The sequence below is a fragment of the Telopea speciosissima genome, chromosome 5, assembly GCF_018873765.1.
Source record: "Telopea speciosissima isolate NSW1024214 ecotype Mountain lineage chromosome 5, Tspe_v1, whole genome shotgun sequence".
NCBI lineage: Eukaryota > Viridiplantae > Streptophyta > Magnoliopsida > Proteales > Proteaceae > Telopea > Telopea speciosissima.
Genome location: NC_057920.1, coordinates 58534133 through 58678311, shown reverse-complemented (window position 1 = coordinate 58678311; position 144179 = coordinate 58534133). Strand labels below are relative to the sequence as shown.

General features: G+C 39.5%; 5 protein-coding genes, 1 long non-coding RNA gene and 1 pseudogene across 12 annotated transcripts; 6 read left to right on the top strand and 1 right to left on the bottom strand.

The window, feature by feature from the left end:
• The first annotated feature begins 8420 nt into the window (after positions 1–8420).
• Positions 8421–9509, top strand: LOC122661210 (protein IRX15-LIKE-like). Its single transcript, XM_043856551.1, has 2 exons — positions 8421–8474; positions 8602–9509. The coding sequence occupies exon 2, from the start codon at positions 8604–8606 to the stop codon at positions 9507–9509; it is 906 nt and encodes a 301-aa protein (XP_043712486.1). The 5' UTR covers positions 8421–8474; positions 8602–8603.
• Positions 9510–11086: 1577 nt separating this feature from the next.
• On the top strand, positions 11087–25906 carry LOC122661208 (2-alkenal reductase (NADP(+)-dependent)-like). Of its 3 annotated transcripts, none has more exons than XM_043856548.1 (6): positions 11087–11091; positions 22389–22647; positions 23457–23634; positions 24819–24985; positions 25128–25210; positions 25493–25906. In XM_043856548.1, the coding sequence occupies exons 2-6, from the start codon at positions 22414–22416 to the stop codon at positions 25869–25871; spliced, it is 1041 nt and encodes a 346-aa protein (XP_043712483.1). In that variant the 5' UTR covers positions 11087–11091; positions 22389–22413; the 3' UTR covers positions 25872–25906. The 3 variants fall into 3 exon arrangements, with proteins under 3 accessions (XP_043712483.1, XP_043712482.1, XP_043712484.1); XM_043856547.1 differs by lacking the exon at positions 11087–11091 and adding an exon at positions 17889–17903 and having other exon boundaries at positions 22393–22647; XM_043856549.1 differs by lacking the exon at positions 11087–11091 and adding an exon at positions 21345–21355 and having other exon boundaries at positions 22407–22647.
• Positions 25907–28871: 2965 nt separating this feature from the next.
• On the top strand, positions 28872–32424 carry LOC122661211 (annotated as a pseudogene).
• Positions 32425–41975: 9551 nt separating this feature from the next.
• Positions 41976–62815, top strand: LOC122661209 (2-oxoglutarate-dependent dioxygenase 33-like). Its single transcript, XM_043856550.1, has 12 exons — positions 41976–42062; positions 43744–43859; positions 56203–56321; positions 56406–56469; positions 57813–57880; positions 58706–58764; positions 59847–60012; positions 60135–60154; positions 60473–60519; positions 62291–62371; positions 62456–62545; positions 62625–62815. The coding sequence occupies exons 1-12, from the start codon at positions 42029–42031 to the stop codon at positions 62751–62753; spliced, it is 993 nt and encodes a 330-aa protein (XP_043712485.1). The 5' UTR covers positions 41976–42028; the 3' UTR covers positions 62754–62815.
• Positions 62816–67050: 4235 nt separating this feature from the next.
• LOC122661561 (thioredoxin-like protein 4B) lies at positions 67051–82105 on the bottom strand. Its single transcript, XM_043856997.1, has 5 exons — positions 82091–82105; positions 78007–78154; positions 76705–76862; positions 75978–76044; positions 67051–67335 (listed from the first exon to the last, which is right to left on the bottom strand). Exons 2-5 carry the CDS (start codon positions 78136–78138, stop codon positions 67237–67239), a joined length of 456 nt encoding a protein of 151 aa, XP_043712932.1. The 5' UTR covers positions 78139–78154; positions 82091–82105; the 3' UTR covers positions 67051–67236.
• LOC122661560 lies at positions 82065–116433 on the top strand. 5 transcript variants are annotated; one of them, XM_043856996.1, is made up of 8 exons: positions 82074–82176; positions 84245–84492; positions 87705–87800; positions 87887–88561; positions 113908–114163; positions 114255–114568; positions 114715–115990; positions 116021–116433. In XM_043856996.1, exons 2-8 carry the CDS (start codon positions 84304–84306, stop codon positions 116275–116277), a joined length of 3063 nt encoding a protein of 1020 aa, XP_043712931.1. In that variant the 5' UTR covers positions 82074–82176; positions 84245–84303; the 3' UTR covers positions 116278–116433. The 5 variants fall into 5 exon arrangements, with proteins under 5 accessions (XP_043712928.1, XP_043712931.1, XP_043712930.1 ...); XM_043856993.1 differs by having other exon boundaries at positions 82065–82176; positions 84253–84492; positions 114715–116433; XM_043856995.1 differs by having other exon boundaries at positions 82075–82176; positions 114270–114568; positions 114715–116433.
• Positions 116434–117059: 626 nt separating this feature from the next.
• Positions 117060–139796, top strand: LOC122662405. Its single transcript, XR_006333017.1, has 3 exons — positions 117060–117211; positions 129377–129378; positions 139785–139796. It is a non-coding gene; the product is annotated as an uncharacterized LOC122662405 (long non-coding RNA).
• Positions 139797–144179: the final 4383 nt, after the last annotated feature.

Below are 144179 nucleotides of genomic sequence, written 5' to 3'. Positions count from 1 at the left end.
CTTTTTCGTCCTGTTTCGAGTTTTGTCTTGGTTGAAGCTTACCATGCGAGGAGAGAGTGAGAGAGTGAGAGAGTGAGAGACACTCCATTCTCAAAATTTGGGTGCGAACTATGCCAACACATAAATAGAAGTGGAAAACTGAAAGGAAAAATTCTGCCTAGGAAAAATGTTTGCGCCCGCTCCTATTGACCAGCATGCGCATGTAGGCTCTAGAGGCCAGGCAGCGATATCTTTCCCAACAAAGAAATAGAGGACTCCATTTAGAATCAAGCTTGATCATGGGCCATCCTGTGATTTATTTTGGGCCTGGATGCAGATTTTATTGGTCACGGCTTCCTTATGGGCCTAGTCAAAATTTTAATGAATGGAAGGACCATTTTTGGCCTATGTCCATCTCTATTTAGTCCTACTGAATGGGCAGGCATTGCAGGTTCGTCTAGAAAATGAGCCTAAACAACTATGGAACTACTCATGCCAAGCTTTAAACGTTGCATAGACTAAGGCTGTGTTTGGTATGGAAAGCATTCTATGTCGATAGTGCATTTCGAGAAATCATACCATACCAAAAGCAGCCTTAGGCTTCCACCCATTATCTTAAACATATGGACCCGCTATTTATTTAACATATATTTGTCATCTCATCTTCTCAACTTCGACATTTCATCGATTTCGGGCACCTCATCCACTCTGAAGATCTCAACTCTGAATTGTGATTGAAAGCGTTTGGAATCGTATAGTGGACTTTCACATGGCTGCATTTGGTAAATGATTTATAGGAATGCACTACAACCTATAATTGATTCCAAAAAATGCAAACCAAACACATCATAAGACAACCAGACTTACCAATAGAAATGTAATTAAACGGATTGGATACGAATCGAATGTGATCAGATCCAGATATTCTATGACCCAATACAGATATCCCGAAACGGATACGGATGCAAATCAAATTCACATTTTTGACTATCCATTTATATTCCTGACTTGTGTAACCCAAACATTCCTCCCTTAACAGATAAGATTCACTCTCAATTCATGTCTCTCAATTGTCGTAGTCTCATGATTCTCATTTTTCAGTCATTTTTATTTTTAGTTTAATTTCTATTCGGATCGGATAAATTTTTTTCAGATTATTCAAATAGTTTTCTGGATATCCCTAAACTGATACGAATACGGATGATCGAATTCAGACTTTCAAATATCCATTTATACATCCCTACTTGCTTGAATTCAAGCAAAGACCAATAGGAAATGCTGGAGCCAGAAAGAGCAAAGGATGTGATATGATCATTAGTCATAGAAGGGGCCCCAATAGCTGGCACAACTTAGTCTGGCCCATAATTTATCATTTAACCTAATTACTACAATTTTGTTCTTGTATTTATAAATAGGGAATAGGAAGCATGTGCTGCCCATGCGAAGATTCCTTTGTACCCTTTTCACATAATAAACAGTGAGTCCACATTGACATTTTCTCTCTTATTTTAACCATATGGGACCTATGTGGCCAGATCCCATACGCATGATACCAACTTCTATAACCTTGTTAGTGTAGCGTACAGATTCTTTCTTATACTACTATTGTAGGAAACCTCCTCCCACCCCAAAAAAATATTAATTTTGGTGTAAATTGAAGTACCACATGGACGAATACCAACAGAGATTCATGAATAACTGTAGCATGTAATGGGATTAACTTTGTCAAACCCTAATTCTGCTTTAATTGAGCACGTTAGTTGTACCAAAGCAAGTACTAATCCTTGGATCACGGTATGATTATTGGATAATGTGATATTGGGGAACATAAATAAAGGTCCATAATCCACTTCCTTCTGTCCCTAATAAAGTAATGGCTTATGTGTACCTTTCCACTAGAATTATGAGACATTGAGAGCTACAATTTATCTACTTTGAATGATGCAAAGTAAAGCCAACATAGGTTATTGGTTACATAATGCATGTCTACATATATTTATATATGAAAGAGAAATTAATTGAGAAATATGTAATAGAAAATTAAGTTAAAGGTAGTAGTTGGTATCAAAATGTTTATTCAATTTTAGAAGAAAAACATTAGATTTGATTAGTTAAGAGGATATATACTAATTTCAAACTTGTAGTGGTGAGTGTGATATATTTTATTTCATATCCCCACCTCAGTCAATATATTTAAGGAGAGAGGTTGAGGGTTGGTGTTGCAATTTAGCTTGAGTGAGAATCTTGAGGAAAAAATAATATGAAATTGAACTTTCATGGCTTCATGGTTTTGAGTGCTTTAGCTAATATATGATTTTATGATGTATGAACCTAACAACCTAACTTCCACAACATATTAAAAGAGAGATGAGAAGAAGGAAAAAAAAAATAAAATTAAGGTATTGATTCTTCAATCATGCAAATCATTTTAGCTATATATGGTTATTGACTTATTGATTTTGTTTTCCCATGCATGCTGCGGATGTAGAAGGAATCTCTCACGCCATACAAATGGTAGTGTATGGATGATATCGTCAGTAGGGCCGGAATCCACAATAGTAAAAAAAGAGAGAAAATAAATAAATAAAGGGATAAAGAATGCTAACTGATCGTGCAGCGATGTGTACCTGTGCCCAGATACAGTCGTGCATGAAATGATCGATATACCTCCTGAAAAGGAGGAAAGGACCAGGGGTGTACTGGTCATTTCGCTTGCGGTTGTGTCTGGGCGCAGATACACGCCGTGCTGCGCAGCCAGTTAGCGTTCTTTTTTTCCATAAATAAATTATATGAGAGGATGTATGTTAAGTGGAGAGTGGGGGGGGGGTTCTTTTTTCACTTAAATAATTAATAAATTTTATTGATTATGTGGGGGGTGGAAGAAGTAGTCCTATAGAATTAGAAATTATTGTAGCTGTTTCATTTGTATATTTGGTTGTTATATTAAGTGATTTTGATTTGTGATTGGTGGATATGATTTTTGGTTTTTTGTTGCTCTCTTTCGTCATCTTTGCCAGGGAAGAGAAGAGAGGGACGAGGAAAACCAACAGTTCAGGTTGTGAACACATTCAGATCTAGAAAGAAATGGGTCTTTTTCGCTTCGGATCTTGTGAGTAAAAATGATCTCTCCTATCAGGTTGCAACAGTAGGAGGGTTGAATCACATCACATTATGCAACAAATATGCTATGTAGGCACCCCAGACGGGGTGTAAGCCATGTTGGTTTGGGAGGATGAATAGGCAGAAACAATGGCGGAGTGTGTAGAATCAACATCAACATTTGTATTCTTCAAGGTGACATGTAGAATCCAAGCTAAGATGGATACTGTTAGGGGTTTTTTTTTTATGTCTTGTTATCTGGCAATGAACCACAAAGTTATTATTGGGCGTGCATATGTTTGTGTTGAAAAAAAAGGGCGTATCTAATGCACAAGGATCTCGCCATTGCGGGGTCTAGGCAGGGTTAGAATGTCCACAACCTTACCTCTCCTTTCACAGAGAGACTGTTTCCAAACTTGAACCCGTAACCAATTGGTCACAATGAATTAAGCTTACCGTTGCACAAAGGCCCGTCCTCGGGTCTATTATATGTATAGAAGTAAAATTATAATTGTTCGGAGGTTAGCATTTTTAGAGTTTCCTATACATTGTCGTTGTCTTGAAAACCTTACACACAAGCAAGGGAGAGATCACATGATGAGGTGGAGAGTAGTGTCAAGTGTTTTTCTGACACAGTAAAAAATCTTATAATTCTCTCAAATGGATATAATAAGTATTCATGTCAAGCCACGTTAATTCTTCCTATTTGTGTGTGATTATTTGTTTGATTTATTCTTTGTATTTACGCATTCGTTCGCAATACCATAAAGAAAATGGAAACCAAACATTATGTTTTCCTATAAGTTGAGATTTGGTAAAGTTTGTATAAATTAATCCAACTTATTTGACCAACTTGTAGAAATCCAATTTATGATAGTTATCACTACAATAAAATTATATTATCAATATCATCATCTTCATCTTCATCTTCATCTTCATCATCATCATCATCTTGTCTTCGCATATTTTGACCTATATACTTGATTGATATACATTAGTCTACTTTTATATAATATTTAAAAGAGACATGGGTCTACGTTCACCTTCCTAAACGCATTGTATGAGCTTTTGTAACATTTTTCTCTACATTTGAGATAACGTGGATGGTTTGGAGGGAGAGAAAAATAAAATAAAATAAAAGAAAGGGATAGACACACTGCACGCATGCTGGTACCAATAGAGGCATGGAACAGAACATCATACAAGAGGACAGGGGAATCACTCCAAAAGGGGGGGGGGGGGGAAGAGAGATAGACACAGTGGGAACTACCTTGCGATATATTGGCAGGGTATCCATCATTTTCCAAAAGAAATAAAAAAAATTGAAGATAACAAAGAGGTTGGTAGACACGTTGAAGGAAATTTTTGTGTATAAATAATATTTGATGTATTTTTATTTGTATGTCGACTGATGATATCATTTTTTGGGTCCATTTAAATTATTATATAAGAGCATACCCAGTGCACGAGGTTCTCATCACTGCGGGGTCGGAAGATGGGTCATAATATACGCAGCCTTACCCCTATTTTCACAAATGCCAAGATCCATTTAAATCATTGGTCTATCATATATTGAAATTCAATTGGCTTCTAAGTTTTTTTGGGTAACAAATGAAATGAATATATATTAACAAAGCTCAAAACTTATAATTCATAGCAATTGTAAAGTAATAGAAGGAACAAACTAAGGTGGCCAAACACCACACCAATCAAGAGACAAATTCCCATTTATGCATTAGTCTGAATAACTAGTAATCAGTACATATGTATCACAATAGTTTATCGTCTAAGCATACCTCTTGGATAGATATCGAGTTCGTACCGTTAGATTTATCTTAGCCCCGAACTGCATTACACTGCACTTTTAGGGAATTGGAGAAGATTTTTTTTTGGTAAAATAGGGTTTATTGTGAGTTGTGATTTGGTCGGGTCACTAGGTAGGAGGGTCAAATCTGAGAAATGTAGTAGCTAGGTTAAGAGCTTGAACCCAGTGATTAATAAAATAGACACCGGATTCCGTGTTCATTTTGAAAAAAATTCTGTTCCTTGCTGTTCAAATGAAGAAGGTAGTAATTGAACCAATACACAAAATGCAATTCACATCAGAATTAGTGATTTGGGTTTGGAGGAGCAGGATTTTGATTCATGTTCCTATCTATTTAAGGGAATTTATATTTATAAAATTAGTTTCAAACACGATATTATCTGATTCGTTTAGATCCAATTATTAAAATATGATTAAATAATAATTTCATAAATAATATCTAATAATACTAAAATATCCTTATTAATTCACCATTATTCTAAGTAATTAAACAAAAAAAACTGAATCAGAAAAAAAATAATCATGAGGGCATCTATGAAATTTCAGATATGACACTTCAACATCAACTCTAGTGTATAGTGGATTCAGCTCATCACCTTCTCATCTTCTCTATTTCTTTGTTGTTCGATGCAAATAATGAGATTGTGGTACTGTTCTCTCCAAACTCACAACGCCACTCTCCAATCTCTACTAGAGATGTAAATAGATAATCAAAAATCCATATTCTATTTATATTTGTATCCATTTAGGAAAATCTATATTCAAAGAATCGATTTTCGAAAACCATCCAAAACCGTTCAAAAACTAATTGAATAGAGAAAATGTAGTATTCGATTTGAACTCAATCTTTTTCCCAAAATTTTAAAATAGTATTCTAAAAATTAATTTACTTCTTTGAGAGGGTTGGACACCCTGACAGCGTGTACATCATTTCTCATAGAAAAATGATGGGAAAAAGTTCTCTGTCCGGGAATATGGCCTACGCTAGCACTCCCATGAGTCTATATCTCTCCTCCCCATGTGAAAAGACACCTCTACCCCCTTGTTTTAAGGAGGAGAGAGATAGACACATAAGAGTGTTGGCGTAGGCCACATTCCCGTTCAGAAAACTGCTTCCCAGAAATGATATTCAAAAAATTAATTGAAGAAGTAAACTCTTTTTTTAACAACATTTGTGTGTGAAGAAACAAGAGAAGAACTATAAATATGCTGAACCATATGCATACGCTTGAAATGATTTCTTTTACCATAAAACAAAATGACTCCAATAACTTTGAGGGAAAAGGAACTTTAATGATCGGTGTACCCCTGGTCCTTTCCATCTTTTCAGGGGATATATCGATCAGTTCAAGTGTGACTATGTCTAGGCACAGGTACATATCACGGCGTGCGATCGATTAGCTTTCTTTCTCCCTAACTTTAATATGTGATTTGTGAAAAATGGGCATGGGTTTTCTACACCGCGTGACTGGTTAGCTTCTTTATCCCTACAATAAAAATGATTTAATTCATAAGAAAAAGTGTCAATGCAGATCCACGACTCATTATTTGGGTAAGAATGGGAAGGAATTCCAACATTACCTGTGTAAGAATCTTTTTATTAGAACTTAAGAAATTCTATGTCCATCCAATTAAATTACCAAATCATTCTTCTCTCAAGGATTGGGAAAAGAGGGACTTGAATCCTTTCCCGCGCATATCCAACGGATGGGTTGGTACAATTCATATTGGGATGTGTGCTAGCGTGTGGGTCGTACCAGCACCACTCTGTTAGTCAGTGGTAGTCTTCTTTTATAGCTTTCAATCCATGATCAAACAAACAATCATTAATGCTTCTCTTATAAGAAGAAAGAGTGAAAATACCCATAGTCTCATGGTGAAGAAATAGCTCATTTGCCATGGGGAAGGGGAAACTATGGCTTCAATGCATGGTATCAGATTGAGTATCGGTCATCTTTAAAATCAATATGTTATTAATTTGGATTGGCATAAATCAACTTGTATTGGACAGTTTGGCCCTTGATTTTTTTAAAAATTGAAAATTTCTTTTTCGACAGTTTTATCGCTTGTCTGTACTATTCCACCGATTATAGAATGATCATCCTACCAGTTTCATTTCCTCAAGTTCTTTTAATAGAGGGGGTGGATCCCATCTAAGCAGTGTGTTTGGATAGTGGTAGGATGGTCATTTCCAGTCTCTTTATTAGAAGAGGTTTATTTTCATCAAGTGGGCAATGGTCGGAATATCAAGCCGTGGCTTGACCATTGGATTCACAATTTCCCTCCTTCGACAGCCCCTTTCCCTCTTCTTTCCTCCGCTTTTTTTGTAAAATTTTCAAAAAAATTCAAGATTATTTAAATCTGATTTATATTGAAGGTGTTATGTTCCGATCAAACCTTATTCAATGGGCTATCACCATGAAACCACCATACAAGATCATTGATCAAGTAATTGATACACCTATTGAAAATAGATTCCTAGATAAAAATTGGAGAAAGTTAGTGATCAGATGGAAAGTATTTGATTTTTCCCCATTACTTGGGGAAATGGACCTGTCCAAGAAATGAAACAGATAAAAAGGTCCGATATCAAATAGGTATGTTCTCATACTGATACAAATTTACCCGATGCGGCCGATCCCATACTAGTGTGAAACTCCCTCCCACGTGTGTTGGAGTCGTCGTCGGTTGGTCATTCCATTAAGAGGGGCCCACCGAAGAAGCCAAAGACCCCACCTAAGACCTTGGACATTGGACCCCACATAGTCCAAGATGCTCGAGAAATCCAATGTCGCTTTGATTTGCTCCAAGTAAGATCGTGTGTGGCAGTCAATTCCACAGCCACGCTTACCAAATTTCATGCCGGAGCCGAACCTGACCTTCCCAAACACCTCCGTTGAATGCGGACTACTTCTTTTCCTTTTTCACTTTACAATTAATTTGGAGAAACTAGAGAGTAATTGAAGCAGGAAAATTGAAATCTCGCGTATGTTTGCAGAGAGATATCAAATTCTGTGAGTGAAAGTAACAGCGACATCTCGCTAGTTTTCAGTTACCACATCGCTCTCTCCTCCAATCCCAACCCTCCACAGTCTGGCAAAGAATCGTATTCCTTCTCCAGCCAACCAACCTTCTTCAAACCAAACCCCCAAATTGAACCGGGCCCATTTCGGTCCACACTTCTCTCTCTCTGTTTCTGTATTATAATTGAAAAATAGCGATGAGAGGGATAATCCATCTTCCGCAACTAACATCTCTCTTCTCAGTCAGCCTTGAAAAGAGAACCCAGAACCCCTCTTATGTCCAATTGTCCATTCATGCCCGCTTCATCATTTCCCCAATCTAACCTCTCTGGATTTGAGATCTTCTCGTCCCCTCCTCCATCCCCTTTCTCTCTCTGTCTCTCTGAGAATCTACTACTAAACTAAACTATTACAAAGAGAGCTTGAGAGAGAGAGAGAGAGAGAGAGAGAGAGAGGGAGAGGGAGAGGAAAAGAGAAGCCAGGAGAGGGATCTATCTGTTCTGTGGCCTCTCTGTTCCACCTCTGGGTTCGACGCCATTACTGTTTAGGTTTGATTCTATACCTTGATCTCCTCTTTTAATTCATTATTCTTAAAAGTGGATTTAAATTTGTACCCTTTCAAAAAAAAAAAACCCCAAACTCAGCAATTCTGGTTTTGAAATTTGAATTAGTCAGGGATGAAGAACACTACCAACAACACAAAGCTGCTCATCCTCCACCCTTCGCTCCACAAGCAAGCAGGCTCTCACCGTGTATGGATTCTCGCTTTCGTTACTTTCTTCACATTCGCATTCCTTCTAACCCTGATCAACACTAGGGATTCCATCTCCTCCTCCTCCTCCTCCCCTGTAGCTGGCACTAATGTCCAAAGCAGGCTACCCACAACAATCGCAGACGCCCTCCTCCACTATGCTACGAACTCGAACACCACCGGAAAAATGACCGCTTCGGAACTCAAATCCATCGCCGAAGCACTCCACAACTGCCCTTCCACTCCCTGCAATTTCTTAGTATTCGGTCTAACCCATGAGTTCCAGCTCTGGAAAGCCCTAAATCACAATGGCCGCACAGTGTTCCTCGATGAGAATGAATACTACATCGCTTATTTCGAAGAAAAGCACCCTGACATGGAAGCGTACGATGTATCGTATACAACCCAGGTGAGCCAGATGACGGAACTCATCAACTCTGCAAGAGAACAGCTTCGGAACGAGTGCAGACCTGTTCAGAATCTACTCTTCTCCGACTGCAAACTTGGGATTAACGATCTCCCCAACCACTTATACGATGTGGCTTGGGATGTCATCTTAGTGGATGGGCCAAGAGGGTATTATCCGTCGGCGCCGGGGAGAATGTCGGCGATCTTCACCGCCGGTGTTCTGGCGAGAAGCAAGAAAGGTGGAGATGCCAAAACAGATGTTTTCGTTCATGATTTCCAAAGAGAAGTAGAGAGGGTTTGCAGTGAAGAGTTTCTCTGTAAGGAGAACCTGGTGGAGTCAAAAGACCTGCTCGCCCATTTCGTGGTCGAACGAATGGACGGTGGCGCCGCTTCGGAATTCTGTCGTAACCGTACATCATCATGAGCCGATTATGGTTGAAGCACCAGATAGAATTTTCCTTTCTACTGTAAATTTAAATTTCCTCTTTTCCGTTTTTGACCCTTTTTTGGGTTGTTTTTTCAATTTTTTTTCCCCATTATACATATTTGCATAGTGAAAGGTGTTGCTTTAATTGTGTCATAAGTTTTCTATGATAAGAGGGGTTTGAAAGTGAAATTTGAACAAGAGTTTGTTCCTTGGAGACAAATTGCGTGTCGGTAACGGAAGGGTGAAGGAAGTAAATAAGAAGGGTGGAAGGGGGTGATATATGATAAGTGAGGGACTGAGACTGACCATCTCTTTAATGAGATCACGTGACGTAGAGGCTTTATTTTGGCACTTTCGATTTAAAAGTTGGGGATTGTGACTCGGAACTACAGGGAAAGAGGGAGGTGTGTGTCTTTATGTCGGTGGGAAAAGCAGAAGGATAAGAAGAAGTAGAGGACTATCTAATAGTCTATGACCTACAGCTTGTACGAAATGAGAAAGAGAGATCTGAGAGAAGATCGTTTGCAGCAGATTTAGGGTGGCCAAATTTATATAAAATTTCCTTGCATCAGTGCATCACTCCTATTTCCTTGATAGTACTTGAATAATCTATGTTAAAGATGCCAATTGGGCGGTTGGGTTTTATTTTTTTTGGTTTCGGTGTGAGTTTTAGAGAAATTGAAATCGAATCAATAAGGATTTTTTAGTTTTGGTTTGGTCTGTCTTATCGGTTTCAATTTGGTTTGGTTTGTTTGAAAATCGGGTTAGATTGGTTTTGTGTAGGGATTAGGTATGGTTTGTAGGGTTTGAGGGTCGGTTTCAGTGTTTGGTTCGGATTCAGCCCGGCTGATTGAGTCTGATCCAAATCGAATCGAGTGGTGCTAACCTGCAAGCGAAGTCAATCCGATAAGGCCTCGGTTTGGTTTGGATTAGACTCAATCAGTCGGACCAATTTGATTGGTTCAATTTCACTTTGATACCCTTGGATTTGATTCTCCTAGCCACATTTGTGCCATTAAACCTTTCCCCCTCCCCCTTGGTAGTTGTAGTCTTTGTTGGTTTGTCTAAGGCTTCCCTTTGTAGTTCTAGTTGGCCTATGGGTCCTTCATTAGGATAAACCAAAAAAAAAAAATAAAGTCTATGTGATAGAGGACTCATGGTTAAATTTTACTCAAAAGTAAAGAAAACTGTTAAAAATCTGATTCAAAATTTTATTATAATTTCTAAATTAAGTGTCATCAAATAAAGATGAATATAAAATACAAAATGACATCTTTTGTAACTTTCTCTACTCATTTTAATCTGAAATTACCAATGAGATATGTCTTGTCCTCTATCACATGAACTAACCAATGTATTGTCATATGGCAAATAGTGAAGTGTTATAATCCACTATGCATAGTGCCAGAGAAGAAAACCATTTCTTTTTTTTTTTTGAGTTTTTCATTTAAAATTCTTATAGATCTTGCTTTAAGAACTAAATTTCACTGATTTTTCACCATTTTATTTACCAAAAATAAGAGAGATGAAAGAGTTAAAATGAAGATCTAATTACATTCATGACCAATTCAAAAGAGGGGTTTAAAAATTAGGTACAATCAGAATCGAGGTAACAATTTGCCGATTCCTTCTATTTCGATTTGATCGGATTGACTGATAAAATGGCATGATCTTTATGAAGGGAATCAAGGAATGTGATGAGAGGCTATGTTTGTTTTTGTCAAGAAATGTATAGAAAAAAAAAGAAAAAAATGGAAAAAAAAAACTCTAATTGTTTGATTAAGATAGACATGAAAAGTAAAAAATTCTAAGAAAAAATGAGTCATTCTTAAAACCATTCTTATTATGAGACAGAAATCCACATAGGTACACCATATAGAAACATAAAAATGAGAGAAATTTATCCTCTCAAGTATGGTGCAGTGCCCAGTGCACCAAACCTAAGAATCTAACCGTCCACCCAACATTTGAAAGCATAAAAAATGTCACAGCATATTTTTACGATTGAATTCTTAAGTGTGGTGCATTGCCCTTAAGAAAATGAAAATCTTACAAATAAGGGTACTTATGAAATCAAAATCTCAATCTTGAACTTGCACTAGTATAGGAGCTGGCATATTTACTAGGTTAATAGAAAGAATTCTACACATCCAGAAAAAATAAATAAATAAATTGAAAAACAAGAAAAACACACAAAATTATTCCAATTTTTTAATTTACTTTCTTTTCATGTCAAATAAACACAGTCTATCTATTTTCACGTGTTTGGGATGGAGGATTAAACGTGAGACAATGAAATTCTATTTATTTTATCCTATTTGGGATGGATAGTCAAACAAGGAAAAGATGGAAGGAAGGAATAAGGAAAAATCAAGCTGTCAATTTTGTTTTGGTAAACAGTCAAAGTTGTCAATTTCGACCTTCTAAAGTTTCACCCTTGGACACGTTTTATGTGTCTTTATAGACCACATATATATTCACATAGAGACAAGTCATCTCCTTCCACCTCAAACCCTTTCCTTCTGACTTGTAGGTTTCACCCATTACAAAATTCAAATTCAAAACTTCATGATTCAGCCTAACCTTGTCTTACTTTTTTTTTTTTTTTTTTTTTTTTTTAATATAAAATCAAGTCTTATTTATTTATGAGGAAGAGAACGTTACATGGGAGCGTATGGTACTCTGCCAATGCACCCAGACACAGGGACAGACCAAATGATCATTGTGTTCTTAGAAAATTTTGCCTTTTCATGGGGCATGGCGGTTATTTCTCCCACTCTTGTATCTAGGTGCATGAGCAGCACACCATACGCACCCAGGTAACGTTATTTCTTCCTTTATTTATTTGTTTATTTAGATTCTAACGAGGGCCCATAGGTTACTAGGGGTGACAGCCCAACAGTGTGACCAGGGTGGTGTCTCTCCAATAGGAGAGGGTGGCCAAGGGGTGTGGCCTTGTGGGAGGAGGTGGAATAAGGATATCTAACATCCGATTGATGGGGAAGGGGATACCGAACCAATGACCTCTCCTTGGATCAAGCAAGGTTCAAAATCCAGTTATCGGACTCTGGATCGGTCATGGCCAATACCAATCCGGATCGATCAAACCGGCTTGGATCGGTAAAAAGCATTAATAAAATATTAAAAATTGATACAGATTGGTCAAAAATTTAAAAAAAAGAAAAAGGGGGGGATCAAAATAACCAAAATATCGGGCAAAAAACCCCCCAAAAAAATAGCAAGTATTGGATCAAATCAGCCGATCCAAGGAACGATCCAGGAATACCTTGACGGATCGGTCATGGCAGATACCGATCCGATCCAAACCAAGATTACGAACCATGACATCAAGAGGTGCTTCCCGCCGGTCTTAATTAGTATATAAAGAATCGGGTTTAATTATTATTGGCCCATCGATTCTCTACTCCTTGTTTTTGAACCATAACATGAGAGCTCTGTTAACAATTAAACACTATCCTTTGTAGTTGTTGGTCCATTGCCAACAAGGTCCAAGAGAACAGATTGCAAGCTGGTTGGATGGACTTTACCTCATGCTGATGGGCTCAGATCAACTATTTAGTCCAAATCAGACATCTATCCAAGCCCCATTAGTTAACATGGACATCCGTTTGGCCCAGTCCAGCTATTTCTTTGTGGGTATGAGTAAGTCCCAGTCCAGGTCACTTATATTCATATGTTGATGACTGTGTTTGGGATGCATTCCTAGAAAGCATTCCAAGAAATCATACCAAACACAACCTTAATTAATATAAAAAAATTCACTATATAATTTCAAACTTTTTCAAAGTATAGATGTATGTAGTTCATTCTCTTTAACCACGATTTAGAGTTGAAATCTTCAAAAGGTGTGGAAGGGTGCCTAAGACCCATAACATATTGAAGTAGAAAAGATGAGATCACAAAAATACCTTAAATAAATAATGGGTCTAGATGTTTAAGCATCATGGGTTGGAGGCTAAGGCTGTGTTTGGTATGATTTCTTGGAATATATTATCAACCTATAAAACATACCAAACTTAGAAGAAATTTTAGCCTAATGCAATAATTATAAGTACATTGTTTTAATGATACATGATAGTAGTTTTTTGAGCTAAAAAATCCTCTCTCCGATCTCACCTTATATCTGTCTATTATTGTGAGTGTCCTCCCTTGGTCTCTGAATATGAAAGTGTTAGGTCAAAGTTTTTGGTTCGGTTCAGTTCGGTTTTGAGATCGTAATCCCCTGAATCGAAATCATGTATTAGGTTAAAGTTATTCCTTCCTTAGCGAGCATGTAAATTGGCTTAAATTGCACCAAACATTGTTGACTATCTACATCAGTAATCTAACATATAAATAGTCATTCTATCACATCGTTAGAGATATAGATTATCTCAACATTTCTTTTAATTCCACATCTCATTACAAGTTCATTTGCTCTTCAATTGTTATGATTGTGACTATGGGAATTGCTTATGTAGAGTTGAAGCCTCTTTGGTATGATTACTATTTCAATTTTGAGGAGCTATTTCAATTTTGTAGACTGTTTGGTATGATTTTTACACATAATTTCAGAGAAATTGAAGATAATTTGAATAGAAATCTTGGAATGACTGAAGAGGTATTTAACAATTTCAATTTCAACATATTTCATGCCAAAGTGATAATGAGCATGCTCAAAGCATAGCCAAAATGTTATTTTTTGTCATTAAAAGAACTCAAAAAACCATTAGACCACCATTTGTCAATGTGAATAGTGTTAGGTGGAATACAACGATGGCTGATAATGCCCAATTGGGGTGGGGGAGATGGGAAGCACTATATTGGTCTCTTTCTTGCCATCATCATTACTACTTCCAAAAATGTGGGTTTGGTGCAGGAGTGCTACAATGGCTGAATTATATGAAATCGGGTTATGGGTTGGATTCATGGATTACAATATCTTAACTTAGATGGGGTTTCAAGGTGAAGCTGTTGAAATTCGATGTGCTCTTATAGAAGCTGTGGCTGCTGGTTTCATTAAACTTCAGATGGTATTGGATTGCAAGGAGGTGATCGGCTTATCTATGACCAGAACCAAATTCCACCCTATGATTTTTCTATAATTTTTTTTTTCAGATATTAAGCGACTATCCTCTTCTTTTGATTCTATATCATTTCATTGTATTTCACGGGCTATGAATGGTATTTTAGATGTCCTGTCTATTATGTGTATGACAAATTGGTCAAATTTCACTCTATAGCTTCATAATATTTGTGTAATAGTTTTTAAATAAAATCATTTAAATTGGTTGGTTGCATTATGTTGTCTATTGGATAAAAGGAAGATTCATTGAAGGATAGTATGTGTAAAGCCTAACGCTTCATATTCACAAATATTATGAAGCTTTAGGCTTTACACATACTATCCTTCAATGAATCTTCCTTTTATCCAATAGACAACAAAATGCAACCAACCAATTTGAATGATTTTATTTAAACACTATTATTGATATATTTCAAGAAATTAATGAAAAAACAGATATACCATATTGGATAAATGTTTCCTTGACTGCACATGATAGGTTCAGCCATCATCATAGGGTCCTAAAACACCTTCTATTTACAAATGGCTGAACATACCCGTACTGTTGTGCGATATCCTCTCTTGTCATCCGAGAGTCGTGGTTTTCACATTAGAATTACCACCGACTTGTGTCCTACACGGCTATACCAGGTGATCTTTACTGAAATAATGATATCTTTTTTTTTTTAGATTTTATTTACAAAAATACAGACATCACATACTTGTGAGCCTCACAGTCCAAACATATCTTAGAACACATTTTTTTTTATAGCCCCCCAATTCCAAAGTTTCCTATGCCCATGAACCAGAATTTTTTTCTGCTGCTAAAACGGAATAATTCATTTCCCCTTTGGATTCACAAATACCCTCCAGGGTTTTTGTATTTTCTAAAATATCCTTTTAGATTCAGTTTCTTTGACTATGAACCTGGTAGCAAGAACATTCCTGCAACCTAGGTAGCAGCAAAATTTCGTCCCATGAACCAAAATCCCTAGTAATGATATATTTGGATAGGAAATCTAATTTCTATTAGAATATACATAATTTTTTTTTTGTTCTGACGAAGAAACCCTTGAACTTGTCCGAGTTTACGGTTCAGGCCCAAGGGAAACAAGAAGAAAACTTCAACATAAGCTCTACCATATTACAAAGATGGAAGATGTCGTATTGGCAAAGCATAAGGGTGTCAAAATGTAATCGGAATCGATACCAAATCCAAAATCGAGCTGAATTAACTGAATCGAACCGGACCGAATTAATTTGGTTCGGATTCGGATCGATCAAGCAAGATTTTAGTTCGGTTCTATTCAGATACGGTTTTGACGTAGGAACCATCGGTTCTAACCGAATGGCCGAACCTAAATGCCTAGTTTATTTAGTTTTACAACTTTGCGTTTGACAGTTGACCTTTAGGCTTTAGGCTTTAATGCTTTATTCCTTCATTCCTTTGTCGCAGGAGACTCTTTACCTTCTAAAGTTCCAAGTTTCAAGTTCCAAGTTCCAACCTTTTATAATTTTTAAAAGGTTTTACTATCTATATTCTCTACGATTCTTCATCTTTCCCCAGTCCCAAGTTCCAAGTTCCAACCTTTTATAATTTTTGAATTAAATGGATTTACAAACTGTGCATTTAAAAATGTAAGACTCAAAAATACAAGATGGGCATTTGTAAGACTTTTAGTAGCAGATGTTGCTAGGAATTTAAAGCCAAATAGTATAACCGTTTTAGCAAACCGAATAGGAACCGAGGTGTATAACTGAATTAAAACCATATCAATACCCGAATTGAAACCGTAACCGAACCGAACCGAGTAAGTTCAGATTTGGATTTAATTATAGAACCGAGACGATTCTCAGTTTGGATTTGGATCACACTATCACTTCATGGAACCGAACTAAAACCGAACCGAATGATCAAAACCGAATCAACTGACACACCTAGCAAAGCATGGGTAAGTAGACATCTTTATTGCCAGAAGTGCTAGGAGAAATGCAATTTCATCAAGCACATCACGTTCCACATTCCCTCATGTGTGATGTTTTCTCATGTAGTTGGCTTATTAGTCCAATCACTGTGTATGGATAAATTAGTGGAAGGGTGTTGACTGATAAGCTTGGTCAGATGAAATCCAATACAAAATGTGGCCTTTTTAATGGGTAATGGACTTATTCAGTTAACCGTCCTATAGTGTAAAGTAATATTTATGCGTGATTTTATTTACAATTATGTCTTATTATAGAAGAGACAATAATTGTTTTTAATTACAGGGCTGGTTCTTGTTCTCAATTTATAAATCGGTAATAATGCTCATTAATTGCTAACCTTAGCCATCATAGAGAAGAGAGCAAATAAGAGTGCACGAAGATCATCTCCTTCAAACGATATAGATCCAATATGAGTTTCTTCTTGATCTATTGATTGTGGTTTCGTATTCAATGATTCATCATGTTGATTGCAAAAATAAATAAGAGGAAATTTTTGATAGACTTGGTACACATTAATAGAAGAGAGGGTAAGAGAAAATAGAAAGAAAAAAGGAAAAGGAGAAATTAATTTAACATTTCATGGAATATCAGAAGTTTTTTTTATTTTATGGTAAGAGAATATCAGAAGTTAAGATCTTACCACTTCAACTGCAACAGATGCAATTCAATGGAGTAGAAGGATAAAGAGATCCGGACCATTGAAGCAATGAAGGCCTAGAGACGGCCATGATAGGGGATTGCAAAGGCAGAAAGAATGGAGAAAGAACGCTCTAAGTTGTCACTTAAGCTGACACTTGAAGGCTCTTCTCCCTTCAAAGAGTCTTCAACACTTCCACGGTTGGGTCCAAGGTTCATAATCTCGGTATCGGGAAAATTGACCGAATCAGATTGGTATCATCCGAGATCGATTCCGATACTGATCTGATTGGATCCACCTGTAGGGACATTGGGACAAAGGTAAAATGTAATCAGAAAGCCCAACTTGGCCAAAGCCCAACTTGGCCAAGAAACCTTTCAAGATAGCCAGATTGTTCAAGTGCATAGTTTAACCATTCGATCCATTAGGCCCATTAATAAGCCAATGATTTTCAGTGTAATGGGCCAATGAATTAAACATTGGTTGACGTCTAAGGCCCGTTTAGCCCGATTATAGGTAACCTGATTAAAGTTCGAAAAATCGACCAACCGATTATACAGAGTACCATGTCTGCCCAATGTAAGTTTGATTAGTTAAACAGACGGTCACAGTGCAGGGGGAATTGGTAAGGCCCGACTGAGCCTGACCGGTTAACACCCCCTTTAGCCTGTATGGAGAGAGAGAGAGAGAGAGAGAGAGAGTTGTGCAGTGGAGTGTGCGTAACAGATTTTGGCTTTGATAGATTATCCACACAAATACACAATCCGTGAGCACAAGTGTGGCAAATGGTAACATTCCTATGGGAGAAAGAGTGACCTTTTTTTTGGGTAAAAAGATAATTTATTGAATAAAACCTCTTGGAAGAGAGAATCTCTACAATGTTATCATACAAAAATTCAATTACATGTCTAGTTAAAAATTTAGTGAGGTAAAAAATAGAAGCATTCTTTGTGGTGGTAATTAATGAGAATGCCTGAACTTGATTTTGTTACTTTCATCAAAAAGGGAATCAGACTCCAAGGCCACACCGTTGTAGTTGGAGATGGAATCATACCAAGAATGTCCTTGTTGCAGCATCAAATCTTATTGATCTTATAACCCAGTTGTGAAGAATGATGGAACCCCTGAGCACGATTAAAAAGTTGTCTTCAAAAAATTGTTAGTTCCCAAAAATATGTAGCTATCAAAATAAGATGTCCTTTCAACAAAATAGTGTACATTCATCCTTGACTCTTCAAGGATGTTGGCATTATATCTGTCTTTTAAGAACTACATATTCACGTATGATGTTCGCATTCTTTTCTTTTTCTTTTTTTTTTTTCATTTAGAGGGGGCAGTAATTTCCATATGGATGGTACTTAGGTCTGTTTTGGAGTATCCTTGTACAAGGACCTAAATTGGACTCCGATTCACATAGGTATTATATCAATTTTTGAGATGACTGATACCCGATCTGATACCATACAATAAATCCATCAATCCAACCGGACTGACCAATTGTTTGACACCCATCGCTCATCTTATCTTTGTCTTGTCAAATCTTGTGGTCTAATTTAACCATATAGTCAGCCATTTGTTGGACCTTTCTATTGCCATTTTCAAATATGCAATCCATCTTGCCCTCCATTTCTTCCCTTTCAATTATTTTTGAAACTTTGTTTCTAAGGACGGTGGGGCCCTTTAACAAATTTGAGTGTCAGAGAAGCTACCACGTGGTAGGTGTAAACATAAAGTGATCGTTGTGCTTTGCACAATGGCTCTTGTGGTACCCACCACCTTACAAGACAAGAAATAATTTATAGTTTTACTTGAATTACAATTCACGAAATATTTTGTACGGTGAAAAAGAAAGATTTCTCATATTTAACTAATATTTCTTTGCTTAAACAATATGTAATTTGCATGTTTGTTTCAATCTTACTAATTACTAAAAATATTGCATGTTCCAATACTTATTAGGGAGAATGTTCTTTGTGTTGCAACGTAGGCTGCATCCAGGCACATGGACCTGCCACTCAGGGAGGCAGGGTGGTCATTGCACCCACCCCCATGTGCCTGGGCGCAGCCTGTGCTATGACACAGAGAACAGCGCCCCTATTTATTAATATCAACATTTCTTTTGTAGAAAAGTTTTCTATGGAGAGTGTATTGTCAACACCCAGACCCCAGAGGAGGGAGATGATTGCCCTCTCCCCATAATGTCAACATGCATTCTCTCATTGGCCTCCACATGCATGTAGGGGCCACGTTCTCTCAAAGAGAATGCTGACTCGCAAAATGGCAATGGGATCTCCTACCATATCTATTTGGATCCATGGCTGCCCACTTTACCCGATGGGTGCGTGTCCAACCCTCTTATTGACCCATACTTGGATTTGGTCTAGCCTCATTTATCTACCAACTAAAGAATGAGATCTTAGCATTTTTCATAAACTATTTTCATTTCCTAAATTATGTCCATTATTTAGACTCCTTTTACCCTTTGTAGATATTCAAGATAATTGGATTTGGACCTTTGCAAGGAATGGCTCGTTCTCTGTAAAATCAACCTACCCCTGACATTTACGGATCCAAATTCTTTATTATCGAGTTGCCCGGTAGGACCATGCTGCCCAGACACGGTGCTACGCGCAATGACCGCCTTACCTCCATTAGGGCAAGGTGGACATTGTGCGCAACACCGTGTCTGGGCAGCACGATCCTGCCAGGCAGCTCAGCAGTAGAGGATCCAAATTGGATTTTTACCCGCCAAAACCAGTATGCATTCCCCTCTTATGACCCCTATTGGTCAGCCTTATGTAGAGAGAGAGAGAGAGCCTAAAACACATATAGAAGGAAATCAATGGTTTGAATCTTTTGCCTCCACTGCTACCTAAGGCTAAGTTTGAAATGCAATAGATGAAATATTTTATAAAGATTTTGAAAACGAGAAAAGAGAGAAATATGTATAAATTAATCATTATTGTCATCATTATTTTTATCTTATTATATTTTCTTCTTTTTTTTTCTTCTTGTTTTTCAAACAAAATCTAGGGGAAGTTTTCATACACGGTTGTGTAAGCCGTGCATGTGAAAGGGTGGAAGTTTTGAGGCATTAAATATGGGTGGGAGGTTTATGACTTTTTCTATTTTTTGTGAGAGGGGATATGACGGTGCATGCTTGCACGACCGTGTATGAAATATTTTGCCCACAATCTATTTAAGAGAGAAAAAATGTGACTTCGGTAGGGACATAGTTGCTTCATATGATTTGAATGGAAAATCTACATCCCCACTAGCTAGGAAGCAACATATTGCTAAATAAATTGGGATGTCCAGACTACATTGTTGCATGAGAATTCATAAAAATATAAAACCTAAAGCAAGTTAATTTCTATGAGAGAGAAAGAGAGAGAAGTTTTCTATTTTGGAGGATCAGAAAGGAAGTTTTGGGTAGAGGAGTTTGAGCAATAGAGGGCAAGTATAAGGGAGTGATAGAAATTAACCGTTCATCCATCGTCTATTGAGGAAATGAATGGATGCTAATGTGCTAATGTATCTGTTCCATTGGAGTATGTCTAAGCCAGCAGTATTTTTATCTACCTCCTCCTCTCCTTGTCCTATTCATTTTCTCCTATCTCTGTTGGAAACATGGAAACAGCCCCGGAACAGAATTCCAAGCCGTAAATTATGTTCTGACAAACCACAGAACATACCTACCTCTTCATTCTCTGTTCTTCATCTTCACACAAGTCCCCTTGCACCTCAACTGTAGAGGACTCTAATCCTTAACATTTTTAATTTTTCTTTCAAATGTATTCTTGAAATAGAGAAATAGTTTCATTTTTATTTGTTTGTTTCTCAAATTTTGAGTTCTAGATGTCCGATTTGTTCTTCAAGAATAGAAAAACAAACCAATGGTATCAAACATGTTTTCGTTCTCTTATTGTTCCTGAAGAACAAAAGAACATTAGAAACATTCCAAAGAAACGTACCAAATGCAGCCTAGCCCTAAGCCTAGTATAATATTTAGTCTCTTCGCAAAGTATTCATACTTTTTGGAGTATAATATATAATATTAGCTTAGACTTTTTTTTTCCCCCCGTAAATATTAGCTTAGACTAGAGAGGGCGGGCCTTGGTGCAGCAATAAAGGTTGCTCCATTGTGATTAAGTGGTCATGGATTCGAGTCTGGAAACAATCTCTCTGCGAAAGCAGGGTTAAGGCTGCGAACATTATGACCCTCCCCAAACCTTGCAGTGCTAGGAGCCTTGTGCATTAGGTATGCCCTTTTTATTTAGTGTAGCATGCATGCATAATTGTTTCTTAATATGCTATTCATACCTCCAACTTCACCACCAACTTTACTGCCGCCACCACCTCCACCTCCATCTTCATTGCCACCACCATCTCCACAACAGAATAAAAGAATTTCTTCTCTTAATATGCTATTCATACATGTTTCTTAATTCTTCTCTTAATATGCTATTCATACATGTTTTTTTATTAATGGTAAAAATATTTTATTTTGGGTAAATTACACGTCACCCCCTGATTTTCAAATGAAACTCAAATCACCCCCATATTAGACCCTAATATGATAAATTAGTCCCTACCGTTAGTTTTATGCTGTTAAGTGATGATGTCAGTCAGTTAAATAAATTTAAATCTCTGAACTACACTTAACTCCAAACATAGATTTTGAAGGGTAGTATTGTAAATTTAATTCTACTGTTTTAGTACAAGAGTAAAATAGTCATTTCACACCAATAACTAACAACAGATTAACACCATTATTATAGAGGGAACTGAATGAGTATTTTCAAAACTCAGGGCGATTTGAGTTTCGTTTGAAAACCAGAAGGTGACGTGTAATTTAGCCTTTTATTTTTCAGTTTGACCATACAGCAGTTGTTGATACCTTGACATAGTAATAACTCCAAAATCACAGAAACGGTACAACCACCAACTTCCTAATTCTGACATGAGGGCTTTAATTTTTTCCCCTGAAACTTTGAGCTACACCTTACTTAGAGAGTGAGAGTTGGTAGACTATAGGAATCCATGGACAGTGGAGGGTCACACACACGTATGTCCCCACAAAGCTCAAGATTTCCGTTTTCCATGGTCATAATCAGATAAGCAAACAGGGCAGAAGCTTAAAAGGGGCTCACCAGGGTTTCATTTCTTTGCATTTGCAGAGAGAGAGAGAGAGAGAGAGAGAGAGATCAGAAATGGAGAAGGGAGAGGAGGTTAGTAACAAACAGATAATCTTCAAGGACTACATTACAGGCTTTCCCAAAGAGACAGACATGGTTTTGAGTACTGGAACCATCAAGTTGAAAGTTCCAGAGGGATCTAATGCGATTCTTGTGAAGAATCTCTACTTATCTTGTGATCCATACATGAGATCCTGTATGGCGAAGCTGGATAAGCCAAATTATGTCCCTTCCTTCACTCCTGGTTCTGTAAGATACATTAGATTCCACCTTCTTTGATGTTCCTCTCAACTTTTTATGGAATTAATTGTTTAATTTTTTGACTTTCCATTTCTCAAATACAATATGATGATGAACAGTGTTAATTCCTTTTGTTTATGTGTTTATTTATTCAGTTGCAAGGGGGTTTTGTGTTCTTACTGTTTCACCCTCCTTCCTTCTCCTCCTCTGTTCCAATGCCCTCATAAATAAATAAAATAATAAACCTAATTCCTTTGAATAGACCAACTTCCAGTGGTTGGTTAATGACAACAAGGATCAGTTTGTAAAAACAATTACAGATCTCTGGAGATCTTTGTTTCCTTTTTCATGTCTTTAATTTCTAGGGTTTTGATAAATTCTGATTCGAATCATATGAGAGTCAATGATTATACTGAAGAACTGTAAAGTACAGAGTAGAAGCAAATCAAGCTAGGGTTCAAGACCTGTACTGCTTTAAATGGCAAAATCATTCTTTCTCAGCTTGCAGAAAACTCACCAAGTCCTTGTAAGACTGAGGCGCGCTGAAGGAAAACTTTGTTCGGGAATTTTGTGGATAGGTAGACCTTAATGTCCTAGCCTAATTGTCGAGTTTCAACCCAATTGACATGTGGCTAATCCAACCTTAGACCAATCAATCCAACGGTTAGAATTACTACATCATGATGCCACGTCGATAAGTTTATTAGGTGGACTTGTCTAAAACCACTTTTGCCTAACCAAATTAGCAGCAGTTGAATCTAGACCATTCTCATTGTTGTCCTGGTAACTTTATGTTTAAGCTTGCTTTTCTGATGCAGCCTTTAACTGGAGTTGGTGTGGCTAAAGTTTTGGATTCTAATCATCCAAACTTCAAGGAAGGTGACTTGGTGTGGGCGATGACCGGATGGGAGGAGTACAGCCTGCTTACAATGCCAGACAACCTGAATAAAATTACAGACACAGATGTACCACTTTCCTACTATGTAGGATCACTTGGTAAGTTGTTTTTATCTCAATTCATGAAGCATACATACTAGTGGGTGTTAACTAAAATAGAGCTTCTTAAGATCATTGCTGATGTGTTTTCCCCAATTATGGGACAATAAGGAATGCTCCTCTATATGCAAAGGAATGACCAACTTAGAACTTTATGAGCGATCTGGACTGCGCATCCATTTCTATTACTCTAGTCAAAGGGTACCTATATTATAATTACACAAAAAAAAAAGGGGATGCTTGTATAATCATAATCATTGAAGTTGTTGTTGGGAGTCAGTAGAGCTCATCCTTTAAAATTAATCATTAAGGAGATTGTTGCGTCAAGAAATCTCCACCAATGATTCTCTTGGGCTTGGACCTGCACAAGAGAACATGATGGACACCAGAGAGCCGGTTTTCACCAACGAGGGACTCTCTGATGCCTAAGTCAGATCTCTTTGAGCAACAATTGAGATTAGTGAAGATGGTTTGTAATGGGTTATACGTGGGTATATATAGTGTTTAGCCAAGGAGTAGGCGGCTCTTGTGAGAGTCCTAGTATGGTAGTTTCCATTCTTTGTGAGAATATTTTTTAGAGAGGTCTCTTTTGGAGCGAGATCCTTTATTTCATTTCTTTCAACTTCTACTTTAGTAGTTTCCATATGAGGATGGATGATTGCGTGGCTCTTGAAACCGTACTTGGTTTTCTATTTATGGATCCGGATCTTGGGTATGACTCATCGGATCTCTGGTTGTCATCCCCTGACGATGTCGCACGATCCTATTGGGTGGTTATATATATTTTGGGTATAACAGAGATGATGCCTAAGTCTTTATAAGTCTTCATGTCAAGCTACTCACATTCAAAGTGAAATCGTTGCTTTCGCATGGGACCCCAACAATCTTCTCATTCACGCAAGAGGGAACCCCAAGGGAATTTCTCCATCCTCGGAGACACATCAAAGTTGCCATGTCCCAACTCTAATGCCTATTGAGACGTAGTAGAACTCACACTTCAAAGATAGCCATTAAGGAGAGACTGACATGTCAAGTCCTTATAAGTCTTCACATCAGACTACTCACATTAGATGTGGAAACATTACTTCCACATGAAACCCCAACAGTTGCATAGGTGTCCAACTCTGATTTCACTTATTAAGGTATCTAATACTTCATCTTACTGTACCTTCGTTGCTTTATAGGGATGCCTGGTTTAACTGCTTATGCTGGTTTTTATGAACTCTGTTCTCCAAAGAAAGGGGAAAAAGTGTTCATATCAGCAGCGTCTGGTGGAATTGGCCAACTTGTTGGACAGTTTGCAAAGATAACAGGTTGTTATGTGGTTGGAAGTGCTGGTTCTAAAGAAAAGGTGAGTCTTCATCAAAATCACATTTTTCTGTGAGCTTTTTTGATCCAGGACCTACCCAAAATAGTAATAATACGAAGAAGAAGAAGAAGAAATGAAAAGAGAATGATAACTTGCTAACGGTTTCTTTTGGGCTGAAAATAAGGTTGATTTATTGAAGAACAACTTTGGATTTGATGAGGCTTTCAATTATAAAGAAGAGCATGACTTGGATGCTGCTTTACAAAGGTCAGTCTCAGTATCTTTACAAGAGAAATCTCAATATCATATCAAAGCTGAAGTCATTTAATGAATTATAATGTTAGTTTTTGTTATGTGCTTAGTGGGACCCACTCTAATGTATGGGCGTTAGATTAGGCCAACCTAGTATGTTCCATCAGCTCTGGAGCTTTTGGCGTATCAGTCAAGTACCTAACAGATTTCTCTTCAAGTTTACAGAGACACATCAATTTCTCGATTTCTTTGCTTTCATTAAAGGATTATAGTTAAGAATTTCAATCTTCTTGTCAGGTACTTTCCTGAAGGTATAGACATTTACTTTGAAAATGTGGGTGGGAAGATGCTTGATGCAGTCCTCCTCAACATGAAATTTGGTGGTCGCATTGCTGCGTGTGGGATGATATCACAGTACAACCTTGAAAAGCCAGAGGGTGTTCACAATTTGTTCTGCCTTATCAGTAAGCAGATTCGCATGGAAGGGTTCTTAGTTTATTACTACCGTCACCTTTACCCCAAGTTCCTTGATTTTATTCTACCACTCATCAAAGAAGGTAAGATAGCTTATGTAGAAGATATTGTTGAAGGCCTTGAGAATGCACCTGGAGCTCTGATTGGACTCTTCACAGGCCGTAATGTTGGAAAACAGGTGGTTGTAGTTGCCCGTGAGTGAATGACTACTCTACATTCAGTAAATCTATACAAAATAATCTTCAATTCTATACCTATATATGCCTTCTCCTTACTTGTGACCCAATCAAATTTGGATACTGAAATGAAATATCCTTTTGAAATAGAAATGAATTTGAAGAGTGGACATATTGTAATCAGATATAAGTTTGGATATTGGTATATCTTTCCTAAATACTAAGGCCTGATTTGGTAATACTCCTCGAGAATACTTCTGCTGTTCTTCTGTTCGGTGGGAATGCATATAGAACATAAATGCGTTTGGCATACCTGATTCATTGTTTTATTCTCACGGACAGGATGAAAAAACATGAGTTTGAGAAACACAAATTTGGTGTTTTTTCTGTTCTTCAACTCAAGTGAAAGAACAAAAGGCTTGAAAAACAGAAGACCACCATTAGTACTGTCATCATCAATCTGTGAATGAGAGTTATGGAGAGAATAGGAAGATATACATCAGTTATTAAAAGAACATTGAGAAATAATTGTTGCGGCAGAGGAAAACAATCTCCCACACGGTTAATAGAAGATTGGGGTTTCTATCTAGTCCACGATTACAGCATCCGGCTCCTCTCCAGTGCACATTGTGCAGATAGGGCTCTAATCCACACGCCAGCACACATTCCGACGTGTTGGCATGTGGATCGAGACCTCCCTAGCCACACGATGTGCATTACATACCGTGCCATGTGGGAGAGGAGCCCAATCCACGATTACAATCCCCTTTTCTCACCCATGTCACGATTAAACGTGAATGTCTTGCAATGGTAGTCTTTCATCATGTGACTTAGAGAGAGTAAAGTATATGACAAAAATTTTAGCTACCTATGGGCTAATTCCTCACCGTCTCCTTTAGATCTAAAACAAAAAATTTAGACCGATTATAGTCTCGTTGCCACTCTCTGTTTCTCTACGACTCCGCAACCTCTATCTCCTTCTCTCCATGTTCCTCTCCTATACGACAATGTTGTCTCAACTCGATCACCAAACTCAGTATGCTTTGTAATTCCTTTCTTCCAGGAAGAATGAATAAGGGCGGGAATATTTCATTTTCAGATGTAAAATACATACAATATTTTAGAGTAATGATGGTATTGTTTATATTTTAGGTAGGTCCAGTGTATATGTATGTATCACAATACAAGCACATGTGATTGATTTCAATGGTCAACATTTAATGATTCTAATCTGATCCCTACCAAAAAAGTGATTGAACTGATGCTCGGTTGAGAACGAACCAGCCTAACCGATATCCATTTGACACCTAAAGCAATGACAACCCATTTGTTCCAGGGGACTTTTTTTTTTCTTCTTTCAGGGGGGTGTAGAACAAAGCTTTATTCATGATTACCGTGAAAAGCTCATGGAAGGAGCATAACACATCTCTTGTAATCGTGGATCAAAATTGGGCCAAGCTATCTTACAAGTCACCAATGGTTCTCTCCTAGCTAAGGAGTTTGCTAAGTCGTTAATCTCCCTTGGAATAAATAAGAAATTACATGAAACAAAGTAAGAAGATAGATTCAATAATGGATCTTAACAGTAATGATGAGATTTTGATTGCACTATCAAGATACCTAGATCACATCTCTTTCATCAGATTCAATAGAAATCCATTCACAACCTTCAAAGATACCCTAGAGAGTTGAGTTTTATTATTATTTTTTTGTTGGGGGGGGGGGGGGGAGCAATGAGTTGTCTTCCAATGGTTCAAGGAATCAGTATCGGTATCGATAAAGATTGATATCGATTCCTGACTGATACGATATCGATCTAGAGGACTAACCAATGGTAAAAATGTAAATAGGATCTGGATTGATATCGTATCGGCCGAGACCGATACCAATCCCAATACCAATTACTAAAACCCTGCTTCCAATGAGAAGCCAGCTAAGCACCAGTCAAAACTTCCTACACGAAAGAAATCGGATGTTAGAGACCCAGAATGGTTGAGTCGTTCATTCTAGGGTCTAAGTTTGGCCCTGTAGCCCAAACCCACCCTAGCCCGCCTTGAGTCCAAACAGGGTTTGAGCTAAGATATTTTGCCCTGAAGGCGGGTCAAGGTTGGAAATTTCTGGCCCTGAGTCAAGGTCGGGTCGGATCAGGGTTGAGGCCTCAAGCTAAGTCTGGCCCGGCCTGACCTGACCTTGTTTTAAGTTATACCATAAAATATATATTGATATAATATATACATTATAAACTTTAAACAACACCCACATTTTGTTATATAATATATTATATATGAAGATAGTATGTGATATAATACATTTTACTGTAGTGTTATTTTACGTAAAATTGATAATTTTCTCCCTGGCCCATTCCAGTCCATGCATTTCCTTCCCCCTCCCCATGATCGGGGCCAATTAGGGGATAAGGTATTGTATTTTGAAAAGTCTTTTGAAACACTATCCTTTCAATGTTGGTAGGTCGGCACTCAACTAAAGGATTTGGGGCTGACGAAGTCCGAGAAATTAGAGTAGAAATTAATATGATAAATAGAAAGTCAAAAATGAACAAAAAAAAAGTAGTAAAATTTCAATACAAAAAAAGATCAAGACCTTCCGTTTTTAACCAAAGGCCTACCGCCATCCTGAAAACTGCTTGATTTATACGAGCCAGTTGAGAGTACCGAAAACAGGTTATAGGTCTGTTATTCTCTCTGAACTACTAGCTGACGGTAAGGAATGGAAGAAAAATGGAAAAGAAGGTTTTATCTAAGTTAAGAAACTAGCGCCCGACCTGACCTTGAGGGCGGGTCAGGGTTGGATTTTCCAGGCCCTGAGTCAAGGTTGGGTCGGGTCTGGGCCTAGTTAAGGGAACGGGTTAGGGTTTTATAAAGCCCGACCCAACCCGACCCGACCCTCTTACAGCCCTAGTTCATCCACCTGCCAAAATTTTTAAGGACACTCTCAACATGCACACAATTAATACACACGTGTCCTACGAATCTATAAGGATTCCCATTTTCCATGGTCGTAGCAGCAAACAACGTACAGTTTTAAAGAGACTCGGCAGGCTAAGGTTTCTATGGTCCGCGGAGAGAGCGAGAGAGAGAGAGAGAGATCAGAAATGGCGAAGGGAGAGGAGGTTAGTAACAAACAAGTAATCTTCAGGGACTACATCACAGGCTTTCTCAAAGTGACAGACATGGTTGTGAGCACCAGAACCATCAATTTGAAGGTTCCTGAAGGATCTAATGCGATTCTTGTGAAGAATCTATACTTATCTTGCGATCCATACATGAGAATCTGTATGACGAAACTGGATAGGCCGATTTATGTCTCTTCCTTCACTCCTGGCTCTGTAAGACACATTAGATTCCACCTTCTTTGTTGTTCCTTTCATCATTTTGTGGATTTAATTGTTTAAATATTTTACTTAAAATTCATTTCTCCAATATAATATGATGATGAACAGTGTTGGTTCGTTTTGTTTATGTGTTTATTTATTGGGTTGCAGGGGTGGTTTTGTGTCCTCCACTGTTTCACCCTCCTTCGCTTCTCTCTCTCCTCCTCTGTTCCAGCACTCTCATATAAAAAGAAATAAATAATAAACCTAATTCTTTGAAGGGAATAGACAAACTTCCATTCTTAGGTTTTAAAAATGGCATAAAAAAGTTACAGATCTCTTGAAGAACTTTGTTTCTTTTTTTCCTATCTTTAATTTCTAGGGTTTTGATCAATTCCGATACGATTTAAATCCTTATTGTTCCAAGGGATGACAATGTTTCTTTTATGTTTCGAAAGGGGCACTTGGGTAAATTTCTCCGTTGGATTGGTGAAATTTTATTATACTGGAAAACTGTAAAGTTCACCGATTAGAGTCAACTCGGAAAATTATCGTCTCCATTTATCTGCCCTTCCATTTCATCTATAGGGGGGAGGGGGGAGTGGATCCCCCCGGGCAGTGAACTCATCTTGGGTTCAAGACATGGACTGCTTTAAGCGACAAAATCATTCTTTAGTACTAGAGGAAACTAGGTGCTTGTAGAATTATAGAAATTTGTGGATAAAAGAAAGAGTTCACATCCTCTACATCTGCCCTGCCTGGTACTGCTGTGCGCCCCACACACAACCAAGGTGGAAATTACCACCTTACCCCTGCCCGAGCGCCTTGCCTGAGTGGCGGTATGGCGGTAACTACCGCCTTGCTTGTGTATGGGGTGCACACAGCAGTAGGGGCAGGCGGAAGTAGAGGATGTGAATTATGAAAGAAAAGTACACCCATCTATGATCATTAATGTCTGTCCCCTTAGAGTACGAAGTCAATAATACCCCTTACTGTTCTTGACACGTTACCCTCTCAAGAGTTTTTGAATGCCTAGATCAAGGGATTCTAAGATGTCCAGGCAAGCTTGTGAGGATGACTCAACTTTCTACTACTTGGTTGAATTTTGTAGATAGGTAGGCCTTAATGTCCCTAGCTTAATTGTCGATTTTCAACCCAAATAAAATTTGTCAAGTGACAAAATAAAGTTCTAAAAATCTAGGGACTACAAGAGAGTGCATGGGTATGCATAGATGACTGGAAAAATAGTAAAGATGCTTTTCTAACTTGTTGGAGACATGCAGCCTATAAACCGGACTCGGTGTGTCTAAAGTTTTGGATTCTGATCATCCAAACTTCAAGGAAGGTGACTTGGTGTGGGGGTGGACCGTATGGGAGGAGTACAGCCTGATCACAATGCCAGACGGCCTGAATAAAATTACACACACAGATGTACCACTTTCCTACTATACAGGATCACTTGGTAAGTTGTTTTATCTCAATTCATGAAGCATATATACTAGTAGTATGTCTAGATTCTATGTACCTGCATGCTAGATAAGGCCTATGAGTCAGCCCTAGCTAGTATGCCTTATTTGTAATTTCCTTTCAACATTATAAATAAAGTGGTGGCCTATGTTACTCTGACAAGCCAACAGAGACCTCCATAGACCTTCTTACCGTGGGGTTTTATCTTGGGTTAGTAATTTAGGCTACGTTCTCCTAGTTTCCTATTCTTTTTAGGCTTAGTTAAGTAAGGAGGTTTGGAGGTCTTTTCCTATTGCAACTCTGTATTGCTTATTATATAAACAACCAAGGGCTGGATGATATAGGTACATAGTCTATCGCCAAGCCTTCTTTTCTTCTCCCTCAATCTCCATCTCTCTGTTATTTTCGTCACATGATATCTCTTTCTCAAAATTATTCTAAAATTCATTCTTAAAAATTAGTCATTTAAGAAGATGATGTCTAAGACTTTATAAGTCTCCATATTAGGCTACTCATATCTGATGTGGAATCATTACTTTTGCATGGAACCCCAATAGTTGCATAGGTGTCCTTCGTCTTTCTATGCAAGTAATTCTTTTCCTTTCACAATGGTATGAGCCTCTACCTTTCCTTGTGCATCACAGATTACACTCACTTTGATTTCACTTACTAAGATATCCAATGCTTCAACTTACGGTACCTTCGTTACTTTATAGGGGTGCCAGGTTTAACTGCTTATGCTGGTTTTTATGAACTCTGCTCTCCAAAGAAAGGGGAGAATGTGTTCATATCAGCAGCATCTGGTGCAGTTGGCCAACTTGTTGGACAATTTGCAAAGATAACGGGTTGTTATGTGGTTGGAAGTGCTGGTTCCAAGGAAAAGGTAAGTCTTCATCATGATCACATTTTTCTGTGAGCTTGTTGATCCAGACCTACTCAAAAAAAAAAAAAAAAAAAAAAAAAAAGAAAAAAAGAAAAAGAAAAGAAGAGCATGACTTGGATGCTGCTTTACAAAGGTCAGTCTCAGTATCTTTACAAGAGAAATCTCAATGGACCTGGCTCTTGTCCAGCAGTGGTGGGAGCTGGACGGTCCAGCGCTCGGAAACCACCCCCAAAACAGGGGTGGGATGCTCATTTCACATGTGGGGCCCAGGTGGGACTCACTTGTGAAATGACCACGTGCACCCCTGTTTTTGCTGTTGTTTAGTAGGGCTGGATGCTCCAGCTCCCGCCACGGCTGGACAGAATCCTTTTATAATCTCAATATCAGATCAAATCTGAAGTCATTAATGAAAAATAATGTTAGTTTTCTATAAGTTCGCAGATACACATTAATCTCTCAATTTCTTTGCTTTTCATTAAATGATTATAGTTCAGAATTTCTATCTTCTTCCCAGGTACTTTCCCGAAGGGATAGACATTTACTTTGAAAATGTAGGTGGGGAGATGCTTGATGCAGTCCTCCCCAACATGAGATTTGGTGGTCGCATTGCTGCGTGTGGGATGATATCCCAGTACAACCTTGAAAAAACAGTGGGTGTTTGCAATTTGTTTTGCCTTATCACTAAGCAGATTCGCATGCAAGGGTTCTTGGCTTATTCCTACTTTCACATTTACCCCAAGTTCTTTGATTTTATTCTAAAATTCATCAAAGAAGGGAAGATAGCTTATGTAGAAGATATCGTCGAAGGCCTTGAGAATGCACCTGGAGCTCTAATTGGACTCTTCACGGGCCGTAATGTGGAAAAACAGGTAGTTGTAGTTGCTCATGAATGAATGACTACTACTTTTCAATATTCTGTAAAATTTTCTATACCAAATAAATCTTCAATTCCGTACCTCTTGTAGCTCCGTCAAATTGAATTTGATCACTCTTCCTTACTGGTGTAGTCATGGGTCTCCTCTTTTAATCACATATATTATTGTTTTTTAATTAAATGAATAAGTGTAGTTAATATAAGGATGTTGATGTGGAAAATAGAAAAGATAAAATAAGAAATGTATACGTTAAAAGTGATTTAAAGGTGAGCTCAATAGGTGAAAAGATGAAGGGAGGTTTGGATGCACCGTTAAGAACAAATGAATGTTTGCAAATTAGAGGAACTAAAACAACAAGTGATGATAATAAATATGATTTTAACATAAGAATTGAATGGTGAAGCAAGATTAATGTAGCAAAGGCTTTAGTTAAGAAAAGGTTTAGTTGAGATGTTTTCAATTAATTGATGCCATCGCAGTGTGGTTAATTCTGATCCTTCTTGACAATACAGGCCTTTGTAAAACATTTAATAAGAGTCACTATATTTATCAGGACAATAACGACTTTTTGGTATGCATTCCTGGTTTATTTCGCATTCTCGGACGATAAAAATAGTCTATCTTTTTTTTGTTTGGGTGAAAATAAAAATAGTCTATTTTACCAACAACTACCTAGCTCAGTTGGTGAGTTGTGGTGCGCTTCATGCCTATGCTCATCAGGAGGTCTCGAATTCGAGTCACCTGGCTAGTACCTTACTCCCTCCCTGGTTCGATCCCACCCCACTATACAAAATATATATATAAAGCTCCCAATTACCAAAAAAAAAAAAATAGTCTATCTTAAACGGATGGTCACCTATTGGTATGGTTCACGTGGCAACACCTGTCCTTTTTGTTTTCATAATTACCCCTCTGCCTTTTAAATGGCAATAAGTGGGACAAGTATTAATACTTAAAGTGTACATGTAGGTGGTGTATATACGTGCAAGGGATCTCAACGGATCCGACTCCTCTACTTCTGCCTGCCCGGTACTGTAGTGGGCCCCCATACACAAGCGCGGCGGAAAGTACCGCCTTACCCCCACTCGGGCAAGGTGTTCGGGCAGGGGTAAGGCGGTACATTCCGCCTTGCTTGTGTGTGGGACGCACACGGCAGTAGGGGCGGGCGGAAGTAGAGGAGTCGGATTGGATCTCAACTCCCTCCCCTCCGCTCCCCTTCTACAGCCCCTCTAGTAGCCCCCAACACCATTTGCATCTCCCCCTCTTCTGCAGCATACTGGCTTTCACATCCACCTTTGCATTCGCCTTGCCCCGCCCTCTGCAACACCCCTTCTCCACTTTTGCTCTCTGAAATAGCCTACTTTTTTTTTTTTCCTTCCTGAAAATAGGCACAGTGATGGAAACCAGAGTCCAAAGCTACCAAGGACTCTAATCTATGTCGAGTTAACAATGAATCACAATTGCTAAAAAGTCAGGAAATGGGGAAGAAGAGCAAAGGATGTGTTCAGACTTATTTTCAGTTTTAACCTTTTGGTGCTCAAATCCAATAGAGAGAGGTAGGTGGTTCCCCTTCATCACCCCTGAACAACTAAGCTCTGCAACTCCATATTCATGAGGAACATGTGACCTTCACATCATGACGCAAGTTTATAGACACAGAACAAACACATCTTATGATAAACATGTCTTCCTCTTGCAAGCTCAACCCCATCAGCATCCACCCTCTTGGGTGGTGGTCGCGGGGGAGGGCGGAGGTTGGATGGGAGTGGAAGGGTGGGATTTGGGGTTGGGGTGAGGCAGAGAGAGGGTCTGGGGAGATGCAAAGGGTGTGAAAGGGGTGGCTGGCGGAGGGGAGGGGAAAAGACCAAGGGTAATTTATGGATTTTGAATATTAGGGGAGAAAGAGGGGTCGAAGCATGTTTTTTTTGGAAAATTATCTCCTCCAGTTCCCTATCCGGCCCAGTTCCCCCAGTGCCTGTAATAAGGGGGGATGGATCCCACTCGGGCAGAGTGTTCGGGCAGGGTAGGGTGGTGATTGCCCTCCTGCCCCTTATTACAGGCACTGGGGGAATTGGATCGGGCAGAGAACTGGAGGGGACAAAGATCCATGTTTTTTTTTTTTTTTTTGAGGGAATTAGAAAATAAGTATAGGGTAAAAGAGTTAGAGTAAATATAGGGTACATATATATAAATAAGTAATAGTAATTTCCCTATAAAAAATGTTTGGAGAAGTTCCTAAAAGGCATTAGCCATTGCGCCAACATGAGGGCCAATGGGATCGTGCACAGAAGCATTAATATGGGTGGGATTTTCTTCTTTCATAGGGGCAGGGTGGTTATTTTGCGCCCTCTATGTCTGGGTACAGGGACCACGTTATTTTTTAGTTTTTAGGGTTCTTTTTCCCCAAAAAGTATGGGTGAATAGAAAATTACAAGAATGCAATCGAAAATTCTTGTAATTTTGTGACACTTTAAACACACTGTCATTGGGGGGGGGGGGTTGGGTGCTTCATCTTATATCCTATGGATCAACATGTTTGTGAGTTTGGATCAGTTTATACATGGAGTGTACAACTGCTCACTTAAGGTTTCATTGTAACACATGTCTGTTTTTTTTTCTTCTAGAAATGCCTCTCTAAACACTCTTAATGGCAGCATAAAGGGGAATTTGTGGAAACAAAAGGATATGTGTCGTCACGAAACTGTATATGAAGCCTTCACATATGGGTAGTTAATCTGGACTCCATGTTTGTTATGTGGTTAAAAATAAGAAAACCAAGTCATTTGAAAAGATCACCACCACGAATTGCATGACGTATCACCCATGGTTTGAAATATGGAATTGGGATCATCTCGGACAATTCCGATCAAGATCGGAATGGAATCGACTTGAATCGACCAAGGGATCGGTCCCAAAATCGGTCATCGGATTGGCGTTTAAGAAAACCATAAACAAAAGGAGAAATTTCTTAGATCTACGAGATTAAAAAAAGAATTACAAGATAAGTATATTATAAATTTGTTTTACAACCATAAATTTACATTTTGAAAAAATTTACCTAATCTCCAAATTAGTTAGTGCCCGTCCCGCCTAACAAAAAAATATAACTAAACTTCCTAATATACCCTTTGACTCACTTTTTTCCCTAAAAAGAAGCTAAAGATAATGCTTAATAGTGTAACCGTATGCACAACTTATTGAATTCCCTTTTGTATCTATTTGGCAAGAAACTTGCAAGACTAGTAGAAGTCGGCTAGGTGCTTCCCTCTATCTCGTTATCCCTCTTCCACTCGTTAATCAACTTCACTAGTCCCGGTGAGTATTGGCTCTCTCTCACTTTCTTTGTCGCTGTTGCAACTTCTTCTTTTTTTTTTTTTTCCTTCTAGAATATCGATTTTTTTTCTGCCTGAATATTAAACTAGATTTGAATGGAATAGCATTGAATGTCTTTCATTAAGGTTGGAAGGTAACTATATACAAAATAAGAGAGCAATTACCTCTACAATTAGCTCCTAAGATTGAGCAATTATATCTACCAATTATCTCTACCTTACCTAAAAGAGAAGATACAGATATGGATACAGGGTGTCCAAGGACTAATTGAGAAACAAGATAAAAACATATCCGGATTGACTCAGCGCCATCTCATAGACAGCTAATACTCCCCTTCAAGGTGGAGCATGTAGGTCACGAATGCCCAACTTGGACTTTAAATGTTGAAATTGATCACGACCAAGGGACTTCGTAAACAAATCCGCGAGTTGATCAGCAGAAGGGATTTTGGCAGTGCAAATCAGGCCTTGACGTAGTTTTTCTCGCACCACATGACAATCTATCTCGATGTGCTTGGTGCACTCATGAAAAACCGGGTTGGCAGCGATATGTAGGGCTGCCTGATTATCACAATGAAGAGGAATAGGCATCTTTGGTGGTAAACGTAGATCGCGTAATAGGTATGAGAGCCAGGTAATCTCACAAGTGGCGACAGCCATGGCTCGATACTCAGCTTCTGCAGAAGAACGGGAAACTGTAGCCTGCTTCTTTGTTTTCCAAGAAATCGGACTTGAGCCAAGAAAAATGCAATATCCTGTTGTAGAGCGTCGAGTCATAGGACAGCTCGCCCAATCAGAATCACAAAAAGCCTGTAGACAAAGATCGGATTTGGCAGGAAGGAAGATCCCTTGGCCAGGAGATCCTTTTAAGTATCGTAGTAAACGATTTGCAGCCTCCATATGTGGTTGACGAGGTTGATGCATAAATTGACTTAAAATATTGACAGTGTAGACAATGTCTGGTCTTGTTACTGTGAGATAAATCAAGCGACCAACCAAGTGCCGATAAGGTGAAGGATCAGATAGAACGGTCCCTGTGGAATCAGAAAGCTTGAGGTTCTGTTCCATTGGGAAATATGTCGGTCGAGCGCCAGTCATGCCACAATCATTAAGAATATCAAGAGTATACTTGCGTTGGCAAAGGTAAAGACCTTGTTGAGAACGGGCAACCTCTATGCCAAGAAAGTACTTCAGATTTCCAATATCTTTGGTGTGAAATTGACCGCAAATGTGGGTTTTAATATCTTGAAGTAAAGTAGCATCCGAACTGGTTATGAGGATGTCGTCAACGTAGACAAGAACGAAGACTGAGGCTGATTGCTGATGAAGAATGAACAATGAGTGGTCAGACTGAGACTGAGTGAAACCAAAACTTAGTAGAGCGGTGGATAACTTTGAAAACCAATTTCGTGATGCTTGTTTGAGGCCATATAAAGACTTTTGTAATTTGCAAACAATGTTCTCCCCTTTTTGACGATAACCAGGTGGAGGAGTCATGTATACTTCTTCATGAAGATCCCCATGCAAAAAGGCATTATTGACATCTAATTGATGAAGAGGCCATCCATGAGCTACTGCAATAGTAAGAAGAACCCGGACAGTAACAAGTTTAGCGACAGGGGCAAATGTATCATGGTAATCAAGGCCTTCAATCTGTGTGTATCCTTTAGCAACTAAACGAGCTTTGTATCGTTCCACAGAACCATCGGCCTTTCGTTTTATTTTGAAGACCCACTTGGATCCAATAGCTTTCTTACCGGCGGGTAACGGAACAAGAGACCATGTATTATTGTTGGTTAGAGCAATAATCTCAGTGTTCATAGCGTCTCGCCACTCCTGATGTTTCATTGCTTGTGCAAAACTGGTAGGCTCAGTGGTGACAGTTAGTGCAGTGAGAAAAGATAAATGTGATGGAGAGAACTGATGATAACTTAAGGAAGAAGTGAGAGGGTGACACGTACCTTGACCAACAGTGGAAGACGAATTCGCTTGGGCAGTAGACAAGTAGTAGTCATTGAGATAACTGGGCATTTGACGAGTGCGTAAGGGGCGCATAGAAGGGATTGGGGCAGGGGGTGGAGAAGGAGAAGTGGGTGGGGTATTCCCAGTTGGGTTGGTGGCATTAATTGGAGCAGCGGGAGTGAAGGTAGGTGGTGGTGTATCATTATCGATTTCAAAGGGAGGTAAAGGAAACACAAAAGAGGGGTAGGTGGTAGGAGATGAATATAACTGGTAAGGAAAAATGGTTTCATGAAATACTACATCACGAGAGACATAAAAGATTTTGGTGGAAAGGTCATAAATTTTGAATCCTTTTTGTCCATGGGGGTACCCAACAAATATGCCAGGAGAAGCACGCTTATCAAATTTATGTTTGATATTGGTGTTTCGGCCAAAACAAAGGCATCCAAAAACTTTAAGGTGAGAGAAGATGGGTTTTTTGTTGAAAAGGATATCATGGGGTGTTTTGTCATGTAACACGGGAGTTGGTAAACGGTTGATTAGGTAAGCAGCAGCAAGAACACATTCTCCCCAAAATTGTAAGGGTAGATTGGCTTGGAAACGAAGAGCGCAGGCAATGTTAAGGAGGTGGCGGTGTTTGCGCTCCACAACAGCATTTTGTTGTGGGGTGTCAACACAGCTAGACTGTTGCACTATGCCCAAGGAATGTAAAAGGGTGCTGGTTTCATTGTTAAAAAACTCCCGTGCATTATCAGAACGGAGTTGGCAAATGGAGGTTTTGAATTGGGTCTTGACCATGTTGAAAAAATTACGAATGAGAAAATTCGTCTCTGATTTATGGGTCATTAAGTAAACCCATGTGCTACGTGAGTAATCGTCCACCACGGTTAAGAAATAACGAGCACCAGAAAAGGAGCGGGTACTATAAGGACCCCAAATGTCTAGATGTATTAATTCAAAACTAGATGTAGTAGAAATGATACTAGAAGAAAATGGTAAACGAGTTTGTTTTGCAAGTGGGCACACGGTACATGTGCCTTTATGAGAAAAAAAAATATTATTGTCCATAGTTTGCAATTTATGGAAAATGGAGAATGCGGGATGGCCGAGGCGCCAGTGCCAAAGATCAAAATGTGAACCAGGGGGTGTTGCGGAAGCCATGGGAAGGGAGGACTCCAATAAGTAGAGACCACCATGTCTTTTACCCGTCGCAAAAGTCGTCTTCGTCAGTCGGTCCTGGAACAAGCATGAATCACGAAGAAAAATAACACAACAATTAGACTCAGCAGTGAGTTTACTAATTGATAACAAATTGTATTGAAAAGTAGGAACGTGTAAGACATTTGAGAGAGTAATATTGGAAATCTGAAGTACTTTCTTGGTGTAATACCCATGTTGTTTGAAACATCGACTGTCAGAGTGGCCATCCATATTGCAGAAATTACAGTGATAGTGAGGCCGGTTGTTGCCTTTGGAACCAGTGCGTGGAGGACGATTGCTGCTGTTGTTGGTAAGAGAAGAAGAGTGTTGTGCAGGCATGGCGGCTTGATTGAGTGGAACAACACGAGATTCATGTAATGAACGCTGTCGTTCCTCTTGTAGAAGTAAGGAATATGCTTTGGCCATTGTTGGCAGGGGATCCATGAGAAGTATTTGACTTCGAACAGTAGAGTAAGAGTCATTGAGGCCTTGAAGGAAATCGATGAGAGCATCGGTTTCAACGTACCCATTGATGGTGGTCATGGTACCGCAAGTGCATGTAGGCAGTGATCGGTATGAAGAAAGCTCATCCCGGAAGGCTTTGAGGGTGGTGTAGTATGCTGAAATTGAATCAGTCCCTTGGGAATGATTTGAAATGGAACGCCTGATCTCAAATATGCGGGGTGCATTTTGTTGAGAAAAGCGATCGCTGAGATCGTTCCAAACATCCCGTGCATTGGTGGTCCATAGAATGCTATTGGCAATGGACGGGATCGTGGAATGAATAAGCCAAGAGGTAACCATGGAGTTGCAGCGCCTCCAGGCAGGAAGATCAACAGAATCATCGGTAGGTTGTTCGATGGTGCCATCAATGAACCCGAGTTTGTTTTTCGCTTGAAGGGCCATGGTGATAGCACGACTCCATGTTGGAAAGTTGTCACCTGTGAGTAGTTGGGTGACCAGGGGGGTGCCAGGTTGATCGGAATTATGAAGATAGTAGGGGGAAGTGGGATCAGAGGTTGGAGGTGGGGCTGTCATTGGAAAAGAGAGCTTGGATCGTTTTAGGCTGATACCATATTAAACTAGATTTGAATGGAATAGAATTGAATGTCTTTCATTAAGGTTGGAAGGTAACTATATACAAAATAAGAGAGCAATTACCTCTACAATTAGCTCCTAAGATTGAGCAATTATATCTACCAATTATCTCTACCTTACCTAAAAGAGAAGATACAGATATGGATACAAGGTGTCCAAAGACTAATTGAGAAACAAGATAAAAACATATCCGGATTGACTTAGCGCCATCTCATAGACAGCTAATACTGAATGGTCCAAGAATTAACATGGAAACCGAAGAATACATTCTTCTAGCTAAAGGAACCATTTGAAGAGATCCAACCACGCAACACCCATCTTTGAAGAGATCCAGTTCTGGTTATTTCCATTCTGTCAAAACTGATAACATAAATAATTAGAGCCTTAATCCCAACCATATACACCTCCCTTTTACGTGTGGTAACCACTAGAGGTTTAAAACAGAGAGTGAAAGAGGGATAACAAGAAGAGAGAAGCACCTAGCGAGCACCACTTTTGCTAGTTTCTGCAAGTTTCCCACCAAATAGAAATAAGAGAGAACTCAATGAGTTGTGCAAAGTGCAACTGGTTAAGCTATTAAACATTATCTTTAGCTTTTTTTTAGGGAAAAAAAATGAGTCAAAGGGTATATTAGGAAGTTTAATTATATTTTTTGTTGGGCGGGATGAGCACTAACTAATTTATGGATTAGGTAAATCTTTTCAAAATGTAAATTTATGGATTTAAAACAAATTTAAAATATACTTACCTTATAATTCTTTTTTTAAGCTCGTAGATCTAAGAAATTTCCCCTAAACAAAAATGGATGAAAGACTTTCCATAGTCTTCCCTCCCCTCCCTCGACGCTCCATTTGACCCTCTCTCCCTCTCCTCTTCCCATTGGAACACTCCCCCACCCCATTGCTACCAACGCAGGGAGTCTCGACGTTGTCACTAACAAGGTCACCAGAGAGGAGCAACAAGATACCCCACACCACATCCTGGAGTGATAGACCCTGATGTAGACTTCGCTGCTAAGGACTTCCATCACCACTTGTCGCTCGCGGTGGAGTTGGATTGCGGGTCGGAGTCATCTCTCTCTCTCTCTCTCCCCTCCTTGCCCCTTACCCCTACGACCCCGTCTCCTTCCCCTACCCTACCTATGTTCTCCTCTCCCTTCCCCACGGCCCCGCCCCCTATTCCTCTCCCTCAGCCACAACCCAACCCCTTGCCCCTTGGCCTCCTGCTACAACACCCCTCCCCACCCTTATTCCTCTCTAACCCCCACCCGTTGCCCCTCCCCCTCGCAGCTCCCCCTCCCTCTTCTTCTTCTTCTCCTTCTCCCGGTTGGTTCTAGTTCCGTTCTCTCTTTCCTTTTTTTCCCACATTACATTGGCACGTGTCCATCATAGTTGCTGCGTGTTGGTCACATGGCAATCATGTTGACACATGATTTTTAATGGAATTGGTTGGATTGGGTGGATCGGGCGATCGATCATACACAGAGGGCCATGCGAAATGATTGCTGAACCGATCGATCATACATACAGGGCAGAAATCCTTGATTTTATAAAAAAAAAAAAGCAGAAATCCTCGGGGTGCAACAATCATTTTGCACAACCTTATGTCTCGGTGTAGGACCGCACACCGCACATAATCAGATAGCGTTTTCTTTCCTTAATTTATTATTTTTTTGGGGTGCTGTTCTTTGTGCCGTAACGTAGGCAGACTACACCCATACACATGGGGTGGGTGCAATGATCACCCAGCCTCCCGAGTGGCAGATCCATGTGCCTGAGCTCAGCCTACGCTGTGGGACAAAAAACATTCTCTCTTTTTTTTTTATATTTTTTAATAACAATTCGCACTGGCATTCTGGCACAGAACGACGGAGGGGAGGAAAGGACGAATGGAGCAGTTACTATTGGGTCATGAGTGACTCATGGCTGGTGGTATAATATGAACATTCGGGATCTTGCTTGGGGTTGCGTAGTGTACCTGCCTGGTTGTACTTGCTGTGTTGGTCTTGAACTCTTCCGTCTATTGCTCGTCTTCCATGGGTTCCGACTTCAAATCCATTCCAATAATAGGTAAACAATAAGAAACGATTACTGTCTTTCCTCAAACGAATATCCTGCCTATGTACTGTGGATTCATGGTTTGCTATTCATAGGTTCTTAGGCGATTGTGACTCTAAAGTTACCCTTTTAACATCATAGAGTAAGTACTTCTCAAAAGAAAAAAATCATAGAGGTCCCAAAAGAATTTTCACTATTTTCATGGCCATGAATTAGTTTCACTTGTTGAAGCGAAAAAGACTACTTCTTTGTCACTGAGCAGTAATCAGTTCTGGGCATTTGCGATCATGCAATAAGTAGAAATGTCTTTTGGACCATTTGTGATTTTGTTAATCTTGCCTGCCTGGAAGCGAAGTTCTGAGACAGGGCTGTGTCCCCCCTACTCTATTGTGTTGTGATTACGGGTATAATTGTTGTTCACAGGTGTTAGGTTTTTGTTTGTGATTACGGGTATGATTGATTTAGTTCCTGGTTTTTGATTTATACGACTAGTTGGTTTACAAAGACAATTGAAGGAGTGTTAAGTTTCTTCTGTTTGCTAAATATTGTTTGAAAACAACAAGTGAGGGACTCCTTGTTTCTATCTCTGAGCTGCAAGTCATGTGCCAAAATCTATACTGTTTAAGCTTATGGTGCCAACATCAAGTTGACTGAACAATTCCCAATCGGTTCAACAAATTGTGTTTACATAAGGAAGAGAGCTGTGAATTGTCTTTACTGCTTTTCATATCTGTAATTCTGTATTCTGGTATGAACTCTTATGCTTAACTACCCAAAAGTTATAATTGAAAAGCTACTGAGATTGTTCAGTGGTTTTATACTGTAATTTCCTTTTCAATTTCTAATATAGACAGGCCACCAACACAAGATTTGTATAGCATTTGGGTTGAGAATTTACTGTTTCATTCATTTATTTCTTATGGGTTGATTAGTATTGGATTCTTGTCATGGAGGTGCTGATTTTGTCTGGGTATGATACATGCCCTAAAGAACGTCCTAGTGCACGAGGCTCCTGCTATTGCAGGGTCTGGGAGGGGCAAATGCACGCAGCCTTACCCCCGCTTTGCGGAGAGGCTGTTTCCATGTTTCGAACCCGCAACCAATAGTGCAACATAACTGCTGCACCAAGGCTCGCCCACTGGGTATGATACATGCCCTATTAATTAAAAATTCTGAAGTTAGGAAATTGATAGACAGGCAAAGATACGATGCTATGCATCTGGTAATGCTTAAATGAATACAGATGCTAGATGGAGCAATGGTGAAACACTTTCTGATGGGGCCCTTTCATTGACTTCATGGTGTCTAATTGTAAGTCAGCCAAACTTATTTCCTCAGGTTTTCTGTGCCCATGGACTTAAGTTGCAGTAAGTTTATTTTCCTTCTATACTTATATACTGTTACATTAGTTTTCTGTTTGTTTGAATACTGTTACATTAGTTTTCTGTTTGTGTGAGGTGGTACTTTTGTGATCATTTGATGATTTGGGTTTTAACATTTATAAGTGAAAACAATACTTGCTTGCTTAAAGCCAAAGAGAGAGGGTTGTTCTTAATCATTCATGTTCTACTTTTCTTTTAATGTCTTTTTTCTTCTTCTGTCTTTATAGTGATCACTAGAAATTGATAAAATGATGTTCTCCCTAGAGCTTGAATATTTTTACCATATCATCTCATTTCCAATTTTGTTTCAGATGTCAGTCCACTGCTGGCTAAATGCAGTGATCCTTTGCTTGCTGAAGATCAAGGTGTATCTGAAGTTGTTGAACAATTAGATCGAGCATGTAAGGAGGCTGGGTTTTTCTATGTGGTGGGTTACGACTATTAATTTTATATGAAAGATAGCATTGCTAAAACAAGAAATAATACATGTTTTCCTCCAGATCCCAAGGAATAAATTTATGACTAAGAAAAGGGTTGCCTAGTCAATAAATATGCTAGATATGATATTAGATCTAATATGTGACTATTAGTGAACGGTTGAGGATCAGCTTGTATCTTGTCTTTTTAGGTGCACTGTATTTTCTAGAGCTTGCAGAAAACTCTATTGTGTCCTTTATTATTTATTCCATTGTTTTAGATATATTATAACTTCAGACTTGAAATTCCTAGGTTGTAATTCAATATCTTCTCCTCTCATTTAGATCTAATAGTATTTTGATAAGTAGTTACTAGTATATATTTCAATGGCCCAAATTTAGGATATGTAATTGCTAATGTATTGTTACCATTTCGATATCCTGTGAAGCTTAGATTTGTTGCATGATTTTTTGTCCTGTAGATAAGGTACAGATGTTCTCTGAAAGTAAAATTACTGCCACAAAAACTATTTATGCTAAAACAAGCAACACAATAGTAATTAATCCAATCAGCAGACTAGAAATACATAATCATGTAAGACGGGTGACTACTCAAATGGGAATTTTTGGGGTTGAGGATGAAGATAGTACTTCTAGATGCAAACCAAGAAAACCACTGAGTAAGTAGTTTTAAGGGGAATTTAGGGTTCGAGGTTGAATATTCATGTTAAGATATAGTCTCGGTTGTGTAGTTATGAGGTTAAGTTGTGAGGGTTATTTAGGGTAATAGTAGATGTGTTTACTTTGTGTCGGTGGACTAGCATTGTAATCCTTGTTTTACTTATTATAAGTACATCCCATCACCCACAGTTTGAGTAGGCTGTTCACAACTCAAACCGTGGGCAGTATTATTATCCTCTTCTTCTCTGTTTCTGCTGGTTGTTATTGCTTTGGTATTGTCACATGGTATCAGAGCAATAAGATCCAGTAGTTATCACATTCTGGCCATCTTGAGAGTCCTCTTTAGATTTCTACATTGTGGTCCACAGCAACCAATGCTGTATTTGTTTTTCTGAAACCGTGGTTGATGAGATATTGAAGAACTAGGTTCCTGCTGCCATGAAGATTTTACTGCACCAACAACTGATGTTAGTCCACAATTGAAGCTTGCAGTACCCTGTTTTTCGAAGTTTTTTGGCAGATTTTGATTCTGCAATTACTTTTGATCTGCTCATCAGATCAACTCAATATTTTAGGGCATTGAAGCCCTCTCTGAATAGGTCCTTCGACCATGGTATGAAGTTAATACAAACTTCTGATGCGAAGTAATTCACAATCACCTATTGGCCTGCAATGCCCTATGTCTGGAAATTTTCTGGCAGATTTTTCTTCTTGCAATTAATCCAGATCTATCCATTAGATCTGAATAAGATTTTAGGGAATTGAAGCCTTCTGAATAGAGTTCTTCGACCTGAGTTTGAGGTTGATCCCAGCCTCTGATCTCTGCAATTTAAAAATCTCCCATCAAGTCTGAGATACTCTGTATTCAAGTGAGGTATTAGGGAGTTGTTGGCCCTCTTTGGAATGTCCATCGAACTTATTTTTGTGACAGTCTTTATCTTTGGATCTCCTGCAATTATTAATCACTCTGGGTTTTCAACTCCAGATTTGATACTTTTTATTATGGTTGTTGGTGCTTCACCTGCTCTGTGGTTTTTGACAGCATCTGGCTCTTCCCTGTGCAATTCTGTTGATTTCAGGTTGACAAATTGGTTGTTGGGTTTTCTTTTTTATTGCTAGTTATTCTATTTTTACCACTATGGCAGATTCTAAGCCTCGTGTGGACAATGAAAATGTCCAGAGAATCGGTGCTTCCAATCATCTTCTCTGGGCATAGACTGTTAAAGTCTATATTACAGCCAAATGGAAGATGGATTATTTGACTAAGCCTCCACCTGCTACAACTGCTGCTGAATATAAGGACTGGTAGACGGAGAATGCTACATTACTTTGTTGGCTGTGGAATAGCATGGAGCCCTTTGTGGCTGCCAACATAATGGTTTATACTACAGCCAAGGGTGTCTGGGATGACCTCCAAGAAAATTATTCTTAAGTCAAAAATATGTCTGGAATATGTCTTGTATGAAAATTTCTTCTCCTTCAAGCAGAATGGAAAGTCTATCGACGATTACTACAGTGCTCTTAAAGGCATGTGGGAGGAACTCAATGTCTACCAGCTTCTCTCTGCAGATATTAAAGTTCTTAAATCTCAACGTGCTGAATTTCTAGTTGCAAAGTTTCTGTCTGGATTGGACTCTGACCTTCAACCTGTCAAGAGTCAAATATTAGCTGGTGAGAAGATTCCATCTATGAATGAGGCCTATTGCAAGATTTAGTGGATTGTGTCCCCCTCCTTGTCCAAATCTGATCCTACCACCTCTTCGAAGGATAATTCCACTTTTGTTGCTAGCAATGGTGGCCGTGGTCGTGGTATTGGTTTTCCTAGTCGAAGTCATGGCTCAGGGGGAGGTTGTTGACACAGTATGGGTGGTTGTGGCAGTCAAAATTCTGATAAGCTTGCTCGATACCGTACTCATTGTCATCGCACTAATCACACTGTTGACAAATGTTGGATCAAGCATGGCAGGCCCCAGTGGGCACCACACTAGTTTGCTAATAGCCTAATACTATTGTACCTGATAGGGATACTGACGTGGTGTACTCTTATGACACTGATCAAAGTTCATTTGGAGGTGGTGTCTCATCTCATACTGATATGATCAATCAACTTCTCAGACGGGTCCAGCAGCTTTAGGCATCCTCGTCCACATCTATTGCTACATTGGCTCATTCAGATATACCCACATGTCTAACTTCCTCACCCTCCACTCCCTGGGTTATTGACTCAGGCGTGTCCTCACACATGACTGGTAAACTAAATCTGTTCTCTTCATTTCAGTAGTCTAATTTTCCATCCCAAGTTACTTTTTCTGATGGATCCTTTACTACTGTTATTGGTCATGGTGTGTTCCTTTGTCTTCATCTCTTTCATTATATACTGTATTTCATGTTCCTGAATTCCTTGTTAACCTCTTATCTGTTAGTCAGTTGACAAAACATTTTAATTGCTTTATTACATTTTATCCTTCTCATTGTGTTTTTTAGGATCTCAAAACAAAGATGACGATTGGTGGAGGGCATGGGAGGAATATTCTGTACTACTTCGACATTGCTTCCTCATCTACAATGGCTTCTGTTATCTCTACTGGCGTTTCCCCTTTGTATTGGCATTACAGGCTGGGCCAACTTTATCCTCTCTTCTCCCCTTCGACTTCTTTTCCTTCTCTCTCTCTCTTATTCTTCTCTGTTGCTTTCGGTTGTTATTCCTTCGGTATTTTCACAATTCAAACAACAAAGAAGATTGTATCTAGGGCTGAAACCTAAGGGTTTGTTGGTTTTAGTATGAGATCCATTGAAATTGTGATGGGTTTCAACAAAGTTTCCTGGTTGTGTGCTGCTAAAACCCTGCTGGAGTACCTGATTGGTTAGAGAAGAGTGGGAAATGGCTGGAGAGGTGCTGAAGGGGGTTTGAAAGAAGTGAAGAATGATGAAAACATGGGATTACCATCTGGGAACTGAATAACAGCACCAAACTGGAAAGATAATAAAAAAAAGAGCGTCCTAGTGCACGAGGCTCCCGCTACTTGGGAGGGGAAAATGTACGCAGCCTTACCCCGCTTTGTGGAGAGGCTGTTTCCATGTTTTGAAGCCGCAACCTGATGGTTGTAATAGCACAACTTAACCGTTGTGCCAAGGCTCGCCCACTAAATTGGAAAGATAATAATACTTCTTATTTTGAATTGCAGTTTCTGCTCGCTATAATTGATCTAGTTCCTTGATGACATCCAGATTTTGAAGAGATCATCATCTCGCTTAATTTCTTTGGCTTGTCATTGTGAATGATTGAATGCCTACCTAACGGCAACATAGACACACAGCACTAACACAAAGTTTTAGAGGTTATCCACCATTCATGTTGAGGGGTTTACACAAGGAAATGTTAAATGATGTGTTGCTGTAACACAGTGTTGAGATAGGCTAGTTACACGATTAGAGTAATTAGTCCTAGTGGTGCTATGATTGTAGTCCTAGTGGTGCTGCGATTGTCTTTACTTTATTTTTCCTTTTTTATTATTTTTTACCTTCAGCTGAATCCTATTTTGGAATTCCTAGTTGTATTAGGAATTCCTAGTAGGATTAGGACTGGGGTTTTATTTCTATTTCTACTGAGATTCATTGTAATTCAGTTTAGTATAAATAAAAGGCCTGGGTGATCTATTTTGATCACTCAAGCATTCAGATTTCATAGCTGTTTACATGGTATCAGAGCCTATTCTGATCGAATAAACAGCCTTCTCAGTTTTTTTTTTTGTTTTTTCTTCTCCCCTCCCCTCCACGGTTCCAGCTCTCTCTTCTTTCTCACTCTCGGCTCTTCTCTCTCATTCAGGGCAGCATCTATGAGGTGAATCTGTTAAGGATTTAGATGCTGCTCTCCAAATCACCTCTTTGAAGACTTCAGATCCTTGGTGTGCCCTAATTCTGCCGGCAGAGCTTCTCCAACCTTGAAGAATCGATTTCTGAATACAGTTGCAGATCGATTCTTCCTTTTATTTTGGGCTTTTTTTCTGCTGATACTTGGTGCACACCTCCTTTTGTTTGAAGACTGCAGGAGTGGATCACAATCACATCAGATCCGGCACTGCAATTTCTACAAACCCAGGTTTTCCTAACCTTTTTTCAAAAGTTAGGGTTTTTCCTTGGCTAATCCAACAGTATCTTTTTTGGAGCATATATTCTCAACTTCCAGAAGCTGTACTTGACCTGTTGGAAGCTGATTTTCTATTTGCTGACTGATTTAAGATAACCTTCTTCATCTCCATTGCATACAATGCCTGATTCTGATGTATCTACTGGTTCGGATGATCAAGTCACTTCTGGACTTGATGCACAGACTTGACAAGAGTATCTTCCCTTTGCTGCCTCCATCAAACTTGATGGAGTTAACTATCTCATGTGGTCCAGATCAACTTATCTCCATTATTGCTGGCCGTGGTCTCACCGCCACCTTATCGGTACTTCAGAAACCTTCTACCGTAGGTCCTCTACGACTCGATGGATCTCTAATGACTCTCAGGTCATGGCCTTTCTTCTGAATTCTATGAACCAAGATCTTGCTAATGGCTATTTACTTCTAGAGACTGCTGCCCGATATGGATGGCTGCCAAAGAAACTTATGGACAGATTGGTAACGATGCTCGGGTTTATGAATTACGAAAAAAATTCATGAAACCACTCAGACGGACCTCTCTATTTCCAAGTATTATGCTCTCCTACGAAGTCTATGGCAACAACTGGATCATTACACGGATTGCCACCCACTAATCCTCTCGATATTGCTGCCTATCGCAAGCATGTTGATAAAATCGAGTATATGACTTCCTCGCTGGATTAAATGTGGAATATGATCCGATTAGGGTCCAGGTACTTAGCAGGATCCCTTTTCCTACTTTGGAACAGTCCTATGCCTTGGTACATTCTGAAGAAAGCAGGCGGACTGCTATGTTACACACTCCCACCAGTGATAGATCAGCTCTAAAAACTGCTGCCACTGCTGTTCCTACACCGGATGGGCTGTCCACTACTAGTGACTCTTCTAAAGCAACCGTGAAGTGTGAACATTGTAATAGGCCTTATCACACCAAGGCTACTTGTTGGAAACTCCATGGTAAACCGGCTGACTTTGAAGCTAAACGTGCTGCCCGGAAGTCGAAAAACAAAGCCAATCATATTGAGGCTGTCACTACTACTCCCACTTCTGACACTGGTCTATCCAAGGAAGAACTTCAAGCGTTCCGTCGTATGTTACAGGCTTCCGCTGCTTCTACTACATCGACTACTGCTAGTTCTTCCACCAATCCAGGTTCACATTTTGTCCATTCAGGTATTTCCTTTGCTGGTCATTGTGCATCGGTAGTCTCTTCTCCCTGGATCATAGACTCCTGTGCCACTGATCATATGATTGGATCCTCCAACCTCTTTACTCGTTACTCTCCTACCTCTGGTAAAGATAAAGTACGGGTGGCTGATGGTTCTCTCTCTTCTATCTTTAGGAAGGGCTCTATCAGTTGCACTCCTTCCTTAACTTTATCCTCTGTTTTACATATTCCTAAATTTAGCACTAATCTTCTTTCCATTAGTAGTCTTACCCGTGATTTGAATTGCAAAGTAACCTTTTTTCCTTCTCATTGTGTGTTTCAGGATCTGGCAACGGGGGCGACGATTGGATGTGGTAAGATGCATGGTGGATTGTACCTGCTTGATGATGGGAGTCCTACTTCACAACCATCTTTGGCTTCTCCTATACATCAAAGCTCGTTAGTTTCTTCTGAACTTCAACAATGGCATAAAAGACTAGGTCACCCCCCTTTAGGAACATTATCCCTTTTATTTCCTGCATTAGCTAAAGAATGTCATAGAAACGACTTTTTTTGTGAAGCCTGTGTTTTGGCTAAGCAACATCGTTCTACTTATTCCATTTCTAATAAAAGAAGTTCTTCTCCTTTTAATCTTATTCATTCTGATGTGTGGGGTCCTAGCCGAAAACCATCTCTTAAAGGCCATCGTTGGTTTGTTTCTTTTATTGATTGTTATTCTAGGAGTACATGGGTGTATTAATGCATAATAAAAGCGATGTTTTTTCTTGTTTTCAAAATTTTCATAAGATGATTCAGACCCAATACAATGCCACTCTCAAAATATTGAGGAGTGACAATGGTAAAGAATACATGGATGGTCAATTCCAATACTACCTTGCCATGGTATACTCCATCAAACCAGTTGTGTCGATACCCCTGCTCAAAATGGGGTGGCTGAAAGGAAAAATCGCCGCCTCCTTGAGGTGACCCGGGCTATCATGTTTGCCCATTCTGTCCCCTCCCAATATTGGGGTGATCTTTGTCTGACATGCCGCTTCTATCTCATCAATCGGCTCCCTACCCGAGTCCTTGACTCTGCTACCCCTGCATCTTTATTGATGGGTTCGTCCTCCTTTATTGTCCCACCAAAGGTTTTTGGTTGTGTCTGTTATGTTCGGGATACCCGCTCCCCTGGCAAACTCGAACCCCGTGGGGTCCGATGTATTTTCTTGGGATATTCTCCATCCCAAAAGGGATATAAGTGTTACCATCCTCCTACCCGTCGTACCTTCACCAGTATGGACGTTGTCTTTTATGAAACTCTCTCGTATTATCACTCCACACCTCTTCAGAGGGAGACTTTCAGTGAAGATGTGATGGTTGAACTTCCGGTACAGACCCGGACTAGGGTCCAACCACCTGTTTCTCCCACCCCTCAACCAGTTGTTGTTTCCTCCCCTCTTCCCTCCGATGGTTCCCCATTGGATTTTCCCCAGGGGGAGAATTTGGAAAATGTTGAAAATCCTATGGGTGACAATTCCCTTCAGGGGGAGATGACTCCAGTCCAACAAACCATTAGGGAATTTCAGAAGAAAATAAACGACTCTAACCTCAAAACCTATCACAGGGGACATTCTAAATACAAGTAGCTTCCAACCACTGTAGCACCAGCACCACCACAGTTGTCGGCTCTGGAACCAGATCAATCTCCAGGTAACATATCTTCTCCTTCGTCTCTTGATTTACGTATTGCTCATCGTAAAGGTATTCGGGCTTGTACCTAGCACCCCATTTCTCATGTAGTCTTTTATGACTCCCTTTCTCCATCATTTCGTACATTTGTCTCCTCTCTTTCTTCTGTTCGTATTCCCCAAAATTGGCAGGAAGCTTTTACAGAGGGAAAGTGAAAAGCAGCAATGATGGAAGAAATGCAAGCCTTCAAAAGGAATGATACATGGGAACTTGTGGTTCTTCCTCCAGGAAAGAAGCCAGTTGGATGTAAGTGGGTGTTTGTGGTGAAACAGAAGGTAGATGCCACTGTGGATCGATACAAAGCACGTTTGGTTGCCAAAGGATTTACTCAGACTTATGGGATCGATTATCAGGAGACTTTTGCACCAGTTGCGAAATTAAACACCGTCAGAGTGCTACTTTCTTGTGCAGTGAATCTTGGCAGGGAGTTGCAACAATTAGATGTGAAGAATGCCTTTCTCCATGGAGAGCTTGACGAGGAAGTGTACATGGACATTCCACCAGGTTTCTCTTGTGATAAGATCAGTGGGAAAGTTTGTAAATTGAAGCGTGCTTTATATGGGCTGAAACAGTCTCCTCGTGCTTGGTTTGGACGATTTCATAAGGCAATGGTCTCTGCAGGTTATAAGTAGAGCAACACTGATCATACCTTGTTTATCAAGAAAAATGGTGAAAAGGTAACTCTTCTAATAGTTTATGTGGATGATAGTGTGGTGACTGAGAATGACAATCATGAAATCACCCAGTTGAAGGCTTATCTTGGGCGAGAATTTGAAATAAAAGATCTGGGAAAACTAAAGTACTTTCTAGGGATAGAAGTTGCTCGGTCTTCTAAAGGCATCTTTCTTTCTCAAAGGAAGTACATCCTAGATTTATTGACCGAGACTGGAATGCTAGGGTGTCATCCCTCTGATACACCTATGGATGCAACTACTAGACTTAAAGAAAAGGAGGGAACTCCTGTCGACAAAGGTCGATATCAAAGATTGGTTGGTAAGCTCATTTATCTGTCTTATACAAGACCTGACATAGCAGTATCTGTGAGTATGGTTAGTCAGTTCATGCACGATCCACATTCTTCTCACATGGATGCTGTTATCCGGATCCTTCGGTATTTAAAATCAGCACCGGGTAAAGGTATTCTTTTGTCTCCGAATGGTCATCTTCGTGTCGAAGCATATACTGATGCAGATTGGGCTGGTTCCTCTGACAGAAAGTCCATTTCTGGCTATTGCTCATTTGTTGGTGGCAATCTTGTTACTTGGCGTAGTAAAAAGCAGAACGTCGTGGCAAGATCTAGTGCTGAAGTAGAGTTTCGTGCTATGGCACAAGGTATTTGTGAGATGTTATGGCTCAAAGGTTTATTGCAAAATATTGGTACTCCTATTCCTCTTCCCATGAGGTTGTACTGTGACAACAAGGCTGCTATTAGCATTGCTCACAACCTTGTTCAGCATGGTCGCACCAAGCATGTGGAGGTTGACAGGCATTTTATTAAAGAAAAGTTGGAAGGAGGGCTGGTCTGTGTTCCTTTTGTGCAATCTACTGACCAGCTTGCTGATGTGTTCACGAAGGGCTTAGGTGGGAAGGTCTTTCATCCTATTCTGGTCAAGTTGGGCATGGTTGACATTTATGCTCCAATTTGAGGGGGAGTGTTGAGATGATTGTAGTCCTAGTGGTGCTGTGATTGTCTTTACTTTATTTTTCCTTTTTTATTATTTTTTACCTTTAGCTGAATCCTATTTTGGAATTCCTAGTTGTATTAGGAATTCCTAGTAGGATTAGGGCTGGGGTTTTATTTCTATTTCTACTGAGATTCATTGTAATTCAGTTTAGTATAAATAAAAGGCCTGGGAATTCTATTTTGATCACTCAAGCATTCAGATTTCATAGCTGTTTACACACAGCTTATTGTTGCTCACTTTGTCTTGGATGGAAGCAACAAACTCAAAGTTTGGAAGAGCTGTGATTGGGTGAGAAACTTGGAGCATAAGCTGGTTATTTTTTTCTTCCTCTTCCTGGCTCTGTTGTAATCTGTATATGTGAATTGAAGCAGGACAGATGGATCTTACTCCCGGTGATGTAGATCATAACATGAAGAAGAAGAGGCCAAGACACTGTTCATGTGAACAGTGTCACAGCCTCATATTTGCTTTGGTGAGTATATGACTAGAAAATCTTGTGGGGCCCAAGACCAGATTGCGTGAAAACTTATTAGAAGACTCAATTTTGACTCTGTGTGGGGGATATAGGAGTTTAATTAGTTTCTATTTTTGACTTAGGCTTAGTTTCTATTTTTATTAAGTTGCTTGTTTCTATTTTTGAGCTTCTATTTTAGAAACCTTATTAGAAGACTCAATTTTGACTATGCGTGGGGGATATAGGAGTTTAATTAGTTTCTATTTTTGACATAGGCTTAGTTTCTATTTTTATTAAGTTGCTTGTTTCTATTTTTGTGCTTCTAGTTTAGAAACCTTGCAAACTTAGAGTTTCTATTGTAGTTTCTTGCTTGTAATCCAAGTCTCAGCCTTATAAGGGACTTGCTATTTTATTGTTTCTATTTTTGGGCTCAATACTTGAGTTCATATATTGTAATCTGCCCATAGAGGCACTCCACGATTTAGTAAGATGATTGATTATTGCTTCAAGCAAAGATTTTCCTTGTCAAATTGTGTAACAATGAAGGGCTGTTAGGAGCCTGGCTGAGAGAGTCAAATCCCATTATCCCTTGCCCTCTATTTTCCTATCCTCTTACTCACTCTGTCTTCTACATCCAACCGAACCATATTCCTGCTGTGTTCTGTGACTGCAGCTGCGTGCAATCAACTGTTGCTGAAGACCAAAAGTGATTCCCAATCAAGCTTTTGACTGATTGTTGCTGATCATCACCAGAGAAGGATCGAGGTGTACCCAGCAGATCAGTTTTCTGTCCTGTTCCTCCAGCAACATTGAGCCACCTTTTCTTTGAAGCCTGGAGCCTGTTTCAGCAAGGCTTTGAGGATTGAACGACACCAACAAGAAGCCTACTCGATCTCAGTTTGAGCCTCTGTGGCTGGCTGGATTGTCCTGCAGCCTTAACCTTCTAATTTCATCACCAATTCAGATCTCCTCTGCTGACCATCAGAACTGAACCAAACTTGCAGCGAAGCTTCATCCCATTAAGGCTGAAACTCGATCCTCTTTGGAGTCCAATCCCAGTGCTGGTTTGCAAGTTATTCCATAACCTTCTAATTTGGAGTTATCTTCATATCTCAGCTTTTAGCCTTTCAGAATTGGCTGAAATTTGGAGAGTAGAATCTCTCCACCTCCATCTTCACTCGACCTGAGTTTGGCACTGTTCTACCGGCTGGTTTGGTTTGAATTCTAAAACTTCTAAATTCTGGTTTTGTTGTTACTTAACTTACTTTGATTTGTGGGTTTATTTGGGGTTAGGTTAACCCTAATCTAGTCTTACATTACCCGTGATATGAGTTACCACCCCTTGATCACTTATACTACCCCAAACATCTGACTGCATTTTCCAACTAAAATGGAATATTACTACCGAAATTTTGGAGCTTGGATGCCTCCCAAACTAAATAATTCCAACTTCCCTGAATGCGGCATTCTCAAGCAATCTGCTGGTCATTTGGAATCAAGTCTTTTTCTTTTTTCTGGTCATTTGGAGAGCTAGATTTTCTCGTTGCTCCCATGCCGCATCAATAGGACTCTCTCTCAAACTATCGTATCTGGTAGCAGAAATCAGAAGAAATCCAAACTCAACTCACAAAGCCTTGTCCAGACTACCTGGAGTCTGCTACATGAATCCAGTTCTGCCTTTCTTTTCTATTTAAGGCCCCTATGCTGTTAACTCACAAGTTGTAAAAGGTAAGACGGTTATTTCTGATAATGGTTTTATTTAAGTGATCTGTCTTGTGATTTAATCCAAGTACCTTTTGACCTGTTAACCTCAGCAGAATGGAGATGTCGTTATATACTTCAACAGCAACAACAACAACATAGCCTTATCCCAACTAAATGGGGTCGGCCACATGGATCCTTGCTCTCCAATCCACTCTATTCAATGGCATACATGATATGAGGCCTAAGCTATGCATGTCTTTCCTCACCACTTCTCCTACGGTCATTTTAGGCTTGCCCGTGGCTCTTTTAGTTCCTTCAATTTGAATCAAATCACTCCTCTGTACTGGAGCATTCCAAGGCCTCCGTTGGACATGGCCATGCCACCTCCAACAACTCTCTCGTAGCTCATCATGGATTGGAGCTACTCCCAACCCAGTTCTAATGTGGTCGTTCCTCACTTTTATCCTTCCCTAGTTTTGCCGCACATCATCTCAACATCCTCATCTCCGCTACACTTAGTTTATCTATATGACACTTCTTAACTGCCCAACATTCTGCACCATACGTCATAGCCAGTCGTATGACAGTCCTATAAAATTTTCCTTTGAGCTTTAACAAATGTGGTTATATGCCTCATTCAATTTAATACGATCAATGTTCTCTTCTTTACTTTATGTTTGTTTACTTTATGTCTATTTACTTTCAATTAAAATAGACTTCTGAATAAAATCTATTTTGGTTGGCAATGCTAATCTTGAAAACTTTTGACACTGTCTTTGACCAGAAATGCCATGGTATACCTGATTCCCTTGTCAAAGAGGTGAGAGAATTGACCCACCAATTTTTTGATCTTCCTTATGAAGAAAAACTTAAAATCAAGATGACTCCTGCAAGAGGATACAGGTTTGCTTCCTGGAATTACTTACCATGTTTATGTTTTGAAAATGGGTATTTATCAATGATACATTATCTGGGTATTTGTTGTAGAGGATATCAGAGAATTGGAGAAAATGTCACTAAAGGAAAACCGGATATGCATGAGGCCATTGATGTAAGTGCTGTTTATATACTTTCCATGTTGTAATTGTCTGTGTGCATCTGCAACCATATTGTAGCCATTGGACATGTGGAAAAGGATGTGATACTTAGACCTGCCATTAGTCTCTTACCCGAGCATTTCTGTTAAGGTGGTGTTTACTGACTGTCATTTGCTTCTTTGACTTTGTTGGTTTGTAGATGCATATGTATATCTGCTATTTTTTGGTATTGGGGAGGGGGTGTGTATATCTGGTTGTACACATCATATATATAAGGGACTTTCCTTCTTGTGGCCTTGGTGGTAAGTTCTTATAAGTTCATTTAAATACAAATTCAAGTGCATCTGAGTGCATGGTCATGGTGAATGCATAGTTGTTTGCTCATGTGAGCAATCATGTGTTTATACAACAACAACAACAAATTCAACCTTATCCCAACTTAATAGGATCGGCTACATGGATCCAATCAAACAAAGTAGGTGAAACTGAGGTCTAGACAAAATAAGGGAATGAAGAGATGTACAAGAGTGATGGGAAATGAGATGAGAAGTGAAAAAAAAAAAGATGACAAATGAACGGTGGACTATAAAAGAAAAATGTGTTTATGCTTGTGAAAATTTTTATGCCCGAGGTTGCAGTTTGCCCTTTAGTGCCCAAGGTCATCGATCCAAACTTCCCACGTGCAAGACTACTCGAGTGTGTTATAGCTCAGAAAGCATTCCAAATTTGATGAAGAACTTCTGTTTAAGACAATTCCTTGATGTTTACTTGAGCTTACTCAAGTAGTTGGGACATGGTTCTACATTTGTCCAAATGATCAATAATCTCATTCAAAAATCAGTCTGTTCAAACTATGAATAACCCTACACATGATTTTGATGTTGTGTTTTCCTTGCTTGGTCATTATTTGTGACCTCCTGTTCAAGAGACTGCTTTAACTAAAGAAAATAAACTGTGCAATGGTCCCGAACTGGTCTTATAAAAAATTTAAAAATAGAAATAAATAAAATCAATAATTAAAGGATTAAATGGTCCCCAGCTGGTCCACAATCAATTAAAGTCAATGCTTAAATGTTCATTCATGGAAAAAATTCAAATGCTCAAAATGTATTGTAATAATTTTCTTATTAGTTTTTAAATTAGGTTGTAGCTAAGCAATGGGGAAGCCATTCGATGAACAAATCTCAATGACCAAAATGTATCTTGCAGCACACATCTTTTTTGCACTTCATAGCATGAGAATACCATTTGTAGGATGTCAATGTGATTTTTGAATAAGTGTGTATATTACAGACTGATTCTTCTCTTATGATTATTGTCATCATCATAATCATTATGAACATTCTCGTGGTTACAGTGCTATAAAGAACTGAATCCTGGGTCCTATGGAGCTCTTGGGAAGCCTTTAGAAGGAGCTAATAAATGGTATGTGTCTGTTTATGTTTTCAGTCTAAATTTTTGTCATGGTTATAGTGAATTATTCGGAGGGAAGAGCAACTTTCTTTTTTAGTTATGCATAAAGTTTATAAAGAAGTTTTACTATTTCACTTACTTTTTCTGATCAAAGCCTGTCTATGGCCATGAAAGTTCAGTGTTGTCTCTAGTGTGTTCCTGCTGCTTAAGCTCAGGTTATCAAGACTACTGTGGTAGTTCTGGTTGTAGAACTGAAAGCAATAAGCTTGTTACTATATTTAAATTGTTGGCTGGAGTATATGATAGTGTGATAAAACTACAAAATGCATACTGCAGTTTTGTGAAAGAATTTGGTTTTTGGTTGCTGCAATTAGTATAACACATTCTCAACCAAAAAAGGAGTTTGCCACCTGTTCTGAGAAAGCCACCTTGAGCAATTTGGTTATTTCCCTTGGCATTTTTTTCTTTCAATTTGGTGTGTGTGGCTGCATGCTTGTTTCTGATAAGATGGATGTATCACTAAGAATGAAAGGGGAAAATCATCCACCATTCCTCTCTATTGTACACAATCACTTATTCTGTTTACAGCCAATTTTATAGTCACGCTTAGTTGGAATTATCCATTTTCGACTTTGGCCTGGAAAAAGAACTTTAAGAAATTTAAAGAATTTTATGCTAAAAGTAAATTATGCAGCAACTTCAATTTTCTACCTTTGCCAGTGTGAGGACTAAGCAACCTCATTCATTCATGTAATAGTGCTGAACTTGACGATTTTGTCACATTAGATGATTTGATGATTTGTATTTAATATTTTTCCTTCTCTTAAAATATCTCAGGCCAGATAAACCTGCAAACTTCGACTCTGTGATGGAGGAGTATATCAGCCTTCTTACAGGCATGTTTACCATATTTTTTTTTTAGATTTCCTTTGTTTCGTTCCATCTAAGTTGCTATGTACGGATTGCTGCGGATGTATAGTCTTTTACCACCAGAATGGACAGTGAACCACATCAGCTAGCAGTAAATGGAAAGGTCTGGTCCATATGACTGTCTGAATAATGAAATATCTATTAGTCAATGTAATTGCAGCAACCAGTCGGTGTTAAGGTCTAGGATTCAAATTTGTGTGAAGACATATGTTATGCTTTCTATGATTCAATATGGTAATTTCAAAGAAACTGATTGTAGGACCTTCAAATTTTTTGGTCCGAATGAGTTGGATGTCTAGTTCAAATGATCTGTCAAGCAGTCAATGGTTTTGAGGCAAATGATGTTCCATTTTGTTATTAAAACTGTAGAACATACTGGTCAGTGGCTTCCCCATGCTGTCCCCACACCCCCCTCCCCAAAAAAAAAGAAAAAAAAAGAAGCCCACTATTGATTCATGGTCCGAATCATAGTTGTCAAGGCGTCGCCTAGATGCTGCCTAGGCATCCAAACTCTTTCTTGGGTCCAAAGCGACAACACGCCTTGTTGACAGTTGACGAGTTTATGTTGATTTATGTTTATTGTTTTGTTTTTTGATGAATATTTTTGTGTATATCCTATGTTTTTTTTTTTATTATATGTTGTTTTCTCATATCAAATCATTCTTAGCATAATTATATCATATTGCATTGATATGACTTCTATATTGTATGTAAGCATAATTGTATAAAGTTATTGCTATATTATATATAGTCATATACTGCATCCCTAGGGCACCTAGGCGACGCCTGTCATCTAGGAACCCCTCCAAAGCCTTGGGTCACCTAATCACCATTACAACTATGGTCCAAATAGATAAACCATTTGCTCCAGTTGGTTTTAAAACATTGGGCTATATTCTTTGCAAACATGGTGTCATGTGTACGCATGTACCTAGTGCATTTACTTAGGTAGATGCACATGCCATGCGTATGAATGTCTGCATACATGGGTTTGTGAGATATATCCTTCTTGTAAAATAGATTTACTTCATCTCTTGATTACTGGCAGATCTTGCAAGAAACATTATGCGTGGAATTGCTCTAGCATTGGGTGAATCACCATATGAATTTGAAGGTGAAAAAAGTGGAGATCCATTTTGGGTAATGCGTCTAATTGGTTATCCAGGTGCTTCTGATGCCAATGGTTCAGGAATGCCAGAAAACGACATTGGATGGTAATCAAACAATGTTTGTGTTTGTACTTGTAAGCGTGTGCTGGGACTTTGCCTTTTTGGATTTTGCAGGGTCTTATGTGAGTAACAGTTTTCTTTCATGTTTTATGTCTAAACAAATGCAGTGGAGCTCACACGGACTATGGTAAATTCTTCGGCTTTTAGTTGACCAAAAAATTTTTTTTTTTGGGTGGGGGGTGGGGGGGGGAGGGATTGGGGATAAGGATAGGTGCTAATTTATGTGCTTTCATTTGTACAAAGTATTCTAACTTATGTCTGTTATTCTTTATATAATGTATACCTATACACATGCGATGACAAATATTACCTGCTTAAAACTTGTAACATGCATCTTTTCACGTTAGTATCTTCAGATTCATATGAAAGAAATACCTTCCTGCTTGCCCAACTGAAAATGTGTTAATCCTAGTTATCTTATGATGTTGCATCATTTGCATGACAGGTCTCTTGACACTAGTTAATCAGGACGACAATATTCCTGCACTGCAGGTACATTTTTAACCTTTTTTCTTCTTAAATAGAAGCCTTAGTTAAGTTACAAAGACATAATCTTATACTTTTTCATCATTATCAGACAAGATATCATTTAAAGAATTGCTCACATAATAAACATAAATAATTTGAAAATTTTCATCATAATAATAGCGTCTATTTTTAAATGTTAATTTGGCATATCTGGACCTTTGTCTTTCTATATTATGAAACTTCTTCATGAAGCAACATTTGTTGAAGGTTTTAATAAAAGCTGCAATACTGGTGGTACTTTTCAAATACAGTTTTTCATTATTAGCTAGTATATGACATAGCAAGTGCGGATGTAACTTGGCTTGAAAAACCTAAGCACACCCCATACCCGCCTGAAAATTTCTGGGCTTGGGCTGGAAGTAGTCTGAGAAATCCGAGGTTAACGGGCCTCAACCGATAGCAGAGATGGAAGGTTACTTGCTGGCATTAGATTTATCTGAGGTAGACAAATATGACTAGAAGAGGAGCAAGTCCAGATCTGATCAGAATGGAGAAACCAGAGCATTCTTGGGCACAGCAGGAGTTCCGCCCTTTCTGGCTTGTGATAGCTCTATCTCTTTCAATTCTCTCTCTTCTACTCTTATATCCTACAGTTTGTGTGGCCCTGGAGTATTTTTAGAAGTTTCCAAAGTTTCAGTTTAAAAGGTTTAGCTGTTAGGGTCATCTGGTCTTTCATGCAACTCTGGTTTAGTAGTTCTCTTTATTGTATTTTATTGTTTTGAGTCCTTATTTCATTATTCACAAGTTCTGTTATGCCCCTCCTTAGTACACCGTGTAGAGGGGTAATTTATGTCATTAAACAGTAGGGTTTGTGGAGTTACAAGGGTTTTCTATCATTAGTTTCAGATTTGCTTATTTTTCTTCAACTATTTGATATATTGCTACCAGCCAGCTTGTTCCTTAATTTTCAATCTATTCTCTAGTAATCTACACAGTTAGATTCCTTCAACATATCTCCCCTATTTAACGGCCCAAGTCCGATTTAGATGCAAGTATGTTTTGTTAGTACGTTTTTGAATAAACTGGTGTGGATGCTTTGATGGTGAGGATTGCTATCCTGCAGCCAGGATAAAAATCTCCTCAACATCTCCTTTTCCCAAATCTATTTAAACATTTTAAGAGGGGTGCTTTGGGCTGGGTTAGCTGATCAAAGCCCAGATTGGTGGCTTTGGGTTGGGATTTCGCAGCCGAAAGTCTGGCTGGGCTTGGCTGGGGAAAAGTGACCTTGGCTTTATCCTCAACAGGAAATCTCGGGAAATACCCGACCACCAACCTACTTTTAAACCCTTCTCTGCAGACACATTTACCTATTCCATAAATTTCACTGTGTTATTGCTCTAAATTTCTTAAGATTTGAGATCCTCGTGAGGACATAAGGGTTTGTCATCCTTAGACCTCAAAATATTACATTTTAACTCTTTGGTCTTTGAGATTAATGGGGGGCTGTGACCAAAGGTTCTAATCCAAATAGTTTTGACTGAAGGACACCCTCAGATGCCCTTAGATCATTATACTATTCAAAGACCAACTTTCTATAATTGAGGTCCCAAAAACAATATCTTCTAGTACTTCTGGGGCTGTGCACTTCTTGATTAAGAGGCTAAAGCTTTCTATGTCTCCTGTTCCCCCACTCCCCCCAAAAAAAAATCTGAAATCTGTGAGGATATTTTTCATTCCCAGTGTTTTCTTGATTCATTGAGTGCATTTTGATTTTGACATTTTATATCCTCTGAAGGTGAGAAACATGTCTGGGGAGTGGATATGGGCATTTCCAATTCCTGGCACATTTGTCTGCAACATAGGTGACATGCTGAAGGTATTACTTTCAAAACAAGTTCCTCCATCTTCGTTTTTCAGAAGTTATTGGAAAGAATTTGACTAAAGCGTACGCAAATTGCAGATTTGGTCCAATGGTTTGTATCAACCAACTTTGCATCGAGTAATCAACAGCTCTTCAATGTATCGAGCTTCTGTTGCCTTCTTCTATGAGGTAAACTTCTTCCTCTCTTTCATTTTTTTGCATCTCTCTACTGGATGGACCTTCATTCATGATTTTATTTCATGAACAGCCAAACTTTGATGCTGTAATAGAGCCATTGGAGGGTTGTAAGCAAAAGACCGGTGGCATTGCGAAGTATGAAAAAGCTGTATATGGGGAGCATTTAGTCCGCAAAGTCACTACCAACTTTGTGATGTAGGTTTCCCTTTTCCCAAACACTCCCTCTTCTCTAAATTGAAAAAGAAAAAGAACAAAATAAAAGAAGTCTGTCATGTGGCAACATTTTATTTTCTCTCTCTCATTATTCAGTGTTTGTATTAACTATTAACTTATAAGCTTTCTATCACAAAAGAGCTTCTCATGTCATTGTTTAATTCTATATTTGAGAGGCCATTTCAGTAAATACATCATTGAGACATTGACAGTGAGAATGGGATTGAGATCTGTATAAAAACCCAATTTGGAGGACTATTCTGTGCCTCAATAATCATCAGACTGGTGAATTCCATTAAAAAAATAAAATGAAATCATCAGATTGGTGAAGCTTTGTGTCTGTCCTCAATGATAGAGTACCTTTATTGCAATACTATTCTTTCTTTGTCTCTGTTTTCTTGGTCATTAAAGGTGTAGATTTGCCTTTTGTGTGTGTAATGACTCTACTGTCTAATAAAACAAATCATCTTTATTTCTGTTTTGAGGCTTCTGTTTTCCATTTTGAGTGATGGACCCTCCCTGAACCCTTTAAGAGGAACAAATTTTTTTGTGTTTACTAAGATCTGGTAAACTATGAAGTTTTGGTGAAGGGTGAAGGGTTTGTCTTTTGGCTCCATCTGTTGCAAGAAAGAAAGGAAGTGAAATAGATTTGATGGAGAGGGTTTTTGATGCCTTCAGTGTAAAGGGAATCACCCATACGGTGATACCATGTCAATCGATTTTTCAATAGGGCGTCCACACAGTCAAGGAGGAAAGAGGTTTAAAAGGGTGTACTTAGTGCACATGGCTCCCGCCATTGTAAGGTCTAGGGAGGGTTGTAATCTTACCCTTGCTTCGCGGAGAGGCTGTTTTCTAACTTAAACTTATGACTATTAGGTCACAATGAAACAAGAGATTATCAAAAAGATAAGATAGCGGCGGGATGTGACGGCATGGCTGTGTGGGGATTTTTTTTTTCCGAATTTGAAAAAGAGAAAAAAAACTTTTGTAATCATGATTGTCTAATCTACTTGCGGCGGAAAAAGTAGGTCGATCGGCATTTTATTCCAGTTCAAAACAAATGACTTTTTGATAATCAACCCAAATTATTCGATTGTTCAACTGGATCAATAATCAGGTGGTCTGTGTTTGAGTAGTTTATCTAAATAAACCAGTCCATTTCTTGATGGGACTTCCAAGTTTCATTTCTTAAAGTGTATGCAGGGTTGATTCAGTAATAGAACATCATCTTGTTTATTAAACTTGCTAGAATTCTCTGTTTCAGCATTTTTCCGGGTGGAGGGGATGGGGCGGTATTTTGCGCATGTTAGAAAAGTAACGCAGCAGAATGGTGATTTTGTAGAAGAAAACAAAGAGAGAGAAATCAAGCACGTAAGACAATGATTTTATATGGTTCACCCCCAAGAAGGAAGGCTACATCCACGGCTGAGTGATAGTCCGAATCCACTATTTTTGTGAAGAAAATACAAACCCTCCCACACATCTTTCAAATAGTTAATTACAATATATAGGAAAACTCTAACCCATGAAAATACAAAACTGCCTCCGACAACCCAGTTTGCTCCGAACCAACATAGGGCGAAATACATATCAAATCGAAGTTTGACGAGCTTTTCAGGGGTGAGTGTCTATCGTGCGTTTTGAAGAAGAAACAGTCCGATGAAGAAACACCACAGTACTTTCTGGATTATAACTGAGATCAGGCTTCACCAATAATAGCACACCCCTATGTCAGGATATAGGGGTGGCATATGCTGCATGACCAAGTGGTGTTCTCTTTCCCAATCGTTTCATAATATAATGGTTAATATTAACAACATAAATTATCAAAAAATTTTGAAAAGGGGCAAGGTCTTCTATTCTGGTTCATGGTTTCTCTTGGCTACATAGTTCACCTTTTCTTAAGTAACTCTAGTGGGATACATGGAGTACTCCACTCAGTTTGGTTGGCCTTTTTTAAGTATGAAATACGAAGGGAAACTATATGAATGCAGCCAAACATGCCTAATCCATCATCTTGCAGAGTCACAGAAAAACTGATTCCATGAATTATTTATCTTTAAATGAGGAGATCTGATGTGGGTTTCAAGTTTCAGTGAGGAATTCATTCGATATTTAAAGTTTTATTGAGTGCGAAACAGTTTCTAGTCTTACTAAATCATATATGCTCCAATGGAGATGCCTTCACCCACCTCACTAGTGTGGGGCTTTCTTTCCTACTAGAGAGAACTATTACTTGTATATTAGAAGAGAACCACCAGGATTGGAGGAGATTGTGATTTGTGAGTTGTGATTATTTATAGGGGCGCTGTTCTCTGTGCCGCAGCACAGCCTGCGGCCAGGCACATGGGGGTGGGTGCAATGACCACCCTGCCCCCTTGCATAGGCTGCTCATGTGCCTGGGCGCAGGCTGCGATGCGACACAGAGAACATTCTCCCATTACATAAAGGGAACAGTGTTGGCAAGTTGAGCATTTATTTGTTGCATTAGTTGGGACTTACTCTTGGTTCTACATTTGGCAGGAAAGTATACAATTTAAATGGCGACATAAAACAGGGTTTTCTTGAAGGTCTAACAAAAAATATTTCATGTAATTCCTGCATTGTAAACATCCTATGGTTGTCAATGCCAGTGCTCTTTTTTGTAATTTTCTAAAAAAGGCGTACCCAGTGCATGAGGCATTGAGGTTCCAACCACTATGGGTCTGGGAAGGGTCATAATGTTTGCAGCCTTACCCCTGCTTATAAATTAGTTGTTTCTCGATCCTCTCTGTAATTCTCTCTCCTATTAAAATTCAGATAGTTGGAGCATTACAATTGCAATTAAATTGAAGAATGAAAAATAAAAAGGGAGAGGGTTTCCCACGACGCCGGTGGAGTACTAATTTGGGCGTATGGAAAACCCTCCCCCATTACCAATAGTATATAGGGGGGTTTTGGGAGAGAGAGGCTGTGTGGCCTCACTTTCTATGAGAGAGAGTGTGAAAGAATCCACAGACGAACGACATGAGGATGTTTTGCCCAAATAACAATTATTTTTAAGACAATTGATTGTGTGATGCTTCTCCTCCGTCAAGATTGTTGTGACATAGGGTTTTCATAGGACATATTGGTGGGAGATTATGCCTATGGGAAGTATTTACTCCATGATCTGTATGGCTGTTTCTTACATTTAATATAGGGGAAAGACTGGGCACACTGCTCGCATACTATAAGCTAGTTTTCACTGTGTCTATCTCTCTCTTTCTCCTTTGAAATGACTCCCCCCTACCCCTTTGATATGATGCCTTGTGCCGTGCCCCCATTGATTTTACCCGCTAGCTTACCTCATGGAGGAAATGTGCCTATCCCGCTCCCTTTAACATATCGGGTAGTTTTACTTTTCAAAATTTGGGCTAAAAAAAAAAATATATTTTTTAATATATTTTTAATTACGAAAAGAGAACGCTACCTGGGTGTATGTGGTACATTGCCCTGTGCCCAGACACTGGGGCAGGCGAAATGACCCCCCCTTGAGGTGCTAGAAAGTGGTATCATTGATATGATGCCTACATGGAATCCATATGGTCAGAATAGGAGAGAGTGTGTTTGAGTGGGATCTACTCTTTATTATGTGAGAATAATATAAATGAATCTAGACAAAGGTGGCACATGCTTCTTTTTCCTTTGCTCACATGTCAAGTTTCAATCTAATCAGAATTTGCAAATAAGAGAATAAAATTTTGTAAATTCATAACTTCAAAGATATTGCAATGAAAAAAGCTTATTTAGACTAGATTGTGTAAGAGACATTCTCCCTTTGTATTGATTCATAACATTTAAAGTTAGTCGGTTCACCTTTAGAGATTGGCGTGTAATTTGTGTTATTATCAAAAGAAACTGCACTGTGTGCGTGGGTTTAGTCCCACATTGGGTGTGTGGGGTAGGCCACACTCCTGGACAGAGATCTTTTTCCCTAAAGTAATTTTGCTTTTATTTTTTAAATAATATACAAATGACACATTTATCCTTGTCATTACTTTTTTTTGGTAAAACAATATTTATTCAAAAGAAAATGCGGTGCCACTAATACTAGAGGAGATGGCTTTCAAATTACAGGCTTCCAGATTCCATGGAGTGACTAATGGCTAATCAGTCCTAAACGTTAAGGACTAGCCTTTCTTGACAAGGAAGTCACCCAAACCTGTGAGAGATCAAATATGAGCGGAGCCACTAATACTAGAGGAAATGTGTGGTCTCCATAAAGGTTCAAGATCATATAATTGACATGGTAAAATGGCAGGTTTTCAAAATGAACCTCAACTTTAAGTTATCACCAGCAAAACATTCTAAAAAGACCATCAGACACTTTGCATCCTTCATAAATTCAGCAGCGGAAACATCAATTAGTTCACTATTAAGCAATTAGAGGCCAAAGAGGCATATTTGAAGAAATTCATTACTACTTACATAATGTAAGATTTCAGTGGTTATACATCCTTGAAAAACAGCTGGAATTTAGGTATCCTCTCGGGTGGTAGGGGGCAAGTTACAATCAGCTTGCCTTTCATGGCCCCTCTAAATATTGCCTACAAGAAATATAAACCAGTTTAATGCACGGATAATACACAGAGTTATCTACGAACAAGTACTGTCAAATCAAATAAGAATTATTTTCTTAACTTATCCATGAAAAAGAAAAAAGAGAAAACTATTTCCTTTCCCTTGTGTTCCATCTTAAGATTGAGAGAGAGAGCATGTCTTCTGATCTCAGTGAATTTCTTATAAAATAGTGTAATAGAAGTTTTAAACCACATTGTTATACAGAGACAAAATGAAGAAAAAATTACCCAATCCTGATGCTAGAATATTGATTTGAACCTGCCAACATAGGTGACAGGACAATGTCCAGTCCCATGCATATCAAAATGTACCATTGCATCAAGTTAACAGCAACTAGTTTCATGAAATTTATGGACAACTTTGTCCCTTTATCAAGTTAGCCAAAAAAAAAAAATGGTTCAGCTCATCCCACTCATACCAAGCGACATATCTTCCAGTAAAACCATAAGCATTCAAACCTATTTCTAATTACCTCAACCAAAGTAACTTCCAGCCCTTCCATAGGCATCAAATCTGTAATACTTCCCTCAACTAAACATTACTGTATCTAGATGTGCAATATTCCACAGTAAAAGGTGCAAATCATTCTAAGGTCACGTCATTCTAGGATATTTGATGAATGAGTACAGAAAGTGTAATTCTGTTTCCAAATATAAAAGAATTTACAAATATTTAGAGTAAATAGACAAGATCATGGGTCTGTGCATAGGTAACAATTCAATGACATGACAGGAATCCAAACAAACCCTTTAGTCTAGTAGGTATTATTTACTTATCTTCATTTCCTGTCTCCTTCAATATAAGTCAACAGGCACATGAAGTATAAAAAGTTTCACCAGATCAGAGACATAACTTCCAAAATAGAAATTCAGCAGGAAATTTTTCCTTTATCTGTGTTTTTTTTTTCTGAATGTTAACTGAATAGGATTAGAGAATGAATGCTTGGATGATTTAGTCATCCCAAGCACATCTTTATTTATAATCATAATGAAGAATGAAACAATTGTACATTAGCAATGTGGGACTAAACCACATATACGAAATAAATAAAATAACAAAAGAAAGAAGACCAGAATACCCCCACGGTATTCTGGCCATATAGCTAACACTCCCTCTCAAGTTGGTGCATATATATCATGCATGCCCAACTTGACTAAGATAGGATGAAACAACTTGCTACTCAGTCCCTTAGTGAACACATCAGCCAGTTGATCAGTGGACTTCACAAAGGGAACACAAATGAAGCCGGCTTCAAGCTTCTCCTTGATGAAATGACGGTCAACCTCCACGTGTTTAGTACGATCATGCTGGACAGGGTTATGAGCAATGCTAATGGCGGCTTTATTGTCACAATAAAGCATCATAGGAAGATGGACAACACCACCAATATCCTGCAATAATCCTCTAAGCCACAGAAGTTCACAAATTCCTTGTGCCATTGCGCGGAACTCGGCTTCAGCGCTAGACCTTGCCACAACATTCTGCTTTTTGCTACGCCATGTGACAAGGTTCCCCACCCATAAAGGAACAGTAGCCAGAGATAGATTTTCTGTCAGGAGAACCAGCCCAATCGGCATCAGTATAGGCTTCAATCTTCAAGTGACCATTGGGAGACAGAAGGACTCCCTTTCCCGGAGCAGACTTCAAATATCTCAAAATACGACGGACTGCATCCATATGAGAGGAATAGGGATCATGCATGAACTGACTCACCAAACTTACAGCAACTGCAATGTCAGGGCGTGTGTGAGAAAGGTAGATTAGTTTGCCCATTAACCGCTGATAAGCACCCTTGTCAACAAGCTCACCCTCTTTCTCCCTAAGTTTTGTAGTAGCTTCCATAGGAGTATCTGAAGGATGACAACCAAGTAGCCCTGTCTCAGTCAATAGATCAAGGACATATTTTCTTTGAGAAAGAAAGATGCCCTTTGAAGATCAAGCAACTTCCATCCCTAGAAAATATTTTAGGGGACCAAGATCTTTGACCTTAAACTCACGGCCAAGAAGAATTTTCAAATCCCTAATTGCAGCATCATCATTACCCGTGACCACAATATCATCCACATAGACTATGAGAAGAGTAACTTTGACACTTTGTTATCAAGCCGTCTGATAAACAAAGTGTGATCAGCATTGCTCTGCTTGTAACCTGCTGAAATAATAGCCTTATGAAATCTGCCAAACCAGGCCCTAGGGGACTGCTTCAAACCATAAAGGGCACGCTTCAATTTATAAACTCTGCCTTTAGTCCTGTCATCAGAAAAACCTGGTGGAATGTCCATATATACCTCTTCCTCAAGCTCTCCATGGAGGAAGGCATTTTTGACATCTAACTGCTGAAGATCCCACCCAAGATTCGCAGCACAAGATAATAACACCCTGACGGTGTTGAGCTTTGCCACTGGTGCAAAGGTCTCCTGATAGTCAACTCCATAAGTCTGAGTGAACCCCTTTGCAACCAGACGTGCCTTATACCTATCCACCGAGCCATCAGCTTTTTGTTTAACCACGAAGACCCATCTACATCCCACTGGTTTTTTCCCTGGAGGAAGAGCCACAAGATCCCACGTATTATTTTTGTGTAGTGCTCTCATTTCTTCCAACATTGCTGCCTTCCACTTTCCATCTGTAGATGCTTCCTGCCAATTTCTAGGAATCGAGATAAATGAAAGAGAAGATACAAATGCACGAAAAGAGGGAGAAAGAGAGTTATAAGAAACAAAATGAGATATGGGATGTAAAGTGCAAGTCCTAGTACCTTTGCGAAGTGCAATAGGTAGGTCAGAAGGAGATGGATTGCCAGGAGATGTAGGATTTGTGTCTGGAGTCGGCAATTGGATGGGTACTGGTGCTACAGTGGGATGCAACTGCCCTCTGGTGGATCTGCCCCTTGTATAGGTGATCATGTTGAAGTTGTCAATTCTCTTCTGAAATTCACCAATAGTTCTCTGGATTGGAGTCAGCTCCCCCTGAATAAGAATATTAACAACACTATTTTCTATGGTCTCCCCTTGTAAAAGATTCCCATTAGGTGAGGGAGGAACAGCCAGCGGTTGTTGAGCAGTCTCCAAAGTAGGATGGGCAGCATCCAAAAAGGGCTGGGCAGCAGCCGTGGGTGGTGAAGGGGGCTGGACAGCAGCCGAGGGTGGTAAAGATAGCTGGGCAGCAGCCAGAGGCACCTCAGGTAAAGGAATTTCGAAAGCCACATCTTCACCAGCACTCTCCCCCTGAAGAGGTGGCGAAGAATAATAAGAAAGGGACTCATGGAAAATAACATCCATACTAATCACGGTACGACGGGAAGGGGGATGGTAGCATTTATAGCCTTTCTGGGTCGGAGAATAGCCCAAGAAAATACAACGGAGCCCCCGAGGTTCAAGTTTGCCTGGAGATTTGGTATCTCTAGCATAACACACACAACCAAATACCTTGGGAGGCACAATAAAGGAGGAATTACCAATCAAAATATCAGAGGGGCTACGGGAGTTAAGTACCCTAGAGGGAAGCCTATTGATGAGATAGGCCGCCGTAAGAACCGCATCCCCCCAATATTGAAATGGGACATTTTTGGCAAACATCAAAGCTCTGGCCATTTCTAACAAGTGGCGGTTTTTCCTTTCTACCACACCATTCTGGGCAGGGGTATCAACACAACTAGTTTGATGAATGATTCCATGGTCAGCCAAATATTTTTTAAATTGTGATTCTTTATACTCTGTCCCATTATCACTTCTCAATATTTTGAGAGTAGCCTGGAACTGAGTTTGGACCATTTTATGAAAGTGCTGAAAACATAAAAAAAACTTGATTTTTGGTGTGCAAAAGATACACCCATGTGTGCTAGAATGACAATCAATGAAAGAGACAAACCACCGATGACCAGAAAAAGAGGGTTTACGATTAGGGCCCCAAACATTAAAGTGCACTAATTGAAAGCAAGAAGAACTCCTTTTATTTAAAATAGGATAATTTGAACTTGTCTGTTTGGCCAGAACACACGCCTCACAAAAAAAGTCATCCTTAGTACGAAGGGTGACGAAACTAGGAAATAAATGTGCTAAAATTCCTAAAAGGGGGTGACCTAACCTAGAGTGCCACTGGTAGAGTTCAGAAGAGACCATGGAGCTCTCATGTAGTGGAGAAGGCAATGGCGGTGGAGAGAAGCAACCATCATCAAGCAGGTACAGCCCACCGTGCACTTTACCCAATCCAATCGTCTTCCCAGAGTCCAGATCCTGAAACACACAATGAGAAGGGAAGAAAGTGACTTTGCAGTTAAGATCACGAGTAATACTACCAATGGAAAGAATATTAGTAGTAAAATTAGGAACATGCAAAACAGAAGTTAATGGAAGAGAGGAAGTGCAGTTGATGATTCCTTTTCCAGATATAGAAGAAAGGGAACCATCAGCTACCTTGACCTTGTCTTTCCCAGAAGTGGGAGAATATCTATGAAACAAACCAGAGGAACCGGTCATATGATCTGTAGCCCCAGAATCTATGATCCAAGGGTGTGAAGCTACAGAAGCACAATGACCCCCAAATGGAATACCTAACCGGGCAAAGTGGGAACCTGAAGTAGCAGAAGAATTGGCAGTAGCTGATGTAGTAGAGGCAGCAGCAGCGGAAGACCTCAGCATACGAAGGAGTGCATGTAGATCATCCTGGGATAGACCAGGGTCAGTAGCAGGGGCCACAGTAACAGTCTCAATCTAATGGGCCTTGGTCTTAGTCTTGGTCATGGTCTTGGCAGCCCTTTTAGCTTCAAAGTCAGCCGGTTTCCCATGAAGTTTCCAGCACTTCTCCTTGGTGTGGTAAGGTTTGTGACAGTACTCACAAACAACAGACCCAGTAGTAGAATCACCAAGAGAAGCAGTGCTACTAGCTGCAGGAGTGGCAGGGGCAGCAACCTGGAGTGCCGATCTGTCAGTAATAGGAGGGTGCAACATGGCAGCCCTATGGTTTTCTTCAGAGGAGACCAGGGCATAGGACTGTTCAAGTGTGGGAAATGGCTTATGACCTAACACCTAAACCCGAATCTGATCATACTCGACATTCAAACCTGCCAAAAAATCATAGACTCTGATCTTGTCCATATGTTGTTTGTAAGAAGTAATATCAGCAGCTGTACTTGGGTGAAAGTCAGAAAAGTGGTCCAGTTGCTGCCAAAGGCTGCGCAAAGTAGCATAGTACTTGGAGACTATCAACTCCCCCTGAGTAGTGTGAAGGACCTTCTTCCTGAGTTCATAAACTTGAGCATCATTGCCAAGCTGTCCGTAAGTTTCCTTGCAAGCAGCCCAAATTTCCGAGGCTGTGTCAAGGAGAAGAAAATTGTGCTGCAGATCTGTAGTCATAGAACCAATTAGGTAGGACATAAGAACTCCATTGTTGGCAAGCCACTTGTCTTGAGCAGCTCCAACCTCAGTGGGCATAACAGTAGTGCCCCTAATATGACCCATAAGGCCACGACCAGCAATGGCAAAGGATGCAGACCTAGACCAATGCAAATAATTACTGCCATCCAACTTGATTGGATTTGGAGAAAAAGTGTGATAATCTGGCTTGCTGGTTCCATCACCAACAGAAGTAGCAGTCGAATTTACAGAGTCACCCATGAAGACAGTAGAGAAGCCCAAATCGCAGAAGGGGGCTGTTGTGAAGAAAAACCCAAGAAATCCTCCAAGTTAAGGGCTGAAAATTGGAGGAGAGCCTGCTGGTAGTGGTAGAACAATGATCTCCAAAAATCAGCAACAGCAGCCAAGTAAATCCCTTAGATCGATTTTTACAGGATTTTGGAAAAAACCCTGAAATTGATGAGATCGATGTAGGGAAGAAGAAGAGCAAAATCTCAGCAGATGGAGCTGAAACTAGGATCGAGTGGTGCTCTAGTAATGCTGAATCACTCTGCCAAATATCAACCGCAACAAGAACCTGCAAACCCTAGATCGATAATGCTCAGGGTTTTGAAAAAACCCTGATTTGGTGGAAGAATAATCGATCTAGGATGTCTTCAAACTTGGTGGAGATAGGAACTAATCCAGAATAGTAAATACTGCTGCAGTTCTTCAGTCTTCAATGATGTAGATTGCTTCCTTGGAAGGGAGTGAGAGCAGTCCACAAAAAACAGAATCTTCAAATATCGCAGGCAGCAACTGGAGCTGAAATTGTCCCTATCGATCAAATAACTTGATCATAGAATGAGGTAATGGAGGGCAGCCATTGGATCTATTAATCACCTCATCAGTGCTGTCCTAATAGGGGTGAATGAGGAACAAGGGGAAAGGAGAAGAAAAAAACTTGCGAATGAGAGGGGAGAAGGCTGAAATCGAGAAAGGAAGAGAAGGGGGGGTCCCTAATTCGAATTCTGCTCTAATACCATGTTAACAGAATAGGATTAGAGAATGAATGCTTGGATGATTTAGTCATCCCAAGCACATCTTTATTTATAATCATAATGAAGAATGAAACAATTGTACATTAGCAATGTGGGACTAAACCACATGTACGAAATAAATAAAATAACAAAAGAAAGAGGACCAGAATACCCCCACGGTATTCTGGCCATATAGCTAACACTAAACACCTTAAAAAAATGCACAAATGACCAGAAAAATTTGAGCAATTAAAAAATTTGCTATTAAACTTGGGCAGATTAAACTTCCAACACATCATCATATAAAGTTAACTGGTGGCACTATGCAACCCGCTACTGCAGGGTCTGGGAGGGGCAAATGTACGCAGCCTTACCCTCTGCTTCGAAGGAGAGGCTGGTTCCAAGTTTTGAACTTGCAACCAACAGGTTGCAATTTCGCAACTTAACTGTTGCACCAAGGCTCACCCACTATCTTCCCTTAAATAAACTCAAATAAAATGAAGATGACAAAAATAACCCTGAGTCAATTAATCAACCTACCAACACCCTTTGGACCAAAAACCTGGTTTAGGTCCAGTTCAATTTGATTTGGGACACCAAATCTCATTGTATCACTCCAGCCATGATAGCGCTACTGCATCATTAGGCTTCTTGTTTTTGAGTTTATTGGTGTAATGGGCTTATGGACCTCTTTTATAAGCCCATATTTTGGGGGGGGGGGGATTAAGAATAAGAATAAGATTATGTGGGGTCTGTTAGTTATCAGTTGGTAGCTTGTTTTATTTTAAAATTGTTAATGTAAGACTAGAACCAGAATAGGTCTAATCCCAGGCAGGATCAAATAGAAAAAACTCTAGAGTCTTGGGAGAAAGAGGCATGAACCATATATCTCCAAGAGGTCGTATTTCTTTGGGCTATAGTTTTATTATCTAAAATGAAAAACATTTCCCATCAAAAGATCAATCCAATAATACCAGAACAATGGGATCTCAAATTGGTAACCACAAGAGAAGTGATAAATATAATCCACAAATTTGTAACTTGTTGAAGCAACAATAATCTTGATGTGTTAAACTTCAAAAATTCAATGTGGCAATCAGTTGAAAGAAATCCCAGCAGCTTGTAGCACTCTTGAGATCGATTTGAACAAAATTAGGGTTTGGATTCAAGAACCGATGGAAGGGGATAGGGGAGTTGGGGTTGGCTATCCCGCCATCCTATCTCAGGATTTTCACCAAGTACAAGCCAATATTCATTAATCAAATTCGTCTACAATGCTGGCCTCCCTTACAAACTTATATAGAAGACTCAAAAATAGACTTAAACACTTAAAGGGCAAGGCCTAACCCTATCCTTAACTAATAAGGTAACCTAAATTGACTAGGTAAGTGAAATAATAAAGAAAATGGACTCAAAACAGGACTCTAACTAAACTGATGAGGCAAATCCCGTTTTCCTACCTTCTACCCATATTTTAGGCTCATTTAATTGGCCAATTACAAGGTCAACTCATGGGATCAAAGTCCTAATACATATATGACCCAAGCCAAAGCTTATTTTAAATAAAATAGACCTTTTAGGTGACTTATCTACATCAATTGTCTTAAATAGCTATGACGAGAAGTGGGGCTCAATCTAGCAGTAAGTTAGGATTAGGGATTTTTTTGTTTTCTAAAGAGTCCTATTTTATTATTTTTGGAATTTTTTTTTGTAAATATTATTTTCGGATTATTAATTTAGGAAGTTTTGATTGATTATAATTCTGGTTGTTTATTCTTATTTAAAGATTGTAAAGCCATTCCTCCATCGAATTAATTGAATGGATTAAAATTCTGCCCTGAAAAGTAGTCGTGACTACTCTCTTCCTCACCCACCTCATCTCTTCTCTCTCTTCTTTCCCACAAAAAAATCGACCTCATCTATCCTTCCTCCCCTCCTATCGATCTGAATTCGATCACAAGATCCAACCATTGGGCTTGCCTGCATCTGAGATCCAAAATCTGGATTTTTAGAATGGCATTAGAAACTAACATAGAAAAAAAATAATAATAAATGAGAAGGACTCTTAGAAAAGCCGCCAGCTTGGCTATCTAGCCTTTATCTGCCCCTATTCTTCCCAGGTGGCTCTGCTGCATCAAAAGTTCTACAAAAAGAAATAAACTAGAAATGACATCCTAACCGAGGATAATTTAATATACATAAATTTTATTCTCCAGGGATAAAATATTAATGTACCTCCACAACATCAACGAAATCCTGTTTCCTGTGAAAAGCACCAACCCATTTAGTATGATCTGCAGTCCTGAAAAAAGAAAGTACAATTACAATGGCAGCTTGCAATCCCTTGAAACCTTATTATATAGTAACATCTTTGAAAAAGCAAGACGTTTAGCCTAGCTGAACTTTTGATGGTGCTTCCAATAGGTACATTAACAACTTTTAGCACTGGATAGCCAGGAAAGAATTCACTGTGATAGGACAGGAGTAAAACACATAATGGAATGACTCCAAAGGCAGAGGACACAAAGTATTCAAAATTTTCCAATTGAAAGATTACTGTCAAGTATGCCATATGCATTTCTAGGTCAACACATAGCTTTCCCTCCAATCCCAACACACACCAAAAAAAAAAGTCAGGATACTGACACAAGGTTCAGAGGGTTGAAATCAATCTACTCATAAGTTATGAACATATGTTTGTAAGGATGTTTAAGAAGGGCCTTCCATATACTGTTTCCAATATGAGCTGATATACCATGCAGGACATATTTTACAGCATAAATAACAATTTAGTGCCAATGGAAGAATTAAAAGATTGCACAAGTGTTATTTAATATTATTTATTCTCCCCCCGCCCCCCCCCCCCCCAAAAAAAATGGCATTAACATAACTGTGATAATTCAGGATGTAAAATGCACCACACCGATGTCTATAAAAGAAAAGTTCTGGAGAAGAGTGGTACCCTGAATCCATCTTCATATGTTGGGCATTGAAGAAAAATATCGTTGATGGTATCAAAGTAATGTCAAAATATTTGACATAAACCTGAATCTCTTTTGAGTCGATATCTACCAATGCTACAGTTGCAAACTTCGAAACCTCCCGTGATGATTTTGCAAGCTGTCAATCAAAGGAAAAGTTGAGCAACAAATAAAGGGTGTTTAACTTGCTAGTGGAAGAAATAGTAGAAGTACCGAGCTGGAAAGTCATAAGGTGTTCGCTACTTGAATTAGAAGAAAAAAAAATGAGGAACTGATTGAAATAGAAGAAAGAAAATGGAACTCCAATACAAACTTCAAGAGTGAACTACATTTAAAGCTCCATGACAAAAATATCAATTCCCATCATGCCCTCACTGGAGAGTAAAACTTCTAAGAAGGTGTCAAAAGGTGGCAGTGAGTCAGGTCAACCTGGCCAAAGATAACACAAATCGACTGAACTAGCCTTATTGGTTTCAGGGTCATATGTTCGAATTGAGAGGGCGAAGGATTATGAAATTAATTATTAAAATAAAGAAGCAACCAAGAAAGGTACATCAAATTCATATTGCGTCAGATACAACATAAATTCTTAGAATTTGGACCAGCTTTCCTTTGAAGTCATGTCGGGTCTAATTCAAACTTTAAATGCAACACTGCCGAATATGACCAATTGGCAATCCTAAATTCAATACAGCCAGAACGCAATTGAGAAACCTCAAGTTGATCCTCCATTCTCTCTTTTCAAAATATCGACTCCACATATCAGGTTTCTTGGTAAGTTGAATCTAAATTGCCTATTCCAATCAGCTACCAGTCAAGTTACAGGCAGAGAAATCAGAGCTTATAACAGGGAGATAATGTTCTTTTGCTCTTCAAATTTGGTTTTTGTAGACAGAACATTTCGCTGAAACTTGACCATCAACCAACTATTTGGGGTAAATATAATGCAATTATACAAAGCCGTCACCATTTCAATAGTAACAAGATACTTAAAATTATTTTTCTTTTTATTGTAATTATTCATTATCGTTACTAATAAAAACTGAAACTCAAGTTATGCGTTAAGGTAATATATAATATTATATAAAACAAATTCCTAATTCAATACGGCAATCTTATTTTCCATCAATTATCCAAAGAACTACCTAACCAATCCAATTGTTACCGATTAAAAGCACTGGAGGTTGCAGAATTAAGAAATGTTGATAATGAGAAGTAGCGAGATGCAGAAAAACAAGGGAGGAAAAAGGAATTCCCCAAAACCTAATACTAGCGCAACATACAATATCGTCAAGCTGGAGACAGACGGCGTCGGAAGATCTGCCGAAGCGAAGCACAAGAACTTTGTCAATGGTGTCTCTGATGATAGAGTCCACCTCCTGCTTCTTCGTTAATGTCATAAAAAGGAAGCTCATCTCTCTCTCTCTCTCTGCGCTTCTTCCTCAGATTTGTATGACTATTGAAGGATGCTGCTAACATCGACGATCTATCCAGGTTACACTAAAGCACGAATGCCCATTGCATTATGCAGCACTTGTTGAACTGTTCACATGTCAGAACCATAATTAGTAAGTATACGTATGGGCAATTAAACGGAAAATACAGCACAATAAAACACTGTACGGCAATGATACAGTATGTGTTTAATACGACTGCTCTATAAACAAAAATGCGGGCATATATTCACTATGTAACAGATATGTGCACCACCTAATGCCAAGTGTACTTGATAGGTAGGACTACACTAACCATGAAAACACTCTATGATGTAGGCCAGACATCGTTTGTGATGAGCCTACCAGAATAGGAATTTATCAAATACATAGCAAGCAGAACTATACTAACTGCCAAAATCAATTAGAAATAAGTGTAAATTGATAGGTGAAAACAAAAAGAACTGTGCAGCTAGGGTTGAGGAACAGATTAAGAAATAGGAATCAGATGCAAAGAAAAGCAGAAAGCCCAAACAGTTGAGGAAAACAGATTCAGATGTACAAGATTTCGATCATAATAGTAGAGAAGTAATGATGCATGAGCTTGAGGAAAGAACCTCACTCGATAATTTCTTAAATATTCGCTTGAATCAGTTTAGTTTAGAGCAGAATAGAATTTTGATCGAAATGACTCCATTATCAAAATCTAAAATTCGCTAAAGCCCAGGAAAGGTTTGAGAGCAGAATAGAATTTTGAGGTTTTGTTTGAGAAAGTGACCTGTCCTCGCTGCGTCTCCTCATGTGCCATTCCTAAGTCTATATATCTTTTTAGGCCAAATGTTCTTGGTGCCGAGAGGCGCGCATGCTGCGCCCAGACACATGGGGGTGGGCAAAATAACCATTCTGCTCCCTGAAATACCGAATATCGAGCCCATGTGTCTGGACACGCTGCGGCACAGAGAACATCGGCCCATCTTTTTATTATTACCATGAATAGACTATCTAGACTAATAATTGAAGTACATAGAGAGATGAACTTATTTAAGGGTATTAAAATTGGTCGGTACCGTCTACAAATTTCTTGTCTTTTATTTTTTTTTTTATTTTTTTTTTTGGTGAATGTCTTTTATTTGTTGATGATACATTCAATTTTTGTAGAGTTATCCAAGATGGCATATCTACCCTTGCATTCAATTTTAAATTTGTTTTAAGATTTATTGACCTGTAAATTGACTTTAAGAAGAATGGGGTCATGTTTAATAAACATGTTGGGTGCTTCAAGCATAGCTATTAAAGAAATTGCACATAACAGAACATAACTCATTTTTTGTTCGTCCTTCATTGTTCTTTTCCCTCTTATTTGGTTGAGTTCTCTTGCTCTTTGTATTACTCTTTGTTAGCGTTACTATTGGGACCAAACTGATACACTTGCATATTCACTAATACCATTGAACCTAAGATTTTGAGCGTAGGTTGCCTTTTTTAGGCGACTCAAACCCTATGGTGTCAACTCCTAAGTCTCCTTCAGTTGTGAGGTCAAAGCCGACAACTAAGATTGTTTCTATTGGTTCCACCAATAAATATTTTGCTTGTCTCTCAAATTAGGCGTAAAGAAAATCAAATTAAAGGGTAGAAAGGTTAAATCGAATGTGAATTGACACCACAAACTGCATGTAACCTATAATTAAACACATTACAAATTAGAATTGCAAATCCCTTTTTCCAAAACTGTCACTACAAACCGCATGTAAACTAGATTATGAATATCGAGTATAAAGTAGTAAAATTATACCAAATGCAAAACAATTATGTTTTTGGCTGATTCTCATCCGTGTCTGCTTGCCAAACTGTAAAGAACTAGAATCAGACCAATTGACACCCTTAGCACTAAGTTTGAATCTGGTCAAGTGAATTACACATTCAAGCACTTCCTTTTGCCCCCATGAATGAGCTGAATTATAAAATTGGTAGTGATTCAATGACCAACCAATCGATTCCAGAGTTCTTCCTCTTCGTAGACCTAGATTCTGCAGTCATCAATCTAGGTCGTTGTTGCTTGCGTAACCTCTGACTCCATTGTTTTTATTTCAATGCTTCGTGTTCAGAATAATACGAAATGTAATATAAAAAATGATAAACTCCGTGGAAGGAAACCTCAAATGCCACATGCTGTTCAAATCCTGTTATGAATGGCCGGTGTTCACTACATCTCTCTGTCTCCCTTGGAAGGAACCCATCATATATGCCATATTTTTTAAGTATCGGTTGAAGATATTTTGTTTAGTAACCAAACCATAGTTGGAAAACCAGGTTTTTCGACTAGACTCACCTTTTTCAAAACCTAGTGACTTGAGCGCGTCATATTTTTTCTTATTATTCGAATATCTTTTTTTATTGTCCTTCTCCTAGTAAGGAGGGATTGAGGCTATGGTTGTTTCACAAGTGAGCAGAAAAAAAAGGAGTTAATATTGAAGACAATGGATAAACAATCTAGAGGTTTGTTTAGTTGTAGACCAAACTTATGGTATATGGCTAGTATATGACTCAATAAATAAATAAACAAATATTCCATGAGTTTCATATGATTCAAGATAAAACACTGAATTGATGAAAACTCGAACCTGGTCTCATCATTTCTTAAACTTGGGAGAACCTTCATGACTCTTAAAAAATGTCATGTTTTATTAATTTGACTCAGGTGACTCACCTCAGTCAAAACCTAGCTAGTTTTTCCAACCATGAACCAAACAACAAGCTATTGTGAAAGGTCTAAACGTATTTGGGCTACAGGTCCTCTGGGACTGAGAATGGAATGCATTTCACATTCTTCAATGGCAAAATTTTGAGTTTCTTTCCTCTCCAACAGAATTCTTAACAAATAATCTCTTTCATGTTTTTTTTTTTTCTTGTGTTTATTATAACTTGTTATTTTATTTGCCATATTTGGAACAAAGTCCTTAAAGGGTTTGCTAAGCCTGACCCATATTTGGTCCTTAATTTTGTTTCTCGATGGATTTGTGATATTAATATCCACCCCTTATGATGTGTTTTCTTATAATCTATTTTATGACTTGTTTTGTACTCCTATTGGGCCCAACCCCATTTTTCCTCATCATATATTAATTTGCGCATAAATTGCTAACCCAGTCTAAATACCTCTACCTGGGCTAATTGTATTTTGGTAGAAGCAAATTTGTTTTGATAGCTGTAGGATTTCTGAAAACATGAGACTGCTTGGAGGCTAAACTGGTAGGTATTCTGGAAGGAATTGTTTGTCAAAAAATACAATGGTACGAGAAGTCTGGATTCCTTCTAACAAATCCTGCAACTCTATGATGTATTTATAAACTTATCTTTCTATGTACACCTCAGTAACAATCTTGTGCACATTATTCGCCATTGGCATACACTACTATGATTGGGAAGTTATCTTTTTTGTATCATGATTCGAATGTAAACATTACCAATGTATATATAATTAATTTTATTCTTTCTCATGAAAAAAAAAACCTTTTTGTTTTTTCTCTTCATTTCTTTTATTTTCTATCAAATTTTATCCAACCAAACACAGCTTAAAACGGCAAAAATATTCCTGTATTAATTTCTTCTTAATTACAGTGCGTCTATTAAGCCATGTATAAGCGTCAAAGTTTAATGAATTCGACGGTACGATCAGCATCGTGTACCAAAAAGTACAATCCTACCCTTGAATTGGTTTCTATTTCCTCAACCGCAGCTCAAATCCAAAAGTCAGAAACGGGGTACAGTGGGACCATTGGACTCCATTCTAAGTTTCTAACGGGTTTTGGTAACATCTATGAAGCTTTTTGTACGCATGCGTCTCTTCCATCACATCCCAATGAAACAATCGTTTGCAGTTGTTCACTAACTCACTGACATACTTACTTAAAACAACCCATCGACCAATGGATTTCTCTCTCTGTCTCTCTTCTCTGCACTACACATTTCTGCTGCTTCGTCGTCGATGCTCTCCGCCTCTTTCTCTCCTTCAGCTCACAGGTCTGCAACAAATATTTTATTAGTCTCCTTTTTTTTTATTTTTCTGGCTTTTGTTTTAAATTTGTTCTACTTGGCTTGACTTTGAATTTCTCCAGATGAGAAGAGAGCAGTATTATCATCAGTTGAGTTTTATTTTATGTTGTGTTTAGAAGACGAAATCAAAATAATTTGTTGTGGTTGCTTCAAGATGTTATATTTCCATTGCAACATTTGTATTTTCAATTTAATCTGTTAGTTCTGGTTTGCTTCTTCGCATTGCGGAAGGGGTGCGTGGGAAGGGAAAAGAAAGTGGGTGGGTGTTCTCTCTTGCTTTTTATTTATTGTGTATATTTCCTATTTTTCCTATTTTCTTTTTTTGTTAATCATTTTGGAACACGATCATATTCATTCTGGTGATACAGGAAAACCTATTATTTTTTGTCCCTTTTGGGTCTCACCGAGAAGAAAGGTTATTGGTTCTGTAAATTTGTTTTTCCGTTGGTTTGACGGATTTTGTGGACAATGAATGTAGAGATAAATGGTCTTGCAAATGGATTTTTTCCCTCTTATTTCCATTTATTAAGAATGAATTGCTAACTCTCAGTTTGGTCCTACTTCTGATTAATTTTGTCACTAAAAATAGAGGGATACTCAGTACCAAAATGCTTGGCCCCCGAGCTTGTGGTCTTCCATTGAGTGTGGGTTCAATTGGATGAATCTGTTAAGTCTAGATCAACATACGTAGCAGCAAGGATGGTGCATCTCCTATTTATCGTTGTCAGTCAGACAAGAGTCATTACAAATTTATCATTCTTCTGGGTGGTAATGATTTTCAGGTTTTGTAGCAAAATATTTCTAATGGCTAGTCCTGCAAGTGAGCCTAACAGTGTTTTTGTGGTTCAACTACCATTATCAGTGAATTCCCTGTAGTGCATAAGTGGCAGATGACAGATACAACTTACATGCATTCCTTAAAATGTCAGTGCCACATGCGTCATACACCATGAATTTTGCAAGTTGGTGCTCTGTTGGTTAAAAGAGTTGAAATCACTCCATTTTTTATGGATTTTTAAATGAGATATATACTGAAGACATCTGTGAGTCAAAAAGAATATAAGAATTATGATATTGTGAAATAGGAAGTTTAAATCTTGGCTGAAAAGTGAGATTAATTAGATAAGAATGAAGAAAGATAGCTCGAATGTATCCATCTGCCACACACCACCATCCCCCCCCCCCCCAAAAAAAAAAAAAAAAGAAAAAAAAGAAGAAAAAAAGATAAAAGATAATTTGTCTGATTGCTATGCAAAGTATGGCCTTACAAGTCATTAAAATGTGGGTAGAATACCATAATTTTTTGAGAAGTAGCTGAGTTCAGCAATCCTTCCGAGCATTCGTCTCCCATGTAAATCCATCATTGTATGATCTGGTTTCTAGTTTATGAAAATTTGGAAGTCTTTAATTGGAGCGGCTTCCATAGTGAAAAGGTAAACTCATGCCATACAAAGACATACAGTGAATTACTTTGTTTTGTTTTGGAGATCTTAACTGATGCGAGCATCAATTTGTTTACAGTTGATATAGGCGGCTAGTGGTAATTATGCATGATTAATTTTTTTTTAATAAAAAATTGAAATAGAACTGTAAAACTAATAAATATGAATTTCCAACAATATGATGCCATTATCTACGCTGGAGGCAGTGGTACTTTCATGGTTGGATAGAATGACATGATTCTTTTCCACCAAAACAATATTATTTCTGTAATTTTGACTACCTCAAGTGCATGTACTATGGTTCTCTGTAATTGTTTCTAATATCTGTCCACTATTAGGCCTGTCCATATATTGCTTTGCAGACAGAACCAAGTTTTCTAAAGTAGATTGCGGTCCATAGTGTTTTAGGTGACCTTGAGAACTAGCTTCAACAGTGTCCACACCACAATTTAGCATTTTAGAAGCATGAGTTTGCCATATCAGTAGACATCATTTTGCCCCACACTGTCAATCTGACTTTTAAATATGCATGTACACACAGAAGTTACATTTTATCCTGTGCCTTTAGAGTCTGACTGCATTTGTTTTTGTAGTTCTATAGGTTTCTAGTTGATAAATTGGGAAGAAGAAGCAGGAATGCTTGAAGGCTGAGATGATAAGCAGTAAGGTGGTTATAACATATAGGCGAAAGCGAACGCCATCAAGATTAGAACCTGCATGTGGAACTCCGTGCACTAATTCAACTTCTGAATCTCCAAGTGGAAATCTTGCGACAAGACCAGGCCAGCATGATGAATCATGTAAAAGTTATTTACCGGAAAATCAGAAAGGAGATGCTAGGGTGAGACTATAAACTTAAAACCATGTGACATACATTTACCACAGAAGCACACTGTTCTCTTTGTTAATAATGGCTGACGGGATGAATATCAATTATTTATCAACATCTTTCATATACAGGAGATATGTCTTTTAACTTGCTGTTTATGTGCAACAATTTGTACTGCAATTTGTTTCACTAGAGTATCTCTAAGCAAATAAAGAATCTACTAACTGTTTTAATTCTGCAGTGACCAATACAAAATTGGATAATCTAATATAAAGAATCTACTAACTGTTTTAATTCTGCAGTAATCAATATAAAATCTAATGCCTGAACTTCTGGGTGTGGTTTAAGTTAGATCAATATGATTTTGACTTTCATGATATATATATTTTCAATGTTTTACCTCTTAAACTGATTTCTGCTATCGCAGGAACATAATGTTGCATAGATATGTAACCTTAGAACTGAATTTCTCAATGTGGCATATAGGTTCTCTGATCACACTCAGGTTTACACTGTTTTTTAGCTCTTCTAGAGCAAACACTGAGATGCTTTTGAGGATGGATCATGTGTTTTTTTTTGTTTTTTTTGTGTGGGACAAGGTTGGGGATAATGTCTTTACTGTTCTTATTAATAGGGTTTCAGACGATAAGATTATCTGCTGTAGTTTCTATGTTTAGTTTAGTGTATTGCTTTGGTGATCAACAACAACAACTCAGCCTTATTCCAACTAACTGGGTCAGCTACATGGATCCTTGCCCTCCAATCAGCTGTATTCGACGTCATACTTGATACAAGGCCTAAGCATGCATGTCTTTCCTCACCATTTCTCCTAGGATCATTTTAGGTCTGCCTCCGGCTCTTTTGGTGTATTCCCGTGGTGATCAAATTTTATTATTTTTGCCAGATTCTAGTGGTTGTTACTGCGAGCTGATTATTGTTAATTATCAAGATTGAACTTTCTGTTAATGTTGCCAAGGTGATACCTAGGTGATGAGATGGTCCTGTTTGGTGCATCACTAGCCTAGGTGATGGCTAACTGAGTTAGTGCATGGGCACCCAGCTGTACGACTAGGCAACCAATTCCGAACTACAGCTGTTATTTCTGCTGGCAATTACCCAGCCATGTCTGCCTATGTTTTTTCATCGTTTATTAAAAAAGAAAATGCAAGCAGAGTTAAGTTACATGCTTGTTTGTAGTTTTTCAGTTAAGTTTTTTTATTGGGTAATAAAAATAGAATTATTACTATAGACAGGGTTTTAAGTATCGGTAGGTATCGAACGACATTTTCCGATACAAAAATTTTGTATCGACCACTACAGTCCGATACGGTCTGATACAGGACCGATACAGTTCGATACGATCCGATACAGGTAAGATACACTTGATACTCCTCCTTTAAACCTGCAAAGCAGAAACTGTGAGTGAGATACGAAAATGAGAGCAACTGAAAGCCTTAGAAACTTGTTTTTTTATTGGAAACAGATTTGGGCGAAAAAGTGGTTTAAGTTGCAGAATGTTTTTTTGGGTGCTCAAAGCTCTTTTTTATGTTTAAAAAAAAAAAATTATATATATATAAATATAAATTTGTAATGCATCATTAAATGAGGTAAAAATGACTCAAATCCTTGCATCAAGCTGATATATATATTGCATAATAAGGTGTTTTATGCTTCAAAAGTCAAAACTGTATTTTATATGTAGCATGAGCACATCCATGCTTTTTTGACCATTTCCATGTGTATTTTTAGCGTATCTTGCATCTCTCTGATACGTTTCTTAAAATCACCCCTCCGATATGATACCCGATACCAATACTTAAATCCTTGACTATAGATATTGTCAAATATGTTAAGATGCCAAAATGAATCAGTAGAACATGTGATGCAGGAGAATCTTGGACCGGGCCAACCCAATTGGTGCACTACCTTGGACCGACCCAAACTCAATTGAACCGGGTCCAATTTGAAATTTTGGATGTATTAGGATTTAGGAATTTATCTTATTTGGGGATATAATGTGTTTTAGTTGATTTTATTCTCTCTTTATTTTAGAAGTTGGTTACGTAGGATATTTGGTTTTGAATTGTTTTAGTTTCCCTCTTTGGATAAGTTTTAGTTAGAGGGTGAGTTTTAATTTTTTAGGAGTCTTTTATTTTTCTTTATATGATGTAATCCCCCATCATTGAGATGATGGAAGAATGAATTGAAAAGTGATGTTGTGCGTGTGCACTCCACCCCCCCTCCTCCTCCTTCTTCTTCTCACGGTTTCTTCTCTTTCCCCCCTGAAATTCTGATTTCTGATATTTGGACCGTTGAGGAGAAAGGAGACGCTTAGGAAGAAATCAGAATTGCAGAGGGGAAAGAGAAGAAACCGTGAGAAGAAGGAGGGGGGGGGGGTGGAGTGCACAAGCACAAAATCACTTTTCAATTAATTCTCCCATTATCTCAATGATGGGGAATTACATCATATGTAAAGAAAAATAAAAGACCTAAAAAATTAAAACTCATCCTCTAACTAAAACTTATCCAAAGAGGGAAACTAAAACAATTCAAAACCAAATATCCTACGTAACCAACTTCTAAAATAAAGAGAGAATAAAATAAACTAAAACACATTATTTCCCCAAAAAAAATAAATCCCTAAAATCCTAATACATCAAAAAATTCAAATTGGACCCGGTTCAATTGAGTTTGGGTCGGTCCAAGGTAGTGCACCAATTGGGTCGGCCCGGTCTAAGATTCTCCTGCATCAATATGGTTAGGATTCCTGTGCTAACACACCCAAGTAGTCAATATAAATATGTACATCTCGTAATTTTCTCATATTAAAATATAAAATAGGTTGTCGAGGGACAGGGAGCCCTACCGGGTACCTGTTTGCTGGGAAGACTGATAGGCTACAGAACCCTCCCCTCTAAAGAAAAGGCCAGGGTCACACAACCAGCATTTTCCTATTCTTTGCATTTATTAAACAGCTCTGCTGGGAGCCCTTTTCTTTTTCTTATTAGCTTAAAATTTGTTTTGGTTTACTGCTTGAATTATTTGTCGACTGGTTAAATTGCTGTAGACGTGTTATGTGGGTTTACTGCCTCCCTGCCCCCCCCCCCCCACACACGCAAAGAGAGGTGTTTTTGTGGTGCTCTTTTGTAAATTAACTTGGCAAATGTTACATTGGCATTTGTTGCTAAATACTGAGATCTATCGTCCTATCTTTTTTTCCCCAGCTCTGCATTAAATGTTTTGATCTGGGAGGAAACCTGCTGCAATGTGGTGGCTGCTCCCAGATTTACCATCCTCATTGCATTGATCCTCCTGTTAAGGTATGTGAAAATTTGCAAATGTTAGAACTGAATATTTTGCTTGCGTACATGTGAAATTGATAATATACCTTCTTTTTTCACTGAAGCTTGTTACTCACGAGCAATGGCTATGCACTACTTGTATTCAACAAAAATGTTCGAGTAAGTCCCTGGAGCAGCAAGTCCCAGAGTCTGGGAGGAAAATGGCAAGGAGTGGATTAACTGATAAAGTACTTCTGGCAACGAATCATGGAGAGTATAGCTCTGATAAGGAAACTGAAGGCTCACTACTAGCAGATGCATGCTCGAACTCTGGATCCACTTGCAAGAGTGCATTCCCTGAAACAAAATCAATTTCTCAATTTGAAGATGTGGAGATTGAGCTTAAAGCAAAATCCTCGTCCACAGATTCATCTCTTGAAAGAAATTGCAGCTCTGTATGTCCCTGTGCCTGCATGTCAAAGACATTTGATATAGAAAACCCAGATTCCCTTTCCAATGATAAGTCATGTTTAACATGCAGCGATGCGCTTATGAAAAAGAAACGTAGTAGCCCACTAATCACTTTTTGTCGAAGAGCCAAAAAAAAGAAAGATGTGAATAGGACAGATACGGAATATAATTCAGTGGTCGAGGAGAAAAGATATACAGCTATCAACTACAGCTCTGCATCCGAAATAGGATCTAAACGTGAAGCACCATCAGAATGTATCTCTGTAGGTCAGTTGACAGATGTAATATCATCAAGGCAAGATCCTGACAGGAGCCATTTGCAAGATGAGGTATGCTGTTTTTCTCCCTTCAGCAGTCTCTTTGGCATGGTAATGCAGTAATCTTCCTGAAGCACAAACCATACTACAGTCCAGGATCAATAGAAATAGATACTAGCAGAACAACAGAAGGAGAAAGTGTATATCTCATAACAGAATATTCAGAGCGGTCTAGAAACTTGGTCGAGTGGTCTATTCCAGTTACAAAACAGGCCTACAAAAATTGGTGGAATTTTGATAACAGATCAGGGAGTTATGGAGAAGTCTAGTGCTGCTACGAAAACTTATAGCAGAACTAGAACAGCAATATCGATCGGAATTCTTTAGGAAACAGATTCAGTATTTCAGCGAGAATGAAATCAGAAACTAGCATGTGAAATTTGAAATAAAACAGATCAGTAACAAGAGATATATTGAAGAATAGTGTAATCTGAAAATTGATTTAGAACGGGGGTACTACAAATAAGTAATAATAAGTAGGAGAAGAAGAATAGAACAAGATAAGAGATAACACTTGATTTGCAGTAGAATTCCAAACTACAAGAAGAAGAGAAGAAAGCAGTAGGCCAGAAGAAAAGCTTTCACCCACGTTTGCAGACCCAACAGCTCAAAACCCTTGAAAAACTTCGATTCTATTATTCAAATCTTGCTTAATTGATGGGGGGGGGGGGGGATATATACATATCACATATGTATGACCTTTTAAATTTCCTGATCAGCCTCTCAGCGAAGCGGGTGAAGGCTCCGTACATTATGACCCTCCCCAGACCCCGCAGTGGCGGGAGCCTCGTGCACTGGATACGCCCTTTTTATTTTACTCATGAAAGGCCAAATTTCTCTCATACTGACTTGACTTAATGGACTTAAAACAGAACTCGATACTTAATAGTAAGTCTCCTAATCGAACTCAAACACAACTTAAGATACTAATCTCATGTACTGACCTCAAACCTTACTTTATAGTCTTATAATTAAGGCCCAATATGACAAATGATCCATAAACAAGTGTCCCAAGGTCCTTAAAACCTATCCATGGCCCAAATTAAGGTCTTTCTATGCCCAATCGAGCAGTCTTTCCTGCATCACATGGTTTTGTAAGGTATCATATGGATCTTCCTAGGTAAAATATAAAAAACAAATAATAATTGTTTTTAATTCCTACTTTTTGTTGTATCATATTACTATTGTTATATGTATTGCAATTTTGTAATACATATTGGTATTTCTTTTTTAAAATTTTTTTCTCTTGTTCTGTTGATTATAAAGGTACTTTAATATGTTTACCCATCATGGAATCTATTTTACCAGTAATTGAAATAAGAATTTCTCCTTCTCTTGAAGGTTTTAGGTCTGCTAAATCATTGGCTGATCAGCTAGCCACAGGTCCACAGTGCCACAGGCAGGTTAATAGGGATTTCTTGTATTTGGGTCGTCATCCTTTTCAGAAGGTGCCGATCTTTAGGTTGTGGTGGCCTCTTGGCCTTCTTGTTATTGCACTCTACAATGCTGTAGTTTGGTCTTTCTCTTAATAAAACTAGTTTATTCATCAAAAAGAAAAAAAAGGGGGAGGGTAGACACTCAACTTTTTTTTTTTTGGTAAATGAATATATTACCGAACCCCAAGAGGGGGAAGGGAAAGGGAACCAATTTACAAGAGAAAAGGAAAACGGGGAGGAGAGGAAAGGGGGGGGGGGGGGCGGCCAGCCAGCCTACGCAGAGGAGGGAGGCCGCAAGAGGGCCATATCAAGCCCCCAAAAAGTCAAAATATGCCTGTTTCTAAAGTTGTCCTTACAGTGTCTCTGACGGATACATCTAAGCTTGGAAGATACATCAGAGGAGATGGCTTTCCAAATCATGTCGAAGGATCTAGATTTGGAAGTCCATCTCCTAATATTCCTTTCCAACCAGATATGGTGAATTGCAGCGCTAAAAACAAGCTTCCCAATTGTGTCACATATTGAGTTCCCTGGAAAAGTCTTGAGCAACCAAAGCCATTCCTGGTCAAAACTGCGGACTCTTCTAGTCCGAGGCCAAATAGATGACAAGGCCTTGTTCCAAATGGTGGAAGTGAAGGGGCAGTCAAAGAAGAGATGGGTGATGTCTTCTCGGCCAATCCAACAAAGGTTACAAGAGGGGAGGACTGGGATGGTGCGGTGGATGAGGAAGGCTTGAGTAGGCAGGCAAAGTCTGAGGGCTCTCCAAACAGTAAGGCTGTGATGGGGAATGTGGCCAGTAAACCAGACTAGGTTGTGCCAGGGAACAGTAGGGCTAGGATCTCTAGAGAGGTTCCAGGCAGAGGAGGAGGTGAAACGGCCTTTGGGGGAGGGGAGCCAGATTGCCTGATCTACTTGGTGGGGTGAGTTCGACTGGAGGGGGGGAAGAGTTGCCCAGATCTGAGAGATGATGGTTGGATTAAGGGAAGGAGGTGGAGACTAGGATCTAGGGGAAATGAGGGCGGAGACATTGGCATTCTTTGGGAGGCTAGAGGAATAGATTGCTCTGGGGCCAAGCAGGTTGTAGAGGATCCCCAGAGGGTGCCAGGGGTCAAGCCAGAGGGAGGTGGAGGTGCCATCAGCTATGGAGAAGGAGATACCCTGGAGAGCAAGGGGACGGAGAGAGAGAATCTTACGCCAGATCCAAGAGGAGTCAGCACGGATCTTGACTGTCCAAATGGAGTCTGACTTAAGGAGATAAGATTGGACCCAGGTAACCCAGATGGAATCCTGGTGGGAAGAGATTTTCCAGAGGAGTTTGAGAATGCCCGTCGTGTTAGAATCACGAATGCGACGGAGGCCTAGACCGCCCTCCGATTTAGGAAGACATATGGACTTCCAACTGGCCGGGTGGAGAAATCTGGGGGTGTCCTTCCCTTTCCAAAGGAAAGCACATAAGGTGTGTTCAATGACCGATATGGTAGAGTTAGGGATGCTGAAGATACCGGTCTAGTAGAGGTAAGAGGCTTGGAGGACCGAACGAATACATTCGAGTCTTCTAGCATAGGAGAGGAGCTTGCCTTTCTAGAGCTGGAGGCTCTTACGAATGTTATCAAGCATAGGACTGCAATGATGGCTAGAGAGCCTGGCAGTGATCAAGGGAAGGCCTAAGTAGGTGACAGGGAGGGTGCCAATGGAGAAGCCAGTGAGCTGACGAAGGGTCTCTTTGGTAGGTTCTGGGATACCAGAGAGAGATTTTGGATTTAAGGAGGTTAACATGAAGGCCAGAGAGAGATTCAAAGAGGTGAAGAGAGTCCATAATGGCCGAGATGGAGGCCTTGGAGAAGATCATTAGATCGTCTGCAAAGGCCAAATGAGAGGGCTTGATGTGCTTGCATTTGGGAAGGGAAGATATGAGATGGAGGTTAGTCTTAGCTTGGAGGCTCCTAAAGAGAACTTCCAAGGCAAGGGAGAAGAGGAAAGGAGAGAGAGGGCAGCCTTGGCGGATGCCAACCTTGGAGTGGAAGAAACCTGCGGGGGTGCCATTGACAAGCACAGAGAAAGAGGGGGAAGAGATGCAGGCAGAAATCCAACAGACAAAGACTGGGGGGAAGCCTATGAGAGAGAGAACATCACAAATGAGATCCCAACGGATCGAGTCAAAGGCTTTGTGAAGATCGATTTTCAGGAGAGCCGCAAGGGAGTAAGACTTGCTGTCGAATCCTCTAACAATCTCAGAGCAGAGAATAATATTGTCTGCAATGCTTCGGCCTGAGATGAAGGCCGATTGGTTGGGGCTGATGAGGGAAGGGATGACAGCCTTGATCCGATTGGCAAGAATCTTGGCAATGAATTTGTAGATGAGGTTGCAGAGGGAGATGGGTCTAAAATCAGACAGAGAAGTAGCCCCATCCTTTTTGGGGATAAGGCAAATGAAGGTCTGGTTGATCTGAGGAAGCTGACCCGGCTTGAAGAAGAAGCTGCGGATGGCTTTGAACAACTCGCAGGGAGAGGGAAGAGAGCTCTTCGGAGAGTCTCTTTTCCTCTGCGGCAAAACCCGTGTTAAGAGGGTCAGATTGGGGCTTGAATTGGACCGAAGAAAGATCAGACCGACAAGAAGATAGCCTGGAAGGGATATTGCCAAAGGTGGTGAGATTCCAACGGCGAAGAGCCGCTTTGGTGTTGCGAAGCTTTCTAGCTAGGGCAATCAGAGGCAGCGAGTGGGCCGAGACTGGGATTCTCCAAGCTTTCACGATAGTGTCATGAAAGAGGGGGTGAGAAGTCCACATGTCAAAGAATTTGAAAGGTTTGGGGCCAAACGAGGAGTAAGGCTAGATGTGGATGAGGCAGGGGCAGTGGTCTGAGAGACCTTGGAGAAGAAAGGATGCATGGGAGTGGGGAAAGGAGGAAAGCCAGGCTTCATTAGCCAGGAAACGATCGAGCTTGCAGGCAATGCGATCCGGGCCAATTCGACGATTGTGCCAAGTGAGAGGGGATCCAGACCAACGAAGGTCGTCGAGGCCAAGATCCTCAATGCAATCGTTGAAAGGATCCACCGCCGAAGGATCGATGGGTCTGCCCCCTAATTTCTCAAGGTGGGAACGGACCACATTGAAGTCTCCGCCGATTCCCCAGGGGAGGGAGTCCATACCGGCCTTGAGGAGGGAGAGATCAGTCCAAAGGGGCAAACGATCGGTGGCCTAATTGCAAGCGTAAACCACAAAAATATAGACAGGTGAGGGGGAGTTAAGAAAGGAAAGACAGAGGTGGATAAATTGGGAAGAGGAGTGGATAAGGGAGATGTTAAGCTTGGAGGGGTCCCAGAGAATCCAAATCCTGCCCGATGGAGAGTAGTTATAATTGGAAAGGAAGGATCTGTAAGGGGCAATGGAGGCAGCGATGTGGGATGCGTTATCTTGAAGGACACGAGTCTCAAGGAGGGCACAAAAGGAAGAATTGGAGGATTTGATGAATGATCTAAGCTTGAGGTGCTTGGCCATGGAGTTAAGTCCACAAACATTCCAGATAAAGCCAGAGAACATGGAGACTAAGGGGAAGGGGGGTGCACCGAAATCCTAGGAGGAGTATAGGCGACAGTAGGACAAGCAACAAGGGGCCTACAAGAGGGTAGAGGCAAAGCTACCCCGGGTAAAAAGGGGTGGAACCAAGCGGATCTGGCTAACTGAGAAGGGGAAGGGGGGGGGGGGGAGGAGACGAAGGGGGTTCCAAGGAAGGGATGAGGGGCACAGAGGTGGACTGGGAGAGGGTTTGAGGGGCGCCAAGATGGTCAAAGGGAGAGGGGCTGTGGGTAAAGGGGGGGATGGGCTCAGCTGTAGGTTGACACTCAACTTAACTAACCTTGTCATCTGTTTTGTTTTGGGGGGGGGGGGGGGGAGGGTACCTTATCCAACATATTTGGGGTCAGCTACATGAATCCTATTTCACCATTCTTCTCTATTTAAAGCCATATTTGATGTCAACTAACAAGTACACCATGTCTTTGTTCACCCTTTCAGTCCAACTCATGTTTGGCATCTCTGTCATTTTCTTAAGACCCTAGCCTTTATCATATCATTCCTTGCTGGTGTATTCAATGGTAGTGCTACACAAGTACAGACCCTCTTAACGTGTGACCTTTTTTGTTCATTAATTATCAGTGTATTTATTTCCAAATTCTCTCTGGGTGCTACTCATCCATCTCAACATGCTCATTTCGGCTACCCTGAATCTGATATGAGGATAAAATTGAGGAAACGAAATAGAAACTCTACAAGAGCAGAGTTGGTTGCTCTCAGAACTGGCATAAATCTCTTATTAAGCAAGGGGTGGTCTCAAGCTATAGTTGAATGGGTTTCAGCTAATGCTATTGTGACAATACCAACAAAGGTTAGATCAGTACTCAAGTATAGAAAACTGAAGAAGTAAAGAGAAGAGAGGAAGAGAATAAGAGAAGAGAGATCGAACTAGAGAAAACCTAGCTCACGATTGTCTCTGTGTTGTGAGCAAGGCAGGCAGTATATTATATATCTATATATTAAATGACTCAATAGAGTCATGATAGAGTACAACTCAAAGAGAGAAAACCCCATGGTACTACTACTGCTACTTAGTTACATGTCACCACAAATAATAAACAACATCAAGTATTGTGAAGTATCACCAAAGCTACTAAACATCACTATGACTAGAACTTTAACAGTCCACCTCAAGTTGGAGCATAAACATCACCAATGCCCAACTTGGAACAACCCTCGAGGGAAGCTGGACGAAACAATGATTTGGTGAACATATCACCAAGCTGACTCCCAGATCCAACAAACGGTGTGGCAATCAACTTCTTCATTACAACATCTTGCAAAAAATGGCAGTCAACCTCAATGTGCTTAGTGCAGTAATGAGACACAGGGTTGTTGGCAATATAAATGGCTGCCCAGTTATCACAAAACATATTGATTGGTTTGACAATAGGAAATCCAAGCTCCTGAAGAAGAGACTTTAACCATATTAACTCAACTGCAGTTTGAGCCATAGCTGTAATCAGACTCAACACTAGACCTTGCTACTGTGGTCTTTTTTACTCCTCCAAGTAACAAGATTTCCACCAACGAAGGTACAAAAGCTAGTAGTAAACCCCCCATCACCTTCAACACCAACCCAGTCAGCATCAGAGTACCCAACAAGATCAACATTCCTGTTATGTCTATATATAAGACCCTTTCCTGGAGCACTTTTAAGATACCACAAAACTTGACAAGTTGCCTCCCAATAAAAAACACCATCAGCAGAATATCTCTCGTGCAGTTCATATGTTCAGCAGTATACCTCATGTGCAGGGAAGAGATACCATGATACCCTCAGTTGGAATATTAAACGGCAGAATATCTCATGCGCAGTTCCTTTCCAGCAATATACCTGCCCAGCAAGCATACCTCATGCACATGGAAGAAATATCATCAGCCTGAAAATTAGCAACTCCAGCCGCAGTTCATAGGTTCAGCAATCAGCAGTATCAACCACACCACACGAAAACCCTTCCTTCAACGAGGGTTTAATAGTAGTAATAACAGCATTGGTTGCTGCCAACCAGAAGGAAGAAAAAAACCTAAAGAAACTCTCAAAACAGAAAAATAGAATATAGAAGTATTGATCAGACATTCTTTCATACCATGTGTCAATACCAACACAGGTTAGATCAGTACCTAAATATAGAAGAATGAAGAAGTGAAGAGATGAGAGATCGAACTAGAGAAAAACCTAGCTCACGATTGTGTATGTATCGTGAGCAAGACAGGTAATATATAATGTATTGGATGACTCAATAGAGTCAAATTAGAGTACAACTTAGAGATAAAACCCCACGGTACTACTACTACTACTTAGTTACGTATCACCACAAATATTAAACAACACCTAGTATTGTGAAGTATCACCAAAGCTTGTAAACATCACCATGACTAGAACTTTAGAACCTTGGAGTTATGCCCACTTAATAAGGCCAATTCGTCAGCTAGCATCTTAAATCAACATTCAGTCTAGTCGGCAGCCTAGAAGTGCTAATGAGGTTGCAGATGAGTTAGCTAATCAACAGGTTGTTAGACCTTAGATCTGTTTTGGGAATTCAATGCCCTGGGGAGTTGGTTCGAAGAGTCTCATTGTGTTGGATTGGGGTTTATAATGGGCATTCAGTTCTGCCTTGTGGCAGCTCAGATGGGGCTGGAATTTTGTGAATAGGTAGACCCCAAGGTTCCCTGCTCACATGGTAAGTTTCAGCCCAATCAGAGTTGGGCAAGTGGCAAAACAAAGCATTGAAAAATCCAGGATTACCAAGAGGTGCACAGGACTACTGAGTGGGTTGCATGGACATACTGATGCAGAAGCCGAAACCGTGATTTAATTGGCTGTTCTTTGATTTTCGTTGGAGCCTTTTTACTTTTCTTATGATAGGGTTAAAACAGTCTTTTTATATTTAGTTTCTTAAGTTCTCCCTCCATGATTTTAGAGGGATAGGTGTTTTTTTTATTTTATTTGTTTAAGCTTATACTCCTATTTAGAATATAAGTCTATTATGTTTTATGTTTGTGATTAGGATTCAGATTAGGAATTCCCACTCCTAATCTGACAAGGATTTGCTTTTAGGTTGATTATTTGTAAGGCCTTTTGGCCCCCCCCTTTTATTTTAAATAGATATTTCGTGGGAGGCTCCCCCACCTATTATGTTTTGAAATTTTGTTTCTTCTTGTTGCTGCCGCCATGACTGCTGCTGCTTCTCTGTCTGGTGAGTAATATCAAGGTTGCCTTGTGAGTAATATCAAGGTGAGGGATTGGTGGACTCCGATCGACTCCTTGCATCTTGTAGATCGGGAGGTACTTCTTCTAGTTCTTCAAAGCTGTTGCCATTGAAGACCTGCAACAAGTAAGAAATTCTGCAACTATTCTTCTTCCTTTTAGAAGGTCACATACAAGGTGATTTTCGTGAGAATTCTGCCCAGCCAACTCTAACCATTAGAACCTGCTAAAAATTTGATCAAGTCTTCCTCAAACCCTAAGAGAGACTCGATTGAAATTTCAGCACCATCCACCCAGACGATTGTCTGAAATTACAGTTTTACCCCTCTCTCCTACTTCTACTAGGAAACCTCCATAATTTTGAATCTGTCCATAAATTCCAAACCAAACTTCTAGCCTATATCCCCCACACCTCTCCCTACACTCGATCCAAAATCCAGCTCATAGCTCCCACTCTATTCCCTCCATTCCTCCACGCCATTAAAACCCAAACCCAAAACCTTAAATCCAATTCTGCCCTAAATTGCAGAATTTCAAAACTCATCCAAACCCTAACCTTTTTATACCATATTGACCCCCTAGACCTGCCCATTAATACCCTATAAATCCCTCTCCCAATATCCAAACCAAACCCTAGGAATTGACCTAAATTCTAGTGCTGTCCATTCGAACCAGCAACCCCTTTTGTTATTTAATCCTGTTGTTTGGCTCCTAGTAGGTCTCCTACCTACCTAGGACTACATTAAATTGGTATCAGAGCTATGGAAGGACATGGCAGCCCTGCTGTGTATCCTACACAACCAGCCCCACCCGATTCCCTTGCTGCAATCATGACTATGCTGCAGAAGATCTCCACAGACCAGCAAGCTCTTGGTGATCGAATGACAGCCATGGAACAAAGGCAAGCTGTGCCTATTGTAAACAACCCTCTATACGTAGAGGAGGATAGACTCCAAGTCCGTTCGGAAGTTCATGGAACTCTGGGAAGGGATGAACATCACAGAGATCATCCCAGACGTCACAGGGACCACAGAGATCAGTCTAGACATGACCGAGACTACAAGGATCGACATAGGTATGACAGAGATGACTACAGAGAAGACAAGGACATAACTACTGAAGCACCTCGAAGACCTAACTTTGAGGAATATTTGAGGTCCTACTTCACTGGAGATGAAGCTACTAATCGGCGGTTCGATACACAAAAGGTCAAGCTAGAATTGAAAGAGTATGATGGGCATGGTGATCCACAAAAATTCTATGACTGGCTTACTGCCCTAGATGACTACTTTGACTGGTATGATTTGCCTGAAGACCGAAAGATGAGACTTGCACGCACTAAACCAATTGGCTCTGCTCGAGAATGGTGGCGCAAGGCAGAGCGGGACATGGAACGTGAAGGTAAAGCACCTACCAACTGGGAGGATATGAAGTATGATTTGAAAGAGAAGTACTTACCAAGACACTACACCACTCAGATGCAAGATCAATTCAACTCCCTTCGTCAAGGGAACATGACTGTATCCGAGTACATGCAAAAGTTTGACTCTCTCTCATCTCGCACTGACACAATAGAAAGTGCTACTCAGATGTTGTCCCGATTCCGGTTGGGATTGAGATCTGACATCCTCAGAGCTATTGGCGTTGTGGATGTTCTGGACGTCAAGGATTGTTTTGAGAAGGCATTGAAGGCTGAAGAATTATTGGTTGGGAATAGAGGATTTGATTCTTCCACTGAGGGTACTGTTAAAACTTTTTCAGCATTCAAGTCTACTACCACTAGTCACAATCGAACTGGAAATTCTACTGCTGATCCTACTCGATCAGGCTACTCCGCTGGTAGTTCTTCCCATCCTCCACGTGCTGATTATAAAGGTAAAGCTCCCATGGACAGCAATGAACCCCACAAGTGTTTCCATTGCAATGAACTTGGGCACTATGCCAAAGATTGCCCACAAAAGCATAGACCTGTTAATGTGGCTGCCAAGGCAGAGGAAACCTCTGAAGAGCACGATGAGCATGGCATATATGCACTACCCCGTGATAGTGATGAAGACTTAGACCGTCACCTTGAAGATCTAGATGGTGGTGCTCAAGGTGTCCATACAATTGCTCCGAGTTCTCATGGATGATGTGGTTGATTGTGACAAGGTAATTGGGAACATTTCACAGGAGACAGATTCAAGCAAGTTGTGTTCTTGAAGAGGTAGGGCTGAATGAGAAGGTTATAAATATTGAAGACCCTATGGAGGTTGAACACATTGATTTTGTGATGCCCCCTTGGTTCTTCGAAGAGAAGGCCCCACGACTTGAAGACCATATTCCCACTGTTATAACTTCAACAGAATTCTGCCAGGGAAGTGTTGAAGCTGCTGCCCACATGTTACTTCCTCCTCCTCATCACAAGGTTCGTGGACGAGTTTCTTCACACAAGCATGGTACGTGGACTCCCATTCATAAAGTCAACAAGCTCAGCCCCAAGTTGCCAGAGCGTTGCATGGATTTCACCCATTCATCGGAGATGAATGTTTCTAAGTCGGGGAGAGTTGATGCAGAAGCCGAAACCATGATTTAATTGGCTGTTCTTTGATTTTCGTTGGAGCCTTTTTACTTTTCTTATGATAGGGTTAAAACAGTCTTTTTATATTTAGTTTCTTAAGTTCTCCCTCCACGATTTTAGAGGGATAGGTGTTTTTTTTATTTTATTTGTTTAAGCTTATACTCCTATTTAGAATATAAGTCTATTATGTTTTATGTTTATGATTAGGATTCAGATTAGGAATTCCCACTCCTAATCTGACTAGGATTTGCTTTTAGGTTGATTATTTGTAAGGCCTTTTGGCCCCCCCCTTTTATTATAAATAGATATTTCGTGGGAGGCTCCCCCACCTATTATGTTTTGAAATTTTGTTTCTTCTTGTTGCTGCCGCCATGACTGCTGCTGCTTCTCTGTCTGGTGAGTAATATCAAGGTTGCCTTGTGAGTAATATCAAGGTGAGGGATTGGTGGACTCCGATCGACTCCTTGCATCTTGTAGATCGGGAGGTACTTCTTCTAGTTCTTCAAAGCTGTTGCCATTGAAGACCTGCAACAAGTAAGAAATTCTGCAACTATTCTTCTTCCTTCTAGAAGGTCACATACAAGGTGATTTTCGTGAGAATTCTACCCAGCCAAATCTAACCATTAGAACCTGCTAAAAATTTGATCAAGTCTTCCTCAAACCCTAAGAGAGACTCGATTGAAATTTCGGCACCATCCACCCAGACGATTGTCTGAAATTACAGTTTTACCCGTCTCTCCTACTTCTACTAGGATACCTCCGTAATTTTAATCTGTCCATCAATTCCGAACCAAACTTCTAGCCTATATCCCCCACACCTCTCCCTACACTCGATCCAAAATCCAGCTCATAACTCCGACTCTATTCCCTCCATTCCTCCATGCCATTAAAACCCAAACCCAAAACCCTAAATCCAATTCTGCCCTAAATTGCAGAATTTCAAAACTCATCCAAACCCTAACCTTTTTATACCATATTGACCCCCTAGACCTGCCCATTAATACCCTATAAATCCCTTTCCCAATATCCAACCCAAACCCTAGGAATTGACCTAAATTCTAGTGCTGTCCATTCGAACCAGCAACCCCTTTTGTTATTTAATCCTGTTGTTTGGCTCCTAGTAGGTCTCCTACCTACCTAGGACTACATTACATACATGGGAGGGTAAATGATCAAATTTGAGGCTGATTGTATGCATGATCAATCTAAACCATTCCCTAAATAACCGAAGATAAGAATTGCCAGATCACTCCCACATGGAAAAATAATGTTTGAACTGTCCATCAATTCTCTTAGTGGGTTGATGACAACCGAAACTTTGGCCAAATAAAATAATGGAACTACTGCATTAGGGAAAAAAAAAAAATAGAAACTACTATGGATCTTTCCTAATGTTAGGGTCTTGTAGTTGGGATTTTACAAAATGCCCAAAGAAGTAGCAAAAGCATTTAGTTCAGGACCTGTTAGGCAAAGCAGTTGTTAAGTGGGGCCCACATCATATTTGTCAAGGTGACGCCTAGGCGTCCAGGCGCCTTTGTCACGCCTTAAATTCTGGTGTCGCCTTGGTCGCCTTGCTGGTGTCAACTTGGTTTCTGACCCCCTCACTCGCCTTGGTTTGCCTAGGCGCCTTGACAACTATGGCCCACTTGTGAGCTTCCATAAATGTTAGTGGGGGCTGTTGGACTGGATTTGCTGTCAAATGTTTATTTTTGGAGATGTTAAAAAACTTCCATGTGGTAGATATCAGGGGCATTTGAAATTGGGCTTAATAGTGTAATGGTGGTGTTTGGTATGAGATTCAAGCAGTATTTCAATCACAAGCTGGGTGCTTTCCTTGGCTTCCAGGTAAGGCTAGGCGCTGGCCTGAATATTTTCCCAGGCAAAAACCTTTACTCAGGTGCTTCTCGTATTGTCATTTTTTTATTTATTACTGTCGATGTTGTGAGTTAGAAGGTGGAGATCTAGTTCTTTTTATGCATTGATGCTCATATGGTTATTTGAGGGGGAGAAAAAAGAAGAAACAAAACCAAGAGCTTAGATTCAAATAGAAGGAAGCAAGAATAGCACTTCCGATCAATGTAAAAATACTTATTTGTTTTACTTGAATCAGGCAGCAGGCAGCACCTTCACCTGGTGCCTGTTGCCTTGTGCGGTACAACCGTACAAGGCATTGATGTAGTTGCATTGAAGTGGTTGGATCAATTTCATCCCGTATGGAGGGCCTGGGCATGAGCTTGAGGTCCATAAAGTGCTGGTGGCAGTCCTATGGGCTGAAAACAATCTTTACAACAACAACTAAGCCTTCTCCCAACTACATGGGGTGGCTGCATGGATCCATGCATTGGCAAAGAAAATAAATTATACAGGTACAAAGAAAGGAACACAACAACATCAACAACAACTACCAATATCTCACCTAAATGGGGTCGGCTACATGAATCCTTGCCCCCCGCTCAACACTATTTGAGGTCATACTTGATACAAGAGCTAAAGCTATGAATGTTTTTCCTCACTACTTCTCCTATGGTCATTTTCAGCCTGCCCGTACCTCTTTTGGTTCCTTCGATTTGGATTGGATCACTCCTCCATATGGGGCATCCCAAGGCCTCCTTTGAACATGGCCTTGCCACCTCAAACAACTTTTTCGTGGCTTATCATGTATTGGGGCAACTCCCAACTCAGCTCTAATATGATCATTCCTTACTTTATCCTTCCTAGTTTTTCTGCACATCCATCTCAACATCCTCATTTCTGCTACACTTAATTTTTTATATCCCATTTCTTTACTGCCCAACATTCCACTCCATACATTATTGTTGGTTGTACGGCTGCCTAATAGAATTTTCCTTTTAAGGTTTAAAGCAATACGGCGATCACACAACAACCTGGACACACCTCTCCATTTTATCCATCCCACTTTAGTTCTGTGTGAAACATCATCCTCTATACCACCTTTATTTATGGTTGACCCTAGATATCTAAAATAATCACTTTGTGGTATCTCTCTGATGTAGATCAAAACATGAAGAAGAAGAGGCCAAAACACTATTCATGTTACTGTTCATGTGTACAGTGTCACAGCCCCCTGATTTGGCTTGGTGAGAATATTACTAGAAGAATCGTGGGGCAGTTTTGTCAATGTCTTAAAGTCTTTTTAATTGAATCGATGGAGACAACTTAAAGGGTGGGGACCACAAGCTTTGGAGTTCGGCTGCACCTCTTAAGCCATCTAAAGTGGGGTCCACATGATTCAGTTGAGGAGATTTGAAGGCTATAGAATCAATTAGTATTTAGTAGTTTCTAATTCATGTCATTCCTAATTACTAAAATTTATTAGTTTCTATTTCCAAGTTTCTATTTTTGTTAAAGCTTGAGATGCCATGAAGATACTGAACACCTCTTCTTTGACTGCCCTTTCTCTTCTATCATCTGAAAAAAAGCCCTTTCTTTTATATGGCCTCGTAGAAGGAGACCCCTCCCCTTTGCTAGAGAGTGGCTTTGGCTGGACATGACTTTTCCTGGGCACACTATATGCGACACTATTGGTAAGCTTGTGTTTGGTGCAGTCCTGTATCGCATTTGGATGGAAAGAAACATTCGGAGATGGACCTCCAATTCTCGTTCGTTCAACTTGATTTGGAAAGCCATCTTTTTTGATGTCTCCTCAAAACTTGGTGTTTTGCCTATGAAAGCACTTCAGGATTCCCCAAGGAACAGGCATATTGTTGTGTCCTGGGGTTTAGATAGCTCTATTTTGAGAACCCGTTAGCTGGTTGCATCCCCTTCCCCCTCTCCTCCCTGTGTATATTCGCCCCCCTGGGGCTTTGGTAATACATTATTTATTCACCAAAAAAAAAAAAAAAGCTTGAGATGCAATCTATGCTTTTATTTATATGTAACAGCCCTTAGAGGCTCCCCACGATTTTGTTTAGTGAATGAAATTTTGCTTTGAAGCATGAATATTCTCTTGTCCATGTGAGTGACTTGATGGGTTAACTGGCTAAGAGTGCCTAGCTGATGAGAGCCGAATCTCCTTATCCCCTTCTTCTATCGTCTTCTCCTATCTCCAGTCAATTCCCTGCTGTTGTAGTTGCTTTGAGCCACCAATCAAGTGCTGTTGCTACACCTGAGAAGGACCAGAACTCGATCCAGACTTCTGTTGGAGTTGTTGTTGCTGATCAGAGACAAGAAACCTTCTTCTCCATACCTGCCGGCTACACCCTTTGCATTCCCCTGCTGCTGCAATCGAAGGACCTGAGTCCAGCATCCTCTGCTCCATAGAGGGTGGTATTTGAAAGGTTGATTCAGACCTGCAAGAGGTCTGTTCGACCCCAGTTGCAGAGCCCCCTGTTGGCTGGATTGTTCTACAGCACAAACCTTCTAATTTGAGTCCTATCTTCTATTTTCATTCCCCACCTTCTACTTTCAATTCTGACCATCAAAACTGGACCAAAATTGCACGAAGGTCTCTCACCATCAAGACCCATACTCGATCATCATTGGTGCCTAAATTCAGCACTGCAGTGAGGTTTTCCTCAACCTTTTATTTTGGTGTTTCTCTCATATCTCCACATCCAACCATCACAATTGGATGAAATTTGGAGCAGACAATCCTCCTACCAACCTCTACACTCGATCCAAGTTTGATCACCATCACATGGCCGGTTTGGCTGGAAACCCTAAGTTTCTAATTCTGAGTTTGTTCCAATTTTTGAATTTTGTGGGTTTTTGGGACTAGTAACCTAGTCTTACATTACTCTCTCTCTCCTCGATATTCACCATTTCATTATCTGTCTTAGTGGAGCTAAAGTTACACACAATATACTCTGTCTTCAATCTACTTATCCTATAACCTCTTGATTCCAAGGTTGATCTCCATAACTCCAACTTACCTTTAATCCCTGCTTTTGTCTCATCTAGCAAAACAATATCATCAACAAAAAGCAAACACCACGGAACCTCCTCTTGAATGTTTTTGGTTAAATTATCCATGATAACAACAACAACAACAACAACTCAGCCAAGGAACATAACAACTACAAATCAGTCTTATACAAACTAACTGGGGTCAGCTACATGGATCCTTGACCTCCAATCAGCTCTATTTGACGTCATACTAGAAACAAGACCTAAACTATGCATGTCTATCCTCACCACTTCTCCTAGGGTCATTTTAGGCATGCCTCTAGCTCTTTTAGTAACTTCAATCTGAATCAAGGCACTCCTCCAAATTGGAGCATCCAAAGGCCTTCGTTGAACATAGCCATGCAACCTTAGACGACTTTTTTGTAGTTTATCTTGAATTGGGACTACTCCCAAACCAGATCTAATATGATCATTCATAATTTAATCCTTCCTGGTTTTGCCACTCATCCATCTCAACATCCTCATTTCCGCTACACTTAGCTTATCTATATGACGCTTCTTCATTGCCCAACACTCCACGCCATACGTCATAACAGGTCTTATGACTGTCTTGTAGAATTTTCCTTTAAGCTTTAAAAGAATCTGTTGATCACATGACACTCCGGAAGCACCTCTCCACTTCATCCATTTTGCTTTAATCCTCTGTGAGACATCATCTTTTATATCACCTTCCTTACTGATGATTGATCCTAGATACCTAAAATGATCATTTTGCGGAATCTCCATGTCAACAACTCACTCCCTCATTATCTGTCCCGGAGTTTCCAAAGTTACACACCATATACTCCATATAGGTTACACAGAATCGGAGCTAGAAGAAAGGATATGAATCTGGTGACTATTGGTACGTCTAGTCGGGTTGCCTAATTTGAGTTTTAAAACCTTTACACCTGTTAGAATCATGTATCTCTACCTGATAGGGGTAGTTTTGTCTTTTTTCTGTTCTTTCCTCCCTTAGCCGATTCTGATTTGGTATTCCTAATTAGAATCGGCAAGGGTAGCTTTCCTAATTTCAGTCTGAATAGTTGTTACTCTTTTGATTATAAATAAAGGGCTTAGTGATCCATATTGATCACTTAAGCATTCAATTCCAAAGGCTGTTAACATGATATCAGAGCCAACTCTGATCTAGAAGAGCAACCTCCTCAGTTTTCAGGTTTTCTGTTCCCCTCTCCCCACGGTTTCTGGTTTTCTTCTTCTCCACTACTCTCGGCGCCTCTCTCTCACTCAGGGCAGCAACTATGAGGTGATCTAATGAAGATTTAGCTGCTGCCCTCAATTTCACCTCATTGAAGATCGAAGACAACTGGTGTGACCTGAATCTGCCGGCAGGTTTCCTCCATCCTTGGAGATTGAGCTATTCCTTCAACTGCAGTTCGATTTCTGTTTTTTTTGTGGAGATTGGTTCCTGCTCTTATTGGTCCACACCCTTTCCTGTTTGAAGACTGAAGCTTTGGATCAAAACCAATTCAGATTCAACCTTGCAATTTCTCTGCATTGAGGTTTTTCTCTAAATTTGATAAATTTAGTGCTTTTTATTGGCTCATTAGAAAGAGCTAATTTTTAGAGGATATCTTCCCTACTACTAGAGAGAAACTCGACCTAAGTTTCAGCCTGTTTGACGGCTGAAAATTCTGCAGTCTCAAAACCTAGTACTCTGCTCGATTCTAGTAACTGCTCTGCTAGGGTTTTTTATTTACTCATCAGAAGTTGCTGATTTTTTGAAGACTTATTGCTCACTACCAGAGGAGATTTCGATCCAATTTTGAGCCTATTCTGACGGCTAAAATTGTGGGAGTTTTAAAACCCGTTTATCATACACTCTTGACATCATGTCTGATCTTACTTCAACTGACTCAGATGGATTTGCTCGTCCAGACTGCCTTACTTTTGCTTCTCCCACTAAATTAGATGGGACTAATTACTTGATGTGGTCAAGGTCCACTTACCTCACCATTGTTGGCCATGGATACGCAGGACACCTTACAGGTAGCCTGCCCAAACCTATTGAAGAAGGGCCTGCACAGGATCGATGGTTATCTCATTACTCTATGGTATTGTCATATCTTATCCACTCTATGCATTCTTCTATTGCACCTGGATACCTTCTCTTAGACATTGCTGCTCAGATATTGAAGGCTGCAAAGGACACCTATTCTCAGGTTGGGAATGATGCTCGGGTATATCAATTAAGGAAGAAAATTCATGATACTAAACAGAATGAGTTTACTGTCTCTCAATATTATCCTGAACTTCGAAAGTGCTGGCAATAACTTGATCATTAGTCAGATTATCAGCCCACTACTGCTGCTGATATTGCTGCCTACAGGAAACATGTTGATAAGATTAGGGTTTATGATTTTTTGGCTGGCCTCAATGTTGAATTCGATCCAATTAGAATTCAGATTCTCAGCAAGGATCCTTTCCTTACTTTGGAACAGTCCTATGCATTAGTTCATATTGAAGATCGACAACATTCAACTATGCTCAATTCTACACCTCCAGATCGATCAGCTCTACACACTGGGACTGCTTCAAACCCTCCTACTGTTGATACTTCTAAAACCAAAAAGGCAGCCATCAAATGTGAACATTGTGGTAAGTTGTGGCACACTAAGGCCACATGCTAGAAGGTGCATGGTAAACCAGCGGACTTTGAAGCTAAGCGTGTTGCTCGAAAATCGAAAAACAAAGCCAATCGTACTGAGGCTATCACCACTACTCCTCCTGCTGACACTGGTCTATCCAAGGATGAACTTCAGGCCTTCCGTTGTATGTTACAGGCTTTCGCTCCTACTACATCGACTCCTTCCAGTTCTTCCACTACTCCAGGTTCAAATTTTGCCCTCTCAGGTATTTCCTTTACTGGCCATTATGCATCGGTAGTCTCTTCTCCCACTTCAGTGCCACTGATCTCATGACTTGATCCTCCAGTTTATTTCATCGTTATTCCCCTACTTCTGGTAAAGACAAAGTTCGAGTAGCTGATGGTTCTCTCTCTTCTGTCTCTGGGAAAGGATCCATCAGTTGCTCTTCTTCTTTAACTTTATCCTCTGTTTTACATATACCTAAATTTACCACTAATCTTCTATCCATTAGTAGTCTTACCCGTGACTTAAATTGCAAAGTAACTTTTTTCCCTTCACTGTGTTTTTTAGGATCTGGCAACGGGGGCGACGATTGGATGTGGTAAGATGCATGGTGGATTGTATTTGCTTGATGATGGGAGCCCTGCTTCACCATAACTTCCATCTCCCAGTCATCAAAACTCATTAGTCTCTTCTGAACTTCAACAGTGGCATAATCGATTAGGTCATCCCCCTTTAGGAACTTTTACCTTTTTTATTTCCAGCATTAGTTAAACAATGTAATAAGGACGAATTTTTTTGTGAGGCCTGTGTTTTGGCTAAACAACATCGTTCCACTTATTCTATTTCTAATAAAAGAAGTTCTTTTCCTTTTAATCTTGTTCATACTGATGTATGGGGACCTAGTCGAAATCCTTCCCTCTCTGGTCATCGTTGGTTTGTTTCTTTTATTGACTGTCATTCTAGGAGTACATGGGTATATTTACTGCATAGCAAAAGTGATGTTTTTTTCTTGTTTTCAAAATTTTCATAAGATGGTTCAGACCCAATACAATGCCACCAAGATATTGCGGAGTGACAATAGCAAAGAATATATGGATGGTTAGTTCCAAAACTATCTTGCTGCCCATGGGATACTCCATCTGACCAGTTTTGTCGATACCCCAGCCCGAAATGGTGTGGCTGAAAGGAAAAACAGCCACTTCCTAGAGGTGGCTCGGGCTTTTATGTTTGCCCGTTCTGTTCCTTCCTAATATTGGGGAGATGCTGTCCTTACTGCAGTCTATCTCATTAATAGGATGCCTACCCGAGTCCTTGACTCACAAACCCCTGCTACTTTATTACAGGGCTCTTCCTCCTTTGTGGTTCCCCCAAAAATTTTTGATTGTGTCTGTTATGCTAGGGATACCCGATCCCTAGGCAAACTTGAAACCCGTGGCATTCGTTGCATTTTCTTGGGATATTCTCCATCTCAAAAGGGTTATAAATGTTACCATCCCCCCACCTGTCGTACCCTGGTAAGTATGGATGTTGTCTTTCATGAAGCTCTCTCTTGTTATCCATCTACACATCTTTAGGGGGAGAACATAGACACTGGTAATGATGAGCTTCCTAGTCAGGGGGAGTTGACTCTAGTCCAAAAAACTATTGAGGAATTTCCAAAGAGAATTAATGACTCTAACCTCCAAACATACCAGAGAGGATATTCCAAACACAAGCAGCTTCCATCCACTACAACACCAGTACCCATCCAGTTGCCGGCTCTAGAAACAGATCATTCTCCAGGTAACATCTCTTCTCCTGACCTACCTATTGTTCATCGCAAAGGTATTCAGGCTTGCACTCAGCACCCTATTTCTCATGTAGTCTCTTATGAATCCTTTTCTCCATCCTTTCGTACATTTGTCTCTTCTCTTTCTTCTGTTTGTATTCCCTAGAATTGGCAGGAAGCTTTTACAGATGGAAAGTGGAAGGCAGCAATGATGGAAGAAATGAAAGCCTTATAAAAGAATGATACATGGGAACTTGTGGTTCTTCCTCAAGGAAAGAAACCAGTTGGATGTAAATGGGTGTTTGTGGGGAAACAGAAGGTAGATGGTACTGTGGATCGATATAAAACACGATTGGTGGCAAAGGGATTTACTCGGACTTATGGGATCGACTACCAGGAGACCTTTGCACCGGTTGCAAAACTAAACATTATTAGAGTACTACTATCCTGTGCAGTAAATCTGGGATGGGAATTACAACAGTTAGATGTGAAGAATGCCTTCCTCCATAGAGAGCTTGAAGAGGAAGTGTGTATGGATATTCCACCGGGTTTTTCATGTGATAAGACCAGCGGGAAGGTATGTAAATTGAAGCGTGCTTTATACGGGCTGAAGCAGTCACCCCGTGCATGGTTTGGATGGTTTCACAAGGCTATGGTTTCTGTGGGATAGAAGCAGAGTAATGCTGATCATACTCTGTTTATAAAAAGGAATGGTGATAAAATAACCATTCTCATAGTCTATGTGGATGACATTGTGGTTATTGGGAATGATACTAATGAGATCAGCAAGTTGAAGGCTTTCCTTGGCCAAGAATTTGAAATGAAAGATCTAGGAAACCAAAAGTTCTTTCTAGGGATAGAGGTTGCTCGTTCATCTAAGGGCATCTTTCTTTCTCAAAGGAAGTATATCCTAGATTTGTTGACAGAGACTGGGATGTTAGGATGTCATCCTTCTGATACAACTATGGAAGCTACTACACGGCTCAAAGAAAAGGAGGGTGAATTCGTTGACAAAGGTCGTTATCAGAGATTGGTGGGAAAGCTTATTTATCTATCTCATACACGACCAAATATAGCCATTGCTGTGAGTATGGTCAGTCAATTCATGCGTGATCCTTATTCTTCTCACATGGATGCCGTTCTTTGAATTCTCCGTTATTTGAAATCAGCCCCGGGAAAAGGAATTCTTTTATCTCCTCCTGGCCATCTTCGTGTTGAAGCGTATACTGATGTTGATTGGGCTGGATCCTCTGATGGAAAGTCCATCTCCGGCTATTGCTCATTTGTTGATGGAAACCTTATCACATGGCGTAGTACAAAGCAGAACGTAGTGGCAGGGTCTAGTGCTGAAACAGATTTTCGTGCTATAGCACATAGTATTTGTGAACTATTATGGCTCAAAGGCTTATTGCATGATCTTGGTGCTCCTGTCCGTCTTCCCATGTTGTTGTATTGTGGCAACAAGGCTGCCATTAGCATTACTTACAATCCAGTTCAACATGATCGTACCAAGCATGTGGACGTTGATAGGCATTTTATCAAAGAGAAGTGGAAGAAGGGCTGGTCTGTGTTCCTTTTGTAAAGTCTGCTGACCTATTAGCGGATGTGTTCACTAAGGGACTAAGTGGGAAAGTCTTTCATCCTATTTTAGTCAAGTTGGGCATGTTCGATATTTATGCTCCAACTTGAGGGGGAGTGTTAGAATCATGTAGCTCTATCCGATAGGGGTAGTTTTATCTTTTTTCTGTTCTTTCCTCCCTTAACCGATTCTGATTTGGTATTTCTAATTAGAATCGGCAAGGGTAGCTTTCCTAATTTTAGTTTGAATAGTTGTAACTCTTTTGATTATAAATAAAGGGCTTAGTGATCCATATTGATCACTCAAGCATTCAATTCCAAAGGCTGTTAACGACACCTAAAAGCAGTCGTGGTTGGGCCATGCAAATCAACTAAACAGTGTGGCATGCATATAGCAAGACGGATAACAACGGACAACCAGAGTCCAAACCATTAAGGGAGTTGAAGGTGCTTACTCACTCATTTGGGAGCTGGGGGTACGTCTTTGTTCTACTTATCTTAAAACCTTTTGATTCCATGGTTGATCTCCATAACTCCAGTTTGGTGCTAATTCCAACTTTTGTCTCATCCACCAAAACAATGACATCAACAAAAATCATATGCACCAAGGAACCTCATCTTGGATGTCTTTGATTAACTCATCCATGATAGGTGCAAACAAATAAAGGCTTAAACCTGATCCTTGATGTAACCCTGCTGTAATTGGGAATTCACTACCTTCACCCCCCATGGTGCTTACACTAGTCACCACACCGTCATACATATCTTTAATTATGTCCACATATTTACTTGAAAACTTCTCTTCCCTAGCACATGCCAAATTAAATCTCTACGAACTCTGTCATAAGCCTTTTCTAGGTCAATAAAGACCATATGGAGATCCTTTTTTTTTTTTTTCCCTCTTTCTAAATCTTTCCACGAGTCTCTTGAGTAGGTAGATAGCTTTTGTTGTGGATCTTCCTCGCATAAAACCAAATTGGTTCTCTGAAATAGTGGTCTCTTTTCTCAGGTGTGTTTCAATGACCCTCTCCCATAATTTCATATTATGACTCGTTAGTTTTATGCCTCTACAGGTATTGCAACTTTGGATATCACCTTTATTTTTGTAAATCGGGACCACAATACTTCTCCATTCATCTGGCATTTTCTCAGTGCACATAATCTTATGAAACAACTCTAGATCAATAAAGACCATATGGAAATCGTTTTTGCAAACAATCTTTCCATGAGCCTCCTGAGCAAGTAAATAGCTTCTGTCATGGATCTACTTAGCATAGATACAAATTGGTTCTCCGTGATAGTAGTTTCTCTTCTCAGATGGGTTGCAATAACCCTCTCCCATAATTTCATAATATGACTCATTAGTTTTATGCCTCTATAATTGTTGCGGCTCTGAATATCACCTTTATTTTTGTAGATCGGGACCACAATGCTTCTCTTCCATTCATTTGGCATTTTCCTTGTGCTCATAATTTTGTTGAACAGTTTGGTTAGCCACGATAAACCACAAACTCCTAAGTTCTTCCATACTTCTATTGGGACCCCATCTGGTCCCGATGCCTTACCTACTTTCATCTTTCTTAAGACATCTTTAACATTAGACACCCTAACCTTTAGTATATATCTGTGGTGTGTAGTGCCTTGATGAGTAATGTTATCTTCTGGATCAATCCTACTTGAAATGTCTCCATTTAGTAGGTCATAAAAATGCTCTTCCCATCTCTTCATGCTCTACTATCGTCACTTTTAATTCATCTAACATGGTTGAAATCTCTACTCTTCCTTTGCCTCTCTTTAGCAATCTTATAGATAGCCTCATTTTCTCCTTCTTTTCTGGCTAGATGGTTATAGAGATCGTTATACTTCTTTGCCCTTGCTTTCCCCACAATCTTTTTAGCTTCATTTCTGGCAGACTTGTACCTTATTAAATTTTCTACATCCTTAGTCCTTTGCCAAGTCTTAAAGCTAGCTTTCTTAGTCTTAATGGCTGCTTGAACCTCATCGCCCCACCACCAAGTCTCCCTAGTGGGATGACGTTTTCCTTTCATTTCCCTTGGTACATCTTTGGCAACCATCTTAATAGTTAATACAAGTCGTCATCTCATTCCACATCGTGTTAGTGTCTCCCTCACAGTCCCACTTTTCTTGTTTGACAACTTTTTCTTGGTAACCCCCTTTAAGCCCCACCACCATATCCTAGAGCGAAGAGACTCCCCTTCCTTATGAACCTGCAGAGTGAGGCATATATATCCATGACCACTAATCTATGTTGAGTGGATACTCTCTCTCTTGGTATCACCTTACAGTCCTTGCATAGTACTCTGTCGGACCTTCTAGTTAAGAAGAAATCTATTTGGATCTTTTCGAATAAGTGTTTACAATGGATAAATCATAGGCGACAACAAAATCTAAAATTGAGATCCCCTCTTTGTTTTTTCGAATAATCTATGTTGAGTGGATACTCTCTCTCTTGGTATCACCTTACAGTCCTTGCATAGTACTCTGTCGGACCTTCTAGTTAAGAAGAAATCTATTTGGATCTTTTCGAATAAGTGTTTACAATGGATAAATCATAGGCGACAGCAAAATCTAAAATTGAGATCCACTCTTCGTTTTTCTCGCCAAAACCATAACCTCCATGGACATCTTCATAGCATAGCCTCTACGGTCTCTCCCAACATGTCATTCGGATCTCCCCCTATAATAATCTTCTCTCCTTGCCAAAACCTTACACTAAACCATCCATGAGTTCCCAGAAATGTAAGTTTGTACTTTCATCCAAACCTACTTGGGGTGCATAAGCACTATTTATATTGACAACCTCTTTCTCCAACATAAGCTTGATGGATATAATCCTATCTCCAAATCTTTGTACATCCACCACATCATTCTTTAAGTCTTTATCCACTACTATTTCCACTCCATTTCTATTACTTTTATCCCCCATATACTAAAGTTTAAAGTTGTCCAATGGCTTAGCTTTGCTACCCTTCCATCTTGTCTCTTGGATACAAGCTATATTAATTTTTTTTCTTCTAAAGGGTGTACCCAGTGCATGAGGCTCCCGCCACTGCAGGGTTCGGGGAGGGTCATAATGTACGTAGCCTTACCCTGCTTTCGCAGAGAGGCTGTTTCCAGAAATCTTTCTTCTTCTCATGACATCAATTAATTATAGACTCTTAGCCATTAAAGAACCAATGTTCCAAGATGCTAATCTAGTCCTACGCTTATGGTTTTGCTTATGGACTAGCTTTTTTACCTGCACACGTCCATCGTGTGAGAACCCTTGCTACTTGTTACTGCATCCGAGCACCGACACGGCTTGTCACTTGGAGGGTATGCCCTAGAAAAGTCGATAAGACAAAACACGTAGATAAAAATAAAGCACTCATAATATCGGATCCATGCGAAAGGTGATTAGCTTAAAATACTATGAGATGTATGTCTGATTATCCAAATGAATTGGGTATATGATACTCAGGTATTTTGCATGTTCATTTTGATTAACTTTTCCTTTGGAGGTTTTACATTTTCATTGTATTATATTATTAATGAAAATCAGCAATAGAATCTTAGAAAAAAGTTGACAGTCAACTCGTACATGTTTATGCTTCTTCAAACTGACTTCTGTTCCCTATAAGCTGTCATCTACTAAATATAGAAAAATGAGATTCATGAAATCATATCATTAATTTCTTGAACAATTTCAAGAACAGATATTCAATGAAGAAGTTACAGCAAGTGCCACCTGCACTTCTGCAGATTGCCAAAAGGATCTACCAATAAAATATGCTGCAATATCGTCAACAATAATGGACCTGGAGGGAAATGAAGACAAACAATGCAAGTTGACTGAAGTTGGGGTTTCTCTTGGAGAGGAGTTTCAAAGTGTAGAAAATGGTGGTTCAAAGGGAGCTGTTTTTGATGTTGGAGCCTCCATGGTGCATCTGGACCTATCTGTTGCACCCCCTGGTACGATGAGTTGGGATAACATCAAATCAAAATGTTGTAATCTTGTTAAGGAAACATCCCATAAATTACTGATTTTCACCTGATGTGACAGATTCATGCGGTACAGTGAAGGCCACTTGCAGTGAACCAAATATAAATGCTGCATCAGGAACTTTTTTGGACATCCCAAATTCAGCTAGTCCAAATCATACTACTATTTTGCATGATGAAAAGACTAAAAAAGGCAAGGGTCCAGTACTGTTGGAAACCAGTGATGGGACAGTAAAAGAGAGGCCATCTTCTGATACACATGCTGATATAAATTCATGCATTAAGACAAAGGAACATGGTAATAACAGTAAAGATTGTGGGAAGGCTTCCACTTTGCTGCCAACTGATATTTCTTCACGGAATCTGTGTCAGCAGGTGTGCATTATCTCATCAAGTGTCATTTCTGTTTGTGTACTCTTTTCCTATACTATATTTGCTTATTTGTCACCATCTTTCCCATAGCAGTGTGGAAATCTTTGTAGTATATCTTCTGTGATTTAATTTGCTGTTCTGGTATGCAGAATTCTTCTGAAGATTTCATGAAAGAAATAGCATGCAGGCCATCAGAAACAACTGCTTTTGTGGTTTCGTCCCTTACGAAGTCTGGATGCAAAGATGATCGTTGTAGTCAAATGTCAACAAAATCTTTTCTTTGTTCCCCTCTTTTTCTTGGTTTATCCCTACCAATGGAGCCTGAGACTGCAGTTAGTGTCTACAAAGATTGCTCCTCCATGTCGCCATTTCCAAGCTTTAGTAAAAGTAAAGATGCTCAAAATTTGCTGCCCCATTCTGCAGCAGATCAGAGTTCTATCCAGAGACACAAGCTGATGCTTGACAATATTGTAACAAGAGAAAAAGCACTAAAGGGAGACCAAGGCTGTTGGCTGGATAAGTCCAAGGGATCGGCGAATGCATGGTCAGAAGAAGAGTTGGATTCTCTTTGGATAGGTGTGAGGAGACATGGAAGGGGCAACTGGGATGCCATGTTAAGGGACCCAAGATTGCACTTCTCAGTATGGAGGGTAGCAAAGGACCTAGCTGAGCAGTGGGATGATGAACAATCCCAACTTTTGAGTGGAATGCTGATTCAGCCAGCGAGGTTCGGAAACTCACAATATCATCCACAGCGCATCAACAATGATTTGTGGGCTGAAACTAGAGTGGCTGGTAATGGATATGCCAGTTATCACATGGGAAATTGTATGCCACCTAGGACTCAAGCCTTGATGGATGAAACTCAACTTTCTCTGGGGAATGTTTATGGTGAGAGAGAGAGGAGTTACCCATACAGTCTCCCAAGCCAATATGCCATGCATAACACACTGGCAGAAAACAATCCAGACAAAATATCATCTGTTCTCAATAGTGAACTAAGAAATGCGGTTCTTCAGAGGATAAGTAACAAACAACTGCAGAAAAGTATTAGGGGTCAAAGGAATCGCACGTATCCTAAAAGAAAACGCCCAAGATATCTTACAGATATTTCCATATTTGAGCAGAATGCTATTGACAAATCAGCAAGTTATGATACATTACAGAATGGAGAACTGTCCAGTTGTGGTGAAGGCAGAGCAACTTCACATAATTCTTTGTTGCCAGATCATCCTCCACCTGGATCCTCTGTTAAAGGTAATCTGCCACATTGGCTAAGAGAAGTGATTAGTCTCCCTCTTCCAAGGCCAACAGAGTCAGCAACGACTTACCCTGTTTCGCAAGTGAGCCTGCTCTATAATGAACACCAGGGGGTAACACCTCCTTTTTGCAGTCCAGGTGATCTGCCATTGCCCCAAACAAATCCTCATCAAGGTCTGAAGAAGAATGACATCAATGGCATGTTTGGTGGCCGTGAAACATCTGACATACCATTGCCCAACCTTTCACGCATAGGAAGCAGATTTGGTCATCTTTCAATGACAGGGTCGAGCTCTGTAATGCCTGAGGTGGAGAATCAAATCTTGAATGGCGGAACCGATTTGAACCCAGCATGTTCATATTCTATTGGTAAAGGAAAAGGCTTGATCGTCATTGAGAGTGATGCTTCTTCTGAAGAGACAATATCAGACGATCAAAGTGGCAGGTCTTAGCTGCTATTGGAACTCAGAAAGCATTGCAGTGTCCCAAGGATGCTGGTTTTGTAGGTAAACCTGTTTGGTCATAGAAAATTTATGAAAGATCAGGACATCATGTACATTTATACTTCTATTGCCTATATAAGGGGAGAGTTCCCCCCAATATTTTGTTAGATGATCCATCATTTGCTTTCAGTTTGATCCCAAACTTGTATCATCTTTCTCAATCCTTTTAGGGCATAAAAGTACGTTGGATCGGAGTTGTACCTTAGAGTCCAAGACTGGATTCCATATCCAAAATTCTGCAGCAGGACAGCCACCAGATCCTTGTAAAAGATCAAAACAAGTCAACCTAGATTTAATCTGATTTTCAAAAAACTGTGCAAACCCCATGCACCTATCAGGAGTGCAGAGGCAATGGGCAATTGAGATGCCTGGCAATACAGAGGACAAACCTGGTAATGGAATGGAGCCCAGTATCACTTGGTGTCACCTCCTCACTCCAAACAAGCATGTTGAGAATTCAAAAGAAGCGAGCTAATAATTTTTCTAATGAAGAAGCCACATGAAAACATCTACATGCTGGGTATCATTGGTCAGGGGCTCAGTCTTTAAGAGTAAAAACTCTTTCTACATCCAAATTGAACTAGAAAGCTGAAGCAATACATTCATACAGAACAGAAAGATTACTGGTTGGGTGCTTTTGTATGTATATATTACTGAACTTTCTAATTCAGTTTGGAATTTGGGATGGAGAAGCACTCTTACAAACATAGTATGAACCGTGAGTTATAAACTCTACTTTCTCCAATTTAAGTACTTTATTTCTAGGCAACCAAGGGTCCTTTGATGAAGTCACTAAAAATCATTGATGATACTGTTTTGTTGAACAAATTCTGACAAATCAGAATAATATGACTCTTGAGCAGTGATTTCTGGGTTCTACTTGGTGGTTGGGGTTCTTAGCCTATATGATATAATACTCCCCAGGAAAGAATGCAGTGTATTCAACCTAATTGTGATGATTATGCAATCAGTGTACTTACTAGACATTTAGGGCACAGTGGCCAGTCGTTATCCTCTCTTGTAATTGCACGGTGCAGTACTGCATTGTGCGGCGCAGCAGAGACCATGTGGCACAGCGGGCCCCACATGGTGCACATGGCCTCTGCAGCTGTCGCACGATGCAGTACTGCACCGTGCAGTAACTGCATAGGATAAAAATTCGTCCCTACCCCTACGTGGTTGTTGTGCATCCGCATATAACAGACAATGCAGACGACAGATCTGTCAACTTGAGAAAATTGTCAATAGTCACCATTTCCTGCATTAAAGTGAACTTAGCAATACAATGCCGTAACCCAGTTAGCCTAACACAACTCAGACTGCCTCTTACGTAGTGCAAGTGCAACCTCAAAATTGTCCTTTGGTTAGCTCCGAGTTAGTCTCATTTCCCAAAATGCGCTCCGTAACAGTTTCTGTATTAAATTTTGGGGAGGATTTTCATGCATCGCTGCATGAGGGGTGGGTGACGATGCGTTAAATAGGGAGAGGGGGGACATTTGGACATTTCGAGGGTGACTCTGCAGTATTTTCAAAAGCAAGGGGTGATTTGAGTTTCGTTTGAAAACCAAGAGGTGACGTGTAATTTATCCTAATTTTAACCATTAGATATTTACTGCAGCCTGCTGGTTAGTTTCTCCTCTTTGGTTAAATTTTCTTTTCATTAAATATAAAGAAGTTCCTGTCTCTATGGATTTTCATATTATTTGGTCTTCATATTTGTGATAAATTTGGATGCGATTGACTGGTAAGATGCATCTGTCATTGTTGTTTCCTCTCAAAGCTGCCTTGGATGAGTGCAATCTATTGATATGATATTAAAAGTTGCTTAGAAGCGGTAGTAATTTCTATTTTGGCAGCCTAAGGTCTGGTGGTTGTATCTGCCTTGTGGTCTTGTAAACTCTATTTTATTAATAAGGGTTTCTCCTTCTTTGACTTCTGTTAATAAAATTTTTTGTTTTATTCATCATGGGTCGAATTTTAGAAGTTAATTCAATTAAATATTCTTTTATATATTGGCATGTATCTCTTATTTTCCATGGGAGAAAAAATGCCACTCAATCTTACCCAAAAACAAAAAATAACACCATTCGGTTGTGGCAGATATACTGCCCATGTGCCTGGACATAGGAAGTGCAAAATGATTGTCGCACCCCTGATCATTTCCAATTTTCAGAAGATGCGATGATCATTTCACTCACCCTTGTGTTAGGGTGCAAGGGCGGCGTGCGCTGCACGATTGGGTGGTTTTCTCTTTCCTTTTGTCATATACACATTTATTGTTACTTTGACACCTACTAAGCCCGGACCATATAAGGGCCAAAATTTGCCATCTTGGTACACTGGTTAAAGAACACGTTGCAATCCTGTTACCAACAATCCTTTAGTTCTTTTTTCAATTTAAAATTAAAATGTGGGACCCATTTGCCTCCACATTCCCTCCACCGCACCTTTGCTTCCGCCCTCCTCTGAAAAACTTCATCTTATGAATAAGTATGGGTATGCCAAGTTCGGTTCCTCTACACGACAGGTGAACATACATGTGAGAGCCAACCACCTATTCTATTATTGCCATTTATAAGCGGAGAAGGAGTTTTTGTGAAAACAAAATTAAAATGTAATTGGGTCTGAGATATACATTCACCTATTGGTACGTGTAGATGATCCATTCTCATGTATGCCTAATGTGACAACCGGATGAATATTATGCCCAATATTGTCCCAGTTGTGGATACTTAAAGGTATAATTTTAGGACAAAACATCGCACATGAAAATGATAATTCAAATTGGAAAAAATTATATTTATCGCCCCTGTAGTTTGAATCTATTATGGCTATCACCCCTGTAAATTAATTTATTATGTCCGTATTCCTTAGTGTTAACTCTATTAATTTTGAAAAGGAAATGATTGGTGGTAGGCCCATGTGCTTGGGGCGCAGCCTACTGCTGCTGATTGTCCCAATCGAGAGAACATTCTCCCATTATAGAGCATGAAAAAGAAAAAGAAAAGGCCAAATGTACGTACGTTCGGTGCAAAGATGCAAGCTGCGTCCGGACACAAGGGTGGACAAGGACAAAATGATGGCAAGGATGACGAGTGCTTCACTTGCTTCTTGATCTCATGTATTCTACATATTACCCAGTCATACACCTGAAATGCATAAACGTATATCCATTTCATTATTCATTCATGTTAAATAATAAATGAAAAACAATTAATGCTCTATTTTATGACACACACACGTACCAAAAGTAAAAAAACCTAATTATGTCATGCATTTATGAAACCCTAATTAAACCTAATTAATTATATATATGATAATTAATTACCTGGATGCATTTATTAGGTGTTTCCAGAAGAGTTTGGAATTCATGCATGATCCAATTGGTTTTAGCCTTGATTCCATTTTTATTCTCAAAATAGACAAGAGTTGTCTTAAGACCAATAGGTGTATTAGATTTGGAATCATTGACAGGCTGTTGTCCGCTAGTAGCTTTCCCACGGATCCATCTTTAGCTTGTCGACTTGCCCTAGATGAGCCCTGTTGATGCTTCCTCTTCCTCTGTGTGAAAAAGTAATAATTCTTGCGGCTGCAATCATCTGCAGATATATATATATATATATAAACCCCACATATTAACTGCGAGAAGAAAAAAAGAAAAAAAAGAAAAAGGAAGATTAGTTAGGGTTAGAAGCATACCTGTGAATGCAAGAAACTCGGTTGGATGAAAAGAGTAGATGTCAACTTCTTTGATAAAAGAAGAGACTCTCAAACTCGGTTCTGCGACTTTTTTGTTTAGGTAGTCCAGGATGAGTTGTTCTTCGTCGGGTTCAAATGAGTAGCCACTGGGGAAGAATTCCATTGAGGCAGGACTGAAATCAACAAAGTCGAGAGAGTAACCACTAGGGAAGTCCATTGCGGAGGTAGTAGGGCTGACAGGAGGTAGGGCTGACATATAAATAGTACCGCTTAAATTAAGTAGTGATCGATCATGTAAGAAGAACTAATAAGCATGGTTTGTTTTAAAAATGGAAAATCGTTAGTTTGGAGCGTTAGATTTTAGTTTTAGGGTATCCAATGACCAAAATGCCCTTCTAATAAAAAAACCCACCAAAATTTGAAAAGAAAATGATCAAAATGGATGCTCTCATCTTCTCCAAATGGTTTAGGGTTTGAAACTGAAAATCAAACCCTAAATCATTTGGGGAAGATGAACCCTAAAATCAAACCTCCAAAATTGAAGTTGCGGTGAAGAAAGAGCTGCCGTTAGTCGTTTATTAGTTAGGGTCACCAATTATTGTTTGTCCTAGTGACGAAAACGATGGATGTCACACCCAACATACCTCTCTTCTCTATCTTTTAGTCTTTTAGATTTACATCATACACAAACGCGATACATATATATGACTGCAAAATAGGACCCCATACCAACGATTTGAACTTGGGAGTCTTGGGCACGGTTGGATTCTGATAAGTGTTCGGTGGATCGAGTCCGGATCAAGTCCCAACATTTATTCCAATTCAAGTGCGGTGAAAGCTCTCCAATCTTACACCCGTTTTGTTTATTATTATCGGAATTGGTAGTTCGTTGTTATTCTTTAGGGTTCTCCAGTTGAAGAATATATATTTTACAAGATTGAAGTGAACTAGTCAATCTATGCCCATCCTGAGCACCGCATATGATATGAACAAGTTGACTTCGACAATGATACACCCAGCTGTAATACCACGTGCGATATGATGAGATGAGGCTGGCTTAGATGGCTAGAGATATCAAATGGGTCTCATGTGGAGTTTTAGTTAGATTGGAACTGAACATGTTATATGGATGTGCTCTTAGAGATAATCTCCATGTCGATAAATACACCCTAACCCACAAATTTCTTCACTGCAACTTCAATTTTGGAGGTTTGATTTAGGGTTCATCTTCCCCAAATGGTTTATGGTTTGATTTTCAGTTTCAAACCCTAAAGCATTTGGAGAAGATGAGGGCATTTTGATCATTTTATTTATAAATTTTGGTGGGTTTTTATCGGAAGGGTGTTTTGGTCATTAGATATCCTAAAACTAACATGTAACGTTCCAAACTAACGGCATGGACCAAAGTGCTACAAAGTTTTGAAAGTAGGGGAGTTTGCAATTAAAAAAATTGTAAGGAGCCATTTGGACAAATGGGCATTTTCAAGGGGGCCATTTGTCAAAAACCCCTATATGATGGATGTGTGGCAAGAGAACCATGGGTCTCCCCATGTGAGGAGAGGATTATCCGCCCTTTATACTTATCTAATCCACCTATGGCTGGAGAACCATGGGTCTCCCCACTTTCACTCACGGTTTGAATTAAAATTTCCAAAGCTCACGGGTGAAAGTATAATTAGGTCAAACCTTAGGGAGGTACGTGAAATTTTCTCCTGTTTTGTTTAACAAATGGGACCCACACTCTTCTTCTCCATGGATTAAAATCTTTTGCATTGCACCGATCTGATGGTACATTGTGCAATGCGGGCTTGAGAGCTCGACAGGTGGATGATCCTTCATCCAATGCTGTGAGATCGATTGACCCAGTTTTTTTTGTTCTTTCTTTCTTCTCGAGCTTGACACGATCGATGTCACATGCACCGGTCCACGTGTTTAGTTCTCAAGCCCACACTTTGCAAGATCTGGATTTCCTCCAGCCATGGTAGAAGTTGGAGGATCCAGCCCGGCCAAAACGCAGGGGTTTGATCATTTCATAAGGGGTCCACCCAGAAATGACCCAAACACCTCTATTTTGGTTGGGCTGGATCCTCCAACTCCCACAACGGCTCGAGGAGAGCCAAATTTCTGTACCGTAGTGCACCGCCAATCAATGTATTGCAGAGGATTTTTTCCCTATCCCTAGGTGAAGAACTGTTTTGGATGAAACCCCCTAGAACAATGTTATAATCCAGTAAAAGAGATTCATGTATTCTACCAAGAAAAAAAAGAGATTCATGTAATAATATAAAATTAAAATTATTTATTCAAATAAAGGAAAAAGAACTGTCCGGGAGTGTGGCCTATGCCAGGACTCCCATGAGTCTATCTCTCCCCACCCAATATGAAAAGACACCTCTACCCCCTTGTTTTGAGGAGGAGAAAGATAGACAAATGAGAGTGTTGGCGTAGGCCACACTCATAGACAGAGTTCTTTTTCCCTTATTTGAATAAATAATTTTAATTTGAACAAATTACATGCACCCGCTGTAGTTTGAAACAATATCAAAACACCCCCTAGTTTTACTATTTCAAAAAACCCCCTAATATCTCACGGTGTTAGTAAATTGTTAGTTTTGTAAGTTAAAAAAGACCATTTTACCCTTCCACTTTAATGTGTTATTTTAAGTACCATTTTACCCTTATTCCCATTCTTCTCCTCCAAACATGAAAACCCTAAATCGATTTAGGGTTCCCACTACTTCTTCTTCTTCTTCTTCTTCCTCTTCCTTCTGCAACCCACCTGCCTCTCCTTTAACACCATCCAACCACTCCTCTTTGATCCCCTCATATCTGTTCCATTCTCAAGTTCGAATTTCAATTTAACAACGATTCCCTATACGGGTAAATAACAATTAATAATTAAAAAAAATATTCCTTCATCGTTTATGAACTTATGAATTGTTATCCTCTTCTATTACTGCACGGTGCAGTACTGCATCGTGCGGCGCAGCAGAGGCCATGTGGCACAGCGAGCCCCACATAGTGCACATGGCCTCTGCAGCCGCCGTACGATATAGCATTGCACCGTGCAGTAACTACATAGGATAAAAATACTTGAACTTACGTCATTGGCTCAATAGCTTCACCAGTCAACGCATCCAATGACAATGATTATGATTCAAGTAAGAAATTATTGTGCAAGATTTGATTCATTAGTAGTTCTTCACTTCTTTGTTTTGTAAAATATTAAAAGCTCTTTTAATAACAAATGTTTTAAATCATGAAAATTGGTTGGAAATGACAAATGGATGAGTGAATTAGATATATATATGGGAAGCAGTTTTCTGTCCGGGAGTACTGTGGCCTACGCCAGCACTCCCATGGAAATGAAAAATGTAAGGTCTAAAATATGGGTAATAGAGAAACCCAAAAGTGCGAAAAAGGAATAATTAGGGACCTGGTGATGGATGAGTTGAAAAGGGGAGATATTATTTGATACACGAGAAGGAATGCAATTTATCAAGTGGACTGCAATGTCAAAAGCAAAGGGCCAATACCGTTGTGGAATAGAGGAGTGGGCGAGGAGAGTGGGCCTTGTTTCAACGATACACCGGTGCCTGCATTCCACAAACCCCTATTGTTCATGGGTATGCGGAGCGGAGACACGATGTTGAATGCCAATGTGCTGAAAATAGGATGATAATTTTTAAATTCACCCCCAATCGGTTTGTATGGCCTTAATTTTTCCGTCAAAGGTCACATTCAACAAGTAGTTGAAATTTTTGAAAGACAGAAAAAGCATCGATTTATTGGCAAGCGGGTAGAACCGTATATAATTGGTGCGATCATCAACAAAAATAATAAAATAACGGTAACCATCGGGGAATGGAACATGGGATGGACCCCACACATCACTGTGAATAAAATCAAGCAGAAATAAACTACAAGTGTATGTTTCCTTTAAATTAAAGCGATGTTTCCCTAATTGACACGAAGAACAAACACCAAAGTGCCGTGTGGACTGGCACGACAAATTATTGATCGACTTTAATAATGGAACGAAGGAAGGTTTCATGTGGGTGTCCCATCCATTGATGCCACCTATCATAGTTTAAACATTCAGCCACATGAACACTAGGAGCAGAATTTTTGGTGGAAGAGAGTTGATAAAGGCCACCACTAATTGGTCCGACAGAGTGTGTTCCTGGTTGTGCGATCCTTGACAAGAAAAAAGAAGGGTGAAATTCAAAATATACATCATTGGCTTGAGCAAATTTTTTAACTGAGAGCAAAGACTTGAAAATTTGAGGAACATGCAAAATGGAATTAAAAATGGAAAATCGTTAGTTTGGAGCGTTAGATTTTAGTTTTAGTTTTAGGGAATCTAATGACCAAAATACCCTTCTAATAAAAACCCACCAAAATCTGAAAATAAAAAAATGATCAAAATGCTCTCATCTTCTCCAAATGGTTTAGGGTTTGAAACTGAAAATCTTTCAAACCCTAAATCATTTGGGGAAGATGAACCCTAAAATCAAACCTCAATATTGAAGTTGCAGTACGTGAAGAAAGATCTGCCGCTAGTCGTTTACTTGTTAGGGTCACCGATTATTGTTTGTCCTAGTGACCCAACATACCCCTCTCTCTCTCTCTCTGTTTAGGCTGCTAGCTTTGGATCAGAAACTCTATAATAACTCCCACCACTCCGTGTAACTTAGAACCTTCTCTATCTTTTAGTCTTTTTAGATTTACATCATACACAAATGCGATCCGTATATATGACTGCAAAATAGGATCCCATACCAACGATTGGAACTTTGGAGTCTTGGGCACGGTTGGATTGTGATAAGTGTTCGGTGGATCGAGTCCGTATCAAGTCCCAACATTTATTCCAATTCAATTGCGGTGAAAGCTCTCCAATCTTAATTACACCCGTTTTGTTTATTATTATCGGAATTGGTAGTTCGTTGTTATTCTTTAGCGTTCTCCAGTTGAAGAATATATATTTTACAAGATTGAAGTGAACTAGTCAATCTATGCCCATCCTGAACATCGCGTATGATATGAACAAGTTGAGTTCGACAATGATACGCCCAGCTGTAATACCGCGTGCAATATGATGAGATGAGGCTGGCTTAGATGGCTAGAGATATTGAATGGGTCGCATGTGGAGTTTTAGTTAGATTGGAACTGAACATGTGATATGGATGTGCTCTTAGAGATAATTTCCATGTCGATAAATATACCCTAACCCACAAATTTCTTCACTGCAACTTCAATTTTGGAGGTTTGATTTAGGGTTCATCTTCCCCAAATGGTTTATGGTTTGATTTTCAGTTTCAAACCCTAAAGCATTTGGAGAAGATGAGGGCATTTTGATCATTTTATTTATAAATTTTGGTGGGTTTTTATCAGAAGGGCGTTTTGGTCATTAGATATCCTGAAACTAACATGTAACGTTCCAAATTAATGGCATAGACCAAAGTGCTACAAAGTTTTGAAAGTAGGGGGAGTTTGCAATTAAAAAAATTATAAGGAGGCATTTGGACAAATGGGCATTTTTAGGGGGCATTTGTCAAAGAGCAAAAACCCCTTGCATAATGGATGTGTGGCAAGAGCTGAGGCTTATCCGCCCTTCATACTTATCTAATCCACCCGTGGTTGGAGAACCATGGGTCTCCCCACTTTCACTCACGGTTTGAATTAAATTTTCCAAAGCTCACGGGTGAAAGTATAATTAGGTCAAACCTTAGGGGAGGTACGTGAAATTTTCTCTTTTTTTTTTAACAAATGGGACCCACACTCTTCTTCTCCATGGATTAAAATCTTTTACATTGCACCGATCTGATGGTACATTGTGCAATGCGGGCTTGAGAGCTCGACAGGTGGATGATGCTTCATCCAATGCTGTGAGATCGACTTACCCAGTTTTTTTTTTTCTTTCTTTCTTCTCAAGCTCGACACGATCGATGTCACACCGGTCCACGTGTTTAGCTCTTAAGCCCACACTGCAAGATGTGGATTTCCTCCAGCCATGGTAGAAGTTGGAGGATCTAGCCCTGCCAAAACGGGGGGGTTTGATCATTTCATAAGGGGGGTCCACCTGTGAAATGACCCAAACACCTCTATTTTGGTTGGGCTGGATCCTCTTACTCCCGCAATGGCTAGAGGAGAGCCAAACTCCACACTGTAGTGCACCGCCAGATCAATGCATTGTAGAGGATTTTTCCCTATCCCTAGGTCAAGAACTGTTTTGGATGAAAACCCATAGAACAATGTTATAAGCCCATAAAAGAGATTCATGTATTCTACCAAAAAAAAAATGAGATTCATGTAATAATATAAAATTAAAATTATTTATTCAAATAAGGGAAAAAGAACTCTGTCCGGGAGTGTGGCCTATGCCAGCACTCCCATGAGTCTATCTCTCCCCTCCCAATATGAAACAAACCTCTACCCCCTTGTTTTGAGGAGGAGAAAGAGATAGACAAATGAGAGTGTTGGCATAGGCCACACTTCCGGACAGAGTTCTTTTTCCCTTATTTGAATAAATAATTTTAATTTTATATTATTATATGAATCTCTTTTACGGGCTTATAACATTGTTCTATAGGTTTTTATTCAAAACAGTTCTTGACTAGGGATAGGACCGGACATCCGGTTCATATGGTCGTTACATTGTATGTCACTAGAAATGACTATAAGGATGTCATCGGATATTCGAAAATCTGTATTCGATCCGTGTTCATATTTGTTTAGGAGAATTTGAATCTGTCTGAAAACTAATCGGATACGAATATGATAATCCCTCTATCCGATCGATTATTATCGCAATTCGACGGTAATAAAATGTTTGAAATATATATTTGCGTCCGTCTATCCAATTACATTCACCGCTCCTCGTGTTTTTGAACCATTTACAGAACACCCCCTCCCCACGGTTGTTTGAACAATTACATGGACTTCCCCTTGACTATTAGTGGAGCTTACAAGTAAGCCCAGTCCGTTATGTTGAAATTGTTAGTTGAAGCAAAACTTTCATAAATGACCATATTACCCTTCATTAATGTACTTTTATCCTTTTACCCTTATGTTACAAAACCCAAATGCATCTCCTCAACCTTCCATTTCATCTCTTTCTTCTCCGGCGATCCAGTGATTTGTGAGGAGCTCCACTTTATTCTTCCACTGAACCTAACCTAGCCCATAAATAGCAAGGGAAGCAAACGGTCACCCAACAAAATTAATCACAGGGAAGAATTAAGCCATATGGGTCCTCTTATGTTTCTTTAATTGGTTCCTCTATGAACAATCACCTGATGAACAGTCTTGATTAAGAAGAAATAATAACCCACGCATCACAAGCCACACAATACATCTAGTAAGGGTAACCACTAACCACAAGGTAATCGCAGTCAGCATTCTTGTTCACTGTGCGTGTTTGGGGATTTTTAATTTCAAAAGAAGCAAGATGCTGGTGTATCATGAAAGTTTATGGATGTGGGAGGTTTGTTCTTTAGTGGCTTGGTTTATAATCCTTTTTTTTTTTAACCCAAATATTCTCTAGGACCCGGGCTGGCCCCTAACCTTATATTAAAAATCAATCAATTAAGAAAACAGAATACGAGGGGAGGGGACATACTCGCCTTACCCCAACCTTGAGAAGATAACATACTCCATCACACACTCGAACAGATGAGACCTCCCATACAAACTCGAACAGGCTTATAATCCTTCCAACTTTTTTATTCTGATTTCATAGATCAAATTTGGTGAAATAGATTTTATTGCCTAGGTTTGATCTAACACAGCAGGAGCTGCAACATCTATGGTTTGTTGAAGCAGACCAGTTTCTTTTGGTCTGCATTCTTGGGATGCATTCTAGGTCGATTTTGCATTCTCGGACAATAAAAATAACTATTTTTATCGTCTGAGAATTTGAAATCAACCTAGAATGCATACCAAACCCTACCTTAATGATCCTAAGCTTCAACATGTTACTCAAGATGGATGAGAACTAATAATTGATTACAAGAATATTCATAAATTACAAATAATATGCATGAATGGAAGTTCATGGAATGCACTTAGGGGTTAAGCACATGTGAGAATGGAAGAATAAATAACCTAAGGGGAATAAAGGGATATGGGAGTATGCTTATTATCTAAATAGCATCTTTGCTAACTAAGTCACACACGAATGAAGAAATTAAAATAAGGGAGAAAGAACATTTGCTTGGTTGTGTAAGAATTTCCATAAGGTGGGCTGGCATAGTCCCACTTTATTTTTAAAAAAATCGGTTTAGTTGTGTTGATGGGAGCTGCCTTAATGGTATGAGTCCAGTTACTATGTGTGGACCTAAAGTATTGTTTCCTTAATGGGAAGGAAACCCTATTTTTCTGCGGGTTGGTCCTGCCCTCACCACTATAAATAGTTGTCATTGGCCCATTAAGTGACCACTGCGAGAAAACCTAAAGTTGAGTGGAAGAGGGGCAGACCATACCAACAGATTCGTGTGCGACAAGGATCATCGAGTTCGACTTCCACAACCATGGATCTAGGTACGCCAAGAACACCTCTGTAATTTTATTGTATGCTCATTGATCTCCATGAATGTTCCGCACGGGTTATTCTATCAATGGTATCAGAGCCTGATCATGGTTGATCAATGTGGCTACTGTTCTTAATTTTATTTTTGGTTGTGTGTGAAAGCATCATAGATCAAGAAGAAAAAAAAAATTGCATTGGCCATTGCCGAAACCATGGCCGTGGCTTTTATGCTCAGGAAACCGCAGGCCAAACACCGTGAATTCTATGTGTTTTCTTTTAGGGCATAATAAAAAATTTAAAAATTTAAAAAAAAAAATTAGTTTGCCTTGTAGAGGCAGTTTTTGGTGGCTGTTGGGGTTTTACCGGCCATTGAGGCCAGGGTTATACTCGTCGGATGCTGACGGTACTTTGCCTGTTATTTTGGGAGCCACTGGCCCTCTGGTTTGGCCGCCACTAGGGGCGGTAGTGGCTGTTTTTTGAAAATCCAGTTTTTTTTTTCAGTATTAATGGTAGTTTATTGGGTTTTACCGGCATTCGATACCGTGATTATGTTGCGAGAGGACGGACGTTCACCGGCTTCTTCCCTGGCCGTCGGTCCATCGATCTGCCACTGCAAGGGGCGGCAGTACGTTTTATTTTAAAAAAAGAAAAAAAAAAAAAAACAGACATTTAAATTTTTTTTTTGGAAATATTGGTTGATGGGTGAAGTTTTTCCGACATCTGACACCGACATTGTGATCGCCGGAGGGAGGAAGTTCTTCGCCGGTGTCTGCCTGTGCCGTCGGTCCCCAGTTTGGCCACCGCGGCCGGCAGTGGTAGGCGTTTTCATAAAACCCTAAAAAAGGTTTTCGGTTTTGCGTTTTTGGGGAAGAAGATGGGGGAATATTCCCCTGTCTGATTCGCCCCACCTTTTGATTATAAAAAAAAAAAAAAAAAAAGTTCAAAAGAGAAAGTCAAACGGTCAAAAAGGTAATGGTTAATGGGTTTTGCTATCGTGCGCATGAGTGGGTTTGCTAATGTGCGTCGGGTCGGGTCGACCTAACCACCTGATTGATTGACCCGATTGTTGACCCAACCCGAGTGGGCGTTGACCGGTCAATGGGTTGATCGTTGACCATTGACCATGACCGGTTTGACCTTTTGGTTTGGTCCATGGTTTCACTGGTTCGTCCGGTTCGGTTTTGGTTCACGCAGACATAATTTAAAAAAAAAAGAAAAAAAAAGAGGAAGAAATAGAAATAAGTTTGGTTTTGTTTTTGTTTTTAGAAACAAAAAAACAGGTGAAACAGAAAAAAAAAGTGAAGCAGAAACAAAAAAACGTTTTTTTTTGTAAACAGAAACAAAAATTAAAAAAAAAAAAAAAAAGGTTTGATTTACCTTTCTGTTTTTGTTTATGTTCTGTGCTGTTCTGAACTGTCACAATAGAGAACATATAACTTCTAAAAAAACTTAGAAATTTTAATATGTTTCCAATTTTCACATAATGTGATTTTGTGATTGTCATTATGATAGAAAATTATTTACTTGTTGGATCTAGTAATGGCATGATGGAACATCTTATATAGATATTAATTGTTTCATACTCTTGTGTTCCATAATACAGTACAAATCTTTGATGATATACATTGTAACAATATGACATATGTGATGTATATCTCGTGATTGTTTGTTATTACCACCATGAGGCAATGCTCGTACATTGTGGTGTTTCAATAGGAACACGTTTAGTGTTTGATTTGTACCTTGTTATGTTTCAATCTGGCAAGATAGGGAAGTTCTGTGCATGGTAACACTTAGTTTCATTTCAGTTGTTTTTGTTACATGCCTAAAGAGGATTTATGATAAAAATAAAATTGGCTCATACGGTGTTTTTGGTGGCTTATTATTATAAAGGTCAATAAATTAAAAATGTGTAATATGATATAAGTCTGTATTAATTTTCTTTGTTAAAGGCTTATCATCGTTTCATGCAATGTTTATTATATTGTCAAATTGACTGGTCGAACCGGTGGGAAGATGGAATTATGTACTCCGAACCGGTTGTATGGTTCGACCAGTGGGACAATATAATTATGAACTTTGTTCTGATTTTGGTTCAATTTAATCTGTTTTTTATTCAATTCAGGCTATGGAATATTTGTAGAAAATGATTTGGTTCATCCTATTTACAAAAGTAATATTTATTGATATAATTCATGAAAATGTTGTAGAGAAATATTTTTGCTTCAGAATACCATTTATGCACTTCTACTTCAGGAAAATAATTCCATTTTGAAAACAGTTTTAATAAAAGTGATTTTCTAAATTATTTTAAGGCTATTTTTAAACCATTTTTTGAGCCATTTTTTATCATGAATTATGAGAGTACCTTGGACCGGTGGGAGTATAAAATTTAGGTCAAGGGTAGTTTAATGTTCCATATAGTGGCAGGAACGTTTTAAAGTATACTCTCATTTTGAGAGACATTAAATCAAACTCTCACATAAGAGTCCGTTTGGCTTCATTAAGTATCTCTTTGGCCTTTTTTAAGATGTCGTTTGGATACATAAAGTAAATTTTGGTGCATATTGGTTGTTAATCATTTGTGCTTTGTTTTCCCTCATGTTATGTCAGATACATATACTTTTTGCAACATCACATTTTGAATTATTCTGAGTGTGGATTCAGTGCCAAGACGGACTGATTTGTGTTCCCTTTGTGAAGTCTACTGATCAGGTTGCTGATATTTTCACCAATGGATTGTCTGGAAAATTGTTTCATCTTAATCTAGTCAAGTTGGGTATGATTGACATATTTGCTCCAACTTAAGGGGGAGTGTTAGAACCGTAGGGGTACTTTAGACCCTTTTTTCTTATGTTTTTATGTTTCTATTATGTGGGCTTTAGTCCCACATTGCTTATTTGTACTTTTATTCTCTATTCTCAGTGATATAATTAAAGAGCTTGGGATGATCATTATTCATCCAAGCCTTACTCTAATTCTAAGTCTGTTAACAATTAGGGCAGGGTCTGAACTTGTGGTTGCAAGTTCTCCAGTGTGCTGGTCGCAAAGATGGAAGATGGAGCTCGGGTGCCCTAATTGCTTCACAAGTTTGAATTCCAACGGTAAGAATTTAGATGGGATTGGGTTTTTATGTTTTTAGTGTAAAGGGTAGTTTCGTCATTTGCATTTAGTTAAGTCCGTTAGTTTTTGGGCCAGAATTGATATTTGGTACTTAGTGGGGTTGCATTAATATAACAGGATAGCTCAGGGGGTAGCGCTGATAATTTCCCATATATATATATATATATATATATATATATATATATATTAACATTTGTGGTCATTCTCAATAGCTTTACTTTCTTAGAGAAGCATTTCTCTAATATATGGATGTTCTGATTTTATTGCAGAAGATAATATCTAATTAGCTTGCATGGCTTGTTCTTTCATATCTTGGTTATTATACGACAAGAGTCTATGTTGGCTAGCCAGTGCTTCTATCTTTTCACTTCGACATCAACTGCATATGATCAGTGGGATTCCTCTCTGAGTTCAAAACTGTCACTTTTTACTCATTTTTCAACCTCTATGAGAATACTTGGTTACTTTATTGGGCAATCTACTGGCTTAATCTGACGTTACTTTGGAATCACTCTTTCTCTTGCTGGTTTGCTTTTGTGGAACTAGTCGGAGGTGCCTCGTCATCTGTCATTTCGAGCACAAAAATAGTGATGGGGCCTACTAGTAAAGATATTTTGAGCTTGGAAAGGGAGAAATGTTCCTCCAGCCTAGGTTTCTCTCTTACCACAGTGATTGTTGTCATTGTTTAGTTTCATTGTTGGTGATGATTTCTAGATATGTTCTTCACCTTACAAAATAAGAAAGTTGAATTACTGAGAATTGTCTCAGTTGGTTTTTTTGCAGAGTCCACTCTTCATGTCTGCAAAAGAGACTCACCCTCTAAACCACCCCAAGCCACCTCACACTGAAGAGAAGCTCGGAACAAATTTGGTTCCCATGAGTCGAGGTAAATTAAAAAAAAAAAAATTCCTGTCAATGGATATTCACATTTCACACTTCTTTTTTAATTGAATTCTTTCACTTGACTCATTATGTGAGCCCTATTCAAGGAAATTTGAGGTTAAAGGGTATAGAGGACTCATTCTATCATGCAGATTCCCTCTCGCTGCTAGGAAGCATATAGGTCATTGGATTTCATTATTGGATTACTAATATTACTGTCCTTGCCTTGTGAGGCACAGCCTGTTGAGCTTCTAGAAGCCTAAGAGATTAGATTCAGTAACTCAATTGAAGACCAGAATTACAATGATTAAATAATGATGAGAATTGAAGAATGAACAATAACTGGGAATCAGAATATCAGATGCACTTCAGTACTTGATGGAATACTCTCTTCTGTGAATAGAGCAGAATATCAGAACCTAGAAGCAATCCAACAGTTGGATCTAAGTTATAGAAGAATGCTAGTTAGATTAGAACAGTTCTAGAACCAAGAACCAATAGCAGGATATGGATTGATCTCAAAACAGTATTAAAAGACAATCAATCAGCAACAGAGTCAAGTATTACCAGTAAGATATCAAACTGAAACAAAACCAGAAACTGTAACCTAAAATAGAAGTCTAATATGAGAGTTCCAGCAAGTTGAGTAGCAACAGGACTCTTATCAAAATGGCAGAATGTTCAGATTTTGAAAACAGAAACAGATTAAGTGCTAGTCTGATGGTTCTCTCTGAAACAAGATTTCAAATATCAGTTCTTATTTAAGAGAAACTCAGATTTTCCTACTTGGAAAAGGAAGATACAAGAAACAGAAAAAAAGACCTGATCTTTAATGAACAGAACAATAGCAGAAATTTAGATCTCACTGGAGTAAGAGATTACCCGACAGATACTTGATCTCAACAATCAAATATAAGACATACATATGGAAGTAGAGAAGTCAAGGTACTAACCTGGTGATGCAGATCATATCCCTTGGAAGAAGAATTTTTGGATTTGGATTTGGTTCCGTTTTTTGGGTCTACTTGAACCCACAGTTCATTAAGTTATGCCAAATTTAAGTCTCCAATGAGTTTATATGGGTCATGTGGTGCAGTCAAGAATGGCTGCTGCCAAGTTCGATTCTGGTTTAATGGAAAGTAACGAAAGGGGCCACGGTTGGAGGGTTTTATGTAGAGAAAGGCTGCAAATGAAGGAGGAATGAAAGGAAAGATTGTGATGAAGGAGGCTAACTTAATTGGTGATTTCGGCTGCATAGTTGATTGAAGATGGTGATGAAGATGTGATTGGTGTGGGTATAGTAGGGATGATGGTTGAAGTTGAAAACAAGGAAAAGAAGATAAACAAAAATTAAAAGATAATTTTGGCTGCTAGAGATCTACTAGAGCCCACCGTAGAAGTCCACCTAGGTCTACCAAAAGAGATCCTCTTTTGGATGCAGTTGCTGAGATCCATAGCCCACCTGAGTCCACAGGATATAGTTCTTCAAGAGAAGAGGTTTTTTTTTTTTTTTTTTTTCAATTCTGGCTGTAGAAACTGCCTCCACGATTTCTATTTATAGGGGAGGAAGGGCAAAAAAAGTCTCTTGGTTACATGCATCACAAAAGTGGACTGTTGGTCTTTCCAATCTTAGTGGAGTTCCCACACCTAGAAAACATTTGTCCATACATGGAAACTATCAAACTTAGAAACTTACTTCAATACCTAGGAACAACAAACAAGAAACTTAGAAACTAGTTACAAGAAATAATAAATTGTTTTAGGGAGCTCAGAAGTCACAAGACTTTTTTGTTGACTTGTGGGCCAGAACTTGACAATCCCAAGGGTCCACGAAATTGCTGTAAGGGCCAGAGTTAGTTCAGTCCAGGCTGGACAGAACTGGCTGGACTCGGACCTGGGCTGTTGAACCAGCCGGATGCTCTGCATCATCATGGGCTAAATAATTTTGAGTTTTCTATTTTAACGGGCCCATTCTATAAGCACAATATTAGGGATTTAAGCCTTATATGGGATTAAGTAGTTAGTTTCTCTTTTCTAGTTTCTAATTCCTTGTAATGAGTTACGGATATTAAGTAGTAGTTTCTGATTTTGTAACTTTCTATTTTGCATGTAATAGCAATGGATCCTCTAGAAAGATTTCATCCTAGTTTCTTATTTATTTGCTTTCTAGAAGGATTCCTTTTTGGTGTTTGCTTGGCAGGCAAGTAGCAAGAAGAGTTTCTATTCTTGTAATCAGTTTATTGGTTATTATAAATAAAGAGCAAAAGGCACACTAGCCCACAGATTTGATGTTTGAGAAAACTATGCTCTATGTGAGTGTGCACTGTGGTGAATCAGTCACAAACCATGTGGTGAAGCAAGTGGCAACCAAGGTGGTGAATCCTTGGTTTGGTTTCCTGCAGGCCATAGGTGGTGAAGCCTTTGGTCATACCCCCTTTTATCTTCGATCTTCTCTCTTTCTCTTTCTTCTTCTACCCTGCTGATTCTGTCAATTCCAGCAACCTTCTTTGTTTCTATTGGGGTCACCAATAAATAATCTCTATCCTTCTTTGTGTCTTTTATTTATATTTCTATTGGTTTGTCACCTTTACTGCAGGAACCTCTACTGTTTTCTCTCCTACAGTTTCCGTTTTAAACCCTATTCTAACTGTGGTTTTGTCATGATGTTCCCCCTATCCAGCCATCAGATAGGGCCCAAACTTAAACCAAATATTCTCCCCTATGAGTTGTTCCTTCGATCAGAACTATAGGTCTATCTGAACTCTGATTTGAGAGTTATCTCTGTTTGTTTTCAGTTACTAAATTCTGTTTTTCTAGTTACTAATTATGTTCATCATCAGGATTGACTGTTCCAACTGTTGGATCAAGATGATCTTTGGAGTATATGATCTGCTGGTTCTAAGCACTGTTCTATCTAATTTCAGCCGCATCCAATTGTTAAGTGTTCAGTTATTGATTCAATCCTTTTTTGGTCTATTTCTACTTGTTAAAGACTAATCACGATAGGGGGAGTGTCCCTGTCATGGTGTAGTTGTAATTCTTAGTTGTTAGTTTCTTTGTTAGGTTATGTTTAGTTTCCTTATTGGTTTATGACTTGAGTTGTACTCTAAGTAGGAGTTCTATTTAGACTCTATTTGCTGTAACTAAACATTATATATAAAGGTTGCTTGTCCACGATAGAGATAAGTTGAGTCTATCGTGGTTCTCAGCACTTCTTCTCTTCCATCTTTCTTTTCTCCTTTCTTCTTCTTTGGTTCTTAAACCATCGAAGAAGTTTTCTTCTTTGAGTTCCTTGATGAATCGAAGATCTAGGGTTTCAAGGAGTTGCAATTGTTGGTTCTACTGTAATACCTAACGAAGTTCCAGTCCTGCTGCTAGCGTTTCCTGCTTCTGCTATGATCGATTTTCCATGGGTATCGTAAACTGCTGTTCGAGTTCATTGCTGAGTCAAAAAATACTAAGCGATTCACTGGTTTCGATAAAGTTCGCTGCTATTTGCTGTCGATAATTAAGGAGTATCGATTTCTCTCGCCAGGAAGATCAAACTTGCGAATCCAATGCTGCTGTTCTCATTTCCATGTTGAAAACGATGAAACTCAGCAGGGCTCTCAGTCGAAGGTTGAAGAAGACTTCCCTGCCATTATCTCCTTGGTTATCTCCATAGTTTCGATGGTATTCAGCAACAAAGTACATTTATTTGTTTTACAACAACCTGATGTTGTCTGGTCACCAACAACCTGATGCTGCTACTTGGTTCACAATAACCTATACTACCTATTTGGTTTACAACAACTTGATATTGTCTAGTTCACAACAACCTGATGCTGTCTGTTCCCCAACAACTTGATCCTTCTACTTGGTTCACAGTAACCTATACTGCCTATTGGGTTTACAGCAGCCTGATGTTGTCTAGTTCACATCAGCCTGATGCTGCTACTTGGTTCGCAGTAACATATGCTCCTATTTTTCAGTGGATCTGATCCTTATTCATCAGACCATTAATTATGTGATCTTTGGTGATCACATCATTGTTACCCTATTGATTGGACTGTCTTCCTTGAGAAGAACTGTATTTATCTGTCTTTATTTGGGCAGGTTACTACTTACCTTCATTCGGAAGGTCTTATGATGTAGCTGTTGAATGCTACATTTTTCATTTGCTTTGAGAAGATTACTACCTACTACTAGCCTTCTTTGAGAAGAGCCTTTGATATTGTTGTTGTTGCTATGATATTGTGGATTGTGGTTAGTGTTCATTACCGCTTTTTTTTGTTCATTGTTGATTGGATTTATTCGACATGAAAGTTGTTTTCTACTGAAGTTGCTGATGATTGATGTGGTTGAGTTGATACTGCTGCCTAAATGAAGTTCTCCTTGTGCTCACTGACATCTACCACTATTGTTTATGCTCAAGATTGATGCAGTTTTTAATATATGTTCTTGTTGTTCCAAGCTGGAGTCTTTAATATGTATACTCCAGCTTGAGGGGGAGTATTAAAGACTACTCACGATAAGGGGAGTGTCCCTAGAGTCTTAGTTGTTAGTCTCCTTTTTAGGAGATGTTTAGTTTCCTTATTGGTTTATGACTTGAGTTGTACTCTAAGTAGGAATTCTATTTAGACTCTATTTGTTGTAACTTGTAACTAAACATTATATTATAAATAAGGGAGGCTGCTTGTCCACTGTAGAGTTAAGCTGAGTCTATCGTGGTTCTCAGCACTTCCATTCTTCCATCTTTTTCTTCTCCTTCTTCTCTGATTCTGGTTTCTCAGGTTCTTAAATTGTCACACTAAACTTTTATTCACTGTATTTCTGCTTTGTGGGCATTGTGTTCTAACCTTATCGTATCTACTCTAGAACGCATAAATTAGTATTAGAGCTATGGCCAGTAGTGAATTAAGTCCCTCTAAGATAGCCTATACCCAAAATGTTCTTAATCTACTTTTTGGGGAGATGAGGCAAATGGAAAAATCGATAGGCTCAAATTCAGCAAAGTTGGGGTATACCAGAATTACCCTTGTTGAGAATTGGGAGTGACTTGTGTCTCTTAGACACTAGCCACCTTTATTTATAGGTACAACTACAGTAATGCTCCTAGGGCAACAAAAACCCTAAGGACATAACTACCCTTATACCCATATTACAACACTCCCCCTCAAGTTGGTACATGAATATCACCAAGGTTCAAAAACTCATCTCAACCAATTGTCTCGACCAGGTCGAGATTCTCGAGATCTCGGCGAGACACTACATTTTTTTTTTGTTTTGTTTTTGGAATGATGGTTCGGTGGGCAAATGGCCGTAGTTGGCTCCAAAACTTTAAGGGAAGCTTATTTTAGGCTTAATAAACATATTTAAATCTTCAAATTGAAAAAAAAAAGCTCAATTTGGTGTTTTGGATTTGCATCCTTGGTTGACAGTAAAGGCTGAACCCTTAATGTAATATTGCCTATTCTACACATTGTTTGAATGATAGGAGACATAACTGGCAAGTAAAACAAGTAAATTATACAATAATGGATGGAGACATATAATATTGAATAATTATTTTAAGAAATAGTTAAAGAATTAAGTTTCTACTACAAACTACAGTGAACAATAAATCAATAATACATAAGTCATACTGTCATAGACACCATTCTACCAAGTACCAAGTACAATGAACAATAATATATAAGTCATAGACACCCTAGTCTTCCACGTCCCAAGTCTTCTAAGTCTCAACTCCCAACAAGTGACTGCTTACTAATATGAACTATGTCGTGGTGGATTGAGTCTACTCCACGTCCGATGGAGACAATGTGCATTGTTCTCTGTCTGCATGACATATGAATGCCATGTCATAGTATTCGGGAAGAAACGAGAGTATTCCTCCACAGCTGCAATATAAATGGTCTCATCTACATACTGCATGCAACCTATCCTAGGATATAGGTCACCATAATGTGAAGAATCAGCCATTGAGTCACTCTCATAAGATCCATATGGATGCATGTTGGCTGGTGGGTTGGGCAGGAGAAGAAACTATCGACAAAGGACGATCCAATATGTCCTGTGACTGTGAGTACGTGTCATACTTAAAACTGGGAACAGATGAAGAAGATGCATGCTCCCTAACGCCCAATGGAATGCCCATATGAACTATACTCTTAGATGGGGCTCTCTCCGGTAAAAGATGGGGCACGCCAATGCCCACTTCCTCTCCTTTCCCCCATACTAATCCCTCCCATAGTGCTAAATAGTTGAATGTAGCCAAATTTGAAGGAATAGGCAGCAATCGATCTCTTCGTAGTGTATCTTAGTAGCAAGGAGTGATGATGTGGCCAAAAAGTGAAGAAACAATGTTTTCCCCTTCTCTTGATCAGAAAAGCACAATCTCTGTCGAGATATTTCGATAACTCGAAATGAACCTCGAGTTAGAGCCCTTTTATAAAGGGGCTTTGTAGCAGATTCCCAATATTTCGGCGAGATGGTACAAAGTACTGAAATTTCGGTTGAGTTATTCGAAACCATGCATTTTTTCATCTCGTATGACATTTTGTCTAGAGAAGGTCGAGATTTCGCCGAGAATTTATGTACTATAAATATCACACATGCCCAACTTGTATAAAATAGGATGAAAAACCTTACTACTAAGACCTTTAGTGAAAACATCTGCTAACTGATCATATGTCTTCACAAAAAGTATACAAATAAGACCCTGCTCCAGCTTCTCCTTGATGAAATGTCTATCAATCTCTACATGTTTCATCCAATCATGTTGAACTGGATAATGGGCAATGCTGATAGCAAATTTACTGTTGTAGTACAACATTGGCATTGGAACTAGGGATGTCAATTCCAGGCCCGGCCCGATTATTAAGCCCACCACGTTTAATAATCAAGCGGTCCTGGTGTGGGGTCCTAGCCCGTCGGGTGCTCGGCCGGATCGATTCAAGGTCGACCTAGCCTGCCCGGTTAAAGCCTGACCTAGTCCGACCTAGTCCCATGTTAACATGTTTTTCAAACAATTTTCCTGTGAGGCCTATCTCTTATGAGGAACAAACCATTGAGCTTCTTTTCTTCTACTTTGGATTATACTATTGCCTCTTCATTTCCTTTATCCTGATTTCTTCAAATAGTTACAAATCTACAGATTTAAGTTGATTTTATTCATATAGAGCAGGCCGATGTAATAGCGGGAGTTTAATTGGTAAAAAACGTCCATTAAAGAAAATCAAAGCAGCAAAATTTTTTCGTCTTTGGAGAAAATAGAAAACCATTAATGGATCCCATCTGAGCCCTTCTTATTTCTCAAGTTAAACTTTGAAAATGAGCTTTTTTCTGCTCTGTTTGTTCAAGTAGAAATGATCAAGGAGGAGGGTTGTGCAGTGTATACTGATTTCAAAAAGAGATTCAAAACTATCAAAATATAACCTTTCTTGTCTCACTTCACTCAATCATATAAGCTATGCAATATATGTTGTAATAGACTACATCATATGGTTGCTAATTACACTATATGAGGATAAGAAGAGTGGTTCATAGGGCTGCACCGTTTAAAAACTGTTTACAGACCGTCTAGAGTTAAACAGAGCCCATAGCCTGGTTAAGGCCCGATTCTAGTGGCCCAATTATGGGCCGAAACCGACCGAGCCCGTCCAGGCCTGGCCTGATTAGCTAAACGAGCGGTCACAATGCAAGGCTTGAGATTGGTGAAGCCCGGTTAGGCCTGAACGAGACCGACGGAGCCCAACTGGTTGACAACCCTAATTGGAACACGAACACCCAAATCTTGGAGAAGACCCTGAAGCCAAAGTAACTCACAAATCCTATGTGCCATGATCCTGAATTTAGCTTCAACACTTGATCTTGCAGCCACCGCCTATTTTTTGCTATGCTAGGTGACAAGATTTCCACCAAATAAAGTACAGTACCCTAATGTGGAGCGTCAATATCTGGTGAGGTAGCCCAGTCAGCATCATTGAATGCCTCCACATGCATGTGACTATGAAGCGAAAATAGGATACCCTTTCCTGGAGCTGATTTCAAGTATTGTAAAATACGATATACAAGCTCCATGTGAGAGGAATAGGGATCATGCATATACTGACTAACCAAACTGACTGCATATGCAATGTCCGTCCAAGTATTGGGAAAGATAAATGAGACAACCAACCAACCTCTGATATCTACCTCTATCAATTGGTTCACCATCCTTGCTCCTGAGGTGAGCATTGGTCTCAAGAGGAGTCTCAATAGGCTTGCACCCCAACATCCCGGTTTCTGAAAGAAGGTCCAGAGTGTATTTTCGTTGAGAGAGAAATACACCCCTGGTAGATTGAGCCACTTCAATGCCAAGGAAGTATCGTAGCTTGCCTAGATCCTTAATCTCAAATTCCTTACCCAGGTATGCTTTCAGTCTAGATATTTCAGTAGGATCACTCCCTGTGACCACAATGTCGTCAACGTATACTATGAGAATAATGATGTGAATATGGGATCACCTACAAGCTTGATAAATACAGTGTGATCAGCATTGCTTTGTTTGTATCCCACTGATACCATAGCCCTGTGAAACAGACCAAATCAAGCTCTGGGAGATTGCTTTAGTCTATATAACATATGTTTCAGCTTGAAAACCTTTCCTTGAGTTGCATCACTAGAGTAGCTAGGAGGAATGTCAATATATACCTCCTCAAGCTCACCATGGAGGAAGGCATTCTCAACATCCAGTTGCTGCAGCTCCCATCCTAGGTTAACTGCACAAGAGATGACTCTGATGGTGTTCATTTTTGAAACTAGAGCAAAGGTCTCATGGTAATCCCATAAGTTTGGGTAAATCTCTTGGCCACCAACCTAGCTTTGTATCTATCCATAGTGCCATCGGCCTTTTGTTTGGCTGTGAATACCCATTTGCACCCAACTAGGAAGAGTTACCAAATCCCAAGTGTCATTTTTTTCAAGAGCCCTCATTTCTTCGTTCATTGCCTCCTTCCATAGAGATTTAATAAAGCTTTCTACCAGTTTTGAGGGATAGAAACAGAGGACATGTGCTCGTATCTGATCAAACTCCACATTCAGACCAGCCAGGAAATCATATATGCAGAGTTTGTCTTCACGCTTCTTGAAAGCAGTAGTATCAGTTGAACAAACAGCTTGAAAGTCATCATAAAAGTCTAGTTTTTGCCACATACTTCTCAATTCAGAGTAACATTGAGAAAGGGACAACTCCTTCTGCTTTGTCTCATGGATCTTCTTTCTCAATTCAAAGACTTGGGCTTTATTCCCCACCTGGGAATATGTGTCCTTGGCTGCCTTCTAGATCTTGGTTTCCGTATCCATTGAGATATCCTCGGGCAATAGTAGGGGTCATCGAATTCAGAAAAAAAGACATAACTAGGGAGTTGTTAGAACTCCATTTCTTCTGAGGTGCACTAGCTTCTCAGATTTACCTATAAGATACCCGAAAAAACCTCGGGAATCGATGGAGAGAAAGCAGGATCTCGACCACATCAAGTTATTGCTCCCATCCAGCTTGATGGAGCTAACAAGGAACGAGGGAAATTCACTATAGGATCCACGACTCCACCCTTCCAAAACAATTGATGTAGCAGAAGTCTCTGAATCAGCCATGACTACTGAGCTCAAAGTGATCGCAAACCAATCTCAAGAGAGTCACCAACAAATGCTATGTCAATCGCAACAACCAAAAACCAGATCTGAAGCTGAAAATTATAGAGAACTGGTTTAAATCATGGGAAACAACCAAGAGAAATACCCTCGGTGGGAAAAAACTCCATTGAGGGTGGAAAATGCTCACCGCAACCCCAAAGGGGTCATGGGAAGGTGAGAGAGGTGAGAGACTAACGAGAGAGAGAGAGAGAGATGGATCGACTGAGGTTTTAGCATTAGGGCATAGATCCCAATGTGGATCTCCACTTTGGTACCATGTTGAGAATTGGGAGAAAACTGACTTGTGTCTCTTAGATACTAAAAAGGGCGTACCAATGCACGAGGCTTCCACCACTGTAGGGTCTAGGGAGGGTCATAATGTACGCAACCTTACCTTTGTTTTTGCAGAGAGGTTTCCAGGCTCGAACCCATGACCACTTGGTCACAATGGAGTAACCTTACCGTTTCACCAAGTACAAGTACAGTAATGCTCCTAGTGCAACAAAATAGAAACCCTAATGACATAACTACCCTTATGAGGAGGTAGACTAACAAGATCCCACATATCATTTTTTTGCAGAGCCTGCATCTCTTCCATCATAGCTGCCTTCCATTGTGACTTCTCAAGAGCATCTTGCTAGTTCTTGGGAATAGAAACAGATGAAAGTGAAGTCATAAAAAGTGAAGTAGGACCGAGAGAGAATCATAAGAAACAACCTGAGCAATGGGGTGGATAGTGCAAGACCGAGTATCTTTGCGGACATCAATAGGTCAATCAAGTGTGGGATAAACTAAGGAATCAATAACAGGATCAAGATCAAGAGGCAATGGTTGACTTGGCAGGGTAGGTGCAATGGGCTGTTTATAATGCTTTCGAACATAGACACGCATCTCTGGTCTAGACTGAGTAGTGTCCTGTGGAGCAATCTCTGAAGGATCTGGAACTAAGGGTGGCAGCAAAGACAACATCTTCTTGAGAAATAGTGGAAGGCTCTTCTTGAAGAGGAGTCGCAGAGTAGTAGGCCACAGACTCATGAAAGATCACATCCAACGACGACTAGGAAGATGATAACATTTGTATTCCTCCTGGATAGAAGAGTATCCCAAAAAAATGCAGTAGAGACTATGGGGATAAAGTTTCCCATGGGAAAGATGATTACGAGCATAGCAGACATAGTCAAAGACCTTAGCAGGTATGGGAAATGCAGAAGACCCTTGGAGAACACCAAGAGGAGAACGAAAATCAAGTACACGAGATGGCATGCGATCAATGAGGAATGTTGCTGTTAACACTGCATCAATCCAATATTATGGAGGGACATGCATTTTGAAAATAAGAGAGCATGCAACCTCTAAAAGATGCCGATTCTTTCTTTCTGCAACTCCATTCTGAGCAGGTTGTTCAACACAACTGGTTTGATGTAGGATTCCATGGGCAACAAGGTACGACTGAAAGGAGCTCTCCATGTATTCACGACCATTGTCACTGCGAAGCACCTTAATTGTGGCAGTAAACTGGGTCTGAACCATATGATGGAAGTGTTAGAAGTAAGAAAAAACTTTGCCCTTGATCTTCATCAAACAAATCCAAATAGTATTAGAGTGACAATCAATAAAAGTGACAAACCAACGGAAGCCAGTAAGAGAAGTGCAATGAGAAGGGCCCCAAATATCAGAGTGTATTAAAGAAAAAGGAAGTGACACTTTTATTATTTGAACTAGAAAAAACTGATCGAGTTTTTTGGCCAAAATACAAGCCTCGTAGAAAAAATCACTTGATTTACAATGCTTGAAAGAAGGGAAAAGACGAGCTAATGTTCCAAAAGGGGGATGTCCTAACCGCCTATGCCACTGAAGTAAGTCCGAAGCAATCTTCCCTCCGCCTTTTTGAGGACCTCTTCGGCCTCCATATCAACCTCATCAAATCCAAAATTTTCTTGGCTGGTATCCCTGACTCTGCCAA

Coding starts and splice junctions, on each gene's coding strand:
- LOC122661210 (XM_043856551.1), top strand. CDS start 8,604: ATGAAGAACACTACCAACAACACAAAGCTGCTCATCCTCCACCCTTCG.
- LOC122661208 (XM_043856548.1), top strand. CDS start 22,414: ATGGAGAAGGGAGAGGAGGTTAGTAACAAACAGATAATCTTCAAGGAC. Junction 22,648..23,456: donor CTTCCTTCACTCCTGGTTCT/GTAAGATACATT, acceptor TTTCTGATGCAG/CCTTTAACTGGAGTTGGTGT. Junction 25,211..25,492: donor TTGGATGCTGCTTTACAAAG/GTCAGTCTCAGT, acceptor TCTTCTTGTCAG/GTACTTTCCTGAAGGTATAG.
- LOC122661209 (XM_043856550.1), top strand. CDS start 42,029: ATGGGTTCCGACTTCAAATCCATTCCAATAATAG. Junction 43,860..56,202: donor AGGCTGGGTTTTTCTATGTG/GTGGGTTACGAC, acceptor GTCTTTGACCAG/AAATGCCATGGTATACCTGA. Junction 57,881..58,705: donor TTAGAAGGAGCTAATAAATG/GTATGTGTCTGT, acceptor AAAATATCTCAG/GCCAGATAAACCTGCAAACT.
- LOC122661561 (XM_043856997.1), bottom strand. CDS start 78,138: ATGAGCTTCCTTTTTATGACATTAACGAAGAAGCAGGAGGTGGACTCT. Junction 76,045..76,704: donor CATATGAAGATGGATTCAGG/GTACCACTCTTC, acceptor TTCTTTTTTCAG/GACTGCAGATCATACTAAAT. Junction 67,336..75,977: donor ATTTCGTTGATGTTGTGGAG/GTACATTAATAT, acceptor TATTTCTTGTAG/GCAATATTTAGAGGGGCCAT.
- LOC122661560 (XM_043856993.1), top strand. CDS start 84,304: ATGATAAGCAGTAAGGTGGTTATAACATATAGGCGAAAGCGAACGCCA. Junction 84,493..87,704: donor ATCAGAAAGGAGATGCTAGG/GTGAGACTATAA, acceptor TTTTTTCCCCAG/CTCTGCATTAAATGTTTTGA. Junction 87,801..87,886: donor GCATTGATCCTCCTGTTAAG/GTATGTGAAAAT, acceptor TTTTCACTGAAG/CTTGTTACTCACGAGCAATG.